The sequence below is a fragment of the Molothrus aeneus genome, chromosome Z (assembly GCF_037042795.1).
Source record: "Molothrus aeneus isolate 106 chromosome Z, BPBGC_Maene_1.0, whole genome shotgun sequence".
In the NCBI taxonomy this organism is placed as follows: domain Eukaryota; kingdom Metazoa; phylum Chordata; class Aves; order Passeriformes; family Icteridae; genus Molothrus; species Molothrus aeneus.
The window spans coordinates 23,825,437-23,969,615 of record NC_089680.1 but is presented as its reverse complement, the minus strand read 5'-3'; the positions used below and the strand labels follow the sequence as shown (position 1 = coordinate 23,969,615).

Here is a 144,179-nt window from a genome sequence, read left to right as displayed (position 1 = left end):
TAATCTCAGGTCCAAAACTCAGACTGTGACAGCTCATTATTGTTGGCAAAAATGTAGTACAAATACAGGAAAAGTAAGGTTCTGACACATTCATCATTGTGTATCAAGGCCTCCTGATTACAAGGTACAAGTAGCAAGTTAATTGTGATCAATCTGTAGAATGCAGGGCAGTAAGGGGTGGGTAAATCACCATCCATATCTTGGGTGACAACACAAAGCAGCAGCAAAATAATTTTGCACAATTTCTTTTCTCATATCAAAACCTATTTTAATATTACAGCTCACTCTTGGCCTATACAGAGCATCAGATGTATAAAAATGTTTACTGAAGGGCACTGTCAGTGTTGTGGAATTTACTAAGAAACCTTACCTGAATATCCTCCAGAGCACAACCTTCTTTTTGCTTCATTCAAATAGCCAATTTAGACAGTCTTTATTAAGTTTAGCAACAACATGTAAAATAAAAATTAAATTAAACTGAAAATTACCTTTTCTATTTATAGTCAAAATTTACATTTCAGATTTTCTTCTGTACTTTTTCAAGTTTCTTATTGCAAACTACTGCAGAAAAATACCACTCTAGATCTGATGTTATATGTTGTCAAAAGGAAACAAATCTAAAAATATCTGCATATAAACAATACAACAAATATTATTAGGACTATCATGTTATAAAACTTGTTTGAGAGCTCATGGAAAAAATCTAAGTGACTTCCAAAATGCTTTGGAAAAATTATTTATTAGGATACCTAGTCTGAAACAGGTAAGCTGCAATTCTGTCTTCACTGGGTCTTATTAGATGCAGCAGTTCAAATTGGAGCAAGATGAAATCAGGCCTTTTACTAGAGAAATTGCCTAAGAGCCAATTCAAATGTTTTCCCTTCCATGCTTGTCACATATTGTACTTCTGCATGGATATTATTTTTCTGTTGACAATGTGTACAGAAAATTAAAATAGTCACTAAAATTAGTCAAGGAGGAGACAACCTTCATATCAGATACCAGGAAACTTTTAGTTACACATCAGCATCAGTTGGGATGTAGAGATTGGCAAACACAGTATCAAAAGTAGCAGGGAGTACAGCATGTAAGTAAAATCATTCACTCCAAGAAGTAAAAACATCTTTCAGAGTTAAAGCCCTCTACCTTTGCAGACACATTGATGTTTCTTGCTTGTTTTACTGCTGAGGCAGTAAACTCTGCTCAAGAAACATCAGTGTGTCTGCAAAGGTAGAGGGCTTTAACTCTGAAAGATGTTTTTACTTCTTGGAGTGAATGATTTTACTTACATGCTGTACTCCCTGCTACTTTTGATACTGTGTTTGCCAATCTCTACATCCCAACTGATGCCTCCCAATTTCTGCTGTGGTAAAAGGCATTAATAAGGCAATTAAATGGACCTGAATAATCTATATGCTATCAAGTGCAGACATTCTGTCAGTTAATGATACATCAGTTTGCTTATTGATTTGTGAAAGAACACTAAACATTGATTATATTCTTCCCTATTACTTTTCCATTAAATAACTTGAGATAATTTGAGTAGCACTATGTAAGAATACATCTGGATGAAGCAGTCTGAAGATCACTGTATGATATTAACTTTAGGTAAGACTTTTTAGAAAATCAGAGTTTATCTTCCATTGCTATTAATGCATTCACATTGCATGCATTAAACTAAGATCTTACACCCCTTATTTGGGCAGCACCATTAACCAGAGTGTAATTTTACCTGAGAAAGAATAAAAGAACTCCCTTCTCTCATGGACAAGTACTCCTCATCTAAGGTAGTCTCAGGCTTAAAAGACGCCCATAGCATTTTCCCCTCTTGAATAATTCCCAGGTTAGTAACTAATTTGAATGAAAAGAATAGGTTTTTATAAGAAATCACAGCATGAAGTTGGAGCAAGACACATCATTAACAGGATTAAAGTGAAAAACTTGTTGGTGGGAATGAGCTGAAATCGCTAGTGAAGACTTCAATACTAACTTGAATTAAGCAAATAGCTAACCAAGCTCAGATTCTGCCCCAAGAGTCCCAACCTGTCTCTCAGACTTGCTAACTATCAGTACCAAGTGTGGGAAACTCTTGGACTTTAGGACTACATTATACCCTCGCAGAGCCGAGATTCAAGCCCAGGTGCAAAGTGAAAGCCAGTGCTGCTGCTGCTGCCTCTGCCATGGTTGTTGGTTGGGTAAATGGCAGTCTTTGGGTCAGACCCATTTAATAATACCTTCTCCTAATGCTGGGCCTCTGAAAGTACACTCAAAAATTAATTTGACTGGCAGGCTAAGAAACATGACAATATGTTTACATGGACTTATGTGGACCATATTCTCCTTTCTTAGCATGACAGGATATTACATTGCTGCTCTAGCCAGAGAGATGACAGTTCTGTGAAAGCAATAGCTGATGTAATAACAGACCACAGCAGTATTATGGCCAGCAGAAAACAAACCACCATTTCCTCTAGTATCCTCAAGGATTCCACTGATAAAGCCTTGATTTACAAACACTCATGCAGGAACAGTGCTATGGCTGGGATGCTGAGGCAGTAAACTCTGCTCAAGAAACATCAGTGTGTCTGCAAAGGTGTTCTGAGAGATAAAAACCCCATCAGACTTTCAGGATATTGCAACAAATCTAGGTGGTCTCTGAAACTGTATGAACTTTTACTGTCAGGTAGAACAATGATGCCTTCATGCATGGAACAAGCACAGTCTGATTTATTTGGTGAAAGAATCTTGTTTAATATCCTTTAACAGGTGGTTTTTAAAGGTGTTATAAAAGCAGAGCTTCTCAAAACATGTATAAGGTAGTTAGAGCAAACAAACACAAGTCAGCCAGAACAAATGGAATACAACTGGTTAAATGGGACAACCTGGCATGCCATAATAAGAAGATGAAGCATTTCAATTATCTAACTGGTTTATTTTAAAGACACAGTATTAAAGAATTCAGTTTGATCCTCAATTTGTTTTCAAGGAGAACTTAGCTCCTATATTTTATCCATGATTCTCAAGATAATAGGTTTTGGTAACAGCTTTATTTTACAGATTTCTTGCCCTAAACAAAAGATCATATAACTTCATTGGTTCAAATTTATTACACAGAATAAATCAGAAGTCTTTATTATATGGAAGAAATTAAAACCCCTCTGTCTCATTTTCTAGAGCACTGGGAAAATGTACACCTAGTCTAACCAATCAAGCACAATCTTTCCTTGACTTGCAAAGAATTAAGTTCACTTCCACTGGAAGGTAATATTATTCCATATTCCCTAAGAAGTGAGTCATCATTTAAAGTGATGATACACAGAAAATCTCTCCATTAGTGCTGAATATCTTTGAGAAACTGACTTTCCACAATGACAATCTGAGATGTGACATTTGACATTGAACCTATGTTTAAAAACATAGATCTATCACTGCGTTCTACTGCAAGGACAGAGAAACTTTTGGATTACATTGAACATTCAGTGGAACATTTTGATGACATTGCAAAGTACAGCAGCACCATCTGTTAAAGTATTGATGGTGTGGCTTTGTTCTGTTTTGAATTCTGAACAACAGTAGTAAAATTTTAAGACAGTTAATTGCACCACTGCATCACATCACAAAGTGTTAAAGTTGCTATTAGCAGTTCGAAAAGAAAATCAAAGTTAGTTTCTAACCCTATTGGGCTTAAAGATGTAAAAGAACTGATTTTATTTGTTCTCAGTGAAGCTCTTTCTTCTTCAAACTATCTTTGCTTTGATGTTACAATCTCAATGCCAGGTGTAGCTAACCTAGCCATCTCTTATTTCCAATTACTAAAGGAATGACCTAGTCGGTCTTTTTTCTATTAATAACTTCTGTTTCTAAATTAAATTGCAGAAAGAAATTGCAGAAAACTTTACCTGTCTTTAATTTAGCTCTTCCATTTCTCTCCTGTTTTTGCTCCATTCAAGACTGTAATTCTATTGTCTTACACTAGGATTCTGAAAATATATCTTAGAGAGTAAATGTGTTTTGACAGAATTTTCAGTCTATTAGTATCAAAGCATAGAAAAATTAGCTTTATTTCTTCATTATTTGGATTCAATCATCATCAAGTAACATTGGAGGCCATAAATTCCACCTAGAAAACAACCTTTTTTTCACATAATATTTTTTTTAATGGAGCAAACAAATCAAATATCTGGGGGGGAAAAAAAGTGAAAGAATCAAGTGATAACTTCAGAACAGAAAAAACAACTTTATTATGAGTTGCACAGAATTTCTGCGGGTCCTACAGGAGATTGAGTTACAGCAAGGTGCCATAGCCAAGCTGGAGCACACATTTCCTCAGTCATAATACATGTTCAGAGAAATTACAATGGAAAGCTATAATTGAATAGGTACACAAAACACCAATGTTAATTACATCTTGAATACTACAATTGTGTGAATCTCAAGCACATTATTGAAAGTACAATTGCATTTTACTTGCTGTAGAGAGATGCTTTGGAATTACATAGTTGCTTTTTCCTGATATTAATGAACTCTGGATGGTGCCTTAAGCCAGCACAGTGCACACATGTTTAGATACACAGTCACAAGCACACCTTCACACAAAGTAATGTTCATAGTACTGCTGACGTACAGTTTTCACCATAAGAAAACTCTCAACATTGCCAGAAGGAACAGACAAACTGAGGCACTATCAGACTCCCAGAGTAGAGTCCTGATAAAAGCATGAAGCACAAGTGGAAAAAGTAACTTTGCTGAGAAGGTGCTGCAACTGCTGAACACCCCACAGTAGCAAATCTAACTGGAAATACTGTCGTAACATGTGTCTAAAGACAGAGAGGAGTTAGAGAAGTATGTGCTTGACAGTAAGTACAAATATGTTTTTCTTGGGACACATTTTTTTTTAATCAGCAATGAAGGAGTATTGAAAGTGATTAAAACCACTTTAATTCTACATTAGCACATGGTGTTAGTACGTGTGTAATGTATGTTCACTACTACTGTGTTATTGGGGTTTTTTTTGATGAATGGAGATTATTCCCCCATTCCATAATAAAAAACATTAAACAATAGAGATGAACATGCATTCAGTGTTTACAGTTCTCCATACTTTGGAGAATGGTAAACAAATTTATTCTGAGTTGTCCAATTATACAGAGTACCTGAGCCAAATATTTTTAATAGACAAAAATGCAATGGTTCTGAACAAGAACTAAAAACTGTATATTTATAGTATTTCATAAGCCTAACAAACACATCTTCCAAAAAAGATATCTTGTGGCTCATCATTCAGAATAACATTAGATAGTTAGTAAATGATCTTGCAGTATGTTGTATATGATGTTGCCACTTTCATGTAAAGAAAATTGAACTGTTTATGGATATAACCTTATATCCCTCTGTCCACTCCTCCCCCTAAAATTTATAGAATTAAGATCTGGTGTTCTAGGTCCATAAATAAGCATAGTACATTCAATATGTCCACAGTTATACTGACATTTGTTTCTAAATAATTTAATTAAAAGTCATTATTGAGAACAAAGGATTCATTAACAAGCTGTACATCTGAACAACTGATGGAGTTGTTGTGTTATGAATATCATTTTAATCCAAATTAGAAAACGGCACAGATGTGCTGCTGCAAAATATTGACATACTGCAACTCCCCTGGAATGTGATTAACATTTGTATTAAACCAAAAAGTACATTAAAACCTGGATTTACTAATAAATTTAGGATTGGAATAATTCTTTTTAATGCTGAAATATAGGATCTAAATTGTTATTATTTTAACCTCCACTTGGGATTATTTGCCCTATTAATGTGCCTTAATACAACATGGTAAACTTTGCTTTGACAGATTTTTTATTCCAAAATATTGTTATGATGTCTTTGATCATCAGAACTGCCATTAAGCATAACAAAATGTGCAGTATTTACAATAGATCAGAAGTTTTTCATTGTCTCTGGTTTGTTCTTAATAAAATCTGTGATTTCAATACTTTTTCCCCAAGAATTTGAAATGATAGTTTTTCATTATCTCTACTGCAGAGGCATGTAAACTTGTGCACAAAAATAGGACTTTGATATTGGGAAGAAGAGATTTTTCTTTAGAATATGTTCTTTCCCCCTATATAATTGCATGAAAATGATCTGCAAGCCAGAGACACCAATTCAGACTTAGGCACAGATTTAACAAAATAACTTTCAAGAGACGTGTTAGATGTAAACATTTGGAATCTTTTCCCACAAGAAAAACCCAACAGCCTATTAGCAATGCCATAAAGTTATGTAAATAGCTACTTAGATTTTAATTTTGTGACCTGTAAAGCGATGAACTATTAAATTTGTGAATTCAATCATAAAACCTGATTATGACTATAATCCCAAACTAGCCATTTGTCATTAATGAAGGGACAATGAAAAAATATCTACTTTTTCCATGGATATCATTCTCTCAATCACCCACCTTAGCATTCTTCCTCACTTTTTAAGTGGAGATTTTACAACAAAAAAAGTTTCTAGATTATTTCCCAACTGTACCGAACAGCACTTTATAGAGACAGGTTCTGTTTCTTCATATCCTTTCCCTCATCACAAATTTTAATGTAAAAATATGATGTGCAACCAAGATGTTCATATTTACACAATTAAAAAAGAAAGAGATAATCAGTTAACAGATTTCTATATATTCAGCTATTTAGTATATTAAAAGTTTACTTTTGTTTGCATTTGGTTGTTTATTACTTTCTCAGTAAAACTTTTGCCATCTTGTGTTTTAGTAAGTATGTCTGTGTTCAGGAGAACACAGATGGAGAGCATGTCATTTATGTTTGTTTGGTTGTTCCCTTACAAACCACATGTATTTATTGTAGCCAAATAAAAAAATATGAAGGAAACAAACAGCAAGGTAGGAAACAAAAAGGACCCTGAAAACTTATTAGTCATTCCACTTAGTTTAAAGAGCAAGATAGTGTGTTGTCTTTCTTGATGAGACTGGTTCAACGTAATTAAAGTTATCAAAAGCCAATATTCTAGGTTTATTCAAATGGAATTTTATATTAATATTTACATGCTGCAAAATAGTTATAGACAGCTTATGCATAATAAAATCCCACTAAGTTTATAATGATGCCTGCCATAAAAACATTTGCTAATAAACTTTTTTATAACTACGAATAACTATCTTATACAAGATTTCCTGTTTCCCATAAGGCATTTACAATTCTGTGTTTACAATCATTCAAGAAAAGCAGAAGCAGAAAGATAAAGTCTGTCTTGCTTGTTTTTTCACTCAGAAGTCCTAATGTTTTACTTACACTACGTCTTTTGGATAGGAATATACTGTAAATAATTACACAATAAATTCTGTGATAATATTTTGCACACAAAGGCATTGCAGCATGAGGTTTTTCTTTTCTGAGAGAAAACATTTCTATTAGTACTGCACACACGGGTTTACCTTAGATCTTAGCTGCAAATTTGTATGTTAGAAATATGATGCAAAATCAAATGCAGAGCTAAAATATCATTGGATTTTTACCAATACAGAACAATTCTTAAAGTCTCTTTCCAAAGTGTGCATGAAATACACACTTAAGAAAGTGAACATTTATATTACATGTATTTTACAGATTACCATTCAGGATAAAATACTGCAGTGAAAGTATTGATTTTCTTTTCTCTTTGGAAGCAATGCCATCTCACTGAAAGTTATCCTTAGTGAACACTACATTAAACTTAAGATGTGCTCCTTAATAAAAGCAAACCTTCATACACACAATATTAAGGAAATACACTATGCAAATATTTCATAATATCTATGTCTAAACAACTGTCAGACACTTTAACAGCTCTACTCAATAATGTACAAAATTACAAGAAAATCTGATTAAAGATCTAAACATGAATCGAAAGATGATACTAAACAGTGTAACACCCAGCAAAATAGCAGGTTAACAAAACAGCTTTTTATCACCTACATTCTACTGTTCTTTCAAAGTTACACCAGCAGTTCAATAAGTAACAAAGACAGAATAATTCTTCTTCCTTGTACTCAGAAACTACAGAAACAATCACAAGTTATAAGCATAATTTAAATTAAATACTCCCTTCAGGTTTGATACCCTCACTGAAAGCACGTATCAACATCCACCTTTGGAAAGATAACGAAGTCCTCGCAAAGCAGTGTAGGAAGGCAGTTATAATCAGAAACCTGCCTTCTGTCCAGGCACTGGGATGTGCTCTCCACTGGCGCTCCCCAGACCCACTGCCCAAGAATAAAGTGCCTATTGTCCCAGCACTGTACTAATTGTAAAAACGCAGCGCATGCAGTAAGCATTATAATTATCCAGACAAACAAGCAAAGGCAATCAATGAAGAAATGAAAAGGATAAAAAAATGCCACCAGACAAAGCAACCCAAGAATGAAATTAATATTCATAATGGAATGCAAGCCAGCCGAATGTCCCTTTCATGGCATGGCTATTGCATACAAGAGACTATTGTCCACAAGTGAAAAAATCCATATGTGGAGAAAATTTCATGTAGTTCTGCTGAGGAGAAAAGCTTTTCATTCCCAAAACACTTTCTCCTAGTCCCACTCTTTTGATTAAGTAAAGTTTTGGGCTCCTTTGCCTGGTAACATTAAAAAAAGTTGTCTCTCAGGATCCACCCTTCCCTGAACTCAGTAAGGTTTGCTTTTTTTCCAGCTCTCCGCTTTCATTTGCAGCTGTATAAATATGAACAAAAAAGCCATGCTCATCCAAACGAAGAAAAAATGGACTGAATATGCATATCCTCATTAACTAAATTTAATTATGACAAGCAGCATATTAATCAGTAGTTGCTCCAGTTACTGCATTCATTGGTAGGGAGGAGGACTCCAAATTAAAGAGAAGCGTGGAGGACAATCGCATAGTGATTAAGAGGCAGCTCACAACATGATACAATGCACTTTCTAAATAATTATTCAGAGGAAACAGAATAAAGAGGCAGATTGCTCTATTTTTAAGACCAACTCAAGAACAATTAGCCAAGAGCATGATGACAAGGCTGCTTTCTTTTTACCGTGACTGCTTCCAGCTCCACGTTCTCATACCAAGTAGCTTGGCAAACTGAAAAATTTGCATTTCACAGGGTGCAAGGGTGGGGGGGAATAAAGAAAAAAGGAAAAAAGAAAAAAAAGAGGAGAGAGAGCTGAGCAGGAGGAGAAATAAAACGGAGAAAGTAAAAGAAAAATCCCATGCTGTACTTGCTGCTGTTTTAATGAGGAGGCCCATGCCCCTACAGCAGCAGAGAAATCCTATCTATCTCACTGTGATGTTAGGAGCCCTGAAGAGTCACTGAGCTGGAGCCGCAAACTGTGCGCTCTGAACTTTGCAGCACGTGCATTGCAACAGTGAAGGAGGAGTTCAGAAAAGAAAAAAAATGCTTCCAGGGAGAGGAAAAAAGTTATCACACCAACTTACCATCCACCAGGTCCTGGCTGACATGTCATAGCAAAGCTGCCATTTTATGGAGCTGTCCGATGCTTTTCCTGCCATTACGCTGTCAGCAACCTTCATCAGATGCAGCTCAATGGAAGATAAGACACCTAATCAAGAAAACATCAGCAGTGGCTTGCTGGGCTACATGTAGGCCAATCCTTATCACACTGCATCATGGGAAAAGCTCCTTTATTAGCAAGAACTCCAACCTCACTGATATGAAGACAAGGATCAGGTCTTTTCTTTTTTTCTTTTTTTTTTTTTTTGTCTGAAGGGATTGGTGAAACCAGCCAGAGTTCTTTGTGTATCATGTGTACACCAGTTCAGTATCTCACAAGTGGGAGGCTAGTTGCATTGCTGGGCTGCACGGACTTAAGTTTATTTGCATTCTTCTCAGTTGTATATTGTTTGACATGATCCATGGTCGGCTCTGAGTGCAAGAGAGGAGGGGGAAGAAATTATTCTGAATTAGTATCTTCTCCAAGAAGGACAGACGGGTTCAGCATCACGGTGGGACCCTGGCCCAGAGGTCAGAGCACACGTGTGTGCACACATGGATCTGGGCGCTCGCGCACGCGTGCACGGGTGCGCGCCCCGGGAACACACAGGTAGCAGCTGCAGCTGGGGCAGCAGGGGCTGCCAAAGGCTACAAACTCTGCAACTGGACATATGGAAACAGTTTAACTCTTTGCAATCAGCTTTAGCAAGAAATAGGAAGGCTCTAAGTCCTCAGGAAGAGACAGCAGTTAGAATTTCAGTGATGCAGACTTTTCCTCCTCCCTTTCCCATGGATGTTCTTGATTTCCTCTGCTCTGGATGATCTAGCTGGGAAGGGGGGAACGAGTGGGCAGGGAACTATTTTAATCACGGCTCCCTTCTGCCCCACAGCTTCAGGTCATTTACCTCTTCTAAGTACTCTCACCCAACAGGGTGAGAAGGCATTCTTCCTTCAAGGTTTTCCTTGCAGGGCTTTTTCCTTAATGGAAAATCTGTCATTCCGTGAAGGAAGGACTAGCCTAGAAGAACAAATTTTTCTGACTTTGTTTTAAGTCAGAAAAAGTACTTACATAAGCACACAGAGGAACTTCATAAAGCCTGGCTTACATTTAAAAGCTATATAAAAAAGAACCAGGATTTGATAGTCCTGGATGAAGTGATCAGCATAGGTTTTACTGAAGTATTGCAGATTCTGTATATACCTTAGCAATAAATCCCCCCTCAGCAAAAACCATATCAAAGCAATCACCTTCTCCACATCTCCAAAATTTTATCCTTAAAATTAACACTTTAGCATAGTAACAATAACTACAGCAATAACAACAAAGCAACAGCAACAATAGTTGTTGTTGTTGTTATTATTATTATTATTATTATTATTATTATTATTATTATTATTATTATTATTATTATTATTATTATTATTATTATTTTCTCTTTTTTTTCTTGTTTCCACAAGATCAACTCCTGAGTTAAGGGCCCATTTACTGAGGTCCTGAAACACTGACAGCATCTAAGGAAATGACCCCCTGAGCCAGTCCAGAATGCTGAAAACAGAACAGCTCTGTAGCAGGACGCAGTACATCAAAAGATAAGAACTGTTTTCCCTTCTCCCTGTGTGCTATTGAGGTTGGCTTGCAGCCTCAGTTTCTCAGTTGTTTTAAATACGCTGATGAGGCGAGCATCAAAGAAGTCAGACCAAAAATTAATGGGGATTTTGGCCATCCCAATCCCCTAAATTTGCATAGCTCTCTTTCTAGAAGAGTTTCTGTATAATAGATGAGGATGTTTCCTTTTTAATTTCATTTAGGTCACAGTGATCAACTGGGACATGAGAAAATTTTTGAATACTGTAAAATCTGCCTATGATCATGTGCTATGGGACGGCTCAGCATACTTAGAGGGCACAGGAGGATTAACTCCAGCTCTGTACCCTACATCCTGCTCAAACAGCCTGGCTTTGTGATAAACATTATAAGGTATGGAGAGCACCAGCAGCAGAGCTTTATCCAGTTTTTGGCAAGCAGCACACAGGCAGATGTCCTGAGGCTGAATCTTTCATGTGGCCTTCACTAACATGTTCATCATTGTGGGCCTACAGAAAGCAGTCAACTGTGGGTGTGAGATAAACCCTGGACATGTGCTTTCACACATAACCCCTAACTTCAAACCTCCTAACAAGCATATTTGCCAGCACAAGGGAAAAATGGGACTGACGTTGAACAGGGAGATTCTCTGCAGTTTCCCATCCACTGAAGTCTGACCACAGGTGAAGAGACCAATTGCTTCAGCCACTAATCTGCCTTACTAGGGCAATTCACAAATCCCCAGAAGCACTGTGACGGCTGGGAGTGTGAGCCCACACTTTAGGTAATCATGAGCCAGTTCACTGTGCTTAAAAGAGGATAAAAGTTTTATCACACTGTAGCTAGCTGAGAGGTCTCAAGCTGCTCTCAGATGTCCAGCCTACAGCAGATCCAATCTTGCAGCAACTTCTTTTACTAAGTCAGTCAACAGTGGAGATGCTCCATCCTAGAAAGCTCCTGAAGTTTCAGGAAGACTATGCATCTCCTATAGCCACAAGCACCACATGTATATTTGCTTTTTTACATCCAGGAAAGACAGAGTTAATGATAAGCCTCCCTTCTGCTGCTGCATGTTGCCTTCTGGCATTAGCTGAAGGCAGAATGGGGATTTCTGGCACCCAGGAAAACAATGCCTGCAGTGCTTCCCCCACACATGCTGTCCCCATGCCTCCTCCTGCCTGCTGGGAGGTCTGCCTTTCTCCCAGCCATGTCTGTTCTGCAGGTGGAATTTTTTAAGTGCTGTAATATGTGGAGAGACCACATCTCCTATGCAGCTTGAAGATACAGTCATAACCAACATAGGCATATGTTATTGGACAAAATTTTTCAGATGACCTCTTTTTCCTTTCAGAAAAAGACAGATTTCTGAAGAAAGCATACAGTACAATATGCTTGTTACATAATAGCAATGAATTTCAAGGTAATTCAGCCTTCCATATTGATATAAGTTTGGAGTTTTTTTAAGTGTAATAATTTGAATTTTCAAGTGAGCTGGATTATTCAAATTAATTTTGCAAGTGAATTTAACATTAATTTCTTTTAGCTAAACATTTTAAAAATCTTTTCAAAGGAAAAAGACATGTATGAAAATATAAAATTTTGCAGAGCTAAAATCTGTTTCTAATTTAAAATAAATTAAATGCAAGCAAGTTCACCCACTTCTAATATCTGTCTTCCATTAGGAAATAATTGCCAATCTAGCTTTTCCCCAAAGGTTTAGGTTTTTGTAAGGTTTGTTGTCTCTAGGCTTACTCAGCTTTTGATTCTACTCCAGGGAACAGTTTCATTTTATACCCAGAAGGAACCTTTAGGAATGTTTAATTTATTTCTATAAGGTTCCAACCCCTACTAATAGGCTCAAAGTAAGAATTCACACTGCTCTCCTCTGGAGGATAGGCAGTGCTGGGACAGAGACCCAAATTAGTATTGTAGATTTAAGTAATTGTAGAAAGCAAACTCCTCCACGCTTGCACACACTCATTGGTGATGGGCTGAAGCTGGGAGATCAGTCCCAGCTATTTACAGTGACAGATTTTACAAGTTTTAGATAGGTGTTTGGAAAGCCTGTTTGGCATTCCCTTTTTTAGTTAGGGGTGCATACAGCCCTGCCTCAGAGCTTCTTGGGAATCCAGAAGGACTGCTGATCTCCAGAACCCAGGGAGACTTCCCCACAATCCTCCTCAGCATGTACCTTTCCCGTTTCTCCTGCTGTTTTCTGGTAAATATTTTAATTCATCATCATTGGCAGCTGCAAAACCTGTTGAAATAAACTCACACAGAAACATCCTTAATGGCATTAGTTCTTTTCATTTCTACTAAGGGAGCAGGACATGGCTACAAAAGCCTGACAATCTGATGCCTTTGACTGAGTTACGTACCCTGGAAAATATAAATTGGATTATTCCTTTATAATGTGGCAGTAATAGGGGTGGGGAGGTGGGGAATACCTGCTATTAACTTTGCTTAGCCTTTCTATATTTCCTCATTTGACATTAGTGAGGAGACAAATAAAGCTTTTAAAAAATTAATTAAACCATGGCAGTATTTGCCCAAGAAACCTCTTTGCTGACTTCCAGAGTGATGAAAAGCCATCATTCCTATTAAGCTGTTTTCTGGGCATCTTAAAATCAGATAATTCCCTCTAAGCATTCTCTTTCTTGTGGGTAGAAATACCTCTTCCTTTGTGAACTCCAGAGTGTCCAAGACATGGCAGGATACTTCCAGGAACATGAGGAGTTCCACAGTTAAGTTACAAAGATTCCTGGCAGAGGATCCAGGAGAAGCCGTAGCAGTGCCACTGAAAGTAAAAGTGAAGGCTGACAGGGAGGCCATCTGAGAGTGTTCTTCCAACACTCTTGCTGTTTCTCCTGTCACAAGTGCCTGCTAGTCTTCCAGGCCTAGCACAGCACTTTTTGGGACCATCTGGGGTGGACAAGCTGGCTTCCAAAAGGCTAGAGACTCAGTCCTGGTCTGATGACACTCAGGAACAAAAGCAATGCTAAAGTATTTGTTTAAAATAGCTTTTTGAAGTAATGTATGTGAAGTGCTGACTAGCAAGGCAAAGTGAAAGCTGTTGTTATATTCAAAAGCACCCATCAGTCCAACTGAAAGGCAAATATGATTGTTTAACTTGAAAAAGGAATAATGATACAAGTTAATTTCGTCAAAAGTACTGATGCACCTTGTATATATATGTATATATGCTTGTGGGCTTTGATACATTGCAAACTGGGCAGAAGACAGCCAGATAGTCAATGATGGAGACACGCCCAGAACTCGAATGTTCAATTGTACAAGAAAAATGTAAGAAAATTATTCATTTGCATTATTTTCATCAAAATAATCAATGTGCAATAATGAATCCAATGCACAATAAATCAACATGCTAAACTTCTAGCATTCTTTTATATTTATTTCTTTTAAAAAGTTTTTAAAATGCAGTATGTAATTTTTTTCATGTCTAAAAATACTTTTCCCAAAGGAAAACCATTATTCAAATGTGAAGGTGGAGTTACACTTGCTATAAAAAAAAACAACAAACGTTTGACATTTAAGAATTATGTGCCTCACACAAGCATTCTTTATTCAGTAAGTACCTGTTTCATGAGGAGGGTAGCCTTTAATGTTCAGTACAGGATAATATTCCATTCATCCATTTGTGGATTGGATTTCCTCCCTATGAGCAATGTGAGAATCATACAAATCTGAATTGTATCCCCTGAGATGTAGTGCTAAGAAGCCCAGAAATAAATGGAGGTCATTATGCTGCCTGCTCACAATCTCCTTAGAAGAAGGGATGGATTCTTTTCACCTTCTCTTTGAAGAGAGGGGCATACTGATAGGCTTTATCAAGTACAGTGCATTTCGTAACTGGATGTGGAGCAGGCACTTTGCTTACAGCCCATCTCCAGTTCAGTGGCTGCCAAAACAGCTCTATCAGCCAAGACCAAAACACTTACATGGTGTTCACTGTGAGCCAGTAAAAGCAGAGGGCTCTAGGGAAAGCAGTGTCCTTACCCCAGACTGCATTGCAAATCTGAGGGGGTGGCATAGGTACTAAAAAAACCAAAGCTGATTGCTCCCCTTTCCTAGGACACTGTAAGCCATAAAGGTTTGGAAGCCAAACCCACCCCTTACAGTGACTCCTTGCTATTTCACTGCCATGAAATGCTGTTCCTTTTGCACAACTGTGCCCAAAGACTGCAGTGTCACACTGTGCCCTCACAGCCCTGCTGAGTGCACTCAGGGTGGGCAGGAGTGGTGGGGATGCTGCTGGTGCTCAAAGCCAGCACCTGCCTCTGGAGCAAACATAGCACTTAGACTTATTGAGAAACCACGTATGCCACATAAATATCAGTTCACAACTGCTGCTCTTCTCTCAGCTAGCTCTATCCCATTCTTTTCACACCTCACAATTTCTAATCAGTTCTTCACATCTCCAGGCTAACTCAGTTATTACTAGAGATATTAAATGCATAAAAAAGTCTAGACAGATTTCCTTTATTTAACATGCCATGGAAATAAATTATTTCCAAACAAAAATTGGCATATTTTCTTGATGCAACACGTTCCTAATCTATTTTAGTTCTGTTTCACATTCATTTTCACAACTTTAGTTGCTCCCAATGTATCTTTCTATGTTTAGGATTGACGTTAGTTTGGTGTGAGATGAGGCTAGCTCCAAGACATTTTCTGCCTTGTCTTCCCTTTTAACTCAGGTATTTCCTTTGCTTGTAACCCCACAGAAGTGGCAACTTTTTCTCCTAATTTGATAGACTTGAAACCTTTGCTAGTGATTCCGCAGTTCTGTGTGGTTTGTATTGGGTTTGTGCAGCAGGGTTTTGGTAGCAGGAGGCTACAGGGGTGGGTTCTGTGAGAAGCTGCTGGAAGCTTCCCCCATGTCCAGCCAAGCCAATGTCAGCCAGCTCTGAGATGGACCCACTGCTGAGCAAGGCTGAGCCCAACAGCAACGGCAGTAACACATCTGTAATAGAGGTGAAAAAGAAGAAAAAAAGAAGGTAAAGAAGAAAAAAATAGTTCTTGCACAGAAGTAATTGCGGCCATGGAAGAGAGAAACAGCCCACTGCAAACTCCAAGGTCAGTGCAGAAGGAGGGGAAGGAGGTGCTCCAACCACAGGATGTGAGATTCCCCTGCAGCTATGAAGCAGCTCTGTCCCTGCAGTTCATGGAGGCCCCATGTTGGAGCAGAGATCCACTTTCAGCCAACTGAGGATGCAGGAGCAGGCAGATGCCCGAAAGGTGGCTGTGATTCCATGGAAAGCCCACTTTATCTATGGCCCTGTGGAGAGAGAAGCCCATGCTAGAGCAGGTTTGCTGACAGGACTTGTGACCTCTGGGACCCATGCTGGAGAAACCTGTTCCTGAAAGACTGCACTCTGTGGAAAGTGACTAATGCTGGAGCAGTTTATGAAGAACTACAGCTGAAAGGATGGACTGAGAGTGCAAAAGTTCATGGAGGACTGTCTCCTGTGGGAGGGATTCCACACTGGGGAAGGACTCCCCTCCTTGAGCAGCAGCATAAGCAACATGTGATGAACTGACCACAACACACATTCCCTGCCTCCCTGCACTACTGATGGGGAGGAAGTAGAGAATCTGTAGTAAAATTGAGCCTGGGAAGGCTCAATTAAGGGAGGAGTGAGAGGAAGGTGTTTTTAGGATTTGTTTTACTTTTTACAAACCTGTTCTGATTTTGATTGTTAATAAATTCAACTAATTTCCCCAAGCTGGATCTGTTTGCCCACAACAGTAATCAGTCAGTGATCTCTCCCTGTCCTTATTTCAACTGGCCTTTAATTATATTTTCTCTCCAGCTGAGGAGGGGAGAGACAGAGCAGCTTTGGTAGACATCTGGCATCCAGCCAGTATCAACCCACAACAGGGCTTCTGGGGCTACTTTGCCTAAAGCAAGCAGGTCTGACACTGAGTCCATAGTCACCACATATATTGAGTATTCTGCCTGTCTTCTATCAGCTAGTTAGGTGTGAGGACTACTTACCTCAGTGATGGTAAGGAGATGTGGGAGTTTAATTATGACTGGCAATCATCGTTCCTTAGCTAGAGATTGTCCAGGTAACCTCTTGGTATTGCAAACCATACTTGGGATTGGAAGACTGTGATGGATAACTGGCCGAGGGACAGGGATTTTCCCATGTGGTTAAATACCAGCTCCAGGCCCTGACAGCAAACTCCCCCAGGGCAGAAGGACTGGGCATGGCAGGTGCCTACTGGGCATGGCAGGTGCCTTGGTTTGAGTGCTGGTCAAACCAGAGATGACGTTGCTGGGGCAGAAAATATGGTCTCCACCAGTTTTCTTTGATGAAACAAAACTGAGAAGGTGAAGTGCAAAGAAAGATGAAGGCCCTGTTCCAGATAATTTCTTCCAAGGATATTTATATTTAGATCCTTTATTTCATTTTGATGTTTTTGGCAGCATGATGTAAAAGGGGTTTGTTATTAGACACAAGGCACAGATAGTGAGGTCTCCTTGGTTTGGGGGGGCATCGTGTGTATCTGCTGAGAATAATCCAATGGTATCAGTGTAGCTAACTGGCTTATCTCTGAGTAAGGCTTATGGTTATCTTCATTGACCTGGCTGTCCAGGTAGTAATGGTTAATGATTTCCCCATGATGAGCATTTTCATGCTCTTTCACATCCTCACGCCTTTCACAGTCTGAAAGCCCATTCTGCTTGTAAAGAGAAAACTACAGAGGTATGGTTAAGCTTTATGTAGGGTGAGGCATTGTAGCATAGCTGCAATTGATTTCACCTGAATGATTTTCAGCTGAAGTGAGAAAAGGGGGAGAACAGGCCAGGACTAAAAGAAAAGTTCCTACTTAAAATATCTAGGAACTCTATTTCCTATAACTCCACTGGACCAATCAATGTTTTTGACAGCATCTGTCAGCAAAAGGAGACTTCCTTATATAATGTTGATAGTAATCATAATCCTCTCCAGAGGCTAAGCAAGAATTCTGACTTCACTCAGCTACAGGCTGGGTCAGGCCCAGCACCATTCTGTGAAGAATGCTAATGCACTACCTGTATGAGTTCATATATGCAGGAAGGCAGGAAGCACAGGAGGTTTTTAAACAGTGTTCAGCTTCACACTCAACACTGTGAGAGCCTTTACTGCTGCAGCCAGTCACAGAGGCTGTGCTGTCCCACAGCTGAGCATATGCCTCCCTTGGCATAAGGTCAATTTCTAATTGGTCCTCCAAGAGATCACCACTATGAGTCCCACACAGGCAATCCCTGCAGATGTAAGATGTCAATGTAAGACCTCTGATTTCTCAGCAAGTCTTTTTCTGCTGGAGTGCCTGTCCTGTTGTTAAAAGGCTTGCATCTGCCATAATCTTCTCTCTACATTCTGTCCTGCACAGTTCTGGAAGGTTAGTGCAGTTCCAGCAAACAGCACTTCAGGCTATTCCTCAGTTTTCAGCCCATGGTAGGCAAACCAGATGTGTGAAGGGTCTATGCAGACGTATTTTGCCTCGAGTTTTGGTGCCAGATCACTGGAGCTCACACAGGTACCTGTCTGATGCCAGAGGGGAGGATTGAGTCTTCCCAACAAAAGCACTAGCTTTTTAACTGAGTAGGTATCAGTATCCCTGTGATTACAGGCGTGTGATTTAGCTACCTATCCATATATGCTGATAGTTATCAATGTCTGCTACTGTGACTATTGCCATTGTGCACAATGTTATTGTGACTTGATACAAGTTTTAACGTGCCCTGTTGTTTAGGTGTTTTCTTTCATATTCATGTGCTTCTAAATCTTCCTTTTGTCCAGTTTTACCATATAAAGGTTAGCACACTGTGGGCAGAGTATGAAGTAACTCAACAAATTGACAAATCCTCTGCTGCCTCATTAGACACCACAAACCTGCAGGTAAGAGAAAACATGGGTAATTAGAAGTCCACAGGGAGCTCAGTGGTGCAGCACTATAAGAGGCTAGCCCCATTTCTTTCAGTGCATCATCCTTCTATACCCCAATGAAGCATAGAAGGGCAAGGTACAACAGAGATGAACAAAGTGTATATAAATAGAAAGAAGTATAACATTTAACTCAGTTCACATCTGGGAAAATTACTACCTGTCTGAAAACTACTCCAGGGTCTCAGCAGGGTCTGTTTTTTAAAACCTGTTTATGAAAAGACTTTATATAATAATATAGTTCAATTCATCTGAGCAACTTAAAATTCTAAGGACATATTAAACAAATTGAATTAATTATTCTAACCACCTAGCCAGCTCCTCTGGGTGATAATAACTGCAACATATTTAGTTAATGATAAAGATTTCTACCTTCAAATGCCCTTGGGCCTTTGTAAAATAACTGCACAAAACATATGGATTGAGATAAAATTCTGCAAAGAGCTCACTAAACTTGGAATTGCTGTCCTCCTCACAAACTAAGTACACATTGCATATCTGCTATCCATTTTACACAATAAATAAATACAGCTCACCATCCATGGCATTGGTTTTGTACACAACCACAGCTGTAATACAATACAGACCTTCACATTCAAAGACTTTAGGCATTATAACTGAAAGTGCTTTTAAGGTACATTTGCCAAAACCCTTATTAGACCTAGTTATGGTAAGTGGACATATGGAGCCTCATCAGTATTCTCCTAGATGGAGACATAGTACCTTTCTCTCCAACCCCTTTTAAGCAATACATTAATGTTATTTACTGCCTATCTTTTACGAGAAAACAAACTGCTCTTTCACTCATTCATGTGTCTTTTTTCCCAAAATTTGATAAACAGAAACAACGTGCTTAAAAAAGTTTAATCTTTTATCAGAATCAGCTGCAAATAACTATCAGAAAATTTGCCATTGTTGACTTTCTCAAACAAGAGAGATGTAATTGAGATAATTGTTTCAACTAAATGCTGCTCTGTATCATCTGTGTTTATTAATTCAAGATCTATTTGTAAGAATAATGGTTTCATTCAGACTTCTCCAAAACTGGAAAATTGTTCTTATGAATCATACATGCACACTGATCTTAACTGTGACAGCTAAATTTTCTTTTTTCTTTTTTTTTCTAAGCAGATAAAGTAAGATATGTAGGGAGTGACACATCTTAGGTATAACATTAACCTCTGGCTTTTCAACTGCTTTTGAATTAATTTTTCAGAAAACAGCACTTGTATTTTAATGAGAATACTCTCCAAGGTGCATAGATATCAATTTGGCTGGCTAGTACATTCAGAATCATTTTGTTGCTTGAAAAAGACATGCAGGTGAGAAATCTGATCAATTGGACATGACTATGGCTAAACTTCAACAGTTCCATCAGTGCTCCATCTTCCAAGTATCTGCAGTTTTGACACAGTTGAAATGTCTAGTTTTTGAAAAGTAAGATCTCTAGGCAATTTTCAGGAAGGGTGCACTGTGTGTCCCAGACAGATGCACCCATTCATAACTCAGCTATTCCACAGGAAAGCTCCAAGGAGTTGTGCTTAACAGAACAAAGGCAGCTGAACTGATGGCAGCAGAAAGGATGAAAAGACCAAGTAAGACTTTTTTTTTCACTGCCATTACTTGAAAATTAATATAAACCTAGCAAAAAAATTGTATCACCTACCCACAGGGAGATGCTACTCTGAAATATGTAGGATGGTGCTACTTCTCTCTGTTCATCTGCAAAAACAAGCAAGAAGAAATAAGGGTCACAGAGCCACATTGCTACTCAGAGACTCCTTTGCAGCCTCATCTGCGCCTAGTGTGCTGTGGCTGCAGTGCTGCTACTTCCACTATCTCAAAACAACATTAGGTTAAAATACATGCTTTATTCATCAAACAAGGCTCCTGACTCTCCAATATGCAGCAAAAAAGAATTAAATAAAAGAACACGCTTGGACCAGCAGAAAAGGCATTGCAGCTCCTTTCCTAGTTCATCCATGTTGCTGTGGCTTTTCACTAACCAAGGATATGAAAGTAGTACCTGTTGCATTTGACTCTGTAGCAATATTTTTTCAGATTTATGAGGCTATGACATCATTTAACTAGTGTAAGGAAAACACTTAGCTTTTTTGTTCTGGGAGTATTGAGGTAGAACATGGAAACTAAATTGCGATTTTTCAGTGCCAGATTAAAAAACCTTGACATAAAGCTGAACAGTTCATGATGCTGAAGATGTACTACTGGTGAATGAAGAGACTTATAATAAAAATTTTCAGTCCTGGCTGTTAGTGAAAAATAACCAGAATTAGTCTTCATCTATACACATGCTGCATTTATGTTTTTGTAGGAATATGCCCTGAATATGTAACTATGTAGTAAGTAGCCAAATTAAATTCAGAAAGGTATTTTCAATTTCCTTACAAGTACTTTCTATAAAAAGGCATATACATAAAGCTTTAATATTTGAAAGCAAAATAAATTTATCTCAGGTGATTTCCTATGACATGCACATCTGTTATTCTTAAATTTAATCCAAATTTGAAGTAGAAAACTAAATACAGTTTCTTATGTGATCTCTCTTCTTGATTTATCTAAGAAGTTCATGGGAATGAGCTGAAAAACACGTATGCTTCAAATTCCAGTCACCTATGCACTGCTAGGACGTTAGGGGGCCAAATTCCTTCCTTATGTGACTTGTGGGACATGGCTGTATCTTCTGAAGAGCATTACTCAGATTTCTCTGACATGGGCAGTACACCTTCAGCACTGCAGCTTTGTACAACTCCCTCGCTGGAAACCCAGGTGTCTTTGCTAAGAGAACCACAGGTTACTACCACAGGCAGAGAACTGAAGGCAGATATTCTGAGCCCCAGACTTGCAGTCTAACCCAGTGAGTTAGCATCCATCAGATATCAAAACAAATGATCACATTCCCCCTCTAAAGGGCTCAAATTTCTGCACTGTCCACACTCACATATCTTACACTTTATACTTACGAAAAAGAGGATCCCATTATGGCAGCCAACAGACTGGATTTTTGGGGGTTTGGGCCCCAGGTACAGGAAACTCCAAGCTTCATGGAATAAAAGTGAGGTCAGGAAGCATATCGTAAACAGCAAAATCATGCTGTATTTGGGAATAAATTATTACTTGGGCTTGAAAAAGTTGCTACTTTTCAGCAGCACCCATCCAGTTTATGTTTATCTCTGTGCAACTGAAATACAGCTTTTTGTACTTACTCCATACAAAGCCTTTGCTCCATGTGTCTGTTGTCACACTAATCTTTCAGCAAAGGGAAGGTTTTTGATATGGGAAGTCTAATGAGAAAATTATTGTGAAACTAGAAGACATGCAAAAAATGTGCTATAACTGATACAAATTATGGCCAGTTTTTTTTTCAGCTTAGCTTAGCTTCTTTTCATTCAGACTGACACATCCTCCATCCTTCCTCGAGTCTATTTATTCAGCTTGAAGTACATAAGGTCAGATTTTCCCTCCAACTGCACTTCCACATCAGTATTACTTTGGCTCATATGGGTAATAAATCAGACTACAGGAGTGTTTGCATGTATTTGTTCATCTGTACTACCTGGTCATCTCTTAAATTTTATACTCAAAAATCTTAAATTTTATACTCAAAAATACTGTTTCATTCAGTTTATAAATTGAGAAATCACATTAAGAAATACTTTCAGGAGCAACACATCAAGAAGTACTTTCAGGAGCCTTAGGCACTAAAAATACTGGAGTGTACATTTTATAATTACTTTTATGGGCAACTGGGAATAGATCCCAGTTTCCACACATTGAAAAGATAGCATGCACTCACACAAGCCTGGAAAGATTACTATGGAAGTGATTTTTATTTCTGTTATTAGCTGAATCTGGTTCTTGGGTTGAAACAGAAGATGCAAGGCCTGTACCACAAACCATCACCAAGTAGTTTGTGCCTCCTGATTAATGAAGTGACACAGTCCAGCTATGCTAATAATTTCCATGCAGACATAACCACTGGTTTTTTCCCCTTGGGTTTACTAGTCTTGCAGTGATCTTCCTAGGTGTCTAAAATCTTCCCTGTACTTCTAAAGCTGAGACTCCTGCACCACACCCAGCAGCTTTTGTTTGATTGCTCTCTAAATTTTTTTTTCCTGCGGCCACTGCTGCACTACTTTTTACATCTTTAAAGCCAGTATCTCATTTGAAATAGACCAAAGTGTGTGAAATTTTTCTGCATCAAAATCTGACATAAATTCCCATGTACACAAAACAGAAGAGCTGCTGATTCAGATTCATTTGACTCTATCAAAAACTGCTCCAAGGATGAACAATCTAATGCATTGTAAAAAAAAAAATACAAGCTGAAGATTATAAACCTCAAACTCTATTTCTGAAATTTGAAAAATGGCAATTTATATAAATCTTAGTTGATACCGACATCAGAAGTTCCTACTCTGGCTGTAACTATAGGCAAGAAAATTAACCAATTCTGTTAAGTAGTGTTGTATACCAACATTAGTTGATAGACCATTCCTAACAGAGAAATATTTTTATGTTTCCACCAACATTCAGCTCTTCTCTTAAAAGCAAACAACAAAGCTCAGATAGTAAGTACCTCACTAACTAGTCAGCAATTTTTCACAGTTCATTTTTTCAAAAGAGTCATTTGGGATTGTAGCTTTTTCACTTGTTACAATAAAAATATACAGCAGTGAGAGTAATCTATAACATAATTAGAAAAATCTACAAACATCTGAAAAATATTAGTAAACAATTTACACAATTTTAAATCAATGTAAATGAAATTCAGTGAAGAGAAAAAAACTTTTTTTATTTAAAAATAAGATTTCATAAAAATACAGGACAAAAAAATTCTCAGTAGGAATGAAAAAAATAAACCATAATTTTAATCAATTTTAAGAAATTTCACAGAAACATTACATGAATGAAATTAACAAAGATAAATTAAAAAAATACAATGCTTATCAGCTGAACATACTCATGCATTTTCAGATTTGATTAAAAGAATACCAGAGTAAACTTTCCTGTTCTAATATTATTTAGTCATTCACCTTGTATATTACCATTCAGGCATAACCAGTGTTAGACCTGTAATTTTCAACTCTAGTGGGAACTTCATTCAGCATTATTTGAAAAAAGTCAAGATCAAACTAAGAACAAATGAATAAAACTCAATCACATGCCCATGTTTCAGCTAAATTCAGAATGCTAGTTTACAAAAAAATCAGTACTCTTTTTCCTGTTAAAGAGACAGAGTGATAATTTCTGTCTGCAAACTACTGTGATATACACATATGAGTCCAGGGAATGTACATGGAAATCGCAGAAGAGCACAGAAATTAGAAGTTAAATTTCTTATTTTCTAACTTGAAAACCTCTGTAAATATAAGTTACACCGTTGATACTTAGATGACCCTTGTTGCTACAAGAAGTTTTAACCACTCTGCCATAGCCTGGCCAAGACACAAGATGCCACTGGATTTCAGCAGAACTGAAATCCTAGGCCTTATGCAGTCCACAGATACAAGTATTTCAATGCCTCCTAAGGGCAAATACTCAGCCAGCGAGAAAGTAGTACAAAAACCTTCTGAGGAACGTTTTCTGAAGTATCCAGTCATGTAGTATGTTACCTAAGTATGGACGGTGTATTTAGAAGTACCTGTTCTCCCCAAAAGCAGTGCTGACCAGAATTCAGCATCACACTGTTACTTTTGAGATCCTAATAGTTCAACTAATTTAGAATTAGATTCAACTTAGATTCTTCTTAGTGGGAGAAAATCACCTCCCTCAGCCTCTTGGGCTGCACTTCTTATGATGCAGCTCAGGGAACGGGTGGTTTGCTGTGCTGAAAGCACACATTACCAAGTCATGTTGAGCTTCTCATCAACCAAACATGGTAACATGAACAATTAAATATCCTGGATTCTGAATGCAAACAACAATGTGATCTGTCATGATCTGCTGGTTTGGGATGAGGTAATTTTCTTCAGGGACCTAATGCAGGGCTGTGTTTTGGATTTGTGCTGGGAAGAGTGTTGATAGCACAGGAATGTCTTCCTTACAGCTGAGCCAGAAGGAAACACAGTGGCATGGCCTTTTTTGCTCCTTACACCATCCCATCAAGGAGGCTGGGGGTGCACAAGGAGGTGGGAGGGGACACGGGTGCGACAGCTGACCCCAGCTGACTCCAGGGACATTCCACAGCACATGGTGTGACGCTCAGCAAATAGAGCTGGGGCGAAGGAGGAACACATGAATGTTTGGAGTGATGATTTTTGTCTTCCCCAGTCACTGTCATCATGTGTGGTGCAGCCCTGATTTCCTACAGCTGGCTGAACACCTTCCTGACCATGGGAAGCAGTAAATTAATTATTTATTTTGCTTTGCTTGCCTGTATGGCTTTTGGTTTACGTATCAAACCTATAGATTGTCTTTATCTTGACTCAAGAGTTTCACATTTTTACTCTTTCAATTCTCCCCCTCATCCTGCTGGGGGAAATGACTGAGTGGCTCTGTGGTGCTTAACTGCTGACTAGTGTTAAAACAGGATACATGACATTCCATTTGGTGTTTTATTAACCATGTACTTATAAACCAATTAGTCAAAATAATTCTCAGGAATATCTGAAGGACAGCTCAGAACATATTTTAAAAGTTAAATATATTAGTAAAGACAGATGCATAGAAAATCTATTCTTAAAACTCCATGTATATGAAAATTCAAGACTCATAACTCCTGCTCAAGACTGAAAATTATTGTGTACCTGAACTACTAGACCAGCTGTGTGATGGAATCTCTCCTTCAAAGCAACAGATCAGAGGACAGATTCACAGATATTATTTAATAAATTATCTTTTATTTTAGACATCAGCATTTTTCAAATGAAATCTCAAATCTCTGATTATGAGAAGATAGCAAGTTAACATTTTTTGGTCCTACCAGAAGTTATCCCACTGTAAATAAACCAGCTACAGGGAGGAGTTCAATGGTTCTTCAAGTTCTCTTTGTGCCTTTCAGGAAATCAAATATTGCCAAGTCAGAAGATAAGATTCACTTTTCTTAATAAAGTACATGTTGTTCTGATATTATACTAGGATGAAATTTAGTAACACTGTCTATAAGATTTTTTTAAATGCATAAAAATGATGAACACTAATCAACCTTGAAATTGCAGTTTCTACTAAAAGAAAGAATTCTAAAGAAGACTTTCTTTCCCTATGGAGGGAAAGAAAGTGATGGTTCAAAGGATTCAAGAATTTCAAGGTCTGAAGGATTTTAAATTGGTTGAGAAAAGTCTGATTTTTCCTGACAGAACAACTCATTCTGAGAATTAGTTTCAGAAACATTACTTGGAGAAACTAATAACATGATAGGGTCCTTCAGCTGAATTAAGAAAAAAATTATTACTTTTACCACTTTAGATGCCTCTCATTCAAAGAATAAAGTTTAGTACCTCCTAAAATGTCAAGACTCTCCAAATTCTCCCCTTTGTCCCCCAAACACTTAGAAAAAGAAAAGGGATAAAAAATGAGCAGTCTTAATCATGTTGCAAATTAATGCCTATCAATTATGATATTATCAATTTTATGAATATTATCAGTTATGATGAGTAGGAGACTGAGAAAAAGTAGATTTCAAAGGAAATCAAACAACATGGGAACATTTGACAACATGAATTTGTGAAATTAGCACTTTTGTTTGAGAAATAGGCAAGATTTTCACAGACATCACTTGCTGGAAAGTATAACTGATACTTCAGCCTGAAACAGTAATACTGGGAAGCAGAACACACAATTATATGCCCCATGATAAATATACCAAAAATAGTTAAATTCTTGGCTCTCTTTCTGAATAAGGTTCAGAACTGTACAATCTGCTCTGATAACTGAATAGCATTAAAAACTTCAAACTATGCTTTGCTCATGAAACATTTAAATATTGCACAGAAAATGAAATATTATTTCCCTGTATATTCCAGACACTAAAATAGTGGGGGGAAGGAAAAGAAAATAATAGAGCCATTACTTTATTATGTATATCCAGATTCCTTTCAATTTCAAGCGCTGCTTTAGTCTTTTCATCCATTTCCTCAAGCTTCTTTTTGTTTAAACATTGCTGCCAATATGTCAATACACTTGAAAGAAAACCTAACCTCACTACAACTGGCATGAGAAAAAAAAAAAGGAAAATAGCTGAACATTAGGCTTGAAATTTAAATTAAGAAAACATTGCATTTATTTTTAATAGAACAGGAAAAGTAAAGTTGGATCAAATGTTAGACATTTACAAAAGTTTAAAGTTCAAGTGATTTTTAAGATGCACTTCTTGGAACTTTCAGTGGATCATCACAATCTGTTAAATCAATAAAGGGACACCTAACATTGGCAGTAACGGTACTAAGACTTTAAGAGAGTTGATCTAAAAATTTTTTGCGAACACCAGTCATGAAAAATCTTACCCTTCTTTTTTGAAGTAACGGTTCACAAATAAACTATTACTTTCTGCACAATCTACATGTATAAAATCCTGACTTTGTGTCTTTTATTGTGTCCTGCTGCATGGCTGTTATTTAAGGGGGATCCTAGTCCTGTTAGACTACTCAAAAAACACAGCAAGCAGCATAGCTGGAAACACCGAGTTGTGAATTTCTCCTAGAAATCCACAGTAGTTTTCACAATCATCTGAAGTTAATATTTGTATAGATACAGAGGGCTAAAGTAAGTACAAAACTTTTTCAGAGACAGGAAGACCGAGCTGGTACTTTGGAAATAATTATCATTTTACCAGATCTGAAAGACACTTTCTTTGGTTAACTACTTCCACACTTAAAAGCTATCAACATCAACATAGTACCCTATTAATGTGTTTATATACTTCAATGTTCATGTTAATAGCAAATCTATAAATATGTATAAATATTAATTAATTTTATTTTAAATATACAAACACACCAATTCCAGCTAATCAAGACTAAAGAAAAGTAAATATAAAATTTTAAACTTTATTGACAATATGCTCTTCTTTATGACACATTATGCTAACTAACTTCATCTATATTTTTTTAAAGTAATCATTCTAATATTTGCACCATGCAACTTCTTTCTTGATTATTGCTGATTCAAATCCTTGGGATTTAGGGAAAACATGCATAGTATCTGCATAGTTTACCCTGAAATATTTAATCCCTCTGACTGACATAAAGACATGAACACTTTTCACTAACATCATATCTAGGCCAGAAGATAACTGTAAGCTGTTCTCTATATAAACACACACATTTGTGTGCTTCAACAAAACCTCTCTGAGAAAGGCTTAGGAAGTACTCTGCTTCAGCTTTCAATGTTACCTTTTATAGTGCAGTGCTGCAGGATTACTTTTGCATATCATAAATAACTCATGGAATCATGGAATTTTAAACATATGCAGCAGAAAAAAAAGATATTATTATTATCCAGACTGATCTACTGATAAAAACCCTAAAAAAAATTCAAGGCAGAATAAGACACTTAGTGAGAAAGCTAACCACCAATGTAAACTTCAGTGCTTTCTACACAAAAATTAAAACAGAAGGAAAAAGAAAAGAAAAAAAAAAAGGAAGAAAAAAAAAAGAGCCAGTATCAAACTGGATGAAGACTACATTCCAGTTGTTTTCTTTTGGTATTAACCTCGAAGACAAAAGGAATCTCTTTGGAAAGCTAGTTTGGAAGAAAATAAGCCTGAAGTGGATTGTTTAACTTGCCTTAATTTCAGAATAAAATCAAGACCATAACCAAAATAATGCCCAGGGCACACAGTGATGCCTATGACTGGATTTTAATTGACTTGAAGACTGTCACAGTCCTATTATCATAAAACCTGTAATGCACTTCCAGCATGGAGGACCCATATGTGCCCACCATCCATCTGTTTAGTCATGATTGGCAAAGTGGTAGGGAACTCGCAGTGGTTGCCGCTGCCTGAAAGGAATAAACCACAGGATCTTCCAGTGAGTGCCAAAAACTTCTGAGAAGGTCTGCTGCCATGGCTTCTGGGGCCTCGATCTACAGAAGACAGCATTATTAGTGAAAGACAGCATGCCCACAGCGCACTTCTGTCAGCTACAACAATGTAGGTTGGCTGGGAATCCAATACTGGACTCTGATGAATTGTGTCCAAGCATCACAAATACAACTTTTATTTCATTACGACACACAGCTGAGACTTAACTTTGGAGAACAGAAATTATCTGTGTCATCAATCAAACAAAGGCACCTTTTGAAGCACAGGAGACCTCAATATTAATGAAATGTATGTCAAAACACTGCAGAAAATATCTTTTGATCTGTACTTTTGAAAAGAAAACATAGTTCCACTGGCTTTGAGTAGGGAAAGAAAGGGAACAACATGCAGCTATTTTGTGTCCAACCACTATTAAAAGATTAGTAGGTGCTGCTACAGATAGGAAGTACAGAGCACAGTACCATGCAAAATCATCTTAACAAAGAGCTACTCCCTTAGCATTTCAGCAATGTAGGAATTTTACAGAACTTACATGTCTTCACAACAGTTAGACATTTTTTCTATACTTGTAGTGTCCTGTTAAAGAGAAAAAAAAACACAATGAAAAAGTACTTATTTACATTCCAAACTTTTAAAATGTCATTATGAAAGCAAGTAACCATAGCAGGGAATTAATTATTAATGTATGCTGTTTTGACATTAGTTCAGTAGGATGCATATTACATATATGCCATATTAGTTTTAAATAAATGTGAGATTACATATATAAATTTTAACTCAGTCTGTCTGTTAAATTATTTTTATAGGCATGATATGAAACTATACTGTGTAGTTTGACTAGAGTACCAAAGAATGCCAACAAAAACTTTCAGCATTATTAAAGCAAAAATTAATTCAGATATTACAATTAATGCACAGGACATTTAGAAGCAATGTGTATAAGGCCCACTCTTGCCATACTTTCCACAAGCACTCATTCCAGACTTGGAGCATCCCACTGAAATAACCACAAAGCTAGTAAAATGCAGTCATTAACAGATGTAGTATTTTGAAAAGCGGGAGCTAGTAAGAAGTTTTAAAACCATTAGCTTCTCAAGTATTATAATGCAAACAGCACAACTGAAAATATACCATGAGTTTCTACAGTTCCTATAAGTAAATACAAATATAGAAATTGTTCTCTTTAAATATAAAAGATAATAATGTGCAGAGTGACGGCAATCCTTCAGATAAGAGCAACCTAAATTCATACTTTAATTATAAAATGTCATGGAAAGTAACAGATCAGTTTTAGCCTCGATCACCCCCAAATAAAACTTTTTAAATTACCAATAGTGCTTTTTTTTCACTTTTTACTACAGATTTCACAAAAAAGCTTCCTTTGTGAGTATCATGTAGGGAGTTTCAATATACATTTATAGTTCATTACATCCTGAAATGACTTGTGAAGTTCAAAACACAATCAATTGAAATATTCTTCATTATTTCAACTCCTTTTCATTGGTAGTTTGTCATTTCCCTTTACTTTTCACTGATTCAGGCATGCACATAATGTACCTGTCAAATTACAGTAGAATTTGAATAAGACCAAGAGCTAATCTCAATCACCTCAACCACATACAGACAGAAGGACTGTGGTTTAATTAGGCTGCTACTTCATTGGCATCTGGAAACACTCCCTAGCACTAAAAACCACACTGTGCTCCTTGATTGTTCCTGCATGCAATTCAGTGCAGGCACTGCTGGGATTCCACCCCTATCTTTCAGACAGTTTTAAGGGGGAAGGGTGCAATGTGAGTGGGAAATAACATACAGGAAGCTGATTTCCTGCTCCACCAGACATGGGTGGCCTCAACTCTCCTGCCAATTTTTTGTATTCTGCTTCCCAGCTCTGAAGCATTTTGGAACAGGATTCCTTACCACACACTAAACAGCAAAAATCTTAATTCTGTCCACAACCTATCCAGCTGAATTCCAGATGCTCTACAGCAAAGAAGTCCATTTTTCTTATGTCAATCCACCAGGATGCACAAGTTCTTGCCCAGAAGTTTGCATAGAGAAGGCATGCCCAGTCAAGGTTACATAAACCACACTGGCCTCATGGTTAGGTGGGTTTTAACATCCACTCAGCAGTGAGGGAAGAAAGGACTGGAGAAGAAAATTGTAAACACTGCTTGTTGTTTTGATTCCCACAGATAAACTGCTGCTCCTCTCACATTACAGGCCTGTCTTCCCTCTCCTGCCACAAGCATGGCATTACACAAGTCATTGTCCTTGTTAGGGCAGGACCCAACTTCACAGCCAAAGAATACTTTGCTTTCTTGGACTGGCTTTTTATTCAGCTTTTGTCAGAGAAAACATCATCTTTGCCTACCACAAAAATTCAGACATGGTTTTTTGAATAAAAAGGACTAAGTAAACAAGAGATAACTTCCATGGCATTTCAGCAAAGTGGTAATACCATTTTCATGAGATGCTATAGTTCCTTTTGTAACTGCAAAAATATTTCAGTTCTAGGAATTATTCTCTGGTCCACTCAAAGCTATTTATCAAATAGTACAAAATAATACTAGCATATTTGAAAGCAATAATGGCAAATGGTCTTTTGTAAAACAGTAACATGCTACTCCAGACTCTAAACGGACATGTAGCTATGGAATATTTATTCTACCATTTCAAAAGAGGGGCCTTTAAACCAGCTCTGGGTGCAGAAGTAACATCACCAAATATCTTAAACATGGCTTTCTGCTGTGTTTCTGCACATTGCTTATTCATTAATAGACTTGTACCACTCCCTAAAATACAGGTTTTGAGATTTTTTTGGGGAAAATCACAGATTGAAACCTGGAGATTGTATTTCATTTTAAGTGTTGTCATGGCATGTTGTTATGACCCTGAGAACCTCTCAAGACCTGAGAGGTTCTCAGGGTCTGCTCCCCTCCAAACTGTAAATTAACTAAGTTAAAGTACCAAACCAGGAACTAACTTCCTTCCTTTCCTCCCTTCCCTTCCCTCTCTTCCCTTTGCTCCCTTCCCTCCTCCCTCCCTTGCCTTCTTTCATTGCCTGCCTGTTTCCTTCCTCCCTCCCCTTACCTTAAAATGCCAACATACACTTCAGATTACTTTTGCTTTACAGTAAAGAAACTGGGGCTGAGCAGTGAGTCCTTTGCTTCTTAGATAATTTTTCAACATTAAAAAAATTTTAGAGCCACATTTTAAAAGCTGCAAACTAGCAAAGAAACATTGCTTTGAAGTTTATCTGCTTAACAAGTACTAGTAACTGAACTTAAGAAACAAAATACCTTCCCTGCACCCTCATACCTTCCCTCCTCCAATACTGCTGCCAAACAGGCTCATTTGAAATCTACTTTCATTTGAGAGTGAACCAATTTACCTTTTCACATGAAAGTGAAACTTCACAGCACCCCAGGAAAGTCAGTAGCCCCTCTGGAGACAGGAGATGATGGAAAAGGAGAGTACCACAGTTGAGTTTTGACCTGTTATTTAAGGCTTCCTTCTCAGACATGAATTTTTTTTCTTTTGGAGACAAAGGACCAGAATAACCACTATTCTTCTGAATGAAAAGGTGGTCTGCTCATTAACACATCTCATAAATGTCTTCCAATCAGAGTATCATCTCTCTTATGCATTTGATGTATACCAAGGTTTTGCTGCAACATCAGAATTACTGTTCAGCCTAAGAGGCTTTGGCTGTCTGCATCTACTATCAGCTTGGATTACTATTAATACAAATAGAACTGTGTTAAGATTTTTTTTCTAGACTCAAAGCTAATGCTAATGTTAAAACCTTTTTTGAGTGCTGGCACTCAGCCAAAAGTTTAAAATAACTTGGTATGAGCAAACATGACATATCTATGCAGTCCTAGTAATCTCTAAAAATACCTTGAAATTTGAAATTGAATACAGGATGAAAATGACAAATACAACTGATTAATTTGACATGATGGATCATCTAGATTCCCAAAGGCATCATCCAGATTGGAAATAAAAATTGCTCCTACACCTGTTTATTCAGAGATACATACCCAATGATAAGCATCTTAAAGCAACTACAGGAAAAAAAAATCACACCTTAGTGAGACAGGAAAAAGAAATTAGAGGAAATAAACACAGGAATAGGAAAAGGGCAAAGTGTTCAGATTCTGCTGAGGAGAGAAAAAATACAGGTTTTTTTCACTCTGAGTATATACTACAGATCCATAAGAGCAGTTTGCTTACTCTAAATTAAGTAAGCTACTGCCACAGCTAAGACTGATATAAGAGGAAGGAGAAGAATGGAGAGAAAGAGACGTATGTAAAAGCACTGACAGAGTTCTGCAAACCAACCTCAGATTCACTCACAAATGAATCCATCTAAATTAGCTCCAAAGAGAATTGCACCTTTCACATCTACGCTTCTATTTAGCATAACCAACTGCCAAAAAAAAATATAAATTAGAAAGATCACATGCACTGGTTAACCAACTGTCCTATAGGTTGGGTTTTATCATGAACTAATTCATCATGACAAAAGCACACGCAAAGGATATTTTTCCCTTACTGATTCACATTTTCCAAAGTATAAACTGTAATTTGTAACTTACAGGACTAACTCCAAAGCCTGTAGCTACAATCCCTGGTTCAGTTTTTCTTTTGTGTTTGCTTAAAGAGACATGCAATCATTACAGCTCTATTAAACACTTGCAGTAGTAGAATGTAAGCATTATGCCATACTTTTATTATTTCCAGATGTTCACTGTCAGTGAATCAGCAGAAAAGTATGATGAAGCATAGAGAAAACAAAACTTGCAAGCCTTCCTGGATTTGCAGCCTTTGCTTTTATCTAAAAGTTCAAGACAACATATCCTTTATATAAAGGGGTTTTTTATCTTCTATCTAACATCCTTTCATGGTGTGCATGCAAGAGACAGATGAGCAACTCAAGAATAGGAAATACTAAGCATAGAAAGAATATATTGAATTTGAGAAATTTTCTTTTCTTTTGGCATTAAATACATATTGGGTTTACTTCTGGCCAGTATTCTTTCCTTAATCTAGACTTTTCATATAAGATAGTTGATTTTATCAATTAAAATTATGTTCAGTCTGAAAACTATTAGTTCTATTTAAAGGTTAAACCCCTATATCAGACTCATGCACTAAACAAAAAATAAAGCTACACTCTTGCTACTTCTAGGGAATAGTTCTGGACTCTTCTATATTCTGATTAATTTAGTTAAATAGATTTATATTTTTTTTATTGGCTATTAGATACTGACTCAATGAAAAGAAACCATCTAAAATGGAGGCACCACAAAATCTCTTAACTTCAGGCTATTGCAAATCCACAGCATGTTTGGTGCAGATAACTGCATAACAAGAGACAGGACAAAACATTATATTTATTGATCCCTACAAATACCATACGATAAAAATAGAAGGGAAAATATTTAAGAAATAGCTGTTGATCATCTTCACACAGAAGTCATTTTAATAGTCTGATGTCTAAATCTGACAAGCAACATGTAAGCAAAATATACTCAGCCCCCGGAACACTCAAATATTATTTTTATAGTTACTTATCTTCAAGTAGTTAAAGGTACTACCTTTACTATTAGGAAAATATATTAGTTAAAGGACTTCCTCTTTAAGTGATAAACCAGGGATAATTCTGACATATCTGATGATATTTTGCACTCCTTGCACAATATAAAATCCAATTACATTTTCTAACTTGCACTTTTTCCTTAAAATATTGTAAATTATTAATTAAAAAAAATTCATATTTACATAAGACCATACAGTGAGCTAAATAAAAGTGATGAGATCTTTTTCTACCTAGAATGTCTTACACTTCTATTTATTCCTACATTTTAAATAGCTCATAAAAACCAGGTTTTTAAAAAATAAACTAGTAAATAAATAAATACCATATTTTATTTTTATGTAAATATGTCTTCAAAGTCATAAAATGTCAGAGTACATTTATTAAAAATGCTAAACCAAGTGCAAACCCATTTGAGGGAAATAAGGTAAAGATGCAAAAGAATTTTCACAGTAAATTTTACACAGTAACAAACTCATATTCAAAGACCAGGACATTACTAATTCCTGACAATTTAATTTATAGAACTTCATGCAGTCTTCTAATAGGAGATCTAGCTATAGGTGGATTAAAGGTAAAGACAGGAAAAGGGGAAGAGATAAGAATAACGAGGAAGACAGATAATGTTAATATTAGTTTATTTTCTGTTAGTAATTTCCAGTTACACTTTTCGGGTTATAATTTATGTATACTTTGCTTTCCCTCTGTAATTATTTTGCTCTATATTGTAGCCACATAAAGAATGCAATTGCTTGGAAATCCTAATTTCCCCTACCAATCCTAATTTTTAATATGCTAAACTTAATTATGAGGATTAATAGTTCCTTGATTACACTTCTGCCATGTTTGAAAAAACAGGAAAGCCCTTAGTATTCACTAATCAAAATAGTATTTAATAGATTATCTGATTAAAGATATGATTGCAAATATTTTTAATTACAAGATAGTTATTTTTAAAGACAAAAAGCATTTCAGCAGAACTAGATCATTTGTCACTCTGCATATTTAATGAGCACTGGATCAATACTATACAATACAAAAATACACAGAATTAAAAAGCTCTTGATTTTATTAACAGAATAACTGCAGTGAAATTTTCATTATTTTGAAACACAATCTTTGTAAAAAAGATTGGAAAACTACATGGTAAAATACACTTCCTAATTTAAGGTGAAAAGGAGAATCACTGCAACAATAAAAAGCAAATATCAACATTTTTAAAAGCTTCTAAAGGGAAAAATATACATGGTAGGTACCATACTGCACACCAGGCAGGCTGTTGAACACTATTTTCCCTTCTATCCTTCCTACAGAAAATAAAGGGAAATTTCTCTTTTCCACATCCAGTAAGTTCTGATGGAACAGGATACTGGCATATCACTGGACACCATTCAAACAGTTAATTAACAGGAAACCCTGGTAGCATTAATTAAATTAATAAAGACACTGTCCACTTAGTTTATGATAATGCATCCACTACCTTGCACAAAGGCCACATGGTATCTAATAAATTTATAAAAGCCTATCCATTAAATAGTTCTGCCCCAGAGAAACAAGTTAATTACTAAATAATTTCAATGAAAAGTTTTCCTCTGCAATACTAGCATAAATCACATTAAATCATATTTAATGGACCATAATGGAAGAATTAAGAAAATTTCTTCCATAGAAATAGTTTGTTATAACATATGGAAAAATGAAAACACTGTTTAGTGTTTGAGATAAAAACAATCAAAGGTAATCCTTTAAAATTAGGGTTCAGATTAGTCTCTACAAGGGATGCTGTTTAACTGAAACATCTGGTAGTGTTATGTTGAGAGACAGGCCTTTTTTAACTTTGGAAATGAGATTAGTAGATCAGTTATTTGTAAGTGTCCAAGTAATTTCTAATTATTTTATCTGGGTCAGAGATAATCCGCTTTTACAGGGCTCCCACAATGACATCAGAGGATCACTGTTGAACTGATTATCCTGTTACCTTCCACCATCCATGGGAAGACCGGATTTTCCTTTTGTACAGAGAAAGAGAAAGAAGTGGCTGATTGCTTCAGACAGGTGGCAGCCAACAAAATAAAGAATACCACAGTCCTTGAGATGAAGAAAATCTCATCTATGCAAAAGGTACCAGCTTTTAAAAAGCAGTCAACAAATGGAATACTTCTTAGCAGTGTCTGGTGCAATTTAAAACCTCACTAGATATGAACAAATATCAAAATAATCAGAAAAGCCATTGTTTAAAAAACAGTATGCCATGTCATTTTTTACATGTTTTGTAGTAATGCCTTGTAGATCATACATAACCAATAAAAGAATCTTGCAGTATAAACAGAAAAACTGGGCTTATCATCATTTAACTCTTAATGTGAAAGACACAAAGAAATAATTTCTTAAAACCAAAACGGAATATGAGTGAGAGAAATGCAAAACCCAGGGCTAATCTTCTATTAATATACACATGAGCATCCTGGGCATTCCACCTTTTTTAAAAAGACTGAATCAAAGCACTCTTTTTAAAAGAGCTCTGTACCTTCAACAACCATACATCAGAAACAATCTGGAGTGGATAAAACACACTTTTTTCCCTTGGTGAATTTATGCCTTTTCCTATGAATAAATGAATAAATAGGCATGTTATGGGGGCTTTTGAGAAAAAAAATATGTTACATATAAAAATAAGAGAAAAATCCTTGAAAAACACATGTCAAGAAAATATGTTTTGGCAAAGCAAGCAAGTTTCTGAGTAATATTTGATTTAGCTTCCCCATAAATTTTATTATTTCATATAACAACATGAAAAAAAGCAAATGGAAATAAAAATTAGTAATATAGATACATCCTTCTCAACACTTTCTTCTAGATTAAGTGCAAAATACTCTAGATAAACTTTGGTTTTGTCACTTTAATACAATGTCATTAATATGTGCAAGCAACTGTTGCACAAGACAGCTTGTCTTGTATTTTTTTTCCCAGAAGATTTTAAAACTGTCTGAAATGGACAAAGTGATAATTTACCTATAAATCATACTTCTATGACTTACGACAAAGCACCAATAACCCACAGCTCTACCTTCATGGAGCTTTAAGTGTCTGTACTGGAGCTATTTTGTTACCTGTAAGTGATTCAGGCCAAAGACTAATTGTGGAGTACAAGCAGCTAAAGGAGGCCTGAAGTAAAGAGTAACAATAATCTTTAAAATTGTTACTTTCTGTAGGAGAGTAAAAGAGTTGCACCCTTGTAAGGTGCAACTCACAAATTCTTTCTGGTATGTTTCTGTTTTACTTAAAAGTTTGCTTCTGCTTTTCAAACAATGCCATTTAAAAATCAGGCTGTCTGAGAATGTAAGAACAGAGGCTTCAGTTAAGAAACATAACATTCTAAATTGCTCTACAAGAAATGAGAGGAAATGGAGGAGTGGTAAAGGAAGTAACAAGCACTAGAGACAGGCAGGCAGGCCTTCAACATAAATGCATAATCATTTTGGAAATTACCTTTGACGGTGTTTTAATTCATGGGTGAAACCAATTTTTTCCATCCAGCTCTGGAAAAACTTGAATATTTTAAGTAAAAATACTAATCTTATGAATTAGAGAGAACCTAGATACTTCTATTTCAAAAGTATCCAAATAAAACTTCCCCAAGAGTAATGTAAAGTACATGCTAGAAGAAGTATCGAAATTCAGGATGATAACAAAATTAGAGGCAAATAAAGCTCAGAGAAAGCAACTGGGGAAGGAGGACGAAAAGAGCCATGTGCCCCTTCTGACAGAAGTGTGTTTCACATATGCTAGTTTCTAGGGAGAAAGCACTAATCCTGTATGCAGAGGCCACCTCAGCTGCTCCCCTCTTCATCAGAACAATTCATGTCAAAAGTTCCTCTAAGGACAGTTTTTGCCAACCAGCTGTTCTCCTCTCATTGTAGGAAGTCACCTCCTTTGCTCTTTGGCTTCCTGGACCTCCAAATGAGTTATGAATAGCCTTGTGCTAATGATACCCTAACAGTGATACCACAATCACAGTGGTGGCAAATGTACTCAGAGAAATTACTGCGTGGTAGGTTACTTAGTCTATTAATCACCTTATCAAGCACTACAGCCTCAGGAACATTCTCCCTGTAAGAGACAAATTTTAGTACACAGCTTACAAAATTTTCATTTTTACCAGAGAGCATATTTTTTCCAAGCACCTTGAAATAGATATTACCAATATCAATAGATATTGGCTTCATTTCTGGAAAATTATGTAATGACGGTCAAGCAAGTTTACCTTATGGAAAAGCAGGCAGTCTTGTTACAAAAGAGTTAAAGTTTGATTAATCTTAGATTTATATTTCTTTCCAAAAATTTTTGCAGCACTTGTAATGTTAAAAATCAATGAACCTTAACCTGCTGGACTTGTTCAGCAGCAGTTTGCACCCACCAAAGTTTAGATCACAGAGCTGCAACACTTACTGTCTCTGCTATTTAAAACCAGCTTTTTTTTTTTCCAGGAGCTGTAGAATTAATCTTGGTACATGTTAAACTGCAAAAAAGAGGCACAAGAGCATGAACTACAAAAATGTGTATTACGTTTTGTGTCTCCCATACAAGCACAAGAATTGCTTTGCCTGTATCAAAAGGTCCATGTTCTTGTCCCTTGCACACATCTCTAGGCAGCTTCAGCAATCACTGAAATTAATGCTTTCAAGAATAGCCAAGGAGCAATTCATATGACATGAATGCTTCAACTGCATATCCATGCCTCCAAGCATCTTAAGTTTGTTTCAAGGTGCTTTTCTTCATATTACACTTTCATGATTGGGTTCTGCTATCAAGTTTTAATCTATACCTTATAGTAAGTTAATTTCATCACAAATTCCACATTTAATATAGATCTCATTTCAGTTCTTACACCACTTGCAGACTAATCACAACTGCATCAAACAGACTTGCTTTGTTTGTTTGAAGTCTGACTAATTGTTGCCAAGTAGATTTCCTCAAAACAACTATATTACTTACTCTTCCTAATTCTGTATTAGCAAAGAAAGGAACAAAAAGGGAGAAGACAATTGTGCTGCTGGTATGAAATGCTCTGAGTGGGGGATGGACTACCTGACCTACATTCTTCAGTGAGTCAATGCAACATCATCCACATAGTGTGAATGAATTAATATTGGAGATACACCAGTAATGGATTTCTGCTTCCCCAGCAATCCCATAAAGCCTAAAAACTTGTCCATGTGACAATAGCCCCTCTGCTTGTGGGGCAACAGGTAGGGTGCAGTAAGAGGCCCTAATGAAGATCTGTACTTTTTAGCATCTGCCTCTCATAGACCATCCACATCCACAATTACTGTAGCACGCTTATTTCACAAAGCTCAGCAAAGACAACAGAAAAAAACTGTCCAGGCATACTGCAGCTCAACGATTATGATTTCAGCAGAAAAACTGAAGGTAAAAATGCTATACCCCACACCTGCTCCAGTGTTGCTGCCAGCTCTGTAAGTGAATAGGATGTACTTCATGGTACGTACAACTGACAGAGAAAAAAAGACTTTACAGCAGTTTATAAATAGAGTGCAGTGGCAGCAGCAGCCTGAAAGTGTTAAGGCTCAGGACAGCAAAGTTACAACTGGGCATTCGTGCCTGTTACAGTGGCAGCGCAGTTAGTATCCTGTGTCAGAACAGAAACAGCCCAGGTTTCAGGTATATCTGACAGAAAAAGGTTCAGTCTGAGAGGTCATATTTCACATCCAGTAATAGTACCTGAATAGGTGCTGATGGTCACTGCTAAAATTTAGTCCAGCTTCTGGCAGCACAAAGAACAAAATTATAAACTTAGGGTCTGGTTTTCTTGTTTTCTTCTGTATCCTATCTATGGTTTAGTGCAGTACTGATCAGATGAGTTTTCGGATGCTTCTCATATATATATCCACTTAACAGAAACTAAAACAACATCCATATTTCAGTACCTAACAATTAGGCTCACTTAAGTATTTGTCTCTGTCTCACCTGTTACTGGTGAGCAGAATTCACCACATCAGCTACACAGCCACCATAGCGGTGGTATAGGAAAACATCCCAGCCATAGATAATGCAGACATAAAGGCAACATTTAAACAGAGAAGAGAAAACCTGTGAGCAAGACCCCGGAACAGAAATCAGGCACACAGTAAAGGTGCACAAAGGTAAATCTGTTGAGTTGGGGGTTGAGAGTATGTGTAAAACACATTATGGTAGAGTAGCTGGGGAATGATGATAATAATAATAGACAGTAATAATGGTAATAATAATAGACAGTGTAACTACCATGACAGAAAAAGCAAAAGGCAGTAAATATATAAAGGTAATAGAGTAAAACCAAAAAGCAGTATTATTGCTTTATCTAACGTAATTTAAAACTACACTGTAGTTTTTTTTCCTTTATTCAATACAAAAGAATTACACCATACAGTTAGGAGGTTTTCCATTATGGACCTAGAAAAGTTAATGCTATGCAAACCTTCATAATTCCAAAGTAAAATCTCAGGCAGATCTCCAACAGTTGTAGCTGAAAATATGCTGCCATCTTGTACATTACTGCCTTTACAAAAAAGTTCAGCAGGCCACATCAGACTCTTTTAACATGTATATAGCCAACTAATGTACTCTCTCTGTCGTGCTGAACAATATTTTAAACATTTGTATGGATTCTCAAGACAACTTCAAAAATTTGCTGGCAGCTATCAACTTCTAATGTACAGAACAGGATGTGAGACCAAATAAAGGTTGTTTCTTGCAAGTATTTATTACATTATCAAATTCATTTAACTGAAAAGTTTTTCCATGCAGAGGATATTTTTTTCTGTGTATCTAAATGTGGAATACCCACCTGGACTGTAAACAGCACAATTACATTGCCTAGTTTAGCAAATAAGGAGATGAACATAAGCATATTTATCAAAATACTTAACAAAGATGCTGTCTGTTCTCAAAATTTGATTTATCAGTTAGCCTCACTGTCACATTAATTTTGACCAGGTTACACAAGAGTTTAAAATAAAAACAAGAATCAACTACATATCTTGTACACTGTGCAATTCCAGGACAAGGTATGAGTCCATTTTACTAATACAAATCAGGAAACTGACTTGAAAGTGGAATTATTAGACACTTCTTTGTCAGAAAGCTTCTTAGATTTCACTGGTGTCAAGAGGCTTGACAGACCATGTATCAAACAAGTGCCTCATACTGCAAGTGTTTTTCTAGTCTTCCCTTGAATGCAATCCACTTTTCTGCTTTGACTAATTGTACTGAAAATAAAACTAATATATGCTTCTCAAATTAGATACTTACGGTGAAAATACCCATTAGCTGAGTGTAAAAGAGTCGACTTATTCCACCTAATATTATTAGACCCATGAAGGCAGATATTCTTAGGAGAGCAAGTTCATGTCTAAATACAAACACATCCTAGAACAAGACAAAAAGAAGAGAGAGACTTTAATTTAGTTACAAATTAATTAAAGTCTTTGAACCAAGTGGAAATAAGCTGTAAGAGGTGTTCTCAAAGCCTTAAAGCTGAAGGCTTTATGGATGGATTCTTAATGGATTCTGAGCTATCTTGCACATCATTTGTCTATTTATGTTTTAAAAGCAGAAACCAGTAATATTTTCTTTATGCATGTTAACAGTTGGGAGTTTATTTTGCCAGACTGTTAAAAAAACTCCTTCAAGTAGTTAAGGTTTTGGAAATAGATCAAGCTCAAACGGATTATTTCTGAATCTTCCACCTCAAACTGTGCCAAACTACTACACACAAGCTATATAATACAGGAAAACTACTCTGTTAAATGGTCTGGTTTATTTTACCTCGGCTACCAGGCACAGCACATTTCACTTTTACATCACCTCTTCTGAAAGCAAACAAACATTCCAAAACTGACACTTGAAGAGTGTACCCATAAAGTCCAAGTACCCCTACTAGATAGCACTACAGTAAGAACAATCTATTATCCAATATAAACTTATCCCCAACTTTTACATTTTGGCCTTGAGGTGGATTACTGTGACTTTGGATAAGGATGAACAGTACAGATGCTTCAGGGCACACAGAAATATGGATGTATTCAATCAGCTGCATTGGAAAGTCTATTCTCAACCAGCAGAAAATAAAAAAAAGTATTACAGAAGGTTATGCAATATCTTCAAAGGATAGAGCACCTTATTTTTATCACAGAAGAACATTTTTACGTGGCAGTTACATGAGGTGTACTGTGAGTTCAGACCCCATTCTTTTATTTTTAAGTTATAATTATGTTCTCAGAGCTGTCGTTTGAATATACACATCGGTTTTTTCACTTACAGAAGTTAGATCATGCCAGGAAAGTATTAAATCCTTTCAAGTGAACTTTATATTACAACCAGAATATAGAAGATAACTGAATGAAAAAATGAAACAAAACAAAAAAAAAAACCCAACCAACCAAAAAAACAACAACAAAAAAACAACAACTCCCCCTCTCCCCCAACACTGTTTATGTTCAACCACTAGAACTTGAGGAAGAGGGATACCAGGTTTTAATTAAACAGAGAATAGTTAATGCAAATTATGTTTAGAAAAAAAAAATCTAATTTTTCATTTAAGTAATTTCCATTAAGATCCAAAATACACACCCAGGAAAAAAGTTTAAACTGCCTACTAAAGCTGTGAAGAAAGTCAGTATTTAATGAACAAGCAGAAAGCACTAGTTAAGCAGCAAAAATAAACAATCCCCAACAGTCATTTCTGAACTATTGTAATGGTTTATCCTCTCTCCCCTCACTTGTTTATACTGGCCTTTCTTGCTGCTGTAGAAAATAGACTAATTTCCATTTCTTTTAATGCTTCTTACTCATTTAATGAGTTAATTCAAAGACAAATCAACTCATAATAAAAGCAGTCATACTATTCTTTATTTCCCTTTCCATTACCTAATGAAAGCTTTAAAGAAAAGCAAGGTAAGACACCACTTCTACTAGTTGTAAAATACTTCTTCATTATTTTTCAAAGAAGATGCAGAGTGGGCTTAGCAACAACATCTGCGAGCTCCCTCAGCACCTGTGTGTGCAACCCACAGGCCCATGGATTTGTGGTTTTGTCTGCCTAGCCAATCTCTAAACAAACCTTCAGTGGCCAAGGGCAAGTCTTCTTTTCTCCAGCCTTCCTCTCTTGCCTCCAAGGTCTGGGACTCCTGAAGGATGGCCTCAGCAGTGAAGTCTGAGGCAAAAAAGGAATTCGCTTTGCCCTCTCAGTGTCTTCTGTCACCAGATTACCCATCTAGATTCAGCAGCATCTCCACATTGGTGGGGATCTTTCTAATCCTTGTTTTGTTGCTGATATACTTGTAGATGCCTTTCTTGTGGTCCTTGATATCCCTCAACAGACTTCATTCCAACAGGCCTTGCCTTTCCTTGTTGTATCCCTGCATTCCCTGTCCATACTCCTATATTCCTCCCATAGACCCTCTCTCTTTTTCCACATCCCTAGCAAATTAATTCCTAAGCAATTATGAACTGGAAATCAATACTGGGCACTCAAATCTGTACAGACAGAACAACATTTTTCTACAGAAAATCCAAGTATATGCAGTGAGTTTTTTGGTAATCAGACTTTAATAATAGAATGAATTACACAATTCTACATGGGAATATAAATATTTAACTCCATGAAAACAGAAGAAAAGACCATTTTGAAAAGTAATAATAATAATAATAGTAATAATAATAATGTACTCAGGATGCTGCAGCTTTGCATGAAAGCTCAATGCAAGTTGGTTTTATTATCCCTTTTTAGAACTTAGTAACTCTTTTTCAGATGAGAAAACCAATCAAAACTATAATCAATCAAATCTATAATCAATCAAAACTAGTCAATAAACCAATCCCTCTTTCAATGTGTTTTGAACAGATCCTCCTGTTCTACAGTATTCACCAGTCTCAGTGCAGTGTGAGTACTGAGTTAGTGTGATTTTGGAGTTTAAGGTGCAGGCTACTTCTGCTAACAGAAAGAACTGTACAGACTCAGCCACCAAGCATACACACAGATTAGCTGACATCACCAGTGCATGAACATTCAGCTATCATAGAACAACAGGGTTTTGTTCCACAGCAGCTTTTTTTTACATTGAGCCAGGCTGGTTGTCATATATGGCCTTGGCACAGATGCTGAAAGCACATTCTTAACAACATGAGAGCTTTCCTTCACCTAGCCTCTTTCTAATCTTCTTTATGTCAGCTCCACAGCCTAACTGGTCTGCCAAAACTTCATGTTCACATGGGTTGCTGCCACTGCCTTTCTACTTGTCCTATCCACACCACACAGCACTCCCCATCGGCTGCTGCCTGTTCTAAAGGTTTCTAAATTCCATTTAGCTGCTACTTCTATCCATCCCGTAAAACTGCAAGGATTCTTAGTTACCCATAAGAATGCGTAGAAATGTGAACAATAAGAACTTGTCACAAAACTGGGTAGGTCTATAGGATTATGTTGAAAAATGGACTACAAACCACAAGCTCTGGTATCTTTATCTCAACAGACAATACCAAAACATTCTACAGAAAGTCTCTGGGACAGATAAACAAGAGACTTCCTCAACCCCACAGCAGAAAACATGCCTCATCTTCATTTGTAACCATCAACCACTATAGATAACCCCTACAATGAACGCTACCACTGACTAGAACAACAGCTACCATGGCTTTATGCTATCATACAGGAGAGAGGTCAAAAACCACAATGGGTCCAGCTCTAGACTGAAGTCCATTATAAGACCAATGCTTCCAACTTCAACTCTCTTTGTCCCCTACCAACAACAACAACAAAAAAAGCTTAAAAACATATAACAAGTCCCTGCCACATGCATTATTGTGTCATTGTTTTCAAGGATTTATAGTATTTCTTTAAAGCAGCACACTGTCCTGAGGACAGGGCTTTTGGCAAGAAACACAGAACTATTGTATCTGCTCCAGAAGAGATCATCTTCATAATTTTTCATTTACAATGGAAGATTTATTTATTCAATCTTTATTCTTTACTGAAATATGACATACACAGAGATTAATATACAAGAAAACACATAAAAAGCCCTCTTTTTTCTTGGTGAACAATATTTTGTGTAACATATGATAACCTGGTTGTCTGTGCTCAGTTGTAAATGAAGTCAGTCTGTTGACTTGGGTATCGCAAAAGTAGTGCATAATACAAAAGAAAGCCAGGCTTTCCAGAAAGCAAACTAAAAAATGCAGACTGCAGGTTTTGTAGAAAGAAAGAGGAAGGACTTAATTCAATATAAATGTACTGTCCTTACAACCATAGTGTAGGACAGCAGGGTTGGGTCAGTTTTGCAGAATGCTGAGAAGAAAAATTTTGATGTTTTTCATTTTATAAATCTCTCCTGTCTGATACATAGTTTTGTGATTCTAAGAGAAAAAGTTTCCTTTAGACTCCCTTTACTGTATAAATGGACTTCGGATGATACATATTTACAGATTTTCATTAATATTAGTCAATGCATAATATTAATATTACTGCAAAAAATCCTTTTCCAAAGCAAAGACAATGATTTGTAATTGCAGAAACAGGAACAAAATAAAACTAAATCAGAGCAAAGTGGCCTAGGTTTTTATATGTTAAGAGGTTTGGCTATGACAATTATTGTAGCAACATTTCTAGCAAACAGAATGTATCAGCAGAATTCCTTTTGCTTAAAAGATTAAAAGCCTTCTATAAATAAGGTAAAATATACTGCCAAAGCATTTACTTTTGCAATTTGACCAGCTGTATCTAGAATCCATGCCAGCACAGCCATGGAGAGAACAACTATGTAGTGGTAAGTCTAGTATTTGTCCTTCTCATCTCACTATTCAGAAGACTGACTACTTCCTAAAATATACAGGCTTCCTGACATTTTATCATGAAGATGTAAAATTAAGAATATTCCTGTGTTAACCTCTGTAAATCACCAATGCCTGCAGAAGAACTAATATGCTGATTTTATTCAAACAATATATTTTGTCCTGTGCTATTATCCCACATAATCAATTTAACTATCATCTCCTTTATTTCTAGCAGTAATTGCACTCCTCCTGCTGGACAAACAGAGGTAACAACCATAACTTAAATTTTCTGGCAGTGTATGTTACGAGAACCAAGACTACTATGAAGCAATTTTCTGCAGTAAGAGGCGAAGCTGAAAGATTGCATCTCTACAGAAACAGTTTCCTCCATTACCTTTAGAGCTTTCACCCTCAACTCAGAATAGCTAATTTAAAATTTTTGGGGTATCCTTTCTTGACCCTTTAAAAAAAAACCACAAATTCAAATTTGGAAAGTGATATTAACATGCTGGTCAAATTTGCATAATGCATTAATCAGTACTGTAATAAAATTATCATTTCACAATAGCACTAAAAGCAATTTTAGTTCTACAGCTTCAGTGTTTTGTACTACTTTATATCTGAAGAATAAAAATGTAGATGAAGGCACACTGCCAAAAAATTCACAAGTATTTTAATGAGCAAGAATAAGCTTATTCCAGATGGCTGTTTGGAAAAAAAAATCATCCAGTTCTTTGAATCTGTTCTAAACACTAGCCCCTGTAAATTTAGAAAATTTAAGCTCCCAGTTACAGCCAAAATTTCAACAAAGAACTGTGCTTTTATGAAAGGCCGAAGGTACCGCGCTCTCTGGAATGCTGTGGTACCTCAACTTTAATTGATATAAAGGAGATAAAAAGAATCTTGCAGAATGCTTGCCTAAAACCCTAACTACTACTAAGCCAATGTTTTCATCAGTCCTGTTCCTTTGGTGTCAAAAAGACATAGTTCTGACAAATTATTCCGTGGCACAAATATATAGAGCATCACATCCTTAGCAGCACTTTAAAAAAAAACAGCTTCATGGAATTCTGTTGTTGTTTTCCAGGCAGATATGTTGACTAAGCATGACAACTATTTTAGTTTTCTCTACTTCATTGTGTGCTCTCCTATTCTACAGCTGAAAAACTGAGAAAGATAAATACTATTTAGTGTTACACTGTACTTAACAAAGGTCTTAACAGCCCAGACCTGCTGCGTTTTTCTATATTGTATAAACATATTTTTCCTCTCTGGGGCACAGAATACAGTATACTATAGCACAGATCCACTTTGTAAAAGGAAGAGTGCCATTTGAAGTGTTCACATATGGAAATTAACTAAACAGAGAAAAGTAAGCAATTTCTTCCACAGTTCTCCGTAAACCTAGGCAGGCAAATACAAGAACCTGATCCCCTCTTCAGGGAAACACATTAAAATGGGTTAAAATAATTGTTGCACATGTATTCTGCCTTCTAACCTGTCACCTGTCAAAGGAGCAGGAGCATTAAAATTAGGCTTCTCTCCAAACAACTTCAAATGAATCCAGTTATACTGGCAAGAACAAGTTTTATACATATTCACACTTTTTTTTGAACTATCATTATCAATAATTATTTACCATCACCTCCTTAGGTATTGTAAAGTATCTGAAGTAAACATGATTTCCATCTCCCTCTCTTGCACAGACCACCCACAAACAAATAATTTGGTTACTTTTCACACTACTTCTAAAAAGCAAGGCTAACAGACAGAACTTTGGCATGTTACCTAATACAGTGTAATTACATGAAACAATGCATTCAGGGAATATTCACAATAAAAAGGAAATACCCTACCATGACATACTATTAGAGGCTAACAAGTCTGTTTTAGTGCCTATGGAAAGATACTCCAAGCAGACAGCAAATTATTTTCTGTTTGATATGTCTAAAATCCCTTTAATGATTTAAATAGAAGTATTGATGTATATGGAAAAAATAATTAAATTCCTTTAGAATACGATTTCTTTCAAGAACAAGTTATAAAAATCTTCAGCTTTGGAACATTCTACATAATAAAAACTTGGTATTTATGAATTTGAATACAGCACTTTTATCAGTTTTGGATTAACCAAGTAATACAGTCTTCCTACACTTTCAGCTCTCCTTTACCACATCATCTTCACATACACTGTTATGGGAACATCACACCCAGTTCAGACTGACACAGGAACAAATAAGAAGTTTGGAAGACTACATCGCATCTTTTTCCAGAAGCAGAATTTTTCACTTTGTGAAATTCTCATATAACACAGGATACAAAATCATATGACAAATTTTAATTGTTCAAAAAAATGGAATTTTTTTTTTTTTGTGTCTTACCCACAGTGTAGGGTCAGGTTTCAGTAGCCTGGAAACATGAGTATGACATGCAGAGAGCATGCTGGGGTGTCACATCGACACAGAATTTAAAAATCTTCTGCACTTCAGTATTTGAAAAAAATCTCAACAAAATTTAGGGTGTAATATCTGAGATGATCTTACTCTCTTATGACATTTGGAATGTTACCTAATTTTAAAAATGTTTTAAAGTTGTTTTCTAGGCTTTTCTCTTCCGTGTACTTGTATTTGTTATAGTCCACTACAAATACAAAGCTCATTTTAGATTTAAGCTAGAAGTTGAAGCTTATGGTTCTTCATAAACAAGATAGCATAACAGTTTTCTTATAAAGAAAGAACTTTCAAGCACTGAGCAAATTTCAAGCAACCATCTTCAATATTCTGAATACTACAGATAATAGGCAAAAATGAGCACCAGATAGCAGCTTTACAATGTAAGTTTCATAGGGGAAGGAAGTCCTTGATTTTTTACTCTACTCCAGTCGGTAAGTCCACATGAAACAAACCAAACTTAATTCTCCCTTAACCCACATAACCTTTTCAAAGCAACAGAAAATACTGCTACAAAACCAATGTATATTTTTCCCCATGATCATGTGTTTTTCTTCTTTCTTAAAAAAGCAGTTAAAAAACAGTTAAAAACCAGTTTTTTAAAACATGATATTAGGACAGATATATAGTCTGCATAAATCTACTTTGGAAAAAGTAAAAGGAAATTTTAATACATCTAAAGTAGTTACCTTAACTCTTTCCAGTACTGATAATCACTTCCAAAGAAAGCTAACTGGTTCTTCCCTCTTTTCCTATATTCCTAAGAGAACTAATGTTGTGTTTTTAACACAAAGAACTCATATGCCCTTTCATAAAAATATTTTGTTACTTACCATAAATCAGTTTGCTTACTTAGTAACATACAGTTAGTTGAACTCTCTTCACTAAGAGTGAAACTGAGCTACCAAAAATGTGCAGTAACTAAAAGCCAACACAAATTACAATGCAATACTATTTGTTCCCTTCACAGAGAAAATAGGTTCTTACCCAGTTTTCTTTTTTCAGAGGCAAAAAGTAGTAGTAATGGCAGAAGTCAAGTATCAGCGTATAGGAACTAAGGATCTGGGTGTAGAAACACAGCTGTAAAAACAGCCAGTGATTGTCTTCACCAACACAATTATTAATCCTGTAGAGAAACAAAGTGTGCATATATAAAAACAGAAATACAAATACTAAAGTTATGATACTGTGAATAGAAAACTTTATGATTGCTTAAGGAGCAAACTACTGGATCCCTTGCACACAGCTTAAAGCATAGGTTGCACTACTGAGATCTTTGCTTAGAACAGGAGACACAGTTCTCTGTATTTGTATATAGCAAAGATACTGCTGCAACTTTAAGTAAAACTCTAGTAATAAAATGGTTTTTGAAAGTTTGTGAAATTTCACAGTAATGTGTCTTATCTTCTGCTACTCAATACATTTCACAGGTTGTGAACTATAAGAGTGCAAAACTGCAAACAAATATTTTAAAATAAATGTGATCACAGGCTAACCCAGTAACAAAGAAATATGACTTAAAAATGAACCAAAGGCACAGAAGACAATACAGGCATCCATACTCAGAAACTCCTGCATACTCCAACATGAAAAGTGCAAAGGAAACACAAGGATTCTATCTGTATTAAGTACAAGATCAAAAATTACATGGATGCAAATTCATACAAGCACTGGCACAGACAACAAGCTAAACCAGAGTGACAAAAGCACTATACTAGTACTATTCTCTGAAGTAGAAAAACTTGACAAAAAAAGGTAGTTTGAAAAATGGCTAAACCAATGTAAGAGAATCCCGACATCATTTCTGTACTCTGCAGTTTGTCTTGTAAAAATTAAAACTCAGAACTTCTTAAAAAAATGTTTATTTTCACTTACTCTGAGTTTTACTGGTAGAAATAGGAAAGTTCAAATTTATTATTTCCTTGCTTTATATGCCTAAATGATTAAGCACTACTGGGAAAAAACAGGAAAAATGAGCAGCAGTCAAGACCACAAATTTCAGAATGATTCACTAAAACAGTAGATAATTAGAAGAAATGTCCTGATTTTACCATGGACAGTGGTGATCCATCCTCCTCACACAATGTCCACAGCGACTGCAATGGTGTGAACGCTTTGGTCTCATCACATTGCACTTGTTACATAACTCCCAATGTTCTCGTTCTAGGTGAAAATGTAAAGACACATTAGAGAGATTTAAACTCAGTAATGTGTACTCATAATAAATCTGTATGCTTGTAACTCTAATTAAAAAAACAAATCTTACTATGATCTGAGAAGGATAAGCACCACATAAAAAGCTTTTTCCCACTGTGACCTTAATTAAACTGGAAGATATTACTGCTACTCCATGACAGTTTCTGTCTCCAAAATGCCCTCTCTTCCTATAAATTTCTACAAAGTAATTATTACAGAAGAAACCCGTGATTCAGACAAGGAAGACTGTTACTCAATTATTTCCTTACATTTCTACTGCGAAAAAAATTATCTGCTAGACAGAATCAGGATACAATCTCATTGCTATTCCAGAATCCCCTGAGGAAATACTGCTACTGCTAGCTAACTAAAAGATGACACACAGTGAACACTTCAGGAGCATCTTCCATCTCAAAGCATTTTAATAACATGCATATCACCACATGCAATTTTACATATAAGACAAGCAAAGAAAGAGATCAAGGATAGGGCTGTATATACAAATATATATTATTTTTAAATTACTAATGTGAGATTCTTTAAAAGCCAATATCCAGAGATACTGAGTAGCTGAAGGTACTAGGAGTACTATTGCTCAGCTTGGCTATTATTTATCTCAAATGCACCACCCAAATTAGAGGAATTCTTTGAAAAGCAAAATTCAAATCATATGTTCAAAAATTTCATCTTCACATGGGAAACAATAAGATTAACACTGAAATAATTCCAGTCACAAAAGCATATATTTTCTGTTTTTAAGGAAAACAGGTGGATGACTGAGAAATACTTTGACTGTTCAAATTGTTTCTACCTAAACAATCTTTTTTGAGGCACAAAAATTTCTCATATCTCAGGGACAGAGGGAAAAAAAAGGAAAAAAAGCTTCATATTTACAGTAGGACATTCTGAAATCTTATACTGTAAAACACTGTCCCAATGTAAACAAAATAAAGTTATATTTAGCACTTCTGAGCCACCTGCAGGCAGCTCTAATCGGGTCTTTCTTGCTGCAAAATAACATTTGGACACTGGAAGTAAAGAAACCCAATATCTGAGATCATTAAACTAGTAATAACGACAGATGGAAACTGATTTACAATCTGTTTGCATAAATCCAGTGTCGCAAAGGTGTCACTCACTAATAGGGTAGATACCCGCAGAGTTCAGAAACACCCTAACTCATTTTTAACACAATTTATACTATGCAAAAATGTATCCTCCTGTCAGCCTAGCGCACACCAGACAATTGAAGCACTACCTCCAGAAGTACAATACCCAGATATATCAGGCACCAAATCAAAATATCAAAGTCATGACCTAGCCTAAACATTTCACCTTCAGAAGTACTTATTAAGCATGACTGCCATATGGACTGAATGGAGCACGCAAAGGTTGGAGAGCTATGCAAAGAGATACCTTAAATTAGAAAAAATCCTTTGTGTGCAAAGGGAATTTGCACTGCTCCTGGTAATTTGAAGGTAAATGAAAACTCCAGTTTTCTAACTAACTAGCGTAACTAGCGAGGGTCTCCATTCTCCACGTCAGTTTGCAAAATCCAGGTTGCTCCCCCTGCAGCAAAACTGCTGACTCCAGAACCCAAGTCTGAAACACCTGATGTTTTACTGGATCAAAGGATCAGCCGCCAGAAGCAGAAAGAACACTGGCATGAGATTTTCTGCAATTAGTGGTGAGACATCTGATTCCCAGGGAGATACACTCCTTTCTACAATAAACTGTCCACTTCATTCACATCATATCATCAGCACTAAGGCTAAAAAGATCATGTCTCCAAACACATCATCCTAGATTTTCAGTAACATCAGGAAGAGAGAGCAAAATTTTATTCTGGGCATTCACTACATCTGAAGACAAGACTGAAGCATTCAGCCTCATGGATGGGACAAATTTTCTTCATTCATGAAGTGTTATCTGTTAATGTGACAAAGCTCCTGCTGTTTAACAGCCCTACTCCATTCTAAACTCCTAAGTAAAAGCTCTATGCATTAGATAATAGCTCCCAACAGTTCATAAAAATACTGTCCTTCTCTGTGGAGAATCATTAAGGTTTTAAATTTCCTCCAACTTCTGGAGCATTGGATACCATACAGGAATTACGGGATAAATTTGCAAGGACAGAAAGGATCGATTAAGTCGCTACTTTATAGAAATGCAGTGTAACTAGCACCATGGTTTATGTTTTTTGTTAACAGCCCATACAATCATAAGACTCTGGAAAAAAACCAGCAAAAAATACACAGGTAAAAACCAGTATAGGACCACCTTCCAACACCATTTTCAACATCATATAAATTTACTAAGACAAAAGATATAGAATTAAAATAGCTAGCTATCGATAAACATTTTTCATTAAATATTATCAAGTTTGTAGTATATGAATAATGTTTCAAAGTCTAGAATGCAAAAAAAAAATCTTCCTGTGGAAAAAATTTCTAGCAGAAGGTCCTACATAACAGAAGAATGGTAGAATTTCTGGTAGAATATAAGTTTAAGAAAAAGAAGTTTTGAAACTACACAAGGAAAAGTGCTAGAAATTTACAACTTTAAAACAGTGACAGAGTAACTTTATTCAGCAAGGACAGATCATGGTTTCCAATAAGTCTCACAAAGACAAATTTATTCCTAATTATTTTGAGGCTATTAAAATAACTTTCATTCAATTACATAGAATCAAGCTAATGTACCTGTAATTGGTATCTCTGGATTTTCAGGTAGTTTTCCTGGATCTGCTACTGAGGCTCTAAATAACGAAGCTATACAAAACAATGAGCAGAAGTAATAACCTAAAAAAATAAATAAGCATTTGTTAGACTTTTCCATATGTGCAAAGTACGCTGTATCAAAAAATACAGATGCTTCAGAATTGAGCTGGAAAACACTCAGCCTCCTCATTCAATTCCAGATATATTTCTGATATTAAGTACACAGCATTAAGTACTCCCCAATAAATAGAGTTAAAAAAGTAGCAAACAGTTCTGATAGCACCAGCAGGTGCTACTATGACCATGCTACTGTTTTCAGAAGTTCCTCCACCATCTTACCACACAAGCACCAATCATATCACACCTCAAAGCCCCCATATGGAAGATATTCCCAATAGTGCATCTTCACCTTGAAGTTTGTTCCAGCCATAATTCAAGACTTTTCCCCAGCAAACCTATGAGCCAAACTTGTATGAGCTAACCCACACAGGGACATATGACAAAACTACCAAAATTTAGCTTGTTGCCAGTCATCACTACTATCACACCAAATTCTGACAGGCACTCGCAGATGTGAACCTGAAATCCTGTCAACAAGTTCTAAGTACAGGACCTGAAAGCTACATTCAGCCTTTTCACCAGTTTCCACAAAAACAAGTTCTACAATAACGCTTGCAAAATGAAATGCTGCAGCTTCTCAGAACACAAAAACGTAAGACGCATCCACTACATTTACCCTTTATCTTACCTTTTGTCTTTACTTTCACCCTAGTTTTTATTTTCTGATAGGATTTTTTTTAAGGTACATTAAGTAGAGGCATTATTTTATTAGTAGAAAAAAGTTAAAATTACTTACACAAAACTGCCACAACTGAAATATTTCCCTCTTCATAATGAGGAAAAAGGATGACCTTTGGGATGAAGATTGTATTGTACAGCCAGACAAAGATAATTAGGCCCATGCAGCACCAACCCTGAGGGTCAACCACAAAGTGAATCCGTTGCCCCATTGAACACAAACAGATAATAAATTGTCACAATCCAGGACGATAATCCTAAAGAGATAAATAAATTTTTTATTTTTTTAAAAAGAGTAAATTAACTAGCATAGTGCAACCTATACGGTTCATACATTCAAATTCGTACATTCAAGTAAGAAAGAAAAAAACCTATCAACTGTTGATTTAAGGAATTACATAAAAGCTTAAAAACATTTCACATACATTTTTTAAGCACCATGCAAAACATTTTATGAATTCATTAATTAGATATATCTGGCTAAGAAGCAACATTTATCACCCAGATGCAAGTAAAACCACTACCTGGGAAAACTAGTAAGCAATAGGTAAAACAGCAACTGTCAATCAGGTGGCAGCAGCAAAGAAAACTCTTTCATCAAAGTAAAAAGGTTGTAAAGCAAGAAAGAAATATAGGGAATTATTTATGTTCCACAAAGATTCACCCCACCTATCTATTACGGTCTCCCCCATATTTCATGGTTGTTTTCTTAAAGCTTTTATGCTAAAATAGTCAAAAACATCACCAAGAATTCAGGGTTTCCTTGCTTAAAAAACGTCCTTCATGACATTAACAGCAAACCAACCAAGAAAGGAGTAATTACCCTGACATCTTTCACACAGATTATTAAAAATATCACACAATGAAACATTTTCTATTAATCACATTTAAAACATCAAGGTTTCCATCCTTACTCTTTAGTGGGCTGATTTCCTTTTTGTTTTAGACTGAAGAAACCTCACCAAGTCCTACAATGTGAACTTCTGAACTTCATAAATCAATCTCAACAACACAGCACTAAGTCCAAACCACTATTCAGCACAACTATGATGGGATTATTACTGTTATTTTTTTGTCAGACTACTTTCATACACATATTTTATTACTGAAATGCACACATAATCCCAATCTATTCTCTTACCTGTTAGTTTCCCCAGTTTCTAGGCTTCAGGAATCTTGTTCCATTTCTGATGGTTTCTTTCCATTCCTTTCAGCTCCTACTTGTTCCACTAAAATTTTGTTTATCAAACATTTCTGTTTCCAAGGGTTTTGCTTATTTGTCTCATGTTTGACTGTCCTCAAATGCACTCAAAATTTATTTAATACTATTCACAAATTTCATGGTCTTCTCTTCTTCTTCTTTTAGATGTCTAATCAAAATCAGGCTCAAACAAGCTGCCATTTTTCCACACTTCTCCTTTGTGTTATTTATAATCACCCTTTGCTTGTTATTTTCTAATGTAACAGTGTTCCCATTCAAGTATCATTCAGATCCCCACCAAGTTCTTGCAGCCACAGAAACCCCCACCACAAGAGGAGAAGCAGACAGAGAGCCTCAGCTTGTCAAGCCAGACATGTCAAGCCGCTGAGCTCCAGCACCAGGAGGACAGCTCTGCCTACAGCTCTGATCTAGAGAGCAGGTTCTGAGCCCTGGCAGCACACATGGACAGAAAGCTCTGTCCAAGAAAGCCTCTGTGCCTGAGTCCTGCAGCAGTACCCATACTGGGTATGAGGAACAGCATGGGGTAAGGAACAGCAATGGGTCCCTGCTTCTGGGACAAAGACACCTCTGCTGGCCCAACCTGTCACCTGGCAAAGTATGCTGCTTGCCAGGGGCCTGGGTCCTGGATACCACAGACTGACTGTTACTGAGGCTGGTAGTAGTCTGGCCCTTAGTCTATTACCCTTAGCTGCTCTTCCATTCAGGCACCATGGACACAGCCAGGGGAGACCAGGAGTTTACCAAGCATGACTACACAGTTAATAGGGTGCTGGCCAAAGTCTAGTGGACAAGTGATATCTCATTCATGCTGCTGATGAAGCGGAAGAACTTGAGGAGAAGCAGACAGATCCTGCAAATGAGCAAGTGGTTGTGCAGCATTTACATCTACAGAACCTCCTATAAGGCTCAAAAACTGAGGGTGAAGGGAAACAAGATCCACCTGAAATTACATGGGTGACAGCATCTTTGCCAAGAGGCTGGTTAATCAGCTTGGGGAACGCTTAAACAAAGAATAATGATACAGGAAGGTGGTGGTCACGTTTCACAAGCAAAGGATGCAGGATGATGGGGAAAATAGAGATCTTATAACCAACCAAACCAAGGTGAAGTGGTGCTGCACCAAGTGTGTGCACACAACTGACACAGGAACACCACTTAGTACACTAGGATAGGTCAATAAACAAGGTCCTCCTAGAGTTGAATCTGGTGAGAGATATGAAATTCCAAGAGAGATTTGTACAGGTATATGAGCAGCATAAGGAAGGCTAGAGAGGAAACACCAGCCTGCTGCTGAAAGTATCAAAATCATACAAAAATGTCAAAGCACCTTGTTTATTTTGCTCTTTCATGGTTAAGACCTGCCTTCTGGAATTCCAGGTCCCTGAGACCCATGGGAAAGTGTAGAAAACAAAAGACTTACTCTGAGCAAGGGAGGATCAGATTAACAAATTTTTAAGTGAACTGGACCTATCACTTCCATGTGACCTGCTGAGATGCCAATCTGAGTGCTGAGAGAGCTGGTTTTGTCATTGTGAAGTCATTCTCAACTAAGTTTGGAAGTTTTATGCTGATGGGTGACATTCCAGAGGACTCAAGAAAACAAGTGTCAATGAAAATCCTGTTTTCAAGGACAAGAAGGAGGAGCCAGGCAACTAAAGGTCTACTAGGCTCACCCTGGTCCCTGGGAAGGTGAAGGAAACAATCCTGGAAATTACTTTCAAACACATGAAGGACAAGAAGGGGACTGGGAGTAATCACCATGAATTTACAAAGGGAAAATCATGCAGACTAACAGAAATATAGAGGTCAAAAAAACCAAATGCAGCTAGAAACACTGCTGACCACTGAGGAATCCATCTGTTTTCCATCTTACCAGAGCAGCAGAGATTCCATGACTTCACAGCACTTCCTCAGAATAACAGCTCAACAAACAAAACAAAGAGATATAATTACTGAAATACTTGCTCCTGAGCGACCTACTTGTACCATGTGTGAGCAATAAGCAGTGAGAGGGATTCAGGAGAAAACAGTAAGAATGCCTATCAAGAAAATACATTCCAAATTTTTATCCCTCAGTAACTTACTTTTGCCTACATGACCATATTCACTTTTATAATCAGAAAACCAAAACAAACCTCAGCCATACTCAAAAACATACCTTGGATGGCAAAATCCAGAATGAAGCAAGAACTACACAAATGCAGACGTCACTCTCAAGACAGAGTGATTTTTCATCTGTCTTCTGTATCTCCTGAAAGTGTGATATGCAAACAACCAATATCATTTGTTTGAAAGGCAGCATGTAACAGGTTACTTTCTATTTTGCTTTTCAAACCCCACCCTACTGAGTAGAGCTGTATCCAAACAGACACGTTAATTCTAACTAGCATATCTCAAATCTCAGTTCTAGGTCATTTCAAAAGTTTAATATATATTTAAAAGAGAAATGTCTGTGTAAAACTGCAGTACTACCAATGTGTTTCAGTTAAACACATTTGTTTCCTGTTTCCTATAATTGTAAATTAAGTTTTATATTTTTCATTATACTTCAGAAGCCATAGCAAATAAATGATGTCAATATATTGACTTACTCTGGCAAAGTGATTTTTTTTCCCCTCCTTCTCTTGGTTTATGTACCATGCACAAATATATAAAGTGTGAGGAATAAAGAAAAAGTAAGAGCTTCAAAATCTGATAATGAGGAAGGAAGTACTAGATTAAAATTTAAATCACAAAGTGAATGTATTACTCTTTCAAATACGACTGATCTCATATAATTTTGTTCTTCAAAATTCATAATTTTTGATCAGAAAAACTACAATATGCGAAGAAAAAACTCTATGAGAAGATTAACAACAAATAAATGGAGAGAAACAATTAAGTGATTTATATCTGTATACATTCAAGATTCATACAAGCAATGAAATTCTCCAAGCAAAGTAATTTTCTGATTAAATAGTTTAGGAGAAAATACAAAGCACTAATGTTAGAGCTTTTGAGGTTTTCTTCCCTTATGCCCTAATTTATAGCTATTTCTTCTAAATAAATAACTAAAATACAAATCATTTGAAAGCCAACAGTAGCTGTGCCTATGAAAAGCTTCAGCTGCACCAAAACATGACCGAGTCTTTCCTACGTTATTGAGAATTGTTCTTGCCTTTCCAAAAAAAAAATACATTTATTGCAGGATGCCTGGGCAGCATTTTTCCTAACCCTTTTCTTTCTGCGCAGTTCCATCAATGGTATCATAAGCTCAATATTTTGTTCACTACAATCACCTGCAATATGACTCTTCATGTGACATCCACAGAATACTGAGACCACAGAATGAGTAAGGCAGGTGAAAAGTTAGTTCCAAGAAATGAGAAAGCTTTCTGCTAACCATAAATGTTAAGGTGAAATTGCTTTAATAGACTCATTGGAATGCAACCTTAGAAAAATAAAAAGTATACTATTTTGCATCAAGAATGTCCCAAAACATATTTAGAAAGTGTATTTCATAAATACACCCAACATGAGCAGTACTCAATTTCTCAGCCTATGAACCACAACAGTCAGCTCTGGGGACATCCTGTTTCCTGCACATTCATGGGTGTTGCACTGATACACAACTAGAAACTGTGCCTCACTGTAGCCCTGCTTCTTAAGAAAAGTATGTCTTCTGAAATCTGACTTGCAGAACTTTTTTCACAAGTCCTTAAACAAGTATTGCTTGCCATGAAAGACAATTTTAAGACTCCACACAAACTGAACAATACTATGCACCATAATACACATTTTGAGAGTGGAAAAAACACCACTTTCTAAAAAGGCTGTATCCTAAGCAAGTCAGAAAAAAGAACAGAGAGTAGAAACACAAGAGAGCCCACTTCTCATAATATTTGTGATAACTAGGGCAAGGCAACAACAATCAACAGCCCTCCCCAATTTCTGGATCCCACTGCATTTTTACACCAGTGACCTTCCTGAAATCTAAATAATTACTGCCAAAGATTACTGATACTAAAACAAAAAATACACTTCAATGGGAATAAACAAGGTGGACTTGAACCATTTAACTGAATTTATTTTACAAACCAGATTTTAAGGAAGTCACATGTCAGAATAGAATTGCCATTAAGCTTTTTGCAACACTTCTGTTTAACAAAAAATAGGTATCAGAATAGCCAGTTAACATAAGCAACAGCATATTTGTGCTATGACGAACTCCCACACACCTGGCATTTCTCGTGTTTATAGAATGGATGGTTGCAGCAGAGACCTTGGCACAAAGCAGTTGCTAGGCGGCTGTTGACAGGTTTGTTGAGGTAGGCAAGACATTCCCACCCAGTTACTTTCCATTGATAGGATCTAGCAAAGCATACATGCAAACAACTACTTCATTTATAAAAAATGTCACTCGGGGTTGGAGAGGGACGTGGCTTGACATTAACACACGCACCCTCTTTATCACAAGCCCATCAAATCTATCTTCACCCACTGCTGACCAAACAACCACTTGTAGACAGATAATGCACGTTACTTTAAGAACATTACTGTTTGGATCACCAGTCTGAGGCGAACGAAGACCTGCTGTATCATCTGACTAACTACTAGAGCTGGGAAATGAAAGTGTGAAACCCAGGGACGCCAAGGCCATTGCATTTCCTTGAGGCGCGCTGCTGAACACACAGCTAATCAAAACCTCGTGCTTCTCCTACTACCACCTCAGTACCAGCGAAGACCCTCCTCCTCCTTTACAGGGCAACCAGCACCCTGGACCTGCATAAAAGCGACGGCACCATTTCCTTACTTCACAGCTGGGGCGATACCCCGCAGTTCTGCCCAGGGCTTCCCTACCCAACTGCCTCCACAGACAACAGCACCGCTGGAGGGGAGGTGCAGGGATGGAGGAAGCCCCGCAGGAGCCCGCCCGCCGCGGCGGGGCCGTGCCCGAGGAGATGGAGATGCCGGTGCCGCCGCCCCCCGCCCCTCCCGCCAGCCCGGCCCGCCCGCGGCGCCGCTCCCGGGCCAGCGGGGGTCGCGCGCGCCGCCCCCCGCCCGGGCACGCGGCGGAACCAACCGTGGGCTTCCGCCGCTCCAGCCGCGCCTGCGCCCTCCGAGCGCCCCGGTGGGCGGGCGGGCGGGACCGCGCCCCTCAGGGAGGGAGCGGCGCCGGCAGAGCCGCCCTTCGAACCCGCCCGAGGCGAACCGGCTGCCCCTCACGGCCGCGGGGCGTGGGCGTCTGGCCTCCTGTGCGAGAGGCGGGCACACGGCCGGCACGGCAGGGGCCTGTATGCTGAGTGTGTGCAGCGCTGGAGGAGCCGCTCTGGGGGGGTGGCCTACCCTGCCTGGTGGGAAACCCGATCAGCCGCATTTGCCCAGGGCTGGAGCTCGCTGTGACTTGCTCGTTCCCGGCCACGGACTTGAGTCAGCATGAGCCCTTTTCCGTTCTTCATTTTTGCAGCGTCCCTTTGCAATCCGTGTGAAAAATTAGTCCTGCAGACAAGGCTTCTGCCTCAAGTCTCCAGGCTGCTCCTAGGAGAATCTGGCACCTGCCCCAGCTAGGCCTCATAGCTTGAAGTTAATAGTATAAAATAACACTAGCTTCCTTAAGAGAGACTTGCTTTACCTTGTATACCACATAACCATGGTTTCACGGGGTAAGTGAAAGGCCCCAGCTCACTGCAAGGAGGAGCACACCCCCCAAGGAGGAGAACAGCCCCCACCTTGCAGATAAGGACCTCTTATCTTCTATCTCGTCTCTCAGAATCATAAAGCCACCCATGAAGAAAAAAAAAATGCCTCTAGACTATGAAGATAACATTAGAATCCCAGTACTTTCAACACATCTGGCAAAACCCTGCTGTTATCTGGCATTGGTGGTTGTAGCAACACTAACTCCCGGGACACCTAAATCAAGAAAGAGTCAGCTGGATGGTGACACCTTAGATTTATTGCTGTTTTCCAGAATAGCAGCATAAATGTGGGTTATGCAGCGAGTGGTCAAATCATGTTGTTTATAAATGCATGAAAGGGATAAGAGCCATTCGTTAAACACAACCATTTGTTAAACACAACTTCTTCATGCTCATGAATGAAGAACTGCTCTTGTAATTCTGTGCTTTGCATCCTTGCCTCAATCAGCTCAGACCAGTTGGAACATTTTTACGACATTCAGGTCGCCTGCTGTGCTGTGCCCCTTGCTCACATAGAATCCTTACCTGTCCACAGAAACCAGTCATCATTTTAAAAAGATAATTCAGACCTGCAAGGGATTACCTTTGGGTAAGAGCCACAGACAGCTTGTAACAGACAAAATTTTCAGTGTTCCCAGCTGGGAATCATGCCTCGAGCACCCATTGCTGATGAACATATATGGTCTTTTGGCTACCTAAAAGTACCCCATCTGTCTGAATGGCATAGTTCCCACTGTAAATTGACGGGCTCTTACCCTGGAGCAGTTTTCCTTCACAATGATGGATGAAATAGATGAAGAGTAATGTTGTGAAGACTACCAATGCCGAAAAGTCACCTTTATTACTGATCAGATTCTTCCTAAAACTTAATCATAACATGATTATTCCACAGGGAAAAAAAAAAAAAAAACTAAAAAAAACCTCAACAACAACAACAGCAAGACAAATAAAAAAAAATATTACACAGGGCACTTGTTAACATTTCAATCTAAAGTTGCTCTATTTGTAGCAGAAACTGGAGGTTGTCTGGAAGAAGAAAGAAGCATGTTCCAGGTTCAGAGAAGATCAGATCAGAGAAGATCAAATCTTTCAGAACAATCTGTATATGTCAGTAGGAGCAGGTAACACTGAAAATAATGGACTTATTAATTGGATTGTTAATATGTCTATTATAAAGGGGAAAAGAAAAACTGAAGTTGTTCTTTTATAAATATTTAAAAATAACAAAAAACAGCCTCTGACTCTATTCCATGACAAAGTTAATATATATTTATGTCTATATATAAAAGACCTAATAAGCTGTGAAAATTTTTCACTGATTTGAAGAATTCATTTTGATGGGGAAAAAACCAAAACAAAACAATCAAGAAATTTAAAGGAAACCATGTTCTTGGGAAGTAAAATGGAAGTATAAGAAAAGAATAATAGTATGATATGGATATGAATCCATATCCATATGGATATGGAATCAGATATGGAATGAAAAAGAATCCATCCAGATATGGAATGAAAAAGAATCAGTCAGTAATATTATCTTCCATTTGAATACGAAGCATTTGCATTTCTGCAGTGGTACACAGATAATGGCCAGTCTTTAGACCTGTAGTCCTGCCAGGCAGGTTATATTTTTTTCTATTCAGAAATGGGATGTAAACCTAGGTTATGGAACAAGGGCAGTGGTCTTTTCTTTTAGTCATAGCACAGCATTCCCCTTTGGTTAATGGTTTTTTTTGGTTGTTATTTTTTTGAGAAGGCACTTTGCAGGAGGAAACGCAGGCAGTTGTGTGTTGGACTTCCCAACTGAAAAGTCTTGACCTGGAGATATTACCTGACTCTTTTGCCAGAATATCAAATCTAGATAGATTGATAATGAGTCTTTGTGTTTAACTACATTATGTGTGAAAAAACATACCTATGGGAGTCCTAGCTTTGGATAATATGGGTTTAAATAAAATCCAATATGGATATATTACAGAAAGATCATTAGAAGTCTGCAAAATTATTCACCTTTTTCAATGCTGAATATTGCACAATGGCATAGAATTCCTCTTGGATTTTCTGATGTCTGTGTTGTGTTGTTCTTGCTGTTTATAAATTACCACAGGAGCCACCAGCTGTCGTCCTATAAATTTTATTGGCACTCTGTAAATATTAAATCAGCCTGCTAAAATCAAGCCATGTGCAGTAACAGCTGAGGCTCTGTTATGGGGAACACATGCAAGAAAGAGGTGTGCACTGTGACTCCCACGGTTCTTACAGCTTACAAGCCCCTTGCCTTCTTGAGGCTGTTATCCAGGATTCATTTTGAGCCCGACTGTGCCCCTTGACCAACATGCAGAAGGGACGTTTTCTGTGCACAGATACATACTGAGCTGAGAAGTCAGCCTTCTCAGCAGTACTCAGTTTCCTGGGTCCTTCTAAAATTTCTTGCTACAACATTTCTGCAGCAGCACTGCACTGCTCACTTGTAAACGTTGGTGACATACATAGGAGACAGCTGTAAAGTCTAAAATGGGAGCAGAATTCTTGGTGTCATGAAGATCTACATCATGAAGAAAAAAGTCTGTGTCAGAGAAACAGCATGCTGAAACAAAACCTGTTGTGGCCCACAAGTCACTATGTGACATTGAGGATGAGGCTGTAGGTGTTAAAGGAAAATATGTCTCAGGCTCCATTTTCTCTTTTACTTAATAGCCAGAAAAATCAAGGACATGGTATGGTTTCTAATCTGCCTGCCTCAATTGTAGACATGGTGAAATCTCCTGATCCTGCAGCCCAGATAGATAAGCGAGCGCTAAGGTAGACAGGCAGTTTAATTTAGGGAGTTAATTTTCATCTTAGGCACTTCAGTGGTGTGAGGAGTTCTGCTCAGATAGTGTCCATCTGCAGATGTCCTAGTATTAGTTCTTCTAATGACTCTCTTCCTCCAAGAGTTGCTGTCTAAACACCAGGCTGGGCAACAGACTGTTGAATGTTCCACATCTCTGCAGTGAGGTGAGTTTGAAAAAGCTTCAGGAGATACAGCCTTGTTCAGAAGGCAGCTTAGTTACATGCCTGCTCAGTTTGAACACTCTGACTGTGGGCTGCAGCCACCAGCAGAATGTCAGATTAAATGACTAGTGAAAGCAGTAGTTAAACCAGGAAAAATGAAAATGCCTCAGAAAAACCTTAGAGAAGCATCGGGCTTGTCCTTTTTTATTTATTATTGTTGTAATTATCATTATTATTTTTATAATTGTTATTATTATTTTTATTTTCATTACCATTATCATTGTTAAATTAGTAGTAGTAGTAGTAGTAGTAGTAGTAGTAGTAGTAGTAGTAGTAGTAGTAGTAGTAGTAGTAGTATTTAGCTTCTGGTTAATTTTTAATTTTCAAGTGAAAATGCAGTCTGCTGATGCCATGGAGCCTGAGGTGCTCTAAACAGGAAAATTTTGTTCTCAATAAAGATAGTTAACCTTTTATCAATATTCTTGCATTAGGGCCAGCTACAGAGTCTTTTCATCCCCATTCTTTCTCACTTGAGCAGAAGGATTGTGCACAGCTGTCAGGGAATGATTTCAGGTGAGCTGAAGTTGGTGGTTACGTACCAGATATTTAAGGAGTTAGGTTTAGCACAACAGAAAATACAAAATATTTATAATTCAGTAGCAGTGTTTCCTGTTTCTACTGGTAAAGTGTCTGATGGAGGACCCGAAGTAGCCCCAGTTCCACACCTCTTAGAAATGCACCATCTGGCACAGCAGATACTTCTGAGTGCATTGTGCAGGATCTGCTGCTCCAGATGGATCCCTGCAAATCTATGAGATGGGATTCATTTGAAAATCCTCACAGAGTTGGGTGATGTCATTGCAAAGCCTCTCTCAATGATTTTTTAGTAGTCTTGGGAATCCAGAGCAGTCCCAACTGACTGGAAGTTGGAGAACATTGTCTGGTTTTTAAGAAGGGCAGGACAAAGAACTTATCTTGCAGAAGACAGAAACCACAGGGTCCTATCAGTCTCACTTCAGTGCTTGGTAAAGTTATGGTGATTTTTCTGAGGGGTATTGAAATACACCTGAAGGACAACACAGTCATTCGTCACAGCAAGCATGGCTTCATGAGGAGACAGTCCTGCTTATCAAACCTAATTTCCTTTTATGACAAGGTAACACATACAGGTGACCAAGGAGAGACAGTTGATGTAATCTTTTTAGGCTTCAGCAAAGCTTTTGATGCTGTCTCTCACAGGATCCTTCTGGACAAAATGTCCAGCACACAGCTGGATAAACACATCATGTGATGGGTGAGCACCTGACTCACGGGCACAAGGGATTACAGTGAATGGGGTGACATCAGGCTGGGGACCTGTGAGTGGTGGGGTTCCACAGGGCTGCATCCTCAGCCCAGTGTGCTTCAGCATCTTCATAAATTACTTGGATGTAGGACTGGAAGGGATACTAAGCAAGTTCCCAGGTGATACAAAACCAAGAGGAGTTGATGCCCTTGAAGGCAGGGAGGGCCTGCAGAGAGGCCTTGACAAATCAGGGGTCTGGGCAATCACCAACCATATGAAGTTCAACAAGAGAAAGCATTGCCATGGAAAGGAACCTGGGGGTCCTGGTCAATGAAAAGCTGAATGTGAATCAGCAGTGCCCTGGCAGCCAGGAGGGCCAACCCTGTCCTGGGGGGCACCAGGGACAGCATCACCAGCCAGGCAAGGGAGGGGATTGTTCTGCTCTGCTCTGAGCTGGGACAGCCTCACCTTGAGTGCTGGGGGCTGGTTTGCTCACCTGAATATGAGAAAGATATTAAGTTATTAGAGAGCATCTAAAAGAAGCCAGTGAAAATAGTGAAGGGTCTTGGAGGGAAGGAGCACTTATGAGAAACAGCTGAGGTACTTGTCTGCTCAGCCTGACTGAGGAGACTGACAGGAGACCTCATTTTGGAAGACAACTTCCTTGTGAAGGAAAGGGGAGGGGTAGACACTCATCTCTTCTCTGTGGTGACCATTGACAGGATCCAAGGGAATGGCCTGAAGCTGTGTGAGGAGAGGTTGAAGTTGGATATTAGGAAAAGTTTCTTCCCCCAGAGGGTGGTTGGGCACTGGGACAGCTCTGCAGGGAAGTGGTCACAGCAGCAGCCTGACAGTTCCAGAAGTGCACTCAGGCACTCTCTGGTGTGATTTTTGGGGATATCCTATGCAGGCTCAGGAGTTGGACTCCATGATCCCTGGTGTCCCTTCCAGCTCAGCATGATTATGCAGCTGGCAGAGAGCTTCTGAGTAAGGAGTCTTGTTTTGCTCTTGCAGCAAGGAGCGAATGAGTACATTTAGGAGAAAGCACTGCAAGCAATTTCACCACCTGCTAGTAAAAGCTAGTCAGCTGAGAGCCATGGGGTTAGTTGTGAATGTTTCATAGGCGGTGAAAAAAGTACCAAGCACAGCATGAAGTGCAGCTTCAGAGACTTTTCCCTAGAATATATGGTTGTGCAGAATTTAATAAAAGTTTGATGTAAACCTGGTATTTGATGTATTTACAGGCATTAAAGCTGGTTGCGTTAAATCCACACTTAAAGGAATAGCATGGATTGAAGATTTATTTTGCTAAAGCAGTAGGAAAAAACCAGCACTTCACTTATTTTCTACACAAAGCACACCCATTTGAAAAATAGACAGTGGGACAAATAAAAGGGCAGAAGTGTAGAAACTGCTTGGAACTGATTAGAATTTTCAGAGAGCTCTGCAACTAAAGTCTTGTTCTGTAAGTAGGTTTGCACAAGGAGTGCTCTAAAATAGATCACGTTAGCAGCACTTATCAGCATAGCTGCTTTGGAAGAGCTTTCATTATAGAACGCATGCAAGCTCTGAGCAGACACAACTACGGTCTGTTGCTATAATGTTACTTCTGAAAGCATCCATATAATGATATGGATCACACCCCTCACCTTTCTAATCCACAGTGTTCTGCTTGTAGAGGTAATCATTATGCCCAGAGAGCAAAATCTCTTTAGGCCCTGGATAAAATATATTCCTAATTTGGATTTTTTAAACGCTGAGAAATCTGATCCAATTAACACATTGATTGATTTTGCAAAATACTGTGCTAATTACATGCAACCAGTCATTGCTGAGTTAATTAAACATGCATCCAAAAAACCTACAGCACTAATCTAATTAGCAATTACTACAGCTGTCATTACCTCTTTTCACCTACTTTTAAGCTGTGCAAATTCACACTAAGAATCTCATCCTGCAAACTCCTTACATGAATCATGTTCTTTGACTGCTGTAATGCTTCAGCACAGAGAAGAAGCTTTAAAAATTATGCTGACTATCTTGCAGTCCACAATATAGCTTCTATTCAGACATCATCATGATAAACTCATACTATATCCATCATTTTGTCAAAATTACAAGATTGGAAGATTTTTCTGTTTAATTGATGTGATTTTACTGGGAGTGTTTGTAGGTCCACCTTCAAGTGGTTCCTGCAAACCTAAATGCATACTTGCATTTCAGAAAACAAAAAAAAAAAAAAAGTGGATGAACGTTCTTATATATTCAGACAACTTTAAAACGTATCAAAAATTCTGAGTAAAACATTTCAGAATGCTTGTTTTTTTCAGATTCAAGAAAATCATCAATAAAGAGAAAAAGGTTGAGAACTTTAATGCTGTGGGTTTCTTCCTTAGGCTTGATTAAAAATGTACACCAATTTTCACACACAATACAGGAATTATGAAACCTTGATATCTAGTTACTTAGAATGGCATCGTATATAGACTATAAATGGCCATATATAGTTTTCACATCTGTCCTTCATATAAAAGAATAGAGAGAAGACTTGCTTGAGTTTTAGTACACACAATTTTTATTATTTAAAAAAAAGGTTTATACGTAATGAAAGGTAACTGTAATACTAATCTTTAGTTCATTTGCTGCAAGTGACCTGCAAAAGCAAACAGCTTCACATCCAGTATCAGAATATAATTCAGATGCAATTTTTAGTAAATATTCAACATGGGCCTCAGACTCCAAAGCCATGCTGCACATGTTTTCTGAAAGAACATTATGATATTTCTAATTCCACTGTGGTTCAAATACAAGGAATCATTTCCACCAGCCCTTGAATTTGACCTTGAATAAACCAAGTCAGTAGTGATTTCCAATACACTAAAAAAGAGCTTGGACAGTTTAACAACTGCGGCCCAGATCTGAGAACAGATTTCCAGAGGACTGGAAAAACTGGCATAGAAATATGCTGAACTCTTCTGCTGGAAGCTGATCTCTGTCTGGTGTGCCAGGTCTGCAAGAGAAATCCAGGGAGAAGCAGCTGGAGAGAGCCGGAAAGCCAGCAGTTCAACTAATAATCACTATTGCTGTGTTGCCTAGCAGTAGACTCCAGTGCTTCCTAGCAGGGTTTTCTCAGCTCTTCCTGTAAAGTTGTTAAGCTATTGTTATAATGATAAAGCCCTTCTCAGATTTTCTGTCCCATGAATGCCTTTTCTGCTTTAGTTTAAGAATTGAGAACATTATTTAAATTTTATCTTAGATTCAGTGACAATGTAAAAATTCATCAGACTGGAAAATGTACATTGTTTTTCCACAGTGAATTTAAATAATAACAACACTGTATTTATCTGTGATGTTTTCTGTAGGAATATGGCTTTTTTTTCTCTTTCTGCAGTTGAACACTTTAAGTCAAAATAAAGGTACAGAGTGAATGCAGGCATGTGGAAAAGAGAGCAAGTGGTTTCTATAGCAAAATACCTCTTGCCATTATTTATTGGTGTAAATTGTGTGGTATATTAGTTTTCAATGAGAACTGAACTCCAACTGAGCTCAATCAGCATGACATTAACTAGTCGCAGCTTTCTATGTACATGTCCATTTATGTTTTACACTCTCCAGCCATTATCTTGCTGTAAAAGTAGACCTGTTTTTGTAGGGAACAGGCTAAAATCTCATCTTTGTTGCCAATAGAGCTATATTGGCACTCCTCACAAGCAAAGGCAAAGAAAACAAGTCAACATTCAGGTTTTGCACAGATAAATTGTGTTAATTCAGTCTTTGTTGACTAGCATGCAAGAAACAATGGTAGGAACGGTGGAAAATTTTTAAAGTTTTCCCTTGTTAAAGACCTTTACACACAAGCCCAGTAATTTCACCTCATTTTCCTTAACAGCTGCAAGGAAACATTTGTTACACTTCAGGTGAAGTTATTGTTGAAACAGAAATCATGTAGAAAGTCTACATTTTTAATGTTTTTTTGTACTAGAGTGATGACAACTTGTTTTTCATTGGCAAATTCTTATGATCAGGTTAAGAGGTCCTTTGCACAAGTTAATTGTGCTCATGTACATTTTCATAAAAGTCTGACAGTAGAGATCCAATCACAGGGTCTTTAATCTTCCGACTTTCACATTTACACTCTTCTACAATCATGATTTCTTTGACCACTGGAACAGAATCAGTGCAGTTGAGACCCAGGCGCTTCATGGAGAACTTGCTGGGCAAGCAACGGGAACAGAAGGTATAAAGATGATCTTCTGAACCAGGAACATGAAAAGAACTACATTTTCCAAAACACAGATTATTCTGCACTGTCACCTTCTCACAGTTGTTATGAGTAACACCCTGAAACAGAAAGCAGTTTAATGTTTCTGATGCAGAAATGACCCCATGGACTCTGCTAGAAGGCATGAGCAAAAAAAAAAAAAAAAAAAAGGAAAAAAAGCTACTGCACTTTTTCCTTCTCAGAACAAGTACAGGTTTCTAGGCAACATCTGTATGTATGCATGTCTGTGTGAAATAAATTTAGTTTTGGATGTGAAAAGACGTGGTCCTTGACAGATCGTGGTTACAGAAACACTGAGAATTGATGGTGATTTACAAGGAATACAGCACTTTTACCTATACTGTTTGCTTGTCTCAATGTTTCAATGTGACAAAATGGCTTCATCTATGCATGGGACAATTTACCAGTTCTCTGAAATTCTTAGCATGGAGTTAGACATAAGCATCACTTTTCTAATTAATACAGAAAAAAACAATCCTTGCTTAGGTGTAAGAGAACAACCAGCTTTTCCTGTAAATACTTGTTCTGAGTCTCTATATGCACACGTGCGCGCACACACACACACACATACACACACACACACACACACACGTGTATCTATACTTATGTATATTAGAGAGAGATCGTAATTCAGATGTACAAACAGTTGAGATATAATTTATTGAATGGATAATTACTCATCAATTTCCTTCCTGCTTAGACCATGTCGAATATCTGTGCATAAAACCAATAAATAACTCTATAAAAATTGAGTCTGCAGCTTTCCAGTGCTGCAATTCAGCAATTTGCCTCATCAGACTAAACTTTTTCATCAGAGTCTTTCAGCCACTTTTGGTCAAGTGTTCTGAAGACCTTTGACTAAGCCACTTAAATAACCCATGTCCCTTTAGTTGCTGATTACACGAAATGGGGGAAAGGCATGTTTGTTGATCTTGGATACTTGTATCTTACCTGAGCAAAAGGCAGGGTTCTGCAGTTTTCTTGGTGCATTTCATTGGTCTTGATTGGCAGGACAACCTCTTCAGATGCTGAGTTTTTCTTTAACATGAAATGGTCCCAAAATTTCTTGGCATCTTTTCTGTAGGGAATTTCAGATTCTCTCTTGCTGGAGTAATGGGATGGAGAGAGGTTTTCCACAGGAGAGGTCTCTCTGGATGCAACCCAGGTTCTTGGGTTTTGATCTGCATGGAGTCCTGCACTGGGAAGTATGAATCTGGACATTTTTTTCTCCTCTTTCTTCTCACTTCCAGATGCTGTCTGTGGAATTGATACAAAAAAGCTTGGTACATTCAGGGTCTCTTCAACTCCTTCTGGGTTCTCACTTATCCGCTCAGGAGAACTTTGGCTTTCAAACAGATTTTTGTTCAGGTATAGAAAGTGCTGAAATGGCCCTCTGCTTTTCCTTTGCTGTGAATTTCTCTGTAGCTCTGTGGCTCCAAGACATGAGAGCACTAACATCTGAAGCAGAAGCAGTGACATGATCCTGGAAAGGGCAACCCTGTAGACCTGCTGCTTTTGCAGTGAATGTAGTATGCTAGCTTTATACAAGAGATTATGGCAGGGGAGAGGAGGGCTCAGGGGTGACCCTGGTGGGGCTAATTGCCTTCATTTACTGTAGATTACAATTATGATAGGGAAGTTTGTGCTAATGAAACACTGCTTTCAATCTGAGTTATGTGTATTAGAAGCTCCTATCTGAAATCTAGTAACCCAGGATGTTGTGGAGTACAGAAGGAGTCAACAGGGGGAAATGTTTGGATAAGGTGTCTAGTTTAGGCTGAGGAATTAAGTAAACATTTGAGGTTGTGTATTAGAATGTTCAGTGTGGTCTCCATTGTTTATTTTGACTTTCTATTCCATACAGCCAGAGACTGTCAAAACAGGGTGTTATTTCATTACAATAGGAAAAGGCAAGCTGATTAAAATTTGCTGAAACAGTAAGCTCAATCTGGAGACTGTGTTTTCAAAAGTTAAGTCTAACTTTGGACTTTCAGGTTTAGGATATGACCCAAGGTCTGCACAACTAACAGACTGCTGCTTAGACAGTCAGAGGAATCTGTCAGGAAGCACTAGTCCTCACTTCATCTTCCTCACAGCAGGTTTGCAGCTGCTGGAGTACAGACATGTCACTAGCACAGAGCAGAAGGTCTCAAGGTGAAGAAACTCTGCTTCCTGGGTTTTCAAAGGTTCTCTTACATCCTGTTCAGGCACCAAATCCACTCCAGACATCCTGTCAAGTGATAATGATAAATGAATATTTAAATAAAATGTGTTAAAAATAGATATTTATGATTCTAGCTATCAAAGTCTCAAAAGAAATACCTAAAGACTACTAGACTTTAAAACAGAGACATCTTTTGCATAATTACCATGTTATGCAACATGTAAGAAAAAATAATCTGCTAGAACAGCATATGGAGAAAAGCTTTGGGAGAAGGAAAAGTTATTTTCAATAAACATTGCAAACAGTGATCCCAATATTAAAATACAAAAAAGAAATTCGGCTTCAGATAATTTGCCATTTAGGTATGCTAGTCTTCACACACTCCCGTTTCTATGAAACTCCATCAGTAGACTCTAAAGTTTGTATTATTCTTGAAAAATTGTGTGTACTAGATGTATGATGTTACTTTACTTTAATTTCCAGGGAATTAATTTCTTGCCTAGAACTGCACTTTGATTCCACGCATCATATTTGTGTTCACCAACAATTTGAACTGAAGCAGTTGACTTTTGTAGCTAAAATACCTTTTATCTGATGTGTACTGCTAACAGTCACACAAAACTATTCAGTAATGCCTTTCAAACATGAAAATTTTGAAGCAAGATACATATTTGCAGGTCATCTAAGGATGTCTCTGATGATGCACAGATAAAAATTAAGTAAATTGTAGAACTGGAATGATTTGGCTTCCCAGACTACCTAAACTAAACTGGCCTGGGTGCAGTGTAACTCTTAACAAAGAATGTATAAAAATCTTAGTATTGACATATATCTAGAGATGTTTTGCTACTAATGTTACATTATAGTGCAATGGCAATGAAAAAAGCCTCTTCAAGATCAGAATCCACTCCTGGTACATACCATTCTGTCCTGTAACGTACAGCAAGAAGAGAAGCCTTTGAGACCTTCAGATGTAAATGTAAAAATTATTATTTACAGAAGGGTAGGGAAGAAGACCGAAGCAAAGTGGTGTCAGCGAGTCACTCTGCAACCCAAAGGCTGATAAAAGAGCTCTCTTCACTACTAGGTCAAGCCAGTTCTAGTTCCTGGGATCGGGATGGTGTTACCTAAGATCTGATGAGACCAAAAAGCAGCATGCCAGCTCTGGTTCTGCTAAGAAAGTCTAACACTGTTCCTTCATACCTATAATAATATCTATGGCTGCTTTCCACAAGGCAAAAGTGGTAAGATATGGTACATCTGGGCATGGTTTTCAATATCTAAACACTACCATAATCTGTTTTGAAGTCGGCTGCCTATATAACTGTGTAGAGGTAGCAGGTCTCTCCTTAGCCTCTCTGCTTAGGCTCTCAGGAAGGCATCCCAGCTCAGACAGCAAGCTCAGATAGTCATTCTGAAGTTAAAAATAGCAAGCATTTGCAAGTCTCTTTGTGGTGACATTGACTGCATAGACCAATAATTGACTACTGGCATTGGACTGGATACATAGTCATTATGTTCCAAATAGACCTAATCTCAGCTTTCTACAAAAAAAAAATGCTGTTTCTTTTCTAAAAACTTGTTTTCCTGCCTGATTACCCTTTCATATAAGCATAACATGTTTTCACTGTTTTCTAGTTATTAAATCTTACAGCTATATGCAGCAGTGTCTTTCAAGCAGGCTTTAGTTTACCTTCATAGTAGCAATTTATTCAGGACATTCTGTTTTCACTAGAAATAGTCACTGTGAATGTTTGCCCATCCTTTTAAAATTGCCAGGTCTATAGATGATGAGTGCTATGCAAATGCAAAATGGTATTATTCATTTGTTTCAAAGCTGGAGTTTATTCAGTCATTAATGGACATTATCTGCACTGCTAGTTGATGCCTAAAAATAATTTTTGGGCAGTGCTTGAATTACTTGCCTTCTGTTGAGCTAAATAGTCTCATCATACCGTGATTGATGATAAAATCATTAATATGGATTTTATGTATACAGTCCAATTCAATATCTTGTAATTTTCAAAACACATCTGATGTAGACAAACTTGTATCCAGATATATCTTTCACAGACCCCATATGAAGACCTCAGAACTAATGAATTATCACTATGCAGTTTATTCTCCAATAATTGTACTTATCAAAGAAGGCCATCTGTGGTCTTTGTTTTTCTGAGTTTCAGGGAAGCAGATCACATACAGGCTGCATGGGAAATTTTTAATTACAAAAGCAAGAGTCCCTTAACAAGGTATGAGATGAAAGAACAGGCAATAGGTTTGTTCAGTTTTGTACTTCCAGCCTTAGTTACTCTACATCATGAACTCCTCTATGTTTCAAGTCCTCTGTTGCACTGTTTCTTTCTCCACTCATTTATGTTTTCCTGTTAACATTTCTCTGTTTCTTTTCTGTGTTCTGGCAAGAGAACTAAGAACAGCATTAAGTTTTCGTATGCCAGCTAAAATGAAGGTGCTCATACTTTAGAACATTTTTTTATGGCTTCAGTGGGGCTAGTCCTTTCACATATATTGGACCATGTTCTCCTGGCTGTAGGTACATACAGAGAACACAATGGGTGGTTCTGTCTCTGAATGGTACTGGCACATATGTACTGCCAAACTGACAGTATATCCAATTCCAGACCCAGCCTGATGAGTTTTCCTGGGTCTGTAATTGATTGCAGCAGATTGCTAAGGCAGGGGACAGTGAGAAGACACTGGGAAAACCTGTGGGACAGAGCAAAAGGAGTTTGGGCAAAGGCACAAATCAGTGTCAGGAAGATGCATCTTCCTAGATTGTTGTGAATAATTTGAGAGAGACAGGTTATTCACTGAAGAATTTGACACCACCACCAAAATTTTTGTAATATAGTCCAAGGAAGATGCACACAAGATTTTTTTTAGTTAATACAAAAATAGATACAAACTTATCTTAAAATTTCTTCTATATGCATAAAAGGATATCCTTTTACTCACTCTGATTATATGCAATTCTTCAGATACCAGATTCTTAATCACAGAATCACCCTATCAGTCATTAGGGTTGAAAGGAACGTCTAAAGATCATCCAGCCCAAGCCTCCTGCCAAAGCAGGGTCACCTAGAGCAGGTGACAAAAGAATGCATCCAGGTGGATTTGGAGTGTCACCAGAGAGGGAGACTCTGCAGCCTCCCCAGGCAGCTGTTCCAGTGCTCTGCCACCCTCAGTGCAAAGAAGTTCTGCCTCATGTTGAGGTAGAATGTCTTGTGCTTTAGTTTATGGTCACTGTACTTAAGCCAGTTGCTGGGCACCACTGAAAAGAGTCTGGCACCATCCTCCTGACACCCACCTTGGTCTATTTCTATGTATTGGTGAGATCCCCTCTCAGTCTTCTCCAGACAAAACAGTCAGAGCTCCCAGAGTCTCTCCTCATGAGAGAGGAGCTCCAGACCCCTGATCATCCTTGTGGCTCTCCACTGGACCCTCTCCAGTAGCTCCTTGTCTCCCTTGTGCTGAGGAGCCCAGAACTGGACACAGCACTCCAGGAATGGCCTCGCCAGGGCTGAGTAGAGGGGGAGGATCACCTCCCTGACCTGCTGGCCACACTCTTGCCAATGCACCCCAGGATGACATTGGTCCTCCTGGCCACTGGTGGCTCATGGACAGCTTGTGATGCACCAGGAGTCCCAGGTCCTTTTCCACAGAGCTGCTCTGTGGGAGCTCAGCCCCAGCCTGTGCTGGCACTTGGGGCTGTTCCTCCCCAGGTGCAGGACCTGGCACTTGCCCTTGTTAAGCCTCACCAGGTTTCTCTCTGCCCAACCCTCCAGCTGATCAAGGTCCCATTGAATGGCAGCAGAGCTTTCAGGTGGATCAGCCACTGTCCCCAGTTTGGAGTCACCAGCAAACCTGCTGAGGGTGCATTTGATCCCATCCTCCAGGTCATTGACAAGTAAGTTGAATAAGTTTGGTCCCAATATTGATCCCTTGGGAATACCACTATCTGCAGGCCTCTTGCTGTGCTGCACTAATCATGACCCTCTGAGCTCTGCCTTCCTGATCCACCTCACTGTCCATTCCTCTAACCCTTAATTTCCTAAGCTTACCTATGAGGATTTTATGGAAGACAGTGTCAAAAGCCTTGCTGAAGCTCAGGTAGAAAACATCCACTGCTCTCCCCTCAGCAACCATCCTGCCATGCCCTCACAGAAGGCCATCACATTGCTCAAACATGATTTGCCTTTGGTGAGTCCATCTTGACTACTTCTGATGACCTTCTCTTCTTTTATGTCCTTGGTCACGGCTTCCAGAGTGATCTGTGCCAACACCTTTCCAGGGATGGAGGTGGGGCTGACTGGCCAGTAGCTTCTCAGTCCTCTTTGTTGCCCTTTCTGAAGATGGAAGTGACACTGGCTTTTCTCCAATCATCAGGCACCTCTCCTCCATTATTTTTCAAAGATGCAGAGTGGGCTTAGCTACAACATCTGCGAGCTCCCTCAGCACCTGTGTGTGCAACCCACAGGCCCATGGATTTGTGGTTTTGTCTGCCTAGCCGATCTCTAAACAAACCTTCAGTGGCCAAGGGCAAGTCTTCTTTTCTCCAGCCTTCCTCTCTTGCCTCCAGGGTCTGGGACTCCTGAAGGATGGCCTCAGCAGTGAAGTCTGAGGCAAAAAAGGAATTCAATTACTCTGCCTTCTCTATATCTTCTATCACCAGGATGCCCACAATATTCCTATAGGTCTCCCATACAGCCTCTCCCTTTTTCCATGTTCCATAAATTTCTTGTTTGAGATTTGCTAGAAGCTCTCTGCTAATCCCTATATGTCACCTGCCACCCTTTTTTGATTTCTTGCTCATGGGGATACATTTGTCTCGATCTGAGAGGAATGCTGAATACTGACCAGCTCTCCTGGACTCCCTTGTACCTTTAAACCATGGGATTCCTCCTATTAGATCCTGTTGATTGGGACTACTTCTGATTGAAAACAAGACATTACCTCAATGCAAAAAAAAAAAACAAAAAAACCTTGGAAACAAGAGCTACTTTGTTCGTATCATTTAAGTGTACTGATACTGAGAAAAGTATTTAAGTAACACAGAGTTGTCCATACTACAGTCAGCGTAGCTTCTTAAAGGGTAGCAAGGGAGGAGAACTTCCTCTGAAGAAGACTGAAGTTTCTGAGGGACAAGGACTTTTTCACATCCTTATTTAAATCAAGAATCATATTAAAATAATTTGTATAGACTGGCAGTCTTGCTTGAATTCATTCTTCTTCTTGTATATCTCCTTGAAGACCTACCTTTTCTTAGATTTATTTCTCAAAATAAACAGCATTTTTCTTTTCTGTGGGGTTAACTTATGGTACAAATGTCCTTATAGCATTCACTCAATAATAGGCCCAAACAGAAGAAAAAACTGATCAGAAGCTGATCAGAGTAGACAGTAGGTATATTATGCTTAACTAAAAGGGCATTTATGTTATAGATTTATATTATTTATATATAAAATATATATCATATATAAAATATAATTTATTTATTTATGTGTATATATATATATATAAAATATAAATAAATATTTAAAATAAATTATAAAATACTATATAATGTATAAATATCTATAATTATATATTTATATTATACATTTATATTATTTATATTAATAACTAAAGTCATTATCTCTAGAAAATAAGTTTTTGTGCAATTTTGAAATTAAGAAATTCATATTCAATAAAGTATATTGTTGAGTTTTTATTAACACACATTACAGGGTTAAACATGACAATATATATAGTGTTTTGAATAGAAGAATTACCATAGCACCAATCTTGTGAAGTAAATAATGCAGAATCATCAGTAGTCACTGAATCTTATGCATCATTCTCTCAAAGTTATTTTGATAATTTGAATGAATAAAGGCTTGAAGACATTCAATAAAGTATCCATATGTAGGAAGAAGATCTGGAAAGCTTTTCTGATATTTTTCATACTAAATACTTCATATATATAAAGTTAGTAAAAACTCGAGTGTTTTAGAATACTTTGGTTCAGAACAAGTGCTCCTGTGACCTGTTACCTAACCATTTTTTCCACAATCATTGGCTTTGAGTTAACTACCTCCCCGTCAAATTTTTTGAAATATTGACATATTTAAAAGATATATGACAGGGAGTGAAAGTGGTTAAAAGTGACAAGCAAACACAGTGCTCACACAGCCCATCCCTGTGTAGAAATCTAATGTAACTGCTAGATTCTTTTCACTTAGCATCTTGGTTCTGTTGCTCTTGAGTATGTATTTATGGATAGCTCTGGTGAAGTAAATCCTTTGTTTATCCGGAAAGTGTGGCATCCATATGTGAACACCAGAATTTACATGCTCCTTTTTCTTATTTTCAGCCTTTTGAAACACTCCTCATATCACTTCTCATAGTGCTGATCCCCTAAATACTGATTTTTCCTGGAGTTTACTCAGCATCTAATTCAAAAATGCTGAAGATTAGAAAATCCCCAAAGCTCCTCAGAACTGTAGGCCCATCCATTTCTAAACTTCTTAGAAGCCATAATTTCCTGTGTCAACAGAAAAAAAATATTTGTGCTTTCTCTGATTTGAGTATGCTTTGTTCTTTGAACTCTAGTATCTAACAATGAAAATAAAAGATGTAAAGATCTGTGAAGAAATACCTATTTAAGGACAGGAAAAATAAAATTTATTAGTTAAATATTTGGAACAGTTAATTGTATTGGAAAAAAAATCAGCAGCCTTTCAGGGCAGAAATATACTTGGTCTGCAATATAAGAATTTTAGTTTCATTAGTGTATTGCTTTAGATAAAACTAAGACAGTAAACTCATGCAGTTCGCACAACTAAAAATCTGTTGTGTAGTAAAATCTTCATGTGCAGAAATCACTATAAAGTAGTTCAAATGAAGTACAGAAAAGGGAAAATTTCCCATACTCTCACAAAAGCAAACCTGAGGTCACTGTTGTGTCAGATGGCATGAGTCGTTTATTAGTTACTGATCAAGTAACAAGCACCTTTGTCAAAATCCCCACTCTGTTGATATCATTAATTTATTAAATAATTGGGAGAGGTATTTGAATAATCTCAATAGGTTTTATCAAATTAGCACCAATAAATTCTACATCTTTTATTAAAAAAAGGCCCTAAAGAAATAAAAGTTTATGTCTCAGTCAATTTTCCCTGGAATTCCAGAATACACCACTAAAAGATACTGAGTGCTTTTTTAGATGCTTTGTTTTTTCTGTAATGAAAAATTTCAGGAATAAAATCAGGTCTAAACCCAGATGTTCAGGAGTACTTGGCTTGGAGACAAGTAGCATATCTATGTTGACCTAGAAAACTCCTTAAACAAAAGAGTTTCTGTCTAGCAAAAGTGTCTAAAACCTTCTCATAATTATTACCTTTAAAAAAAAATTTAAAAAGAGAGAAATCCTGGAAATATTTTTGTCTACATCTGTTAATAGCAAGAGAAAAGGCGAGGAGGTTCTGTCCCCAGCATGTTTTTTCTCTGATTCTGCAATGCACCCGTATTTATTGGCAGTAGTCCTTTCAGGGAGGCTCTTTCCTATATACAAAGACTGTTCAGCTGCTCACGGTGTTGATATAACTTGTCACAGGCAAGGTGGAAGGATGAGTAACCCATGCATGACAAAGGCAAAGAGGAGGAAGATATAACCCCTGAAACAGTGTCCTTTAGCTCAGAGAGCAGAGGTGATTCTACTCTGTCTGTCCCTTGCAGGACTGAGAAATTGCTATGAGTAACCCGAGAAAGAGGTTTTGCAGCTCTGTTGCAAAACTGATCCAGAGGCTGGCTGGACAGATGAGCAAGGGGAGATCAACTGCCAGCAGCAGGCAGGCAGATGGGAAGGATGAGTGTTCAGAGGTGCAGGGCAAATTCACCCTACTCACTTCCTAACCAACTGCCACACACTGGCTCCTATTGAGAGGAGCTTTAATTTTTTTTTTTTTTTAGGAAGCCTATGCTTGGATCCTCATTTCATTTTTGTTTGGGTTTTTCATTGTTTCTGTTTGTTTGTTTGTTTTTGTTTGTTTGTTTTTGTTGTTGTTTTGTTTTGTTTTGTTTTGTTTTGGGGTTTTTTATCTGTTTGGTTGGCTTTTTGGGGTTTTTGGTTGGTTGGTTGGTTGGTTGGTTGGTTGGTTGGTTGGTTGGTTGGTTGGTTGGTTGGTTTGGGGGGGTTTTTTTTGTAATTTTAAGGCTGGCAGTAAAAATTTCCAAAAGCAAGCTTTTGACAGGTCAAATATAAATCTACTATATTGTTACAAAATGGTTATAGTGCAACTGTATTTTTCTAAAATAATAAGTTCTGGCCAGCTGTTTTTTTCCTATTAATTGCTGAGTGTTAAGCCATTCTTAGAAATAAATCTGGATTTTTAAAAATTATTTTTAAAAGCCTCAAAATCCCTAATAAGGACTTAGATTAATACTTTTCAAAAGCCATAGCTGCTTTACTACAAAATATCTCTCATGATTACATTGGTTTATACACACATATAAATCCTATTGATATTCATGTATCAATGAATATTCCCAGATAATATCCTAGGATTAAGTTTATATTTTTTTAATAAATCATCATTTGCTGTAAGATTTGATTTAGAGATGTCCCATTATTTAATTACACTAAAAATTACACCACCATCCTGCAGTTCCAGGAAAAAAAAAAAAAGAAAATTTTTGCTTAGGAATGTGAAAGAGATGCAACTCTGTATGGGCAGATCCATTAGGTTCTGAAGCTAGCTTTGGGAGGTAGAAGAAATACAAGGCTTTGTTCCTGTTAGTACTCTGTCACCAGGCAATGTCCAGCCATTGGTACTTTTGTAAGATGTACTTGGGTATCCACCAAACAAACAGTACAGTACTTACATGGCATCACTCACATCATCACCCAGAAGATCTGGTTTTAGGCAACTGTCTACCTTTATTTCCAGCACCAGCAGCATTCCTCTTTGTGTTACTGCAGAGAAAAACTGCAGTTCACAACTCTTCCTTTAAGAGCCAAGCGAATCAATTGATTTAAAGAGATTTCTTTAAATCTTTCTTTAAAGAGAAAGTACATTTGCACAGAAGTGCGATGAAAGCCTTGAGACGCAGCTCTTTGGTATAAAAATACTCATAAGTAAGTGACAGATCAAAGTCTTTGGGGAGATTTCAAAACCTTAACCTGGGCTTAGTTTTTGCATCTGATCTCTTTACCTTCATTAGTTGCCAGTGCATCTGCACCTCTGGCAGCATATAAAATAAGCCTTGCTGATGATTAGAATGGTTTTCTAATACAGCTAACATACTGAAATAGCATGAATGTCCATATTCTTTCAGAGACATCCTCCATCCATTACAACTTTCTTGAACATATATAGCTGTTTGGTTTGACCTTCTTGCAGTCAGTTGCTTGCCATTTTCCTCGCTTCTGCACAAATACACAATTTCTTCCTCTCACTGAAAAGTGGTAGGAGCCTCTTCTCCAGTTTATGTAGGTTACAGGCTCTCCTCCATTCCACTCCCAGTGTCCAGGATTGACTTGGTCATTCAAACCTGTGTGAAATGAGTAAGATCAAATCAGTGGTGTTTATTGTCACTGGAGCCAGATGCCAAGAGAGTTATGCTGTTCTGTAAGTTGTTCTTCATTAAAAAATGCATACAGTTGCATGCTGAGAGAAAAGAAAACATCTGATAGAAAACAAGCAAAACACAATTTAGGATTTAATTAGTTCACTTGAATCACAGTTAGTGCCATATGAATAAAGGAAAGTACACGTCTCTGCAATAGTGCATATCTAAAATGTTTTTTTCTCCTTTCATCTATTGTGTGTCTGTGACCTCATGGGCTTCTCTTTCGATATTTGAAATAGCAAGGAGTCTGGGCAGCATCAGATGCCTTCAGATTTCTTCTGAATATAAAATACTGCAGATCTTTATGGACGTGATTTACACTGTTTAAATTAACAGTTGTAAAACTAGTTTGTGTTAATTAATACAATAGAAAACATATCTTTTCCCCTAGCCTCTGAGTTACTAAGACCAATAGGCATGGCATAATTTCAGACATGACTTGTCTTCTTATGAGAGACCATAATTGGCACGACAATCTTTTACTCTTTATCTTTGTCAAATAAGTTTATTTCTTTCAAGTTAGCAGAATTATGATACCATTAAACACAATCCAAAAATAACTATTTTTCTAAGTTAATTTAGTATACCTAGTAGGTCCATCTCAGCAAATTACTAAGAGCTGATTATCACAGTTCAGAATCAGAGAGAAAGAACAGCACTGAGGACAGTGTAGCAGAAACAAGGTTCGAAAAAAGCAGTAGCACTTGTATATGAGCTAAGGCAGTAATTCACAGAAAGGAGGTACTAAGACCCATCCAAATTCTTTCTATTTATCATTAAATATTAAGTGCCTAATAAGAAGTAGCTAAATCTGAAATGATATGATGAAATATTCTTCAGCTTATCATCTAATTAATTCATAAGATTTCTAACACAAGACAACACCATTAAATTAGGAGTAAAACAAATAATTATCTAAGTTAAAACAAAATAAAAGAAAAAGCTAAATTAGGGATAAATAAAGTAACAGTTGAAAGAAAGATAAGATAAAATTGTAGGAGCTGGAACTATTTTCTTCAGCTTGTGTCAAAATAGGAAAGGTTTCAAAGCAAAAACAGTCCAGCAATAGACATCATGATAAACACATCTTTTTGATAAAGACTTATAAAAGTAGCCAGGTAAATTATGGGTTTTTGGTTTATGCCTTGCACTGAAATAATAAAGCAGCAGAAATATGAGAACAATACAGTGTTTGAAAACTGGGCTTGAACTGCTACAGCAGTTTCTGCTTTTCAACATGCACAGGAACTGCAATCTGCAGGGGGAACTTGCAGCCAATATACTTGCCTATCCAAAAGGGCATCTTCCCACTGAAGTCCCACAGCCACTGCATGTGTTGTTCATTAGCTACACTTGTTAGACTCCCCAGGTACCTAAGCTCAACGAGAGAGGGCAGAGTAATTAGCATTCCACAGAGTGACAGACAGCTCCAATCAACTTATCAACAATGGGTGTTGATTGTACTATAAAGCATATAAATAATGAGTCACAGGAACACCACAACTTACTGGCATGAAGGAATAATTACATGAAGATGAAGTCTTAAAATTGTGGATTACCTGGGAGGAACCAAAGTCCTAATCTGGTTTCTCTAACAGAAAAATTAAATCAGTTTGGCAACTGAAGGAAATGTATACCGGAAATATGTGCCTCATACTCACAAACTGTGTTTTAAATTATTGGCACAATTATTGATACCTTATTTTCCATAAAATTATAAACTTCCTACACTGAAATCCAAGCCACTGAATGATACAACTTCTTCTATCTGGTAGTAGAGCAGGAGATATCTTTTTAAAATCATATTTTGACAATAATGAAGCTTTGAATAACACATTTATGTGGTAATGTGGTTCTGAGAAGTAATGATAGAATCCCAAAATCATAGAATGTCCTGAGTAGGAAAAGACTGAAAAGACCATCAAAATCTAGCTATTGGCCCTGCACATGACAGCCCCAAGAACCACAAAATGTGCCTGAGAGCATTGTCCTAACACTTCTTGAACACTGTCAGGTTGGTGCTGTGACCACTTCCTTGGGGAGACTGTTCCAATGCCTGACCACCCTCTGAGTGAAGACCCTTCTCACTATATCTAATCTAAATCTCCCCTGTCAAAATTACACACACATCCTCTAAAATCAACATTCGGGTTGTTGCATTATCCTCCCCCCCCTTCCATTTCCTTCCTCTGCCTCTATCCCCAGCCTTTATTTTTTGCATTTTCATCCTTTTCAAACAGAACATCTTCAACAAGCTGAGATATTCTGTTTCTCCATCCTCCTGTGAACCTACACTCAGTAAATGCAGGTATCCCATGGGTTCCCCCAGTTGTTCATCACAAGAAATTTGGTATCTGGAAAGCAGCACATTCTTCAGAGGATTATCTGCAGTGGCTATGCATTTAGTTCAAATTGGAGAGAAATTTTGGTTTGTATTAAGCAGACAATTTCTGAATTAAGTCAATGCATAAGCTCTGTTCTGCATTTGTACTTATAGTTTGCCAGCTCCAAAGGAGGATTTGCAAACTTTAGCCACTGAGTGGCCTTGCCACTGAGAAGTCTTCCAACCAGTACCAAACACACAAGCACCAGCAGGCTATTCTTAAGCCATTTAAAGATCAGGCTAAATCTTTGGTCAGTAAGAGACAAATGTCATTCTTCACATTTGCTGGGAACTGTCAGCCATCAGTGGCTCCACTTTCTTATTTATCCATCTTTGTGTCTGCCTTGGTATATCACCTTTTTACATGTCACACCTGGTGTTGCCATCCCTCTGATGCTGAACATCTGGTGCTGACGTTTATTTTGTCCCATATTTCTGACTGCTGCTCAGTCTAAAAGTGATGCCAACCCCTTCAGCCTCCCAGAATATCCTGGGTGACAGTTGATAGGGCCAGAGCAAGCAACGCTGTTCATAAAAACATTTTAAGAGAGGGAAAAAAACTTTTCTAACATCAGAATAAGTAAATGGTATTGTAAGGATTTTACTAATTTCATTACTTTTGCCAGATAACAGAGACAGAAGATCACTATTGCTCCAGATGAAGTGATAACTCTCTTCTTTAGGAGCTGGGGAAGCAACCAGGCCTGAAGAATGGCATGGCAGACTTGAGCTCACTATGGATACCATGAGCAGATGTTAGAGTGAAAGCCCACCATTAAGCATGCTGCCTAGTTAAAGATCCATGCTTGGAGCTCCATTCCCTGTTATTGCCCTGTATGTCTTCTAAGAGTACTGATCCCATGGATTTCATATGATGCCACACAAAGGGAGCAGGAAAAATTTACATGAGAAGAATTCAAAGTAGTAGTCCACAATATTCTGCACAGTCCATACCACAGAAAATCTGGACCATTCCTTAATCTGGGCCCACAGAGCCAGGATATGAAATAAATTCATTGTGTTTCTGAGGGGGGATGCTCCTGCTGCAAAGTCCTCCTCCATTATCCCTGCAGGCCAACCAAAGCAGAAGGGCATGGAGCTGCCCTCTGCTCCATGCTGCACAGTGGATCTGCCAAGGCCAGCAGGTCAGCTGGGTGTTAGCCCTTGCCTGTGCAATCACAGCTGCCCTGGGGCAGGCACTGTGCAGTAACAACAGGCCCATCAGGAGCACTCTGAGTTCCTGGGCCACCAGAGAACAGCCTGTAAAGGTTCACACTGACACCTGTGTACACTCTCCTCAACTAAAGGTGTGGCAGAACAGCCTCAGAACTGTCTGGTAGCAGTCAGGATTGTGCACCCTCTGTGGTAGAGGCCCCCAAAACTGCACCCAGTGAAGGTGTCAGCCGAGCTTAGCTCTGCCTCTCATCAGGGTGAGATGTGCCTGTTCCACCCTTGGGACAGGCTTCCACTCTTCTGGGCCAGTCTGCCAGGCACAGAATCTCTGGTGAGCTAGGAACAAAGCTGTTACACTAACAAACACTGTCAGGAATTTTCATACTCCATCTTCTTCTACAGACAGAGTCCAGGAAAGCAGGCATAGCTAATTCAGGTTCTCCTCTCAAGCTAACTGCTTCAGCAGCAGGATTCCATTCTGCCTCCCAGGGGCTTGCACTGACCAAATGGACCTGAGAAGAGGTTTGCACAGCAGTTTCTGTGGTATACTACTAGGTGAACAAGAACAAAAATAGAGCATTTTATCTGGGTTCTGCTTAAGGACACTCAAAACCCAGGAACTAAGTAATTTACTTTAGGTGAGCATAAAGCATTATGCACCAAAGAGCATCAATATGTGTCAGTAACTGCTCTATCATTTATGACATACAGGCGTAGTCTGAGCAATAACAGTTTCAGACTTCACATACCAGGGAGAGTCTTCATCACTGTGAAAGGAAAGCACTACAATAATTATAATTTAACCTAATCTTTTCTCTATAGGAGTGCTTTTTAAGTACAGCTTCACAAACACATTACTGAAGAGAGAACAACTGTTCTAATTGTTATACCTGTTTAGGGGGCTTGTGTATTTTAGGGAAAACCATCCTGAAAGAACATAGCACTTCCATAATGTTACTCACTGAACCTTGAGGCATAGGATCAGACACCGGAAATTACAAGATAATGTTATTTATGGAGTGTGCATCTAACACTTCCTAATGTAAATTAGTCAAGATAAGGAGTTATTGTGCCTTATTAGGGAAAGAACCCAAACAAAACAAAAAACAAACACCAACCAAAAGAAGCCACAACAAACTCACACACATCACTTTTTTCTGTGCTAAACCATCTATTTAAAATTGTTCCTGCATGCTTTATAATTTTTGTTATTGAGTCAAAAGCATCCTTTATCTTAGAGAAGTTGCACAAATTATGGAAACATTTTGGGTAGCTACTGACCTTGAAATATTATATGGAAAATACTTAGCACAAAGACTTTACTGATTTTCTATTAAATTGCCTGATGCATTTAAGAGTCTTGCACCATTTTGGTAAATTTAACAATGGCAAAAGCACACTTGACTAAGTATGAAGGTCTCCATGGGACACAACATTTTATTTGAACTGCTGTAGTAAATCTGTGTCCTATACTGATATTGAAGGGTGTGGGGGGTGACTGAAAGACTGTGCTTATCTCAGTCTTTTGTTTGGTCACCTAGGGAGTTATCCTGATGCCTTGAAATAGGTGTCTAGTGTTGCTTACAACACCTCTTATCTTTCAGAACATTCAGATGAGAGTGGCAGACATGATGCAGAGCTTGCAGGAGCCCTGCACTTCCAGACTGGCAGTTGAAAGCCAGACAGCATACACAAGGCCTTTAAAATTACTCTAGGTACCTGGATTCCTCTGCTGGAATCACACACAATAATATGAGTTAACCAGTCGCTTAGAGAACCAGTCCTAGAAGAGGACTGATGTTCCTAGGGAACACTGAGCCATCATGAAGTATCTAATCTATTACTTTAGATGGGGTTCTGCCTGTCATTCTGAAGGACTGGGGCCATATGTAGCTGTTCAAACAAAATAACATGTCCTGCCTTACACAGCTAGCAGTAAAGGACCTGAAACCTAATAATATTTGAGCTTCAATTAAATGTTCGACTTCAAAAAAGATAAGGGTATAATATGACTAACAAGGCAAAAGACACAACTGTGGGTTCTATCTATGCAGGATGGGAGAACTTCAGTGTCAGCAGTGAAACCATCTCACACACAAGTGAGCCCTGCTGTGCTGACCCTTGGGGAGGACATGTTCCTATTGGATAAACAAGAGCTGTGGCATAAATCATCAAAATTGCTTCTAAATCAGACTGCTGTGGGATCACTCAGCCATAATATCCCCCAGATGCTCCTCTTCACGTTGCCAAGAGTCTCTTCATGCATACAAACAAAGCTAGAGAAATGAGTTCTTAAACCGCCTTTCTCTCCAGTGAATTGGAGAATGGTTAGAAATAGTGCAAGATTTTCCCAGCAATTAACAGAGATTTCCCTGTACCCCCATCCCCAGTTTAACACTGATATATAGAAACTAGAATCAAGAGAAGCACTTATTTTTGTCTGCTTCTACCCTTGAACACAGAAACTAAAGAAAAGTTTTGTATACCACCTGCAACAAATGCATACAATGTATATCAATATAAACTCAAACAGGCCTGCATTAGCCCATGCATATGTACTTATGTCTAGACAACAACTGCTTCCACAACAAATAGCATTACTGTGATGGAATAGAGTCATAAACTATCATGTTGGAAGGAACTCTAAGGATCATCTGGCAAAAGGACAGTCGAGACAAGATGGGCCAGCCCTCAGTCTAGCTAAACCTTGAAAATGTCTGATGTTGGGGAATCTGCTATCTCCCTGGGGAGATTCTTCTAATGGCTGATCTCACAGTTAAAAAAAAATTCCCTTGTGTGTACTTGGAATCTTCCCAGGAATAACTTGTTCTCGTAGCTGTTCATCTTTTCTATGTGACTCCTAGTAAAAAGGAAGTCTCTATCCTCTTCTTAGCCACCCTCTAAATATTTAAATACAGTGATAAGGGCTCACCTATGCCTTCTTTCTTCACATGGCAGGCTTTACTGTCCTTTGATCAACTTTGTGGCCCTTGTCCAGACACTTTTTAGCCTGCCAACTTCTGTATACTTTTTGTATAGCCTGTTCCCAAGTCCATCATCTCAAAATTGCAAGATTGTCTCAAAAAGGGTAGGGCAGGAGACTGTTAGTGAATCAACTTCAACAATGCTTGGGCTCTTTTTTCCTTTTCTGCATAATAGAAAAATTCTAGCAAGAGAAATGGATAGGAGTTTAAAATTATGCCATTTTTTGTAGCAGTAAAAAATTATTCTTTTTTCATGAAAGTTGGCTGATTTACTGAAAGTCAATTCTAATATTTTCATTTAATATCTAGTTTGTTGATCTATTGAAAATTGAGGGCTGACCTCCATGGTAGTTTTATTTCCCTGTTGGAAACATTTAAATGTCAATAGAATCCGTATTAATAACAGAAACACCACAATTAGTGGTGGTGATGATTGCTGGAGGAGCTGGGGAAAAGCACAAAATAAAATTTAATAAGTTATGTTCTTTTACCACATTTTAGCGTGTTCCTGGAGCTGTACTTTTGTAAATTAGTTCCAGATGGAGGCAAGGAGTACTCCATTTACTAGGATAAATCTTCCTTAGTCTATGCTAGTATGACATTAATTGAATTAGCACTGCCCTAGGATTCATTTCCTTCTGGATTCAGTGATATGCCTTGATTTTCTGTGTAGCTTTTTTAACACTGTCCTTTAGTTACTGTTGTTTACATTTATTTACTTTTATTCAGTTTAGTATCTACATTGCACACTATCAAGAAGCTACCACTTACAAAAAATATGGGTCACAAAGACCACACTCTTTTAGAAGATAGGAAACACCTCCCAGAAGAGTGACATTTGGTTCCAAGAGATCAATTCACTATTGAAGCCTTCAGAAAAAAACCCACAATTTATAGCATTGCTTGTTAACAAGTAGCATTATAAAAGCAGATAATAACAAAAAATTTCAGGAGCTGAAATTGTAAGTAAACCAAGTATTAACACAATATTTAGGGTCAGCTCACAAGAGGACATAACATTTACATTTTAATAAAAAATATCTTCCATCAGCTGGGAGGTAGTAGTATCAAGACTTCTCTTTTGCATGTTACCAAGACAACATAATCTGGCATAACTAAGTGGAATGAATCAATGCTTGTTATGCATGCTTGGCCATGATTTACTGTTCAGCATGTCCTTCCATTACTTTAGGAACATACGCTGTTTCTATCGTTTCCCACTCTTCCCCATTTCAATTTTCCTTTCGAGTAATGGAGAGGTCTAGAGTAATGGAGAGGTCTGTTTAAGCCCCTCCTATTTTTCATATTGGTTTCCAACCTGGTGCTCACAATTCAGGATAAGGTACAGAGCATATCTATCCTTGGACAAGCTACATGATATCATGGCTAAAATTTTTTTCCAGTGCTAACCTAATACATCTAAAACCAAAATCTCAAACATGTATCTAGAAAACAAGACTGACAGGCTTTTTGTCTCCTACTTTGAGACAGCTATTATTATTATTACTATTGTTGTTGTTACTGTTGTTGTTGTTGTTGTTGTTGTTATATCCTTAAAAAGTCAGAAATGCGCTGTTAAATTGAATGTAAAAGTTTTCAAATAGTTACAGAATCTTCAAAGCTGCATCTTCAGAAGAATACAGTGAGGCACACAGGAGCTGGCTATATTTTACCATTCCTATATCAAGAGGAGGTAGTGCCAATGAAGTGGTGGGTTAGAGAGGAATAAATTCTGAATCTCTACTGACTCTGAGTTTCTCTTCTCCCAAACTAACTCTCCCATTAGAAAAATATCCTCACTGCAGATGGACAGCTTTGGGAAACAACCACCTGAAGCATTATGAGACTAATATTTCTATCGTCCACTGTGTTTGAATCCCAGGATTTGTGCAGTTTTGGGGGTAGCTGTGCAGAGCAGCCAAAGCTTGGCTTATCCAAATAAATTTGGTCTCAAGAGCAGCATTCATCTCAGGGCAACAGCACTGTACAGCAAATGCATGATGGTCTCTTACTGATCTCTGCAAGCCTGAGCAGCAATGTTCCAGGTGACCTTGTGATTCACTACCAGGAAGTAGCAGCTGCCCTCATGATAAGTCCATCCAGAGGGACATTTCTTCATAGTTACCTCCTAAAATAAAAGAGGAAGAGGTAAAGCAGACTTCTGTCTGTGCACAGATAGTCTGTGCACTAGTGTGCACAGAATTAAACCAAGCATGAGCTTTGGTGTCTATAAATAAAGATAGAGCATTGCTTAAAAGATTTAAACAAATAAAGCCTGACAGAGGATCCTACAGTTTATAATTAGTAGTTTTGATGGTGACAGTAGGATTCACTTCCAAAAATCTTCTAAAGACTTTGTATTAGTTTGGGCACCATTTTCTGTCTCCTGTACTCTGTACAGGGAAAGCAGTGCATTAAAATTCAGCATGACATCTTAAGTGGTGGGGGGAAAGTATGTTTACAGAATACCTAAGTAAGCTTATTTTACTAAATTCCACCTTTTCTCCCACATACTTCATTCACTGACTGTGTTACATCCCCATTGCCCCAAGCACCACAACACTAGTGCTCATGTGGTTTGTCCAGGAGCACCTGTGGATGACAGAGAGAAAAGGCAACCACAGCAGTCAAGTCCTCATCGTATTCCTGGGAAACTTTTGTTTCTGCTGAAAGCAAACCTGAATCTGGTTTACATTTGTGCCCTTTTCAAGTAAATAACAGGTCCTCTGCTTTAGGGTATCACCAATCCTAGACTCCATGCTCTGATGTAGATACCTACACATTGCTACATTTTTACCTTGCTTTGGGAATTCCAGAATTTCCATGATATCCCATCACACTGAAATAACTTCTGTGTGCTTTCTTCATAATGCAAGAGACCTTTTAAATCTGGTGTACAAGCCTTTTGAAAAGATTTAATGTCCTGGAAAGAGAAAATGTCATTTGAATATTTGAAGGAAAATAATTACACAAAACAAGTGAAATGAAACAGATTAATTAGGTCTTATATTAAAATTGTCTGCCATGAAAACTCTTCTAGGTGTTAAATCATTTTGGAAAACAACATGACTGAAAACAGATGGTGAAAATTCCCATGGAAAAAAGATTTCATACCTTATGTCTTGATCTTGGTTCAGCTGCAAGTTCTGCCTTATCAGCCAGTGGGATTTCTGTCTTCCTAGAGGAGATTACATTTATCTGTGGTTGTGCTTTCTTGTTGGTTTCAGCTGAGGAGGTGTCATCCTCTATTTTGAGTGATACAATCCCATGATACTTCATTTTACAGTATCACACAAGAACAGGAGAGGAAAAGAAACAGTTAGTTTACACAAGCAGCTCTTTGATTTAGTTTCTTTAAACTAAATTAAAAATAATAAAAATTAATTATTTTACAAATTATCACAAATAAAGGGAAATTACACCAAAGAAAAAGAAAGATAGAAAAATAAAGTATTAGGCATAACAAATTTTTAGGAGCGATAAAGCCTGGAAAGAGCAGAATCAGAAAGAAATCATGGAAATATCCAACCAACACCCCTAATACTCTTACTTTGAAAATCACATCTGTTTCATTTCTAAATACAGATGAAGGAGGAACCTGGAAAACACAGAACAGCAGAATGAGATGGGTATGTTCATGTATTATAGAAACAAGACTTTATGCAACATTTACTACTATGTTATACATCATGCAGAGCATGTCTTGGTTTAGTTCTTTCTCTTTTAGTATAGAAGCACATCATTTCTGAAAGGAGCCATTAAAAAGCACAGATTACAGGTGTAATGCTCAGTGTTCATAAAAATAGATTCCTGTAATTTTTAAGGTCACAATAGCAGAAAGTTATTGAATACCTAACTAAATCAATATAGCTTAAGCAGGAGAATCAGTGGAAAAGGTTTAATTAACTATTCCCTGTTTAAGCTAACAGTATTTTCAGCTTTATAACTTCAGTACCAGATGCACAGCTTCTATACATTTGCCTAGTTCCACCAACTTCTAACTTACCCATAATTTTTATAAGATTGGAAGTTTCATAATTGCTGAAGTTGCTTCATGCCTGTTTCCTCCCCCAAGTCTTGATTTTATTCCTCTCTTGCATACATGGATCCAAAATGTTTGGTTTGTTTTTTGGCTTTTTCCTTACAGTTTTTTTTAAATAGCCCCAGGTCTGACTCAGAGCAAACTCATGTAGTTTATAGTTACTGTGTGGTCAGATCGAATTGCTACAAAAATGACAGTTAAATGAAGATGTCACATCACAATAAATTCACAAATCAGTTCATCACTGAACTACAGAAGTGTCTTACTATTCTGCCATTTCCAGTTACTCTCAGCCTGGTCCGTGACCGATTCGCCAAACTGTGCTCCTGCCACAGATCCCCTCCATGCCCTCTCATCCCTTTGGAGGGAGGCAGTGGGATCCTTTCCAAGGAAACATTGCCAGGCCTGGAAGGTGATGAGGAGCCTGAGGAAACTGGAAACAGCGTGTGTCTCCCCCAGAAGTCATGCTTGCTTTGGCCAGAAGAATGGGAATAGCTGCATTGACCTGAAAGCATAGAAAATGGCAGATGGTCAGCTTTAAGTGCATGAGCAAATACTGGTCATGTTCACATGGGCACATAAACAGCTTTTCCTTAAAAGCTGGATGATTCTTTCACTTGAAGTAGTTGATTTGCTGTTTGTTCAGTCACCCTCATTTCTGGGGTTATCTATGACTATAACTGCAACTACTATCTCTATAAGTAAGATTTTATATGTGATGCATCTGTCTACCCACGGGTCAGAATTCAACCAAGCATCTGCTGAAAACACCTGCTTTCATTCTTATACTGGGCTTTGAAGTGCTGGGGTTTTTGGCCATGAATATACAGGTATCTTTAACTACCATTGATGATATTTCCATCATCTCCAGAGAAGCTTCTTGGAAATCCAGGATACTGTTGTTTCAATGAAGTCGCTGCATCAATTAAGTCCTGATTTACAATAGGAATATTTAGAAGACAAATTTGAAATTTTAAAGTGTCTTTTTGTAACATGAAGCCTAATTCATTGCAATATGTATATTTTAAATATTGTTTCACTAAACACCAGCAGAAGAGACACTCTTCAGCAGTCGGAGGCTGCAACTGCTTTTCTAGTTATTTCTATTTTTCTACCGTTTTCCTATGATTCTGTTTCTACAATTGGCTCCTTTTTGGTCTGATTTCAGACACGCCACATTTGATCACTGAAAAATATGATAATGCAGTCTTCAAAGACTAAACTATTTGCTGTGAATTATGGACTATGCTTTTTAAGTCTTGGAAAATATATTGCTAAGAGATGGATTAATTTGCTACATTACTTTTTGAGAGAAGAGTAAATCTCTTTTAGAGGGTGTGTAACAACTAAATAATAACGGGGAAAAAACCTAATGGATCTAAACCCAATTTTCCCCACTTTAGTAAATGCAAACTGAACTCATGTTGTTATGAAAAGTGGTTTCTTTCCTGGCATGTTTCTTGTTTTGTACTCGTTGCTTTTCTCATCCTGTGTTTCCTAGGAGGATGCATATGATTTTGTGAGAGAAAAAAGAGTCTGCAAGTGTCAAGCCTGTTTTCTCTAAAAATAATTTAGGCAGTTTGGTCTAATGGTGAGTGTTAGGAACAACTCATGGTTGAAAATAGTAGCTATTCAGCCAAGATTGTCCCACCTCTTTAGTCACAAAGATCAAAAGAGAATACCTCCTTTTGAGTCCAAAATTTTCACTTCAGCTTTTGTCCGTGTGCCAAGAACAGCATTCACAGGGGAGTTCAGAACCACTTCAAAGACTTCATCATCTTCCTCTAATCCGTCATAGGTAATTGCTATATTCCACATCTTGGTTGACACTCCTAACAGAAATAAACATTTTAATTACTCTTTAAGTGCTATTTCAATCAATCAGGGTGTCAAAGAAATAGATTAATTAACATGTCTGCAGCTAGAGTGGAGTAGATTGTGTATGCTATTGTGCTCCTACTGACTGACTGGACTCCTGCTGTTCTTCCAAATAACGTTAAGTTTGAATTCGTTCCTGGTCAATGATGATTCAGTTGAAGTGCATACACTGTAACAAAATGCTGCTGTAGATGTGCAAAATTTCACTGCAATACATTTATTTAGGACTTCCACTGATTTTCAAGAGAAAATGTATCATAGAGTTTGTATCTGAAAAGTTTAACTTTAAAGATGGAACAGTTATTTAAAATACCTGCAAATGGATCAAAAACCATGTTAGATGGAAGTGCAACCATTTAGGCAAATCTTACCATTGTTTTTTCTTGTTTCCTTGTCTTTACTGGGTAACTTCAGGATTGTATGTGAATGAAATAGGGCCTTGGACATCTTGAAAAACCTAAGTTGTTCTCAGTTTTGTCTAAATTTGACCTGTGTCTGCGGCTTTACCTATAATGACTGAAGTCCTTAAAGCATCCCACAGTTCAGCTCAGGGTGAGTACTATCCAGCCTAGTTGTTGGGGGATCAGGAGACATCATATCAGCACTTTTGATATTGTAACAAAAGTAAAAGACTGTGGGAAATCTCATGCCAAATAATAAGGATACTAATTCACTAAAGAAGCTCACAGTACTTCCAAAAAATAAGCTCAAGTCTTAAATACTATTCAGCTTCTCTAGCTATAGATATGTAATAGATTTCACTCTCCAAAGCAAGAGGTTGCTCTTCTAAAATCAGTGAATTAATTTTAGAATTACTCAGTACACTATTTCATACCTGGATCAAACTGAACAAGCTTGGACGGAGTCACTGTGAAGTCCTTTCCCAGCCTAGCAGATATTTCATTGACCTGAGAAGAAATCAAACAGTAAATACTACACTGTGACTCTTTTCACCAAACCACTGCACTCTGCTGCATCCAGAAGGTACTTTGCATGTCTCAAATAGACAGGCCAACCCATACATAGACTGGGTAAAAAGATAAAGAGCTGAAGAATAAACCTTCTTCTGTGCAACTGTCATTCTGTTCTTGCTTATGGCTTACAAAATTAATCATTAAAAAAAATCCCTATCTTATAGTTTTGCTAATTCCCCTCTGAGATTGCTATTTGAAACACCAGGTAACACTGCTGTTCACCATGCCTGGGGACCCTGCCATACCTGGTTCCTGAAAAAGCACATCCTGTCATCTCAGAAGAGCAGCAACATCTTGGCCATGTTTTCCTATTTGGCTCTTTGTGATATCTTGAAATAAGCTTTTTCGCACAGAGCCTTCTGTCACTCCCAAAGACTCATTAGAATAGATGTGAACCCTACATATGTAAATATAGGGATTCCAGCAACTCCCTGAAATTTCACAGGAGGCACCAGAGGACACCAGTTTCCGTACTGTGGATGTTTCCAGCTCTTGATGCTGGAATCAGTTTCACTGGTCTGTTTCTTCAAGTGACTGCTGGAGTAGAATCACCAAAGTCTGTGAAGGGTAGGATGAGATGTTCCCTGAGGGCATCATTAGCAAAATTCCCACTCATTTCAGTAGAAGAAAAACAAAATTATGTTTTGTATTAGGGGTATAATCCTGAGAAGCTCTGAGGGGGAAAAATGGTATTTCTCTAGCAAGGGGAGCTGATAAAATACTGGAATTTCCTTTTTGTGAGGAAAGATATAATTTGTGAAGGCAAGTTGCACAAAACCTGCTTTACAAAATTATAGCCTGCAGCTTTCAGTCTAGTCTTTTTGACATAAGACAGAGGCAGTCATTGAAGGTACAGGGGAATTTCCCTTGGCTGTGGGCAGTAGGGGGTGAAATGGAGAAGGCTGCCATGGCTGTGTAGTTGCAGTACCTATACGTCCTGGGCTCCTCAAGCCTGAGAAGGCAAAACAAAAGCCCCAAGGGCCCTAGATTGCCCAAAACCTGGATTTTAAAGTGGTGGATCCTGGAAACCAAGCTTCTGAGCACAGTGCCAGAGGAAACTGCCTGCTCTGTTTTTTCATCAAAACTGAAACGCTGCTCCAAGATATTCCAGGTTTGGTTAATTAACATTTCTACTTAAAACTCAAGAAATTTTGTCATAAGTGTTTCAGCCATCTATAGTAGCAGGGACAATGTCCCAGTAAGTATGGATTGAATCACATGGCCTCTTTGATGATTAGGGAATTATATTTATATCTGAGGAATAAAATAACAGGCTGTACTTATTATTATTAAGTTAGGTTGTTGGCTTTTGGCTTTACCTTCACAGTTATAAAGGCAGACTCCCCCAGGTGTCCTGCCCTGGTGATTTTCAGAGACACTACTCCTGTGTTTTCACACACCTCATATTCAGTCTGTAGCATTTCAATTCGAGACCACCGTAGCTCCAATCTGTGGGAAAGAAAGGAATGTGTGTTTAGAGCAAAGCCACCCGGCCAGCCGCCCTCAGCCCCTGCTGCTCAAGGAGCCTTCTCTCCCGACTGCTGATTTAGCCAATACACATACTGAGTCTTTGTCTCCAAATCAACATATTTGTGTGATTTAACTGATTAGGAAGAGGCAGTAATAAATCTTCCAGACTAGTCCTGATGTACCCTAAGCCACATTTGAGCCTTGTTTTACAGCCAGAGGGATTCTGCAGTAACTTTGAGAAGGGCAGTTTGTCCATTACAACAATAGGCCTAGACAAGTTATCACTGTTTATCCTGGCTGCCTTTATCCTTGTGGTTTTATTATACTCTCACTCCCCAGTCTTTCCTCAGCAATATCCTCCTTTCCACCCATCTGCCTTCATGTATCCTCTATCTCTCCTCCTGTAGCACACAGAGGAGGACTTTTCTAGGACTTTTCTGCCTCTGTGCAAGGGACTTCTCTTCTTCCCTTACTTTAGTACTCGGCACACTTCACTCTTCAACATTTACCCTATCTGATTCCAGGTGTCTTATGCACTGAATTTTAGATTTTTTTATGGAGGATGGGGGCAGTGTCTGAACCTCAGAAGACTGTGTGCTGCACAGGATCAGAAATAAAGATCTTTCCTTTTTTAGAGCTGTAATAAAAATTAGTAAGAGTCAGAGAAGGATGAATGAGATTCCAAAGAAGGAAAATAAGCTGAGCTATTTACAATTTGTACTTTACTAATACAAAATTCTAGTCCTTTCACAGCTGACTAGCTCTATCACCAGTGGAAGTTCTCTCCTGTCCTCCTCTACCATCTGATGCTGATTTTGTGGGAAACCCATTTGGAAGCTGATTTGCTTTATTTTTGCTAAAGAGAATGGATGTGCCAGATGTAGTCCAGCAGCATTCAAATAAAAGCTGGGACATGAACAATAAATTGTGCATTTTGAAACAGTTATCATTAGTTGATAACTACTTTAAATTGAAAAAATACCTCACAAGCTTTTAAATCCAATATTAAAATGCTATTTTTTCACTAAACTTCCCCTTTGGTCTACTAGCAGATAACTTCACTGAAACACCTATTTTCTGCAAAAGAGTTTTTTCTTTGCTCTTCTCCTAAAGCTGTGCTATGCACTGTCATTCATTTAAAAGGAGTTGCATTTTCCGTGAAGTGGCATCACATAATTGTGATTTTTCATCTGCAAGCCAGCACAGAGCAGCTGGGCTGTCCATGCTCAGATGTGTTTGTGTATGGGGACATCTTTTGGCACAGCACATAACTGCCTAAATGCTGCCTCCAGCTCAGCTCAGTCCCTGTCTTCTCTCCAGTGTGCAGGGAAGTGCTCTGCCCCTGGGTACAGCTCTCTGCTTCTCTTGCTTCACCATGAGTCCTGGTTTGTGAGTGGCCGTTTTAGGCCAGAAAAAGCATATTGGGTTTTTTGGTTTTTTTTTTTTCAATTTTTTTCTGATTAAATAAGTTGGTTGAACACTTAGCCCTATTTTCAGGAATAAAAAGAAGCATTGCCTCTACTGGAGAGCTACTTGCACTTCTGGCTTTTATCATCAAAGCCCAGTTCAGATGATATTCTAATTTCTCTACATGAGGCTTATGCTATGTCACAAGGAGATATTGGATGGTATGCCTAGTACATGCAGTGGATGACAAAAGTGCTGTGTGCTCTCCACCTTCTTTCAGTTTTCTTTTGCAGAAATATGTCACTCATAGCTTTGTCATTTGAGAGCATCTCGTCTACTGTAATCTCAAGCTTGTGAAAAATGCACTGCCTTCAGCTAAGGGCAAGAGTGACCTGCAGGTGCAGGACCATGTTCATGAAGCTGTAGTCCCATCCTTCAGCATGCAGCATCTCAGATATCCAAATGCCCAACACCACTAAATGCATTATGTTTCTTGGTGAAGCCCTGAATGCCCTTGAGAACTGTGACACAGTCTAACCTGCAGCTCAACCCTTGTGGAGCTTCAAGAAGGCTTCAAGAAGGCTTCACCTTCTTGAGGGGAAGAAATATCTACTCTTACAAAAGCAATGGCAGGTTGACTTGTAGCTATGTCCATGTCTTCATGGCTTCAAGCCCAGCACCTGTTCATTTACCCCAAGGGGTGGCAAGCACTGTGCAGCACAGCCCATGTCACCAAGGAGTGGAGCTACCTTTGGGGTGCTGCAGAGTTTCCACTGGCATCTGTCACTTGAAACTCCAAGTTGTCTGAATTCACTTCTCGTGATTTGTTGATGACATAAAGTATGATTTTGCTGTTTAAATCCTTTTGGCTAAATCCTTCCTGAATGAATCCACCTAGGAAAGACAAGTTGTATGCACGTGAACCAAAAGCCTGCAAATAAGAACCATGTAGATTATATAGACTCTTTTCAACTTTTCTTTTAGTTGAGAATCTGAACTTTGAGAAATGCAGGTTTACAGCTAAACAGCAATATCTGTTCATTATAAGCCCCTGCCAATTTCTTTATGTGTAACCTGTTTATCAAAAGGCCAAGTTCAATATTAATCTATTTTTTTCTTGATAGAAATAAAAAGGTTTCTCAACAGCTATTAAAAATTATCTGAACCTCTTTGAGGATTCATAACAAACTTAAGACTCAGGTTTCATTGTAAAAGTTTTGTTATTGCAGTCAAACTTTGCCCAAAGTTTGCTAAGAAATTTTGATTCTATCAAGCAAACATTAACAGGGTAGGGTTTGAAGTCTGGTCTGGTATGGCCCAAAATAGAGATTATAAAAGAAATCACCTGTTGTTATATTTTCCAGGTAGCCATAATGAGGACCTCGCAAAATCTTAAAAATTATTTTGTCATCTTCTGTATTGGGGTCAGATGCCCTCAGGGACCTGGCAGTAATATAGATCCCATAATTGCCATTCTTCAGCAGTTCCACATCAGAAAAACAATGGAGATGAGTAATTTTTGGTGCCATTTTGTCCAAATGATCCACCTAAATCAAAGTTAGACATTCATTTTATAACATCAGGATATTCTCTGTCCTGCTTTTGCTAAAAGAGCAGTAGCCAGATCAGGGTGGCAATAGCCACTTTGGCTCACAGTCTCCTGCAGACCCCTGAGTTCTAGTCAAGTTGTACTTCACATGAAAAGTTTCCAGGTCCAGATTACCCATCACTTGCCACATGTAGCAGGGTATAGTACACTCTGGGGAGTGAAACAAATTCCATATGCCTCTGCTCTGATGTCCCACATTCTCCATAGTCATTTTTTATGCAATTTTCTTCACAGCAAAAGATAACTGCAACAAAGGTTTGTCACCTCTTTTTAATTATAACAATTCCATCTTTCACAAATTCTGGTGAGCCTTCTAGCAGTCCACAATGGTTGTTTCTGTTCCCATATATCACCCTCTGCTGAAATAGTATTCCTCACTGGTTGTATAACTTGAAACTTTGTCATCAGGAAATATTAACAGTCTCTTCATTAGCATCAGGGTTTTGAAACATAGAATTCTGCCATGCAGTGCAACCAGATATACTTTGTGTACTGAACCATGCCACATAAATAGATAGATACAAAAAATCACAGCAAACAAATCTGAGCCTATGACAAAAGTATGAAGGACTTGAAAACACAGGAAATGGGAAGTGAACAGAAATATTCTAGCAAAGAAAGAAGAATCAGAGCGTCTTACACAGAGAGGACAGATCAGAGAGGACAGGATATTTAGGTGGGGAAGCAAAGTGGCTGTAATTCAGGATTCCTGTGACATGAAGATCAGCAATCATACTCACACCCCCATATGTGCAAATCACAAGATCAGGCACCAAGTGGGAAAGCAGAGCAGCAGAAATTTCTATCCTTCCCATAGTGGAGATTCCTATGTAAAAATTTTAGCATGCAAGTATTAAGTATTTACTTGCTTATCTTTGTGCATTTTGGGAAGTAGCTAGTTCCCCAGGTTAATTATTTGTGGAAGACAGGAAGCAAATATACAAGCTGCACAGTTAAATCAGAGACTGCAGCAAGTACCAGCTGTCATCAAAACTGCTACATTCTTGGCTTTATCATATTATTTATCTCTCTTAAGTAGGTCTGTGGTCACACTTGCCTGAATGGTGAATGTCACCGGCTCGCTCTGCACCCTCCCATTCACGATGAAGCCTTGGTTAGTCCTATCCGAGGCAACAAATGTAAATCTGTCAGTCTGGGAATTCCCACCTCGGTGCTTGTATGCAACATCCTTGTTGTCCACATCTTGCTGTGTGAAATTGCACTGCAGTAGCACAGTCCCATTATAATAGAGATGACCATACTGGGGGAGCTGAGCCAAGAGGAAGGTAAGGTTTTCTTTTGCAGTATCTGGATCTGAAAGCTGTAGTACATCAGGAGTAAGAAGTGCCATAGCTCCTTCAGTTAATCGTAACCCCATGTTCCTAGATAGAGTGGGCAAAGCCTGGTCAGCTGCCTCCAAGGCAATCTTGAATGTCCCATGCTTAGTCCTCAGTCCATTGCTGATGATGAATCTGGCAAAGAGAGGCAAGGCAGTCTTCAGCATCTGTTCTTGATTCAGCATGTACTGAAATGAAATGATAATGCAGACCTTTACTACAGGACTTGCCTATGTTGATACTGCAAAAGTAGAAGAGCTGGGTGGAGCACAAACCCAGACACTGAGTGGAGTGGATGTAAAACATAAAAACATGAAAGCAGGCAGCCAGGTATATGATAGGAGTTACAATGCACTGGCAGGGATTGAGCAGATGCCAGAGGAAAGGCCTTGAACATCAACAGTCATAGCGGAGCTGATCTCAGCTTCTAGCTGAGATACAGGTGGAACAGATCTAAAAGGAAAGGCTGCCAGGGGGGCTTATTGTAGCTTCTGGTGTACATATTTTACACATCCTTAAAATTTATCTTCCCTTGGTTACCTGGCAGTAGCACCTACAGCTTACAGAAAGACGTATGTTAAGCGCATGACCAGCCAGGTTTGGTTTAGTTTGGGTTTCTTTCTGTTCACTGTTACAAATATTTTCTACCCAATGCCCCCAAAGCTATCTGAAAAACCAAACTGGAGAAAGATTCAGCCTTATCTCACTTCATGGGTTTGTTTAGAATCTAACTCAATCTTTAAATTTTCGTCTATTCAGCAGAATATGATTTATGTTTCTTTACAGAAGTCAGGTAAAGTTTCACTGAAATGCTAAGATATTTGGCAGAACTGTACAAGTTGATAGGATAATGTTAATAACATGGATATCCATAGCATAAATTTATCAAATGGTCATATCTGTACAGCTCTTCTTCCATGCTGGGAATTTCTATCAATAGCCACATAATTTCTTGTAGTTCACTCTCAAGTAGTGATGTCAAGTAGTGATGTTTCTTTAGATACACTAAAGATTTGATTATTCACTACAGATAGTTTTCCTTTCAAAACTAAGAGAAAGATGCCCAAGGCTGTAGGGAAAATCTGTTGGAAGCTCTGCTGTTTTTGACTGGGGTATAGTTAATTTTCTTCATAGTCATTTGTATGGAGCTATGGTTTTGATTTGTGCTAAATATAGTTAAATAGTGTTGATAATATAAGGATGATTTGGTTACTCCTGAGCAGTGCTCATACAGCATCAAGGCTTTTTCTGCCTCTTACACTGCACAGCCAGTGATTGGGCTGGGAGTGCATAAGGAGTTGGGAGGGGGCACAGGCAGGACAGCTGACCCCAGCTGACCCAAAGGATATCTCAGAAAATCTGATGGCATGCTCAGTGTATAGAGCTGGGGGAAGAAGAGGAAGGGAGGGAGGGAGGGAGGGAGGGAGGAGGAGACATCTGGAATTGTGACGTTTGTCTTCCCAAGTCACTCTGTGCATGATGGAACTCTGCTTTCCTGGGGATGGCTGAACACCTGCCTGCCCACAGGAAGCAGTGAATGAATTCTTTGTTTTGCTTTGCTCGTGTGCACAGCTTTCAATTTACCTATTAAACTGTCTGTATCTAAACCCATGAGTTTTATCACTTTCACCTTTCCAATTCTCTCCCCAGTGCTACAAGGTGGAGAGGGAGCAAGCAGCTGCCTGGTGCTTAGTTGCCGGCTGCAGTTAAACCATGACAGAAGCATACCAGCTGGGTATGGGCTTTTGCCATACGTGTGACAGCATGGTGTGCAGAAAATTATTACTAAATTTAGTTCTGGAGAAAAACAAGGAGAAAACCAATCTTTTAGCCTTTAAAATTCGTCTTTGATTTCACAGGCAAGATCATTATTTATGTATTTTCTTCTGAAAAGAATTACATGGAATATTTTCATGCCTGTAACAAAAACTTTTGAGGGTAAATGAAACTAAAAATTGCTCTGAAAATGTTTCACGATCCTTCATGTCCCATCAACTTATAGCATGTATGAGTTACCTTTCTACATAAATTTCAGTGGTTATGCTGCACAGTACATGGAAAAAAAATTTGTAAGGTGGTTTTTCACACAGGTTGGTTCTGCCTGAGTCAGAGCAGAGTCTAGTGTACAAAGAAATTTGTCTCTACTAGAATGGGACAGTTGTTTCAGAAAGTATGAGGGCCAGTCTAGCTGGCTGCTTTCCATGTAACACTCTTCTACCATACTTAAGTGAAATGGGGAGTGGCTGACATTTAGTGGGTTATCTGTTTCCCCTTGGTCTCTTGACTGCAGACCTTGAAGATGTACTTTCAAAATTACAGGGTCAACACCTAGAGTATTGCTGCGTGACTTGAATGGGAGTGACTTTCAGTAGGTCATGGAGCAGCTTACTGTGTCACAGAGACTGTCCATCTAAAATTCGTCATTGCCTTCACCAATACTGGATGATTAGAGCTTGATCACTTGTAAACTGGCACTATGCCATAAAACAGATGGGAATGAGCATAGGCAGACCAGGGACTATGTAGCAGTCTGAAATATGTTTACTGAGGATGGTATTCCCAGCTGAGAACCCAGAGACATCTGCCTACACTACCAAATGCTATTGTGCCAATGGTAAAAGGGTCGCGCTATTTGTAAACTATCTGAACTCAAATACAGAACTAAAATAATGATGATAAATACTGTGTTAGGAGAAAAAGGGTAAAGCACCTTCAGTCAAAACCTTAACCTTCTCTCAAAACGCCTGGAGCATTGCAGCAGAAGTGAATTTTCTTTCGTTCTTTTGATGGTGTAAAAAATGTTTGGATGATGTCTCAAACAGTATTTAGTGAAAGACTTAGATAATTCAGTTAATTAATCTGAATATTCATCCAGCCTTCTCTAGAATGCCAGATAGGAACAAAGCTTCTGCATGGATACATCAGACTGAAATTTACCATGAATTTCATTCACTGCTTGATTTCACAGGTGATGAAACTGCCTGTGTCCAAGATGTCCTTCTGCACTTTGGGAGATTTTGGTTATTTGTTTATTTCTAGTTTATCTCTGCTTTGTAATTTCCTCAGGAATGGAGAGCAGCCAATATTCTCACTCTGATAAAATTTAGGATACAATTCTCAGGCAAAGTTTGGAGGACATGTTGCATGGTTTGATTTCACAACTACCAACATTTCATGCTTTCTGCAGTTTGATGGCAGTAGAGTTGGCTACAGGACCTACCATCTGTCATGGCATTTAAAGGATAAAAATTGAATCATAAATAGTGCCAACTCATTACAAAATCGAGCCAGCACGTCAAAATGGAGGACATTAGCATGTTCTTTTAGCATTCTGCTGCCAGCATCTGATGTCAGGTTGCTAATCACTTGAAGTCATCTGTCCAAACAAGCACTGCCAAATCTTTCTTCCAGCCAACAGCACCAAACAATACAGGTAAATTTATGTCTGAAGGAAGCACTTTAGTGGGAAGTAAAAATCTGGTCAGTTAATTCCTCTTCCTCCCACAATTACCCATATAATTAATTCCTTGTTGAAATAATAATACTATTCTGCCAGAATATTTATATTTGTACACAAAACCAAATTATTTTCCAAATGATAACATCAAGGAACCTAATTATTTGGATTAAAATAGTTATCAAATATCAATATTTATTAAAGCATCCTAACCTCACGTTAATAAGACTGACTTTCTGGTTTGTTTCTTAGCCATTGGCCTAAACAGAAAACATTGGGTTTATCCACACTTGCAATTTGCCTAGAATTGTTTGATCTGTTTTTAATAGTGTGATATGGGAGTCATACTGACACAAGCCACTATACTACACTGCCCAAACTAGGGCTTGCATTACTGTAACCTTACTTGAACAATCTAATTCTAGTTTTGGTGAACATGTTTCAGAATTAAGAAACATAAAACCAGGGAATATTTGCTCACTTTTTCTGTAGTGAGTACAAATGAATCAGACAAATCTCCTAACTAGAATTTCCACCACGCTGAATGCAGTGGAAGGGATGGTTAAAAATGTTTAATCTGAGGAAAGTTTCAGAATTACATTTGGGTTAACTCTGGACAATGCTACCTCACCCAGTATCATAGGGAAATTTATTTGATGTCTCCATGCCCCACTTGCTTGACTTGCCTGCAAAAAGTTCTCAAACTGGATGACGCAACATGTTCTTGTACCTCATCATGTCTCACAGAAAAAGTCATTCAGATCAGAAGTCTATTCTAGGAGAATGTAAAAAGGAGTCTTTTCTGAATTTCAGCTCTTAGGAGTCAATTCTTTAATTTTTAGTATGAAAATGAAAAATAATAATCTCTTAATTTTGAATTTTACAATAAGTCCATCTTCTGTCAAAAGCTGTTTTCAGAGAAAATCACCAATATTAGCAAAAAGTAAGCATTCTTCTTTTAGAAACATTTTCTTTATTTTTGAGCTTTTTCTTTTCCCTGTTTTTGGCCTTTTTTACTAAACTGTCCACAGAACATCTGCTCTTTATCTGATGATAATTCATTGCATCATTCTACTTTATAATCAAGAGAGGTTCATTTAAGAACAAAATGAATGCACCTAATCTAAACTGTTCTAAGTGGAAAATTTCAGAAATAGGTGAAAATAACTATCATTAGGCTACTGAACTGGGCCTGTAGGTAGCCTATGCCATAAACCTATGGATTTACCTCAAAATTTCAAGAGTCTACATGAATTTCCATGTCAAAATAGCATGCCAATGGTAGTGTCAAAATATATTAAGTGCACTGGTTTTCATTATATTCCAGAATACTTAGGGATTCAAAAAGCCATAATCAAATTAATATGATAAATTATAACCTCACAGATAAGAAAGCTTTTATTTAATACCTGAATGGACCAGCTTTACCACATCCAGCTGTAGCAAGAAACCAAAGGAACATTCCACCAAGTATGTCCTCAATCCTTCTCTCTCGCTCAAATCTTAACAGCTGTGTATGTCCGGGTACTACAATAATGTTGAAGCTGGTATTGAGTAAATGTGTCTCTGATTATGTTTTCAGAGTCAATGAGAAAATTCATTTATTACCAAAGCATTCCCAACTATATTTATTGCAGTAGAAATAGATGCGCTATATAAACATTGGGAATTCACATAGAGCCTCCAGCTCTTTTAATAAATTATTTTGGGGGGTTTTGGGTGGTTTTTTTGGGGTTGCGTAGTGCAGGTTTTTAAATACCTCAAAAATTCAAGGGGAAGAACTTGGGGGGTGGGGTACTACCCCTTACCTGAATGTATCTTCACGAACAACTGCCTTGGCTTTGTGAACATAGCAGACAATCTGTCGTGCTACATCCATTTGACTGAAGCTCGTAATGGGAATGCCAGGATAGCTGACATACTCTATTTGTCCATACTGGGGTGGGGAGGTTATCACATAAAGGAGCTCCTCTGGCCTGTCAGTACCATCCAATGCAAGAAGGACATCAGTTGTAATGTAGCTGTGATCTCCTTTTGGCACTCTAAGGAGTTTTGTAAAAACAGCAATGTCTCCTGCAGAATAGACAAAACAACACTAAAATAGTCATGTTGAACTGGACGATCTCTTCTGCATTGTTTAGCCACAGGAAAGCCATCACTGGTAGAAAAACTAAAAGACTAAGATTATAGAGAAATTCAGCATGGAAGGGACTTCAGGATATCTTTGTTCAACCTTCTGCTCAAAGCAGGGTCAGCCATGAGATCAGCCATTGCCACAATGCTTGGGGCTTTATCCTCTTGAAACCTGAAAACTATTACCCTTTTGAGGCCAAGGATGAAGAGACCACAGCCTCTTTTGACATGTCTTCCAATCTTAGCATTGTCAGGTAAACCTTTATGTTTCTAATAGAGAGGAAATAAAAAAAGAGAGACCGGAAGGCTGTAGAATAACCTGGAAGAGAGAGCTGTTTCTGAACAGTCTTTTGCCTACTTTTTATATTCTTGCCATTTTTCTGTGCTGCTTTACTCAGATATAAAGCTAGTTTCAGAAAGATATGTTTAGCTCTATTTGCAAAGCAGCTGGTAGTCCTGGGAGGCAAGGTACAACACATTGTATTCACCAGAGCCTTTTCAAATCCCAGGACCTGGCCAACAGTGAAATTCAAGCAGTTAAATTTACAGGATCTGCAGGAACACTGGCCAGAGCCTATATAAGGAAAGGATCAAGACACATACTCAAATATCTTGGTTTCAGAAACAGGCACTGTAAAACATCAAGTTTAGTGGATCTTTACCCTTTTCCAAGTCCTTGATATTTATGTAGAAGTCCACAGCTGGGGATCTGTTGTACCCATCCCAGAGGTAAAATGTGAAGCTGTCTTTTTTCTTGGACCCCACAGTTCCTGTGTGGACATATCTCACAAGGTTCATATCCAGCTCTTCCTGAGTGCACTTCATTCCAGTTAGGAGAGTAACCCACCCTTGTCCTACCTAGAAAACATAAGCATCCTTCATTAACTGATAATCACCCATGCATCCTTCTCAGTTAATTGTGTTTCTTTGTAGTTATATAGGCTGTTAGTGGCAGCTACTTGGCTTTCCTTCTATAGGCTTTTTGCTCATAGTATGTTTTGAAGGGCAGCAAAAAACTGGAGTTTTTTTCCAGTAGATATAAGGCTGGAGAAGATACAATGATCATTAATAATATAGAGTTAAATGGAGTTTAGCCACTTTTACTCTAGGAAATCATTTTATGCACACTTCTCAGTCAGACACCAAGATGAAAATTAAATAGTTCCTGACCCAGCTTATGTTTTCTATTTCTTAATTTCACAAATCTGCTCTTGATCCTATCTGAAATCATAGCTAAAACAGCATGAGAAATAGCTTCAGGGAGTGTGGAAGTTTTAAGCCCCAGAGGTCCTCAGCTGCAAAAAGAAAAATCCCAAAAAACCAACCAACCAACCAACAAAACAAACAAACAAACAAACAAACAAAAAAAACAAAACAAAAAACCCAAAAAACAAAACCAAAAAAAAAAAAAAAAAAAACAAAAAACCCCGACTTACACCATAAAATTCTGTGCCTTTCTGAAGATAGCCTAGTATCCTAAATTGAACTGATCCATGAAGGTCAAGTCTCATGTGATCCACAGACTGATGTTGAGATCCACATATTGACGTTGAGACCCAGCATCAAAATGCTTTCCAAGTTCACAAGATTTAGAAACAGAATTTTATTTCTATCACATATGCACACTATTTAAAAGAGGCATTTTTTTCAATCTTTGTTCCTTTTTCTTATTTTAGGTCAACAGATGATCATCTTACCTTCCATTTCTAATCTTAATTTTTGTGATTTCTCTTGACACATCCTTTCTATCATCTTCCATTTCCCTTCTTTCCCCGTGTGCTTTTCTTCTAGTTGATGGGGTATTACTCACTCTTTAACATGGAACTCCTTCCATGCTTTCTAAACCCTGAAGTAACTGAAGTAAGAGTTGGTTTTTTTAACCAGAGACTTTCCCCCACTCCCCCCAGCTTGATTTTCCCCCTTTGTGGAATTATTATCCCAGAATCTCTCTCAATTTTCACCTCAGATGGTCTGCCATGTTTTTTACCTTCCATCTTCTCCTGTTCAGGATCTGGGTTTTAATGCCAAAGCCTCTGGGACAGCATCATTGTTGTTGCCCCTTCAACAATTAAACTGGCCAAGCTGTCTACTTCAGAATATGACAGGCATTTGGGAGAAAAGGAAAATTAACTTCATTTTGCCCTAAAAAGAGAGAGTTCTTTGCATGCCTGCTTTTTGTTGAAGTACAAAGACTAACCTTGAGCTGAAGCTGACCATTTTCTGGAAGTCTTTCAAATAAGTAGTAAATTCTCTCCCTGGGGGTATCTTTATCTTCTGCTGACAGAACAGCGCTAGAAATTATATGAGTTTCACCTATGTTCACCTCTATATCGTTCTTCCTGAAAAAATTAAAAGTCATGTATTGATGCAATAAAGGAACCTTTTCAACATGTAATTTCTCTGCCAGAAATATGGATTAACCAAATGCTGAGAGAAATGACAATTTCAGAGAAAATAGAAGAAGGGTGCCTATTTCAGTTCAAAAGAGTAAAAAAAGCAAGCAGTGCAGACAAGCTTCTCCTTGCAATGGTAAGAAACAACAAAGATACCTAAAACACTGATTTAACATATCTCTTATTCCTCTGTACTCTATTCTGCTCACCTTCATACAATTTATAGGAATAAGACTATGTAAACCAGTAGATTGCATTATTACTGCCAATATAGAGCACAGCAATAGTGGCTCTAATGGACTGGTTGCTTATTTAGGAAATGACTGTCTTTCAAACAACTAGTCTTCAAGGCTCACCTTTATCTGTAGGAGACACAACCATATCTAACTGGTTTCTTCTCTGTACTCCTTCTAGCACCCACATCTCATTTTGGGAAGAAGCTCTCAAGAGGAATGTGTGAAGGCTTTACATTCCCCAAGGGTACTCTCTGCTACAGGATGCAATCCAAGAGGTGACAGATTGAGGTTTTGGCAATCACTCTGAATAGGAGGCATTGTTTGCCAGCCAAAAATATCCCATCACAGGTTCTTCAGTCTGTTGACCATAACTAATGGAGATGAGAGCTGAAAATCCCTGGGGTGGACAGTGCCCGAAGATCAAAAGGTTAAGGAAAGCTTTCAAGTACTGCCCAATATTCAGCTCTAAAACTGCACTAGTATAAGGAACTCTGTACCCTATAGTGAACATGTAGTGATTTAATGTGGCAGCTAAATCACCTCAGTGTCAAACTGAACATTTTCTTAAAGCACTACTGCTTAAATACTGGCCACACATCTCATCTAAGTGGAGGGGTAACAGCTATTCCTTTTTATAAAGGAATAGCTATTTTGGGAGTAAATTTTTCAATCTGTGAAATTGTTCACCACAGGAATGGCAAGTGGTAAGACCTAATATTGCCAGACAAGGAAGCAACAGTTTCTGGATCTAGCTGGGCAAAGCTAAAAACACTTGACTTCTTGAACTTCATCATCTTCTTTCACTGAGAGGGGGTGGAAAATGGCCTATCAACAAGCTATAGCATGTGAGGACCAAATAGGTAATTATCAATAATTATCTGTATATGATATATGCATACATAAATTATACTCTTTATTCTAACTGAAAATTCTCAAATGTTAGCATTATGTGGTCATTGAAAATCTTTTAACTAAGAAACTGACATTTGTTATTGCAGGAAGCTCTACCTGGTAAAAAATTAATAATCACTCTGATCTGAAAGTAGGCCAAATACCCTGACGGATCAGAAACTCGCTCCTTAGTGGCAGTTGTGAGTCTGAAATGCAAACTTTAGAGTTTCAGAGCTATTCCCACAAAACCTTTGGACCCTTAGCTTCCTGTTTGTCAGTCTGGGGCTGGAAAACAGTCACAAGTATGGAGGTCCTGATGCTCTGTGACAGCTGGAGAACCCAAGGGATATGGAGGTCCTGATGCTCTGTCTGTCATCAGTTGGAGAACCCAAGGGATAAACTCCTTTTTAAAATGCCCAGGAGGTTTGACTCTCTTGCAGCCAGCTGCCTATCTATAAGTGGTCTGTCAGGTAATTTCTTATCATGTCTAATTCATTTATGACTCCTAGCTTTGAAGTGTAAGGGAAGTTAGTGTGTACTTTTGCAGCAGTTGAATTATGGCAGAGAAAAGTTTTAGAATATAAAAGAAGAGAATTATAATCGGTAAGCCCTTCTCCTGCTTCAGCCTTGTGGATCCTCCCATTCCAAAATCCAGAGCTGCTTTCAGAGGGGTATTTTAGGCAGGTCTTTGTCTTAGGGAAGAGAAAAGCAGTATCATGGTGGTCAGTGTTCAGCAGAGGTACAACAGCTGGCAAACACCTTGAAGAAACTTATGAAAGAAACAACCAAAATTTTTCCCCCCACACTTTTATTTTTCCTCTATTTGTTTAATGTAGAGCAACACTAAGCAACACTAAAGCTCTCTTCTCAGTAAAAATTTTTGTGTTAAACGGGCTGATAGAAAGAGACCTATATAGAAACATTTTTATTGACATTATTCTGTTGCTTGTTATGGCTCCCTCTTTGCATCAGACATCAGATATTGTTTAATGGTAAACATGCTGGGATGGAAAAAATCCAACTGGTGGTTGGATTTGATTATCTTAAAGGCCTTTTCCAACCTTAACAATGGCATGATTCTATGATTTGGTGTTTTCTTCTCTTTTCCATCATTTTGTCTAAACATCCCACTGTCAGGAACAGAAACATGTGACTTACTTGCTCAGCACTGGTTTCTCATCATTAACTGGAATGATGTTTACTGAAATGGTTCTGAGGACTTTATGTTTTCCATCTGATAGCTGAATTTTAAAACTGTCAGTGAGATTTTCAGAGTTGTCATGCATGTACATCAGCTTCATTCCTATGTGAGGCAGGAAGGGGGGAAAATAAGAGAAAAAGAGAGGGAGAGGGACAATGGGTGAAATAAATGGAAATAACAACTTAATCTGACTCCTGCAAAACCCCTCTCATAATTTCACTCTGCTTCAATCACCTTTCTTCCATCTCCTCTACCCATATGCTAGGGTAACAACAAACTTGCCTTAGCTATCAGAAGATGAGTTTGATGAACCATTGCTGATCAGTGATCTAGCAACATACAATTGACTCAAGGTCACCAGCCTGACCTAAGTAAGGAGTGACTGTCCAAAAAAGGAGTCTCTGTCAATCTGAAAAAGGTACATTTCTTCTCCTCTCCTTATTCCAAATCACTTTGATGGGAACTATAGAGAGGATGAAACTGTCAGGCAACACTTTCCTGTGCTTTAAATAATCCTCAGGGAACTTTGAAGAAGCCTTTGGAAGGACAGCTGGCTTTGTATCTATGACCATGGACAATCAGATGTTCTAGGCTAAAGTTGCCTCAATCACCATTGTGGATACCAGGCAAAAGCCAAAAAAGAAAGTCAAAACCAAGACTTGGGAAGGCAGAAGAATTTGGAGTGGACCCCTGATATTTCTGGAGGTTCGTATTAGACAGGCAGAGACAAAAAATCTTTCCTCTGTTTTTGAGGGCTGAACTGAAATTTGAGTAACAGTATTGAATTCATGCTCCTCTTTATAGTGATAGATTCCATGTTTTACTAAATAGCCACAGTCAGGAGGGATCCACCATATTCCTTACACTGTTAAATACACTTTTTCATTACATGTACTTGAAACAGATTTGCTGCTTTAAAGCAGGCTGACTGCTCGTGACTGACTGCTGTGGAGTCCCAATTTGTATGTTTATTGCTAGACATATGGTATATATATAGCCTTTCAATGTCTAAAGAAGGTTTATAGGAGAGATAGAGAGACTTATTACCAATGCCTGTAGTGACCTAACAAGGGGCAGGAGTAGGTTTAGGTTGGACATAAGGACAAAATGTTCTACAGTGAGAGTAGTGAGACACTGGAACAGTTTGTCCAGAGAGGTTGTGGAACAATGGAAGTGTTCAAGGTCAGGTTGAATGTGGCTTTAGGCAACTTGGTCCAGTGCAATTTGTGCCTGCCCATGGCAGGGGAGGTGGACTAGTTGACCCCTAAAGGTCCCTGGCAACCTAAAATGTTTTACAATTCTGTGATCATTTGAAGAAACATCATGATCAGTTAATGTGTTTTTAAATCAATCTTGCTGTCTCTCTATTCTAGATACTGTAAAACTTTTACAAATCTATTTGATGATGTTAAATTATGTTACATTATTCCTTTTATTTCTTTTCAGAATAGATGATTTTCCTACTCATATTACTATCCTTTTCGATACAGAGGTCTCTCAGGATGATTTTATAGACAGTTCCTAAAATCAATAGATCAGGATAGCATTAAATATGGACAACTTCCATTCCTAAACATTGTCTTGAAAATAAACATAAGGCAAGCGAATAAATAAATGATGAAGATTTCTTTGGTGTGCCACTTGCCTCATCAAAATAATGAAAGACCATTGTAAGAAGAATGCTGCACCTACCATTCCTCAGTAGTTCCATGGAAAAGTCATGAACAAGCAACCCATGGCTGTGGTGGTCATGGTTAATTAACTCTTTGTAGTGCAGAACATCAGTGCCATGAACACCATTAATAAGGAACCCGTAGGAGGGCATCTGCACAACCCCAAATACCAGAGGGTCTTGAGGCACATCCAGATCAACTGCATTGATAACAGACAGATCCAGCTCTTTCATCTCCCCTTCTTGAACCTGAATGTGAGAGAAAAAGTATCCAATTATTTTACATAAAAAGAAATCATAGAACTCTAGTGTGGTTTCATGAGTATTTTTGTGTACAAGTGTATCTCTTGATTCATCCACCCTTACCAAGTAGATTTTTAACCAGCCACTGATTTCAACCAGTTTAAGAGACAGAGAAAGTGGTTACAGTGATGAAGAGAGAAGTTTCAATAAGGAGATCGTTTTGTCCCAGATTAATAGAAAATGCGTTAAATCAGTGCCAAATCTAGTGCTCAGAAATGCACAAAGGGGAAAGCCTTTTAATATATAAAGGTATCTAAAAATGTGGATGCATATAGATTTATACATCCACTTTTTACTTTTCAGTAAGTTTACACTCTGTTCATGGAATTATTTATATTAATGACAGTCTACAGAGAGGGGAGAAGCAATGCCAGAAATATTTAAAAATACTCTATTAAAAATGTGAAAGCTCTTAGGAATGCAGAAGGAGATGAAAGATCTTCACTGCTTTCTAGATCACATATTTGTTTAAAGATTTGATCACTTCTTTTTACTTAAGTGCAAATTTCCAAGACCTATGCACTGCTCCTATCCCACTGAAGTTCTGTCTTATAGGTTTACATGGGATTTCACTGGGCTGGTTCTTGAAGTAGGCTGAACAACAAAAAGTAAGGGAAATATGCAGAGAAACAGGTATAAGGACAATGTTCTTATTTATATTAAAGAGTGGTTTCTGGTTAAAGTAGTTCTATGACAGGCATTTTGCTTATTTCCTTACAGTAATATTCCTGACTATGAATTCTGGAACTTCATCATTGGTTGGGCTGATTAGCACAAAAAATGGAGTCTCTGCTGAGCGATGTAGCCCATCAGTGACATAAAGTACAAATTTGTCTTCTGTTGGTTCCATTCGCACGTGCCTGGCTTGAACATAGTTTATATTCATGGCTTTCAGGTGCTTCAGCTGAAATGAACCTACAGATTTTAAAAAGAAAATGAGTTAGCACAATACTTTCATGTCTCCTAGTCTTATCCATCATCAAAAAAATTGAAACTATGTCTTTTTTCAAAGAATAAATAACTTGAATTTTTTAAGTTCTTTGTCATTTTTTGACGGTGAGAGTTACATTGCACATGTTACTGCAGGAAACAAGCTCTTTCCCCCCCAAAAATGCATAATTTTGCTTCAGGTGGGATTCTGAAGCTTCTCACTTTTCAGTTCAGACTGCAAAACTGAGCCCACATACAACCAACTCAAATAATAGGTAGGAAAATGTCTGAGGTCCAAGATTCCTTGATAGTGCTAGGTTAATCGCTGGATTTGATGCTTTTTCCAAGCTAAATGATTCTATGATTATATTATTCTAATTACATTTTGACTGACAGACCACAAAAAGGAGAACTTAAAGACTCAGTGATTACACGTTTCCAGCTGCAGATGCCTGGTAAAAGCTGATAGCATTAAAAATCCTGTCACAATGTGTTCTGCTGAGGGTGAAACTGCCTTTCACAGTTTGAAAGTGGACAAGGGAAGTTGTCATCTAAGTCAAACACCACCTCTATCACTTCTGCAACTTTGCTTGGAAACAAATGTGGGATCCAGGCTACTGCATTTAATTGGCAGAGGTGTAGGTGAAGGGACACTGGAGTCTTTCATGGGGGACTGAAGAGAAAGGCAGGGAGAGCAGATTTGCATCTCGTGTCGTGACTTCTAAGAGATCTCAGCTGGATGCATAATACAAGTGTTACCTTGTTTGCTTCAAGGGCCGATTCTTCACATTTGCATTGCTTTAGTCTCCCTTTGAACTCCTTCACAAAGTCCCACTGCTCTTCATTTGTCAGCACCTGCATTCCTCATAAGTCTGTATGAATGCCCACACCTGCATCTGCGCCACCAGCGCCCACTGCAGAGCTTTCCACAAGCCCTCCAGATCTAATCTGCTTGATTATCCTAAATTGTTAAGACTTACCTATGCTTATTCCAATGTTGCTCTTCTCAAACCCAGGAGAAGGCAGTATGTTTTCAATGTAACCAAACTGGGGAGGAGAAACCAGCACAAACTCTAAGTCATCTGCAGTGGTGTCAGGGTCAGTGGCAAACAAATGTTTGGTAGTAAGGGCTGCTGAGGAGCCCTCCTCCACCACAAAGCTTGCACCTGTGCACAAAAAACATGTTAAGCATTATTGGTCATGAGCTGATTTTACTGTTGTTTTTAATAAGAATGGAAATAATAACAAAGGGAGGAAATACAACAAATACTGAATTACTGAGGGGTTTTGTTTTAATGTTTTCTTCTCTGCTTTCACTGACATCTCTGGTTTTGCCATCACAGAAGTAGAGAAGAAGAGGATCATGAAATTTTTTTACTGGTTAAGTTATTAGCTAAGGTTTATGTACTGCTCAAGAACAGTTGTTACCTCTGTTTGTCAGAGCATTAATTACATGAGTGCTGTTAAGAATTACTCGTAATGAACAATTTTTCATGCATCACTGCTTAATTTCCCTGCTGGGACAATGCTTCATTTCCAGAACATTACTTGGGTGAGCGCCTGCAAATTACAAAACTACTCATACATATGCTTAAATAGTCTCTGAGATACATAACATATACCTGATATTTACAAACAAATGACATTGAAAGACACAAGCATATAGAAAACATACTTTTAATATGTACACCACAGACAACACTAAAAAGCCCAGGAAATTGATGGAAATTTCACATAATGGGCTGCAGTTGGACTAGATGTACATTATGAACTCTATTTCCATTTTAACTGAATTTCTTAGATTCTGAAGAGTAGTTGAGAAAATGTGGCTTCATATCTATTAATGTATAACTTTTGTCTTTATTTGCTAGAATAATTAAATATAATGATTCTGTCCCAAATTTCTGTTTTATGTTCTACACACAAAGGTAAATAAATATCTCTATTTATGGTTATTTATGGTTATACTTTTGCCCTGTATAAACCTGATTCTTGTTGAGCCATGAATTCAGTTCAGGGACAAGATATAGATCACTTTTACCTAGACATAGCTTACATATGCAGGAATTAGCATGTAGACATGGTGGGGAGCAGATCTGAGTGCTCTTATCTCTAATTGCATGCTTTAAACATGCAGCTGAAGAGCAGCCAGATCATACTTGCACTGGCAGCTGGATTGGGTGTTTGCACTGTACAAGGAAATGAAAATAAAATTGACAAAAATTCTGATACAAAACTTTTGTATGCTGATCTCAACTAACTATTTCTAATGCTAAAAATCAAATAACAAAAAAAGCCACCCTGAGTCTTTAGCCATTACAGCACTGGGTAGCCCCCTTTGTACTGCTATATTGAGAGGAAGCTTTCACCGGTTACAATTGATGGAGGCTGGTTGTCCACTGGAAGCACAGTGATGTTAAGGTCATAGACAGGAAAGGGATCATCACGTGAAACTGGAGGGGAAGGAAGTCCATCATAACAGCAGTCTTCCACATCTGAGCCAGCCTCGCCATCAGAGACAATCAAGGTTAGGATCTCAATGCAAGGAGTCAGGCCAATCTCACCACCTGGGAAAAAATATTTAGAAGAAATTATTTACCAAAACTTCCTGAAGACTAATTTTTATCCTGCAAGGACAGTCTTCAATATCAAGTCAAAAGAAAAAGAAAGCAGCAGCAAAATTACTGGAATTCTTAATTCTGATTGGTGGGGTGCTGCTTGGTTAGAGATTTGGTTTGTTGTTAATAATTAATTTTAACCAGCTCACTTCTATGATATAAAAAGAGGGTGTAGAAAAGAGTCTTAGTATTGTTATAGTAATAATAATGTTATAATTCTAATGTTATGATATTATGTTATATTGTAATAACATGGCTAATAGTCCTCAAGATTCTGTTCTTTGTGCACTAATGTATGTACAAAATTTATATTGTGTGGGAAAATTGTTTTTTCTGCACTTCTTCTCAAGGAATGTAGGAAAATCTTTCTTTTATATATGTTTTCCTCTATGAGAAATGGTAATATCCATGCTCTTTCAAAAGAAAAAATTTAATACAGCAAGTAATGCGTGTATTCCTATGTGCTTCTTATCCTTACAAAATAGACTATAACAAGGGCTGTACTTTATTGCTGTACTTTATTACTGTACTGTATATTATGCCTATATGCAATCACATTTAAAGTGTGCACTGGTACAGCACTGGGGAACTGCCACCCCCTGCAAGAAGCATCTGTGGGCTCAGAGCATTCCAGCTGTCAGCACTTCTGGCAGCCTGTGTCTTGCATTGCTGCAAGATATCATTAATAAGCAGCCTGCAAAGGAAAGTGACTCCCAGACTTCTCTTGTGATACCTGCTGACAGCACATTTAATGTTAGAAATTTGGAAATGAAAACCACAAACACTACACCCTTGGTAGTACAACTTCATTGCCTCTGCAAAATATTGTCATTAAAATACAGTATGTGATGTCTTTAGAATGCAGAAGAAAAGTTTGTTGTTGGTGGCCACAATTAAGTACTTCCTTTTCAAATACCAGCTGCTCATTTTAGATAGTGCCAAGCTTGAAAATACCACATCTATTCTCTATGCTAACACAGAATTACAGAATAATTAAAGAGAAAACCAGAATGTTTCAGGGGAAAAAAACCAAAGCTGCTATTCAGAGATGTAGAAAGGATAAATCAATCCAAATGAAAGGATAAATTTAAGTAAGAAAGGGAGTTTACCAGCCCTTGATTTCTGCCAGTAATTTTTTTTAAAAAAAAGGTACTAACAATAAAACCACAAAAAAAGCATTTTAAACATTTTTTTGTCTTTAAGAAAGTCAGAACTTTCTTTATCTTGTGGTATGGAAAGACTATGAGCTGTCCAAAGTAGATAGCCTTCTAGATTGGAGAGGCAAGGAAGAAGTAAAAATGTGGGGTTTTACTGCCATAAAATATATCAAAATACTGTCGTTTGTACTCAATGATAATTTTGTCAAAAAAGCCCAAGATATTTTGTCAGGAACAGTGAAAGTGTTCCTCCTGGATTGTGGTCTTTCATATACTTGTTCGAATATAATTTTCAGTTCAAGCAGGGATCTGGAGAACATATTAAAACATTTGGTAGTTGTCTACCAGACAGGTCTTTTTTAAAGCCAGTTTATTTTTTTCCCTCGTCACAACGCATGGTTTCTGAGTTCCTACTGGAATTCTGCAAAGGCGTGGATTAAGGTTAAGATATTTTTTTACTAATACTTGTCTGACCACCTTTCATTCTAATGGTGTCCTTAGCTCACTTACTGGTGTGCTTGTATGTGACTAAGCCAGCGATGACATCAGCCTGGGAGAAACGATCCACGGCAGTGCCAGCTCTGCTCACTACCCCATGGTGGGGCTGGCGGGCCAGCATGAACACCAGCTCCATGTCATCGCTGTCCACATCTGTGGCATAAATGTACTCCGAGGAGAGGACTACTTCTTCACCCTCCAGGCAGTGGAGCATGGGAACAAGGCCTGTTTGCATAACAGGTAGCTCATCATTCACAGGCAACACCTAATCAGAAAAATAATTTAAATTTTCTTGCCGTTGATTTCAGTGGAAGCCAGTTGTTTCAGTACACTGCTTTGCAGCTCAAACTAACAGTTTGATGCCACTGTAAGATTACACTGAGCTTTCTCTATAAGCAAAAAGAAACCAGCTGAATTAAGAATAAAAGACATAAGTAAACCAAACTAGATAATTATAGTTTAAGTACAAAGTGCAAGTCAAAGCTCCTCTTAATTTTGCCACATGAACTTGAAAACTACTGTTGAAATGGAAGCCTAACATATCCATTATCTTCCAGTTTCCAAGGTAATGCAAGGACTTTCAAAGGTCAAGCTTTGAACCATTTGCCTCCACACAGACAATTGCTCTCAGAAACACGCAACACACTGACCTTGACCTGCAGGATGAACTCTACAAAATGGATGCCATCTGAGGCTACAAAGAAAATTTCATCAGTGAGAGTCTCAGAGCTGTCATGATGATATCTGTGGAAAAAAGATTACAGAGCTACACAGATTTTTCACAGATAAAAAGAATCCATGCTTTCTGGTCATGCCTTACAATGTGTATCCCTCCCTGTGTAAGGGTGTACGCCTAACCCTGCTGATTCTGAATCAGAGTTTCTCCAAAGGGTTTTTGGGGTCTGTTACAAGAAGAAAACTCCCAAAGTAAACCATTCATCAGTCAGGAAAAAGACTTCCCTAAGGATTTGCCATCTATGTCCTGGCTGCTTGTGAGGTGTTTAGTAAAACATGTATTTCAGGACTGTGGTGAGTGCCTACTTTCTAAGTGATGGAAATAGAGCTAGGAAGCTCTAACTCTGCATGCATGTGTCATGTCTTCTTCTTGCCACAAATAAAGAAGCAAAATTATCTTCTCTACATTAATTAATGTTTAAAAAAGTTTTCTTGTAAACAAACCGAGCTTAATAAACACACAACTTTCTTAAAAGAAAAAAGCTGGCACCAGTGTCTTCTTCACAGGAACTTCATGGCTGAATACAGAATTTGTCTCCTCACCTGCATGGAGCAGTGCTTTTATAGAGAAATCTATTTACAGCAGACATGCTGACTCCCATTTCCTGGCCACTCAATGCTCATTTCATGGTGACATTGCAATCCCAAGGTTCAGCCAGCAATCTTCTGGAGCAGCTCTGCCATAGCTATGGTGAGCACTACTATGGTGAGCCCTGCTCCACTTCAGGCTGTAGCTCATTCAACTGAGAGCCTCAGCTACCACAAAAGAGAGCCACCACTCCTCTAACCTGACTGCCAGGGTACGCAGGTCCTCACAGGAAAGCCTGTCACCTCCATTCATGGGAATGTTTTTCAGCTCCACTACCCCATGCTGTGGCTGCCTCTGCAGGAGCAGGAAGAGATGCTCTTGTTTCGTGTCTGAATCAGAGATGAGAATGTGTCCCTCTGTAATAGGGGTCGTGCCACCCTCTTGCACTCTCAAATGGGTTGCAAAAACCTGCAGGGAGGAGAAATGCTGAGCTTTCCATACTGCCGCACCTCTAAACACACACCAAACAGGGTTATTCCCATTTGCTGTGCTATAAGGATATGTGACACAATAAAAAAAAAAAATATGCCAAAGGATATCTCTTTTCTGCTGTGTTAGAAAAAGCTAAAGAAATTACCAACAGTGGGCTATAATATGTGCATCCTCATTCTCATCCCATTTCTGGAGGCTTCTGACCTCCTAAGGCAATAAGCAACACAAAATATTGGGAAGCAGTTTTGCTAACCAAGATGCAACATATATGTTTTTGCACAGATATATAGATGCCAAAGGTAGTCCTCTGCTTAACAAGAAAATTGATATTCCACACTCACTAGACTCCACTATAGAAGTACTCACCAGGTACTTCTATCCCAATGCAAGCTGTGTGCAAGACTCTGAAACCCTGATACCAAGGAAAATTCTTTTTTTAACTCAGTAAAATCAGAACGTTTCTCTTCATTTTGTTTCTACCCAAAGTAATTTCCAAGTCCTTCCTTCTCACTTTTCTACCCTACACACTATCCTACCTCTGGGGCTTGATTGTCCACAGGAAGAATTGTAATATTGAAGCAAATCCCATACAAAGTGCCTCCATGCTGATTGCTGACAGAAAAAACAAACTGGACTTGCTGAGGTTCGGGTCCGATGTCCTGCAGGGGTGGCATGTAAGCAACTTTCATATAGTTCACAGCATGCTACAAAAAGAGAAGAAGGGCGCATGTAAGAGGAGATGATGGGGATATTCATAATCCATGACATTAGGGATCTTTATCATCCCCTGTTTAGGTGCTATCCAGCAATCAAAATAAACTTTAGAAATTTTGTACGCTTTAGCTACTAGCCATACTTTGATTAAATGCATCTTTAGATACAAATTAGGTGAGTACACGTTCAAGTACTCAAACTTCTAGCAAAAAAATACAGATATGGTTTAGAAGTGACAGCAGAAGTCATGGCCTAAACTGCTTTATGGATCCATTTCAAAATGCTGGTCCAAGGACCTTTTCTAACTGTGACTTTAAAATAAGCAATTCATAAAAGCTAACATCTCCCATAGCAGCTGAATTTGCCCTCATTAGTATGAATAGTAAGTGCATGCCCTGTGTTTCATGGTGAGGCCAGTGATAGGAACATTAAAATCTTGCATCCAGATTGCCTACCCATATTAGGCATATGGTTTCGGGTCTGTAGGGTCAGAGCTCTCATTATGGTTCTGCAATGATCATTATGCAACTTTAACCATACAGCAGGATATAAAACAGGTCACTTTAGTAATACTTATTTGTCAAACTACAAAAGCATGAAAACTGAATTACAAAATCCTGAGAAAGTCTGTTCCAGCCTGTTCTATCCAGCACTACTGGAGGAGACACTGAGATGAACCAAGAAACAGTTCAAGATCTCATTTCCACATTTTTCATACTTTTTCATTCCTCTTTCATCATATGAAGCCAAATTCAGCCTACCCAAACAACTGTAGCCCCTGCTGGTTTTAGGATATTTGTGTTTACATACTGAAAAACTGAAACATGATAGAAATTTGTTTTAAAATCTGGTACTGGAATAAGAGAGTTTTGAGCTTCTTAAGCAAAGATTGTGATAGTACTGCTCCTCAGTTTTCACCTCTTGTTTTCCTGTCAAATAAAAGCTGTACACTTGTAACTTTTTTAAATTGTTTAGAACTCATTATGGTATCAAGTAGCATAACAAACCTGAGTAAATGACCGCAGTGCAAGAGCAGTAGGATCCTTGACCAGTTTGGGGATGGTGTCCACCATAAACAGCTTCCCAGCATCTGAGTAGCTACACAAAAATATGTATGTCACATCTTGGCTAGCAATACCAAAGAACAAGAAAAATAGCCAAGTATCTCAATCTTGCATTTCAAATTAGCTTCAAACTTCCACCTGCATTGAAAGGAAAAATATTTTCCTTCCTTCCATCCTTGTTATCCATTTTAACATTACCACAGAAAACTGACCAAAAGAGATACTTTTCAGGATGATCATGAAAAATCATCTCATAAACAAGAATTACTGCGAGTGTTTCTCTACACACCCCAGATACTATTTACACCACCCTCAAGTCTAGTCCATCACAGTATTATTATTATTACTTACACACCTGCATTTATCTTGAAGTGGAAAAATTAATTATTTCTAGTTTCATGCATTTTATAAACTCTGAAATTAACTGGTTTCCAGCAACCCAGCTTTCCAACAGCAGTAACCAGCAAACTGGATAACCATGTGGCTATTTGACTGATTAGGAAAATAGCCTTCTCTCCCAGCTACATAATGATCCTTCGCTGCTTGAGGTCAAAATTGAAAGTGTTAATCTTCAGCTTAAACCATGCAATTTCTGGATTTAAACTTTTTATTTAGCAAATTGTTGCTGATGTTCTAATGAGATAACAACACCAGTGCTCTAAACTGCTACTGCGCCCATTCATTCCATACCTCCCTTGCTCCCATAGTGTGTTTTGCCTGTTTTCTGCTCCACATCTTCCTAGTCCACAATCAGGAGTGTCTGGTACATATTTTTGACAAAGCTGCAGCAGACCTCCTGGTCTCAGTTTGGGGCAGGTCAGCCCCATTCTAACTGTTAGAAAAGGTGCTGTGACCTGTGCTTGAGGCTGTACAGAATCCCAAAAGTCAGTGTAAAATTCATATCAAACAAGCAGCGAAGGAAAGTATTTCACAAGGTTTACTCCTTCTTATTTCTTGTTCAACTATGAATTACCTATTTTTTATTACTCTGTGTATTACTCTCTTGCTTCAGGCTCTAGCTTACCCTTAATCATCAGCAGGAGAACTGCATCCAACTATTGTCACCTGCACTTTCAACAGAGGAAGAACTTGAGGCACAAGTATGTTACTGCCACTGAGGCTGCTACTCTTACATGGGTTATTCCCCTGTCCCATCTGAAAGGTTTGTCAGGTTGCACCTACCCATGGGTGCAAGAGAAAAATGGGGAAGTGGTTATGGTGTATGTGAGCTCCCTGTCTTGCTCTTCCACATCTATGAAGTGGAGATGTTTCTTAGTTAGGTGAGAAATCTCAGTCTCCTTAACAACCAGGTGGCGGGTCACTCCTGGAGCTTCTCTGGGCAGCTGGTCATCCACAGGGATAATGTGAACCATCATCACCTGCAATTGGGGAGACAGTAGAATCATCAGCCATTGCTCTCAGTAAGAGAGTGTCCCAAGTAGCTGTTAACCAACAAGCACACAGAATTGGATCACTGGACTGTGAGATACAGGATGTGGCTGTCATGCCATATCATCAACACATGATTAATGGAGGTATTTAACAGTTAAAGGCAAAGCTTTTGAATCTTTGAGGTTTCCCTTTAAATTAAATGCAAAGTTAAATTTAGTATGTTGGGCTTTTGCATTAAAAAAACAGTCTATTCTCAGTTGACTTCAGGATGGTTGTTTAATTTGTTTGTACTGTCCCCAAATACAATTTGTTTTCAACATTTTGTTTTATAGCATAGGAAGAAGTCTTTTTGATGAACTTTAATCAGCCAGGGAGAATTATCCCATTCAAAGCAAGAACAAGAAATAGCCCTAAAGAACACAGGTTTTGGTGATGACTGTCATCAGAAAAAATCTATACCAGTCTTATTTGAAAGCCTGTTGGAACATGTAAGATATCAGCCATTTGAAGAAAAAATTCAGGAGACTGCAAAGATGCTTCCATTCCATACCTGTGGCTCTGAGAGATTTGGAGGGTCATGACTATCACATAGCACAAACTCAAGGGAATCTTCAAATACTTCTCCTCCCAAATGATGATAATAAATCATTCCATTAAACAGATCCCTCTGAAGAAAACTGTTGACAGAATACCCTGTTGAAATGAAAAATTCATCTTCTATTGAACACTCCATGGTTTTAATACTACATTAAAGTTATGCAGTTAGTTGTCCAAGTAACTGGAGAAGTATAATGTCCTCTTTTTCACCCTAACTGGAGCAAGTCCTTCAAAATGTTCTCCCATTGTCTTCTACATTTTCTGAAGATCACCATCACGTTCTTTTCTGTGTCACTTAAAGACCATTCAAAAATGAAGCAAACAGGGCAAAAGCCCTGTTCAAAAGTCAGAAGAGAATTTGCAGGACTAGCAGCCTCTACAGCCTAGCACAGAAATTTCTGGGTTATTACATGGGAGAAGAGTTTTCTCGTCATTTAGCATAATTAGGATCATATCTTAGCTCTGACTTTGTCACAGATCCTTGCATGTAAACTAACTCACAACAATACTTTTTCCGGAGTAAAGAACTCCAGGAAAATGGACTCAAAATGGAAAAATTACAGGATAAATTGTGTACACAGGGACAGTTATGCTAGTGCAGAGATCAACATTAATTAGTGTTGAGGTTTTAAACTACAATTAAATAAGTCCAAATTTGCCACTATTTGTCCTGAGCCAAAATAAGGTGTCTGACTGTAACATTTACTGTATTTTTAAAAGGAGGGGACAAAGAAAAATTCGTGGATATGCTTCATTACCTAGCAAGTTTGGTCCTGGTTTCTTCAAGACTTCTCCAGCTTGTGGTGGCTTGGTAATATTGAATAGTATGTAGTGATCACTGGAATCCATGTCCGAAGCATGGAGCATGGAGCGCTGAATCAGGATTGTCTGTCCCTCATGAACTTCAATGACCACATTGCTGATCAGAAATGGAGGGCTATCATCTTTAGGGAGGATATTTATTGGAAACTTATGGCGAATACTGTGGGAGCCATCAAAAATTCTAAATACCACAAAGTCCTTAGTAGAATCACTGTCATCATGATGGTAGTAGACAACTCCAGCCTGAATGTCAGAGACAGTGAACATGAATCCTTTCCTTCCTGTTAAAACAGTGGAAGAAAACACATCAAAAATGTGTGGTTCAGCCCAGAAAAGTATCTTTCCACTAATATGAAGATTATTGAGGGAGAGAGATGAACAGCATGTTGCTAACTAGAAAAATCAAATGCAACCTCACCTATCAAAAAAAAGGTTGTAGGAGTTGGAATATCTAATAAGAATGCAAAATTTGTAACTGTGACAGCAGAGAAAATCCTCCAAATGTCACTAAAGGTATGTGGAGATATCAAGGATTTTTAACTGTGATTTTTTCCACTTTAATTTTAACCTCTACTTTCTTATCAGAGCATTTTACAGGCATTTTAACCATCGAAGAATATATCAAAATATATATATTTATAATTAAAGATAAGGATTTCATTTCAAGTAAAATATAATGATGTAGGGATTTTGGTATGTTGAGGTTGCGGTCTGTAATAAGACAGTTTCATACCTCTGCTTCACTAGAAATGTTATGCATACAGACAAATATTCAGGCAAGCTAAAGGATTCATGAACTGCAAGCTGGCACTAAAAGGTATGATCTCCCCAGGGCCACCAAGAAAAGAAGCCAGGCATTCCTCTAAGGTTTTACAAAAAAAAAGACAATTTCCAGAATATGTGGTGATGTTTTCCTTGGCATGAGGAGAGACAAAAGAGAATAAGGCACAGTCACTGGAGATAAAATACCCACCTCTGGCTGGTGCATGGTAGCCTGAGAAACCCTCAAACTCAGTATGCACAGGCAGGATTACCACCAGGAAATGGGCCCTGACTGGCTGCACAGCGTCCCTAACACTGTCTCTGGGGAGAGACAGCACTGCTAGCACTGCTACAACCCACCTAGCACTCTGCCGGCACAGAGTTCCTGTCTGTAGCTTTGCAGGAGGATGATCTTGCAGACACTGGACTACTTGTCCAGAGTTTCCTGGAGTTAACTTTACTTCTGAATAGGTTCTCTATCTGCTATATTCAAAACACCACCTTTCTTTTTCTTTAAATAGCTTCTTTATGTCTTTAGGTTATGCATTTTACATGAACACATGATAGTGGCAACATGTTCCCACCCTGCCAAGAGCAGAGTGATTTCCATTACATAACCTTTTCCCCAAGCACTGTGATGACTGATATGCTGGAGAGTAGAACTAGTGATATTGATAATGCGGAAGGCTAATGAGTTAGAAGTCTAATTTAATTTCAACTTTTTGAAATAAACCTTAAAGCTGCCAGTAACAACTATATCCAAATGCTGTCTGTATTTGCCAACAAAACAAAATCACTTGGCATTCCTTAACATCTGCAAGCAAAAATGTAAGAACTGAAAATGTATTGACTGTGTTTCTCCAAAATCATGTTTCTCAATGAAAGCATAGCTGATTTCTTTAAAATTTTGCCTTTGGAGTGTAAACATACATTAAGAAAATGAAGGTTTAAATACTGAATTTTTTGAACATTCCTGTTTTAATATGCATGCCTAGCGTGGTTGTAGCAGGGGAAGGTGGTCAGCAGAGGGAGCAGAGCTGTTGTTTTATCACAGAGGACATTTTTCCAGTCTCTGCAGTTGAAATTACTTACCTCTGACTGAGAGCTGCCCATGCTGTAAGCCATCAACTGTGACCAAGCGAACATTTTGGATGTCATCATTGTCTACAATTTGGAAGTGCTGCCATGTGATGGGTCGGGATTGCCCCTCTAGGAGGTTGAGCCCTACAAAGAGCAGAGAGTTACGACACTGTCAGCATCTAACATTTCTAAAAGTGTTTCCAACCAGAGGAAAAAACTCAGAATATTTAATTCTATCTGCACATCTATGTGTGAAAGGTGTTCCAGTGGAGATTTAGATATTAGGAAAAATTTCTACACTGAAAGAGTAATTTAGCTTTGCAACAAGCTCCCCAGGGCAGTAGTGGAGTCACCATCACTGGAAGTGTTCAGAAAACAATGGGCATGGTGATATTCAGATGAAGATAATTTTGGAGGTTCTTTTCAACCTTAATACTTCTATAATGCTATGATTCTAAGGCCACCTAAAAGTCTGACAACAGCTTCTGACATACTTGAATTTTTTCATTGTCTTTAAGGAATCTTTTTTAGAGAAATAACCAATTCTGATGTTGCAAAATGCACCTAGTGCAGGTAGCTTCACGTGTAAGTTGCGCATTGTGTCCTGGGGGGAGGGAAACATCTGGAGCCCCAGGCAAAGAACCATCAATGGGCATGGGGTGTGTCTGGTCTAAAAGAGGTCATGGGGTGTGTCTGGTCACCCAGAGACTGCAACAAGAACAAATATCACCACTGGAACAAGTACACACAGACTGTGGGGGTATAAAAGTCAGGGATTCCTGTGTTTGGGGCACCTCCCTGCAGGCACCCAGTTTGAGCTAATTTTGTGCTGCTGCACCACAGTTAAATTACATATAGGAAACCGACAGCAAGGATTCCAATATGGGAAACCCAGACTGAGCCAGTAACAGAAACTTGTCTGTTTGTGTGTGTGTGGTGAGTGTGGAAAGTCAAGCAGGACATCCATTGGGTCTCTGGAGCCACCTGCTGTGGATGGCTTCAGAGCCAGCAGTGCAATGGCTTCAGTCTTGGGTAGGGCAATTGTGGCTCACAGAGAGGGGTATCTGAAAGGTAAGGGAGGAAATTTCATTGACATCTGGTTTCTAATTATCTGATAATCTAATGAGGCACATTTCTGGACATTTGCACTGACAGGAGCATCGCACTTGAAATCTCACAATGTCTGAAACTGGGCATTTAGATTTTTTAGTGAGTCTGCTGTTAAAAACATATGTTGATCTTCCTGACAGAAGACGGTGCTCCTTCTTAATGAGACAGTCATTTCAGGTGAGGTTTCTCTGGAAAACATGAGGCACCTTCTTCTCAGATCCTTTCTTTTTCTACCATAGGAAAACTGCATTTTCCCTGGTGTTAACTTCTAGACGTGGTTGATCTTATATTTTTTCCTTTTGATGATTAAATATCAATGCACTCTAGATGAGAGACTCTGTTTCCTTTCCAGTGCAGGCATTATAAATCTGTTTGAATTAGACTTAACCCTGTAAGGTTTCCAGGCTTTTGATGCTGGTGGTATATCATGCCCTTTTTCCTACTTGTTAATTTTTGCACACTTCCACTTTAAACAACACCAACAAGCCTTGGTCTTTCCTACATGCTACCCCACTCTTCCTATTCCATAGAAGTTACCCTTAATGTTCATACCTTTTTATGTACAGTCCATTCTTCAAGAAAATGTTGTATAAATAAATCACAGTTTTCCTGTAACTATTTTTTCTTTATTTTTCATTCCAGTTAAGACATTAGATCTTTTTCAAGTTGTTTTAACATGTTCCCTCCAAAATGGATATAGGGGAAAATACATTTCTGCTCCTTCAGTTTAATGATCCTTAGACTCCAGGTGTAAATCTGATTTTTAGAGCTTTGACAAATATTTGTGTCAAAATGTTATTGATTCTGAAGCAAAATTAACTTAGCATAAGAGATCTCACCTGTATTCCATGAAACCCGTGGGGCATTTGTATCTGTTGTTCTGATAGAAAGATGCACAGTGATTGGTAAACTCCTTTCAAAGTAGAAGTCATGCACCTCAAACTCCACCTGTTGTGAAAACAGATAAACTGCTTATTGAAAACTGGAAACCAAATGTACTCCAAAACACATATAGTGCATTCTCTTCTGAGAGATCTTACAGGCATCTGATAATATGTTAATAAACAAAACTTGATTTAGCTTCTAAAAAGAGCCATGGAAGTTCTGCACAAAACTGAGCCTTTTTTGCTCTTTGCAGTGAATTCTGTGAAACTTAGTTTGTAGTGTGTGTAATTTTCATTTTATTTGGGTAGTTAAATCACCAATTAATATAGAGCTTTTTTAAACTAGTAGTAATAAAAAGTGAGGGAGACATTTCCTGCTCTTTTAAGATGTGTAGGACCAGAAATAGGTATGACAGAAAATATATGTACTAGTACAGAATCTTTTTTTTTTTTTTTAAATCAAACGCTTGAGTTTTCAGATTCCAGAACTGTCAAATTCTGGAACCTGCAATCAGACAATGCTGAAAGCAGAACAGAGATGAGGCACTTAAGGAACAGATATTTTGGTAGGATGTCTGGTCCTCACTTTAAGGAAACAGGGAAATGGGGTTCCTGTGAGAGCCAAGAAAAGAAAGGTGAGACAAGTCTTGTCAGCATCAATTGCCAGTTACTGTTGCTGTTGCTCTGCTTTCCAGGCAACCATTTCCTCAGCTTATCTTGCTCTGATTTCTTGTTTGTTCAGTTTTATTACTTTAGTACCAACCATTTTGCTTTGATTGGATAACTCCTTAAGTAACTTATCAGACAGTTATTTCATAACTCACTCAAGAACCTGCAGACAGAAACCTGACCTCTTTCATCACTTCCATCATGCTCTCTGTGTTAGTGACATGCTTTTACTACTCCCAGCAGGAACTCTTGGGAGCCCCTTTTTGTTATCCCTAAACCCTCATTATCACAGCAGGTAGGCTGTTAGGCCAAAGAGCAATCCTGCCTTTGACCAGTCTATCTTTCACGACTTTAAATATGTCACCTCTGCACAGGTCACAGAGATCAGTTACATTATGCAGGGATAAGAACTGTGTGGAAAAGGCACCACTGATCTTTACAAAGCCTCTTGGGTAGAAGTACAAGCACTGTTATTTCACTATTCCTCTTACTAAAAAAAAATCCTGTTTAGGTATTTCTCAGTCAGAGGGGATAAAAGGTTTTCAGTACAAAGAAATTCTTATGGAATGAGCAATAAACATCTATTTTGTGTTAGTTAAGATGATGTGTCATAGGAGAAAGTGATAAAAGATTTTGCCTCTGCTCCTGTATTGCATATAGTTTTAAAAATTTTTTCCCCTGAAAAATGTCCATTACATACAATTACATTTATTTCCATTTTACTTTATCTTAAGGAGGTGAAAACCAGTTCACACATGTTCACACATCCCACTGTTACCTCATAACTCCTCCTCTCTGTGTGGCTGTTATTTGGAGGCTGATAAGCAATGAGCATGTCACTGAGATCCTTCCACGTGAAGGAGCCAATAGGTTTTGTGTGGTCAGAGAGGTGAGTGATAAAGCCTCGTTGGGGTGGCTTGGTGATGTTGAATATAAGCAGGGACTTTGGAGTTTCATTGTCTTCAGCATCAATGGTTGTGGTTGTAATAGGGGTTAAAATAAATTGATCTACTTCCAGGATGAACTTTGCCATTGGGGCAGCTTTGGGTATCTGGTTGGGAACAGCACCTCTAATCTGAACAGGGAGCCATGCATACTCCGTCTACAACAGGAAAAAAATGAGACAACTGAACAGGCAAAGTAAAGTGAAAAAATAAATCAAATTTTTTCTAGCTTCACATAGCAAATCATGGTACATGTTAAAGCAATAATTATTTTGAAAAGAAAAATTAAAATATTTTAATTAGAAAATGCCTAGAGTAAATATTGAGACATCATGAATATGACTTTCAGGTTCACTAGTCTTATTTGTGTCCTTATTTGAGGCTGAAATGACTTAATTTGATGTGAGTTTAATGAATAACTTTATCTGACAGAAACATGCACAAGCTATTAATTATTATTAACTGAATCTGTTCACAGAGCTCCTAACTTATAATTACTATGTATGCTGAAGTCAGTGCAGATCACACAGTACAGAAGTTGTGGAATTATGCCAGAATTAATTTTTCTTTCAGGATAAACTACTTATGTGTGACAGTAATCAATCAGAGGTGTTTCTCTCTAGCCATAATGGTCTAATCATAGAGGCATGGAGATAATGCCTTTCATTAACTTAGCTGGCAAATTTCTAAGAACTGAAAAGATTTAAAGGCTTCCTATCTCTCTTCAAATGCGACAAGGAGCAAAAAAACCATAAAAAAAGAAACAATGACAAAAACCACAGGATGATAATCAGACATTATAAACTTACATAAAAACCTACCTTGTGCAGAGTTTTGCTTCTGCTGTCTGAGAGATCCAACCTCACAGGAATATAATCAGTGTCAGGTGAGGGGGGGTCAAGGTGTCGATACTGAATTCCCATTCTCAGAAATTCTTCACAGCTCATCTTTTTGTTGTTAATATCTCCTAGTCCCTGTGCACAGCTCCTGTTTCTGCACTGTTGGGCCAGGCTATGCTCTGTAACCCAAAAGCAATAGTGAAAGTTACCAGAGCAGAAACCACCATGGGGAACCTGCCCATGTAGCTAAAGCAACCCTGAGAGAGACAGTGTGATGAAAAGTAGGGCTTCTTTCCTTAATTTCTTCTACAGGATTTTGTTTTTATCTGATGTCTTCCAACTCCATCCTACCTTGGTGGCCTCCAGCAACGACCTGTGCTGTTTCTACTGAGTCTTGGCACACACAAAACTGTCACATTGGTCCACATATCTATGGGCCAGAAATATGGCCAGAACCCGGTCAAGGAATTATTGACCCAGATCTGTGATCTGCATGGTGCCTCACAAAAGCTTCATGTCCCTTTCATGCCCACAATAGCTCAAGCTGTTCACTAAATTTCACACAACCCACTGTTACACAGCACATCTGAAAAGGCCCACTACTCCAGACTTAATCTGCTGCATCTCTCTGAAGGTGCTAATGCAAACAACAAAAGCACATCATACTAGTGTCAGGGAAGAAGCTCCATGGCTGATCTCTACCAAATTGCCCTTGCTGCACTTTCCCAGCAATAAGCTGGCCATGAGCAGGCAGGTGAGTTTCCGAAGAGATTATGGAAATGGTGCAATCCAGGTTTATCTTCCTGTCGTAATCAAAGGTGAGGACATTCTTGTCAATCACCCTGGACAGACCGTAGTATTCAGGGACCTCCAACGCATGGGAGCGCATTTTTATGATGTTACAGTCTGGCTCAAGTAACTGCACATGAAGGGTGAATGTTTCTACAAACGTTTCTGTTTCTGTAAACCTGCAAAGGACAGAAGAAAATCAGTTATGCTTCATGCCGTCTTCTATTGCTTTGTGATATGGGCATTGTCTTCATCTTTGAAATGGAATTACTTGAACTGATTTCTCTCTTGTGTGCTCAAGCCTTGAATCACCATAACATAGATCCTGCTGCCCAAATTCCCCTTCTTATAAGGGGATGTGTGTGAAGATATTACTCTCTGTGTGTATATGAGTGTCTGTCCCTATCAGCAGGACAACAGAGAACAAACATGCAGTATTCTGAAAGTGCTATTGCCATTTTCCATAGCATAATGAAAAATCATTGGTTGCATGTAATAAGCCCGCAACACATAATACATGTTAAATGAGCATATCTGCAATACATGGTGAGAAATGTTTCTGTAAACAGATGGTCACTTCTTGACTAATGATGCAGCTACTGGATCTAAGTGGTTACATCATGTACAGCAGAACATGCTTTAACTGTAAAAAATGGACTGATTGTTCTTCCTAAGGTCAGCTGGGCTCCTGGTAACAGTGAAGTGTGACCTGCAGCTGCTGCTTACCTGTACAGCCTAAGCATGACCATGTCTTCATCTAAAATCGGACATCCATTGTGGGTATATTTGACTTCATTAGGAAGGAAGTGGCAGTCAAAAACCTATGAAGGAGAAAGAATATACTGGCACCACACTGCCAAAGATGTTAACTTCACAGCCCCTTCTCTACTTCTCTCTGAGTGCCTGGAACCAGACTAACAAAATGTTTAATATGTAGTTCATTTCTGTGAACAGGTATTCATTCACCTGTACTGTGATCCCTTTGTGGGAGTCAGAGCAACCACTTAACATGAGACTGCCTGCACACCACAATTAGAAGGGCAAAGGTTGTATGTGATTGTTTCAGGCTGCCAAGTCCCTCCCCAGTACAACAAATAGTTTGATCTCACCTTCTTTACCACTGCAGCCTGTGGAGTTAAGACTGTAAATATATCCAGCAGTATATACAACTGCAGTGGTGCTGAAAAGCCAGCAGTTCCATCATTATAATTTGAGACTTACTGACTTTTAAAGTTGCTCATGACAATGGCTTGATTATATAGTAAATCTTGCTTTATGTCCACCACAATTATACCACAAAAGTACAACACAGCTAACTTAGAATTGTTCCCAGTTTCTGTGATACTGACTTTGTACCAGTAGCTCTTTTCTAGATCAGACATCATCTCTGTGCCATACAAACATCCATCCCCAAAATCAATGTAATCCACAGCACAAAAGCAAGCAGATACCTATGCTTTCCTACCAACTAATTCAAAAGAGACTAATTCTGACAACATACCTGATATAGGCAAAATTTGTGAGTCTGTCTGGCCATAGTTTAACCATCTAAGGCAGACACTGCTTTCAGGCAGATTGATTTATTTAATAGTTGGTTGGTTTGTGAAAGCAAGGCAATGAGGAAACATGCCTGACACAAATAGAAAAGAGATTGCTTTGACACACTCATTCTTTGGAAAAGGGATTTGGGCTCTGAGGAAAACAATTTCCGTGTTCTCAAATACTGCAATTGGCAAGACTGGCAATTTAAAATTCCCTCACAGTATTGTTTCTTTACTGAATTACCAGCTGAAAGCTCCTAGCATTGATAGACTGTGTTAACCTTGTGATGAAAGGGAATCCCTATGCAGTCCATGGAGGATGGAAGATGCTCATGTTTCATATCTTCAGAGAGAAAAGGCATATTCTAGCCAGCAAGAAACCAAAATCACTGCATTTCCTAAGCATTTCACTGTGAATCTAAACATAGTTTTCATTGCATTATTTGGGGCAGTATTCACAAATGGTTATATGGACTTCCACAGACAAAAGTGAAATTTGTTCAACACTTACCAACAGGCATAATAAGGCCATAACTAATAGCAGTTAATATATGTATCTGGCTGACTGACTAGCCTTTTTTTTTTCAAAAAATAAGAGGTAATTTCTTAATGACAGTAATTTTTAAAATATGACAAAAGAATCATGAAAATTATTCTTTGAGCCAATTCATGCAAATGCCATGCATGAATTTTGTACATTTCCCTAACCACTTTAGACCATGGTGAAATGGCTGAGAGACTTTAGTAAGGTTCTAAAATTTTGACTGAAAGTGTAACTCATAGAGAAAATCTTTGGATGCTCTGACTTTAGGTGTAAAATTTATGTAATAATTTAATTCTAAATTAATTGTTAGTACATGCTTAACTGAAGCGCCTCATGACATTTGCATTAAGGGATTTAAGAATTATTGAACTTTGTTTCTTTCTAACCATTACACAGAATGTAACTTACATCCTTCTCTAATGGAAGAATTAGTTAGAGTTTCTCAGCTTTCATTATTAGTGAAAGGGTCTACTTCCACTGAAGTAATTCTTAGGTGCTCAAGCAATGTGATAATTTTTCTATATTCCAAGCAATTTTAAAATTTATTGCCTGCTTTTAACTTCCATCAAGAAGTGCATTGTACAAAGTCTTTCCTTTTTTTAGTTGTTTTTTGGGGCTTTTTTAAACTGATGAGATAGTTGATTTTCAGACATATATATACATGGATTAATCTCTTGGAATAATCTGTGGTTTTATGGAAAGTACACTTGGTTTTATTTGTTGGGTCTGCTTAGAAAGGAATGACAAGAACAATATGTGGAAAACAAAATTACTCTCATATGATGAAAATTTTGACTATGTTGTGGCTGTTCTGTTGTGCATTATTTTCAAATTCTGTAGAAATATGTGCTCTGCTTTTTTTTCAAACAAAACCAAAAAATATTCCTTTTTCTTACTTAATGTCCTTTCTTTCTTAGTAGAAACTAATATAAAGGAACATGATATTTAAGTAATACAACGGATAGTCTTATGTGATAGTCTACAAAAATGGAAAATAAAATTAAGAAGTAGTTATGTGGTATGCTATCTTGAAGAAAGAAAAAAATGTATATTATATACAAAACCCACTCGTATGGTAGCTTCAGAAGCTTAATGTTGTACACTGAAAGTAAGATTCTTGACTGACATAAATCAGTGTAAATCCCTCAAAGTCAGTAGGATTTTGGTTTCATAAGGGTGTTGTGGGGGACAAGGCCAAAGGGATTACAGAAGTCCAGATAAAAGACATCCAAGCCCTTCCCTTGCCCACTGATGGAGTCACTCCATTCACAGAAAGCCAAGGGGTGGGTCAGGCAGGACCTGCCCTTGGTGAAGCCATGCTGGCTGTCTTGAATCACCTCCTTGTCTTCCATGTGCCTTAGCACAGCTTCTAGTAGGATCTGTTCCATGATTTTCCTAGGAACAGAGCAGAGGCTGACAGGTCAATAACCCCCAGGAAAGATCTACCTTTTTATAGGATGGTTACTGTAGCCATCCTCACCTGACTGCCATGACTTTTCAAATATTATGGAATGTGGCTTTACAGCTACATCAACCAGTTCCCTTAGGACTCAGGGATGCATCTCACTGAGTCAAATCATATCAAAGAATTAATGTCCTTATTTTTAAGACATCGTTAGTTCCACATCTTAATTGGTAACAAGAGATTGGAAAATTTAGAACCTTTCTACAAAGGTTTGTTACCACTGACTGACAGTCAGTTTATATGTGTATTTAGACACAATCTGCTTTGCAAAAAAGAAACATCTGGTTTATGTTTCCTGATATGTTTTCCTTTTGTATGAACAGGCAACTCTAATTGTCTATAAATTCACTGGGTAAGACAAAGGAAATCTAAATATTTTCCTAATTACTGTAGGGCTTTGGATTTTTCCACTTCAACTGCTTTTCAATTACAATTTATAATTAAATTGTCATACATTCCTAGAACATAACCCAATTTAATGGAAGTAAACCAAATCATACCAGAGACATTTTCTTGCTGCAGAATTTCCTGTAGAAAGATCATGAGTGGCACAAGGAGATCTAGACTCTGGCACCTTTTTTCAGGAATGGTGAAAGCTCAGGCACCACTAGCAGGCACAGTCTTTGTCCAGCCTGGTGCCCTAGGGCCACCTGCCCAACAGAGCTCTTCCCTCTACATGTGTGCCTTCAGCTTCCACACTCAGCTGCCTGGGCAGATATTCGGGGCCATGAAAGAGCAGTTGCTTAATAGATGTGGGGCTGGGAGAGGGGAGATGGTCAGGAAAATAAGGTGCAGTGAATGCACATCTCCTGGGATCTCTTGCAAAGGGCCTCTAGCTCTGTGCTTGAAAGATGTTGGGTTACACAGGACAAAGTGGCTATTTCAAAATGCCTGGGTCCTACTGCACATAGAAGCTGAGGCAGAAGTTAAAAGCAAAATTACTCCTCAGCCAGACAGATTGCCTACAGAAGAGGTTCACTGTAGGTTTCACATGTAAGTCCCTCTTTTCCTCCTCTCCTTTAGGTTGTATATTACGAAAAATTTCTTTACTGAAGGGTTGGTCAGGCATTAAAACACATTCCCCAAGGAAATGGTGGAATCACCATACTTGGAAACATTCAAAAATTATATATAGGGACGTGGTTTTTAGTGGACCTGGCAGTGCTGGGTTAATGGCTGTACTCATTGTTCTTCGAGGTCTTTCCAGCCTTAATGTTCTATGTTTGTAGGAGTCAGGGACCAACCTGTACTTGGGGAAGTAGAGGGGGGGTAGTAAGGCCAGTGTTCCTGGCTGGCAGAAAACAAGCCCTGGGTAGTTTCTGCAGATGCACTACACTACTTAAGGCAGTCTCTAGAGAAGATCACACATTGTCCTCCTGATTTCCCTGGTATGCCTCTGCTCCTTAGGAGGGCTGATTCAGCTGAAGTACTTGTCAGTGGTTTGCAAAAATAATACTGATGACCAAGCCAGAAGTTTTGAAAAATCTATTGAGATTGGTGCTCCTTCACCTATCTTCACAGAAGCCACCAAAAACCCTGGAAAGGAGGTTAGAAACTATATTCATATACAAGCACACGAAAATGTATGCTGTGGCACAAACCAGAATTTTTCAAACTCCAAAACCTGCTTGGTTATGAACCATTAAAACCATTTATCTTCTGTCTATACATTTTTCTTCTATTACATTTTCATGACAACTGTGTTCAACTCCTTCCTGTTATAACTCAGGTGGGCAATTTGTAAAGCAGATGAGTAGCAGAAATGTAATATGTGAAATATATTTCATTATTCCTACAAGCTCAACATTTGAAAAGAAAACTGGGGAGTTTTAATGTATTTGCCATCTGCTAACAATTTGGCTGTTGCAGAGCAGAACAAACAATGCTGCACACAATGTACTTATTGTATGTGATTATTTTTTCTTAATTGGTCCTTAAGTAGGTGGCTCCGTGACTAAAATTCAAAATGCTATAGGGGGATATGCATTATTCAAGGGGCACTGGTTACCCTCATGGGAGAAAAATAAGCAGGTGAGAGACTGAGGATATCTCCTAACTGGAAGTTTTGAAATACCCATTCTTCACTTGTGAAAGGAGACTCTGACCAGACTCACTTCTGTGCACTCGTGCTACTGATCTCAGCTTTTGGATTTCAGGGTTGCAGTTCTCTGCCAGCTGTCTACATAAGCAAAAGCTGAATCCCACACACCATTCAGTTTCATTCCTTTTAGTCACTACCCAAAGAAGAACAAAAATCAATCAAGCAGTCCTTTTTAGTTTTTCCCAGACCTGCACACACTAATACTCAAGGCAGCAAAGCAGAGCCCAAATACCTGTGGAGTGAGTTTCCCAACCCTCTGTGTTATTGGCTCATTGATCACTTCTACTTTGCAGACATCTTTCTCTCTGGGGATGGAAAAGTTGAGGTCTTCTTCTGACAGGAAGACAGATTGTCCCTTCATCACTTTCACCCCAAGGTTCACACTAATAAAGGAGGAGCACACAACTCTTAACACAACAGGCAGCAGTAGAAGCAGCCAGCCTTTCTCAGAGGGCTTCATACTATAGGGGGGTGCCAGCCTTCTTCAGTGAAAAAATTTCTTAACAAAGGGGGTCTTCTTCCTCCACCAGCAGACATTCACCATACAATTAAGGCATTATTAGTCACAGATTAAAAATGTATGACACATTTTCTATTAATAGGCTCTCCTTGACTGAAATTTGGGCAGTTATTGGGCAGATATTTTCAAAATATCCTTAGGTTTTTATAAAATTCATTGGTCAAGCCTGACAAAATGATGAATGTGTTCTCAAGGTTTGTTAATCCTGAAAAAAAAAACAAGAGAAAGAAATTGCTATAAGGAATCAGGCAACTATAAGGATAAAAACAAAACTAACATACAAAATACTTCCACCATTTCTGACAAATGCAGTTCATTTTAATACCATTCAGTGCACACATGATCAGAAAATAGCAGACAACCCCAAAGTCTGAGAAAAAATCAACGGAGATAAAAAGACAAGATAATACAGAAAATAAATTACACAAGTTTCTCATGCCCCTAATTACAGTGAATCTTCATCTTTCATGTTTATGACCTCATAAGAAAGTAATTTTTTTTCTGGCATTAAACAAGCACTATTGAAATCCTTTTAAAAGCCTAATTTCTACAATCCTCCAAAATAACTGAAGTTACAGCACAAAGAACAGGAAGTGATTGATTTAATTAAATTTGAGAATAAGAATTCCAAGACAGAAAAGTGTCAATATTCCTTTTTGTAAAATTTTAATGCCCTGACTAATTATTTGCCACAACCTTAAAACCAACAGGGAAGTTTCCTGAAAGTGAATTAAAAAACAAGTTCTTGTATGTCTTTATTTTCTTTGTTGCTGTTAATAGGTTCACTCTACTGTTTCTGGCAGAATGAATTTCTGAGCAGCCTGTAACTGAATATAGGTATCCACCCAGATTTCAATTTCACTGAAAAAAACCTGGCAGTTCAGAAGTTCTGTAAAATTATTCACTTCCAAAAGTTAAACAAGACAGATCTACTCACTTCATCACATGTTTAAGATTGAAAATAATGAGTCTCACATACATATTAAGTTAGATGTATGTTGACTGTGTAGTCTGGAATGCAAATTTTTACTCTAATTTTCTAGGTATTTATCTGAAATAGTCTTAGTCTTTCCTTTTTGGTTTAAAATATTGAAACCATGCCAGTCTGAAGAAAATCTGAGAGAAAATGTAGAATTCTAGCCAGTGGAAGAGGAATGAAATCCATTGTAGAAAATTCAGATAAGAAGACAATTAGAAATTTTAGTTTCAGACTAGGACCTGGCAAAGTGCTAAGAGGCAATTAATGACTCTGATACATAGACCTGGTGGTTTGCATCTCATGACAATGCCGCTAATTCTCTGCTCCATAATAGCAGGCTGAGGCATAGAAAAATGGTGCAAAATAGCTTTATTCACAGGCATTTTCTTACACGGTGCCTCATCAGAAATTATAAAATTAAAGCCTAGATAGTTTTGATTTTCTGCACTCCAATGTGGATAGCTATTATAAAACAATGTCAAAGTTGAGAGATAGCTTCATCACCAGTTTGAAAATGACACTCATGCAGAGACCTCTGCATCTTGACTCTGCTACATCTGTTTCTGGTGCCTGCCCCATAAATCCCAGCATGGAATACAGTTGTAAACCTTGGGTGCAGGCAGTGGCTTCTATGCTGCCCTTTCCTACATCAAAAACAGAACAGAAAGTGTTCAAGAGGAATCAGGAGCATTTTGATCAATTTCATGGTGGATGTATGAGATATTCTCTGCTACAAATTTGGCCCCTTTGTCACTGTGTATTACAGTCTTGCTTTGACTACTTTAAGGTGCAGACAGAGCTCCTGTATCACTATATGTTTGCCCCATATGTTGCAGCCACTGGTCTCTACTTGGATGCTGTAGGACTGTCTTCTGAGGTGGCCAAGAGAAGACCTTGGGAAGTACAACCTCACTTTCTCAATTACTTATACAATCATAGCAAGATGAAATGGCAAGAGATTCTTTCAACACATAACGACAATAAAAATGAGAAGGTTTTGGGGTGAGTGCCAAGGCATTAATATCCTCCCTATCTGTAGAGAAGGTAATTGCTTCAATGAAGTCATGTGTGTGCTACATGGTACTTACACTGATTGACAGTCTTCTGCTCTTCAGCAGATACACAGCTGCTGGTGATGCCACTGTCACATTTTGTGACTGCTTTGAACTTCCTTACTATCTCCTTACTTCTCTGCCCTTAATATCACAGCTGAACCTGATTCTCCTCTGCTACTCATTGCCACATCACCTGTGTCTCCAGAAGGGACATACAACTAAGGGACTGTTTATTCCAAATGCACCAAAATAGTTCAGATTACGTAGTGGCCTAATGAAATAATGGTATTCACAAACAACATAGAAGGAAATTAAGCTGAAATTAAGCTGTTTTCTCATCAGCTTTCTAAGGGTCTGTCTATATGCCTAAACAACTGAAACAACTGAACAACTCCAGGTGCACTGTGTGAGTACAAGCTCATAGAAAGCTACCAGCTTTGGTCCCAGAAGCGAAACAGTCAGTTCTGTGATATATCATGTATAGCTGTTATTCCTCAGTGGGGATGGAAGATTTAATTTATGAGGAGGGGCCAACACAGCTGGATTTGTTCAGCCTGAAGAAGAGAAGCCTTATTGTTTATTTTTAGATTCTAACAGAAGAGTGCCTGGAGCACAAGGAAGAGACATACAAACACACTAAAACAGCAAGGTATTTGAAGCCAAATTTTCCATAAAACTGGCTTTTCTTGGGAAAAGAGGTAGGCACAGTTACCTGCAGAGGTCCTTTTCACCCTAAATCATATGCTGACTCTCAGCTGAAAAAGCAGAGCCATCTGACTACTAAGATCTAAATTAATAACCTGGTGCATTTTTGCAAAATACAATGTTATACTCTGCCACCTGTCCAGCAATTCCCCTGAGATCCAATATAAATATTATATATTTATATATATAAATATATATAAAATGGTATAAAAAATGTGGCAACAAGCAAGGAGATCTCCTTTCCCAAAATTAGAGGCAACTGGCCAAGCTGACTCTGAGATTTGAAAGCCTAGAAGATAAGTCCCAAAGATGTGCCCAAGGCATTGAACAAGGGACACTTGGCAAGGGGAGCTCTAGGGAGCTACTCATCTTCTGGCAGCTCCTGCCCACTCAGCAGATGAGCCTGGGCTAAGGCAGAGGGAGAAGGAGCCTCCGAAATGGAGTGAATGTGAGTCTGTAGAGCTGACAGAGGGACATACCGAACCAGGGACAATGTAGAGGATGGTTTCAGTTAAAAATTTCCTCCAAGTGCCAGAACTGATATTCTCTCAGGGCTGCTGGTGCACATATGAGAAATGATGCAATGGTTAATTACAAACATAACAAGTGAGTCTGATTGTGAGCAGAACTACATTGATGTAAGTAAAAGATTAATACAAATTTAGATAGCTCTCTACCAATACAAAACAAGTGAAAGTAAAATCTGACACAGCACCAGTAAGTCTCAGCTTTAATAGCTAAAACTTGAGAAAAATACCTGTAATCACAAGTGGCTTTGAGCCAAGTCTCAATGACACCCAAAATCTTCATTGGGATTTGGATGAGACTTCAAGAGTTTCTCTGTATATGACAAAATCTCTGGTTTCCTGGGATATTTCCCTCAGCAGATGCATCAAAATTTCCCTAATCTTTTGCAAAACAGGAAGGGGATAATGAAGAATGATTGCTACAGGTTGGAAGTTGGATTGATTTGTTTTAATGAATACCAGAAAAAGTTTGCAAGAAACAGAAAGAACATACAAAAATTTTTGAGGACACATTTAAAGAAAACAGCTAAGGGCTTTCCATGATTTCTAGGAAACAAGATTAATATTATAGTAATTAAAATCTGGCACAGGGCAATGAAAGGATCATGAGGTATTAAATTAGGAGAATGTGCGCTTAACACATGCACCCCTTGGACTGTTTGCTATCTAATGGTTCTGTTCCATGCACTACAAACAAGAATTACAGGTCACCAAGAAGCTAAGTATCTGGCAAGGTATTTGCTGAGTTAAGGAATGGCAGATAACACCCTGTAAGTAGTTACACCTTGGACCCATGCCAACAGTAGAGATGCATTTTGCCTAAGGTAAAGTGCAATTCTCAATTAGCTGAGATGGTGACTAATAGAATTCTCTAACTAGAAAATAAGTTACTTTAAAAATCCCCTTCTAATAACCATTTGAAGAAACAGTGTATAATTATCTGCAGAATTTGTTGGAATATCTCAGCAAAACACAGTAAAAGCAACTTGTTTTTAAAAGTTGATAATTCCAGACAAATACAGAGAAATCAGCAGGAAATGTAAAATCTTTGTACGCACATGTATTAAGGGACACACGTAAACTTTTATGCATGCATATGACTAATAAACCTCTGCCTATTTTAGATGAATCAGTTGTCTGAATGAAGATGAAAATGTAAAAATGCTGACAGTTCCCTATTGCGAAATAAGTGTACAATTTTAAAACATGCATTTAAAAAATAAGTTATCCCAACTAAATGAAATATATCCTTTTTAATGACTTACTAGTATCAAAAGGTTTTAGCATATGTTTCAGAGCTTTTTATCACATTTCTTCTAGCGTGTCTCATTAATAAGACAATTCTAAGCAAATAAATCTTATTTAGCTCTTCCAAGCTTTTAAAGCCACAAAGTTTCATTATATCTGATGAAAAAAAGCCAGCGTGGTTAAGAAATGTATATCAACTTGAATATTAGGGTAAAGTAAGCTGTTTGGAATCCAAACTTTCAAGTTAGCGTCTACTAAACCACTGGCAAAACCCAGTGCCTGCTTTCCTCAAAGTTAGAACTGAATTTTCATCCATCTCGAGCTCAAAAATTACTGTCTGGCTGCTCTGCTGCAGCATTCAGCAACAAACTGAACTCTGCAAGCTGCTAAGCACTATTACAACCACAAACACGACAGCATTCAGTTTGTATAACAAACTTGAATAAGATACTTACAGGTAGCAGAGTTTCTGCTGGAGGCTGAGCATGAGATCATACTAGAAAAAGAGGAAAAATGTATGTCACTGACCCAGTAATTTCTGTTTTAAAAGGCTGGCAGAGAAAGAAATCCAACGAGTGAGCGACAGAGAAAAAGCAGAGAGGGGGAGGGGAGATAGATAGATGAAATTCCAGTCTTTCTGGTCAGCTTGGCTGTAGTTTTCTCTGTACTGAAAATCCACAATAAACACTCCTTGCTTGCAAGACTGCTCCTGACTGCAGAGTCACAAATTACAAATACTTTCAGGCTTCATATGATAAAGGCACTCACAGATGCCTTGTAGTGTTTAACTCAGCAATGTTTCTCTGACAGTCAGCTCCAGATCTTCTTTTCCCCTTCTCCTACTTAAGTCTGTTTGGACCAGAAACTAAGCTGCTGTTACTAATGTTTGCTCTTTGTTGTTCTTTTTCTCCCTTTTTTTTTCTTTTTTCCTTTTTTTTTGTCCCTACTTTTGCTACTTTATTTCCTTTGAAATGCACACAAACACACCACTACAGTAGTATTCAAATTATAATTTTATTTTTTCCCATTCAGAACAGCAAGAAAGACAAAGAGTATAGGCAAAACCATATCAATTATTAAATATCTCATAGGATTCAAATGTCTCTCCAGGTTTCTGTTATGAGATTCACATCAGATTTAACTGGCTGATGAGATTCTAAGTAAAATTTGCTATCATACAGTGGGTCATGGGTGCACCCTGAGGAGTAAACCTGACAACCCTAATTTTCAGAGCACAGAAAGTGAATTGCAAAGTCCCAATACAGGGACAGACTACCCTAATCCATCTCAGCACAGGGACCTAAAGAATTTTTTAAGTATACAGAACAAAAACATTTTCAGCCCAGCAATAGGGCACTGGGACAAGGGCAAGAGGGACAGCATGGGGAAGAGCTGCTGACTTCCAGGTTGCTTGTGTACGCAGGAATCAAATCTAGCACAACTCGAGTGCTGC

At 38.1% G+C, this 144,179-nt stretch overlaps 3 protein-coding genes across 3 annotated transcripts; all 3 read right to left on the bottom strand.

Moving 5' to 3' along the window:
- Nucleotides 1-28,753: 28,753 nt before the first annotated feature.
- Nucleotides 28,754-58,100, bottom strand: ZDHHC21 (zinc finger DHHC-type palmitoyltransferase 21). The gene is made up of 8 exons (XM_066569613.1): nucleotides 58,005-58,100; nucleotides 54,683-54,881; nucleotides 53,809-53,907; nucleotides 50,962-51,073; nucleotides 49,898-50,036; nucleotides 41,940-42,056; nucleotides 29,556-29,599; nucleotides 28,754-29,064 (listed from the first exon to the last, which is right to left on the bottom strand). The coding sequence occupies exons 2-8, from the start codon at nucleotides 54,834-54,836 to the stop codon at nucleotides 28,932-28,934; spliced, it is 798 nt and encodes a 265-aa protein (XP_066425710.1). The 5' UTR covers nucleotides 54,837-54,881; nucleotides 58,005-58,100; the 3' UTR covers nucleotides 28,754-28,931.
- An 11,747-nt stretch (nucleotides 58,101-69,847) lies between these two features.
- On the bottom strand, nucleotides 69,848-71,561 carry CER1 (cerberus 1, DAN family BMP antagonist). Its single transcript, XM_066569752.1, has 2 exons — nucleotides 71,034-71,561; nucleotides 69,848-70,141 (listed from the first exon to the last, which is right to left on the bottom strand). The coding sequence occupies exons 1-2, from the start codon at nucleotides 71,559-71,561 to the stop codon at nucleotides 69,848-69,850; spliced, it is 822 nt and encodes a 273-aa protein (XP_066425849.1).
- Nucleotides 71,562-81,595: 10,034 nt separating this feature from the next.
- Nucleotides 81,596-138,152, bottom strand: FREM1 (FRAS1 related extracellular matrix 1). Its single transcript, XM_066569418.1, has 36 exons — nucleotides 137,925-138,152; nucleotides 132,768-132,862; nucleotides 131,919-132,220; nucleotides 131,235-131,431; nucleotides 130,248-130,571; nucleotides 128,756-128,864; nucleotides 126,819-126,950; nucleotides 124,901-125,245; nucleotides 124,096-124,238; nucleotides 123,336-123,532; nucleotides 122,097-122,187; nucleotides 120,912-121,079; nucleotides 120,143-120,351; nucleotides 119,270-119,363; nucleotides 118,632-118,884; nucleotides 116,716-116,913; nucleotides 115,327-115,512; nucleotides 114,135-114,331; nucleotides 113,134-113,362; nucleotides 111,399-111,543; nucleotides 108,918-109,059; nucleotides 107,383-107,578; nucleotides 106,396-106,660; nucleotides 100,851-101,265; nucleotides 99,530-99,731; nucleotides 98,934-99,078; nucleotides 96,627-96,756; nucleotides 95,169-95,241; nucleotides 94,138-94,287; nucleotides 92,722-92,960; nucleotides 91,964-92,011; nucleotides 91,528-91,686; nucleotides 91,211-91,336; nucleotides 90,426-90,541; nucleotides 83,161-83,246; nucleotides 81,596-81,795 (listed from the first exon to the last, which is right to left on the bottom strand). The coding sequence occupies exons 1-36, from the start codon at nucleotides 138,150-138,152 to the stop codon at nucleotides 81,596-81,598; spliced, it is 6,534 nt and encodes a 2,177-aa protein (XP_066425515.1).
- Nucleotides 138,153-144,179: the final 6,027 nt, after the last annotated feature.

Bases quoted from the DNA above. Each gene is read 5' to 3' on its own strand.
- CER1 (XM_066569752.1), bottom strand. From the start codon at position 71,561: ATGTCACTGCTTCTGCTTCAGATGTTAGTGCTCTCATGTCTTGGAGCC. The intron at 70,142-71,033 runs GTAAGATACAAG...TTTCTGTTTCAG, and splicing joins GAACCCTGCCTTTTGCTCAG to GGTGTTACTCATAACAACTG.
- FREM1 (XM_066569418.1), bottom strand. From the start codon at position 138,152: ATGAAGCCCTCTGAGAAAGGCTGGCTGCTTCTACTGCTGCCTGTTGTG. The intron at 132,863-137,924 runs GTATTTGGGCTC...TCTCCTTCATAG, and splicing joins TTGGGAAACTCACTCCACAG to GTTTTTGACTGCCACTTCCT. The intron at 123,533-124,095 runs GTATGGAATGGA...CCCCAATTGCAG, and splicing joins CAAATCTCTCAGAGCCACAG to GTGATGATGGTTCACATTAT.
- ZDHHC21 (XM_066569613.1), bottom strand. From the start codon at position 54,836: ATGGGGCAACGGATTCACTTTGTGGTTGACCCTCAGGGTTGGTGCTGC. The intron at 50,037-50,961 runs GTAAAATCAGGA...GTTTCTCTACAG, and splicing joins ATGGATCACCACTGTCCATG to GATTAATAATTGTGTTGGTG. The intron at 29,600-41,939 runs GTAAGTATCTAA...TCTCTTTAACAG, and splicing joins AGCTAATGGGTATTTTCACC to GACACTACAAGTATAGAAAA.